This window comes from Episyrphus balteatus, chromosome 2 (assembly GCF_945859705.1).
Source record: "Episyrphus balteatus chromosome 2, idEpiBalt1.1, whole genome shotgun sequence".
Lineage (NCBI taxonomy): Eukaryota > Metazoa > Arthropoda > Insecta > Diptera > Syrphidae > Episyrphus > Episyrphus balteatus.
In genome coordinates this window covers 10,222,577-10,347,109 of record NC_079135.1, presented here as the reverse complement: position 1 = coordinate 10,347,109, position 124,533 = coordinate 10,222,577, and the positions used below count along the sequence as shown (strand labels likewise).

The following is a 124,533-nucleotide window of genomic DNA, read 5'->3' as shown; positions in this document are numbered from 1 at the left end:
AGTAAAATTACACGTCCTACATTCCTTCTAGCATCTAGCAGGGCGTCCTATCACCCGATTCCAGATTAATTCAATAAGAAAATTACGACTTCAAAAAATACCCCCAACAGATTGTTTATACTTTCATATATTTCCGATGAACACTGATAAGCATTTGCAATATATAAATAAATAAAGTTTGTTTATTTAATTGATAATAATTATGGTGATTAGAATTAATAGAAAACAATCACCCTTGCACAATAAAATTGATACAAGGAAAATTACCTATATGAGAGCTAGGAAAAATTACAAGGGTGTCGGTATTTTATTTTATAGCTTCTTAGGTAACTGCATGCAGATTATAAAACTTGCAAAGTGACGGAAACCTACCGATTAAGTACGTTTCACATATTCAGGGTCATGAAAGATTAATTTTGTGTTTTTATTTATACCATTATTGAAGATCTTTTGAGGGTATAAATATTATTATTAATAAACTATATAATAATGTACACGTATAAGTGTTTAAAATAAAAAAAAAAATAGAATTGTTAAACAACAAAATAATTATGATTATTTAAGAAAGGAAACAATAATAAATAACAGAGAGATCTAGAAATTGATAGTAATAGACAGTAAGTGACGCAAAAATGACAAAATATTTCTTTGGTGAGAATTTAAAAATTTCTTCATCTCACAATCAATTAAAAATGGAACAGTTATTTTTAAGAGGTCTATTTTTTGCTGGCTTATCTATGTTTATGATTTTCGCATAAAGTTTTATGACTTTAATGACGCAAACATGAATAATAGAAAATGATCAGTAGATAGAAGTTTAATGCATGACGAAAAGGTTTCTTAAACTGTTTGATTTTTTTTTAAATAAAGATCCAATAAGAAGAAAGAAAAACCCTCGTTATTAATTTTGTTTAATATCCCTGGTTTAAATTAAGTAAAATAAAAGTTTTAGTTCTTTTTGCAAGGCTCAAAAGTTATTTTGACTTTAAGCTCACTTATTTGCAATATTTATGTTTCTTACATTTGGTAGGAGTTATCTTCGGACCAAAGTTTTGGTTTAAGGACATGCGATACAAGAATAACAAATTTTTTGTATTCCATATGAGTTGATTTTTTAAAATGTAACCCACTTTTAAGAAAATCCTTAAGATTGTTTTTTTTTTTTAATTAATTTTTGTAAACATGTATTGTAATTGAAAAAAAAAATTTAGTTGGTATTTTATTCCATTATTATTAGACAAAAGGCCAAATAAGTTGTTAAAGATTTATTTATCTTAGTGACTACAAAGAATGTTTATTATTCGTAAAGAAAATCGACCTCGAGGTAACAATTACACCATATTTTTACATATATCTATTGTTTTTTTTGTAGATAAAACAGTCCTTTTATAACTTGGGAATGGCTCGCACTTATTTTTGTAGTTCAAAGAACTTATTTGATAGCTGACAATTGTAAATTTAAAATTTTGGTTAAATTATCAGAACAAAAATCGATACAAAATTCTTTCCGAACCTTTTTTTTTTTTAATTGAATACATATTAAAAATGATAAAATGATGAGCAATATCTGTCTGTAAAATTTGAATTAAATCGGTACAGCCAATAATGCAAGCTATAGGTACGCTAAACAAAAGCGCGTGGCAAAACTAGTGGACTACAAAGTCTTTTCCATTAGAGGATAGTATTACTACCATTAGAAGTAAGATTATAAAAATTTGATGTATCCAATAAACGAATATTATAAATTTGTCCTTATATCATTCATATTCTAAAAAGAAAGAATAAAACACTCAAAACACGTATTGAAGTTTACATATTTGTATTACTTTATTATCCATTTTTCTCAAATTAAATACTATATTTTTAAATATTTATTAATTCTATATTAATAATTCTAGTTAAAAAGTTAAGTACAGTAGTAATAATATTTTATTTTTTATATATTAATCATTATATTATTTTAATATATTATTTTAATATATCCGTTTTATTTTATTTTTTTGTTTTATTTTAATAATAATAAATATATGTTATATTTCAATATTTTTTTTTAAAATAATTTATTAATAAATGTTGTGTATAACTCAACTTGTTTTAAATATTTGTAATTTCTTAAAATAATAAACATTTTTGTTTTATGCATTATATGTATGTATCTGCCAATTAAATAAACAAACAATAAGAAAATACAATATTTTTTAAATATTATAAAAAAGATTAAAGTAAAAACCTTATATAATAATTATAATTTTAGAAAATATCCAATAAATTTTAATTTGTGTATAAATAATAAATTAAAACAAATATTATAAGAAAAAAATGTACAATTGTATTTCGAAAATTATTTAAACAATCAGAAAAAAACTCAATCATATTCATTCAACACAATTTTTATAAATTAAATTAATTAAACCACATTCATTCCATTAACATTCCCTTAAATTTATCATTTTTGTATTCTTTTTGTTTTGTGTATTTATTTTGTTGTTGTATTGTAATAGAAAAAGAAATTGATTGTAGTTTTTTTTTTTGTTAATTGTATTAAATGTAAAATGCTTATATATTTTTAAATGTTTTTCGATTTCTGTTGAGTTTCTATGAGTGTGTATTTTTATTTTACATTTACAATTGCTTGGTGATTTTTCTATTTATAAATGATGAGTGTTTTAATGTGTGTGGTTATGGCTTGTGGTAAATTATTTCTATAAACTTTCTTTTAACTACGATTTTAAGGATATTTTTTTATGGACTTTCGTTATTTTTTTTATTTATTTTAATATATTAATTTAAAAACAAAACCTTAGTTCAAAGCAAATTTAAAAAGAAGGAGAATTCAAACGTAAATAATGTGAAATGAATAACAAATTTTAATGAAAAGTAAAGTCAAAAATTAGTGTCTTAAATTAAAACATTGCTCATGGTTTTTCAATTATGAATCATTAAGACTTCTTAAATCACTGAGTTCAACTGATAATAAATTTAAATAAATGAATTACAACAAAAATACAATTCAACAAATTGAGAACAAGAATAGGCAAAGAAGTAAGAAATTTAATTCAGGCATGTCCTTCCTCATAGTGACTAAGTGAAATTCTATTAACTTTTTATATGAACCACAATGAAAAGGGAAAATTTTAAAAATCCACCGTGGAATCTGTGCCTAGTTTGGCAATGGATAAACTTTTACAAGTCCATGCTTTGAATTCTGAAAAAAAAAAAAACATAAAGACGTTGTAAAATATTGCTCGGTTATCAATTGACTTCAAGTTGTTGCTTGCAAAAAAGTCAAGTCTTTTCAACTGGCCGCGTATGCTAACTTTGGTAATCCTCGAATCCATATGAGAAATTATCGAAAACAGGTTCGGGGTTAGATGACAAAGTTGAGCGACAAATTTGTATGAATAGAATTTCCTTGTGTCGCACATTTTTGAAAAAAGAAAGAATGTTTTGAAACCTAAATTGAAGTTACTCATTACATACTTGAATGAATATTAAAAAAAATCACTATTTAAGAAAATGGACTTTCTTTACCCCGACCCTTTATTTATTTTGCTCATATCCCGAAAACGCTTTTTTGGAACTGTAATTTTTTTTCTGCCAAGAACAAAAATTTGTGAATTTGAGCCCCCAATATGTACAAATACAATCGATTTATTTTTTTAAGGGTAGTCGAGTTCTGAGAGCTACGACTGAATTGAAAAAATTTTATCCAAAAAATTGGAGGTACTATGCCGAAATCTTAACAAAAAATTCGTCAGGTTATTCATTGGTCACTCCTTTGGTCAAAAGACCATTCTCCCCTAAAGTCGAAGCCTGTTTCCATGCCTTTTTTTTATTGGGAGACTATATACTACAAAAGAAAGGTTTTTTTTATTCAATGATATATTTGCTTTCTTGTTAAAAATGAGTGATTAAGAAATCTAATAAGCTTTGGCAACTTTTTATATGCAAAATAACATTTTTTAAATTGTTTCTATTTTTTTTTTAATTTTAAATAAAAACAATTTCTTTATTAATTTAAAAAAAATAATTGATTTCAATGGGTTTCACAGAATAAGCTTTTGTTAAATTTAATGAAAAATAACAAACAAAAAATATTAAATAAAATAAAATTATTTATAACAAAATTAACATTATTTATAAAAAATATCAAACAAAATTTAGTTGCTAATATGTTTATAATTAATTAAAAAACAATCATTCAAACTATGTCATTTTTTAAATGCATTTCAATCAATAATTTTTTTTTTATATAATTTTGCGGACACTGTCTATGAATTTGTTTTTTTTTTTTTATATATTTAAATATTAGCTCAAAAATTTTTTTAATTTATGAATATTATTTTAATAGTAATTAGTATTTTTTTTATGCACAAACATTTATACGAAACAACTAGAGAGATAGGGTATTTACTACAGTTACAAGAATTTTTCATTTCATTTGTTTTTTCTTTTACTTTTTTTTTCTACTTTCAATGTACTATTTGTAATGTATGATGTGGTAATATAGCTATAGATACTTTTTTTAAAAATGTGTCCTTAGATAATAGTTTAATTTTTAATATCTTTATCGTATTTTTTGTTATTTTTTTAAATTTTACTGTAACTAAGAAGAAAGAGTTAATTATAATTTTTAGTTTTATATAAAAAAAATGTTTTCTTTTTAAATACCTTCAAAGTTTATATTTTTATTTAAAAATAGAAAATTAAATTCTTTGCTGTTTTTTTTTTCTTCTTAATTTGTTTAATAAATTAATTAAATCAGTCCATTGTATGTGTGTATGTTGTGTGTTTTTTTTTTTTTTCTCTTTTATCATATCTATCAATGTAGTACAGTAAAGGTCGATTTTTGTTGGTTGTTGTTTGTAATTTTACTTTTTCTTAGCAGCCTTCTTTTCAGCTTTACGTATGGCTTTTTCACGTTCACGTCGTTCACGTTCTTGATCTTTACGTTCCTTTTCAATGCTTGCCTTGAGATCTTTCAATCGACGTTTGAGGCGTTGTTTATCATCGCCAGAAACGCCAAGAGTTTTTAAGTCCTTGGAGTCTAGAGTTAGTAGAGCACCGCCTTCGACATTGTGCTCTTTGAATACCGGAATGTAGCGATCAAGATCGATGCCCATTAGCCAGTGTCCCACCTGAGAAAGGTTTAAATTTTTTTTTTTTTCAATTTTAAGGATTTTTAACACATACACATAAACAGAAGAACAACAATTACCTGTTCTTTGGTCCACTCATGCACAGGTCCGCCTTTATAATTGTGTGTGGATTTCCTTTCTGAGAAACTACTACTCGATCCTGATAAATCCATACAACGACTTGGCGAATAGCCGGGCGATGTCGAACCAGACGACATGCTTGTGGGGGACGGTGGACCTTGTTGATGCGACAACTGTGATTGTTGCTGCCATGGAACTGTACCAGGCGGAGAAAGGGATTGAGGAACAACGTTTTTAACTATAAGGCATTTAGGTGTTTTGACATTGTTTGTTTGTGTATTTTTTTGTTTTGTATTTTTTGTTTGTTTCGATTAAATTGGAACAGGAAACGAAAAAGAAAAAAAGAAATTAAACGGTCAAAAACTTAGAAACACATCTAAAACCACATCAAAAAGAAGTAGCAATAGCAAGCGCGTATATTTTATACTTTTTTAAAAATTTTGTTTTCTAAACGCATTCAATTTGAGAAATGAAGAGAATAAAACAATCAAAGCGAATGCAACAAAATGCATGGCAATTACCTTTTGGTTGGGCTTCGTTGACGGCCTGTCGAATTTCATTAATCAACGTTTTGGCACTGATTGCCGCTGAACTTTGGCTTTTATTAATTTCGGTGTAATCATCGCTGGAATGTCGGGATGAACCATCACCGAGGCGTCTACAAAATAAGAATTTAATCAATTTTTTGTTAGCTCATTTAGGAGTTTAACATACCTTTCCCGATCAGATAACACTTGATTCAACTGATCGGTAAAAGATGCCGGTGGCGCTTTGTTGCCTCTCCGACGACTTGGATACATCCAATTCTCAGTTTGATCATTTTCTGAGAGCTTATCATTGGAACCAAGTATACTGTCGTATGAGCTATTGAGATCCTTGCTAACACCAAACGATGAATCACTGCTGGTGGTTTTAAAGATATTTGGTATAGTGGAATGAGTTTTGTGGTCCTTGTGCACTTGAGCGTAAAGCTGATTGATTTGTTGTTCCCGAACATATTTGTCACTGTTGTGCAAATTATGATGTCCGTTCTGGTGGTTACCATTGGATACCATAGTGGTGCCCGTTGATGATGTATCATTTGTCCCCAAATCGTCTTCACTGTCCAAGCCACAATCAGAGCTACTATTGCTCAGGCTCTTCTTACCAGTTGGTAGTTGACGATTAGCTAAACCTCCACGTGAAGCTGAAAAACATAATTTATATATGAAAAGTCTTGGCTAAGTGAATAATAATGTATTTACCCCTACCAAGATCAATCTTAGTCTTAGTCGCTGAATTATCAAGTAATTCATGTTGCGGCACAGCTGCATCCAATTCGTCCTTAATAGGAACCTTTCTCTCTACTGTGGCAGTCTTAACACCCTCACCATCAGGTGACAAATCAGAAATCTCAGTATCCGAGAGTTCAGTCTCTAGTTTGTGGAACAGCGGCTTTGGCGGTGCCTTACGAACCATTTGTGGCGTTAATTTTAACGTGGTACTATCATATGGCAGAACAACTGGGAAACCAGCTTTGCGTTGTGTCTCCTGCAGTTCGTGTTCCAAATTAATAACTCGATCTTTGAGTTTCTTTACCAGAGCATTGTATTCGGTGTCTTTTTCTTGCAATAGCTGCTGATAGAATTCCTCACGATGTACCATATCGACTTCACGTTGTTGGAATTCTCGAACCAATCGTTTGGCTTTGTTGTATTTTTTATCCAAAGCCATGTACTGACTTTGGGATTGTTGAAGCATATTTTGTAGGTTAGAAGCTTCTTTTTTAATATTTGTTAATTCACGTTCGGTTTGGCGTAAACGTTCGTTGAGTAATTCATCTTCATTGCCAGTTGTTTCTAGTTTTACAAGCTGTATAGAACATAACATCAGAATATATATTAATGAGGTTTTGCATATATATAAACGAATTAATTAACAAGTAGACAGAGTATACAAAAAAGAATCAAACAAACAAAGTTATATAATAATAAATAAAGGGATAAATTATAATAAATAAAAAAAAGACTACACAACACCCACCTTTCTTCTTAAGTTAGTGATTATGTCTTCTTTTAAAAGGCAACTCATTTCACTCTAAAAACATAAGAAAAAATATAAATAAAATAAATAAAAAATAATAGAAATAAATATTGCAAAGGGTATAAAAGAATATAACAAAGCCACGCAGCTCAAAAACTAACTAAACTATCAGCTAGATTGCATTTTAACATTTCTTTTCACTAAGCAATCGCAAAAAACGCGGGCTTATTTTAAGAGATTTGAATGCATCTAAAAAATTCCTGAAAGTTACTAATTAACTTTTGCTTATATGTATAGGGAACTAAGACCCTATCATGCACACTAGATTATGTTGTAGAATCTAAGCGAAATTCAAGGCTATATAGAAGCTTTTTCATAAAAATAAACAAAATATTTTGCAAATAATGCACCATAAACCACATGCTTTCGATAACACGTAGAAGGGTTCAATATTTGTAGGTCCATCAAGACACAATGGTAGGAAAATATTCATAGAAACGGGTTCAGATTTTTTTCCACAACTTATAATTTTGAAAAAAAAAAAAATGAATTGTATTATACATATGAACATCTATTCTGGAAAAAGGATTTTTTAAAAGAAAAATGCACATGTGTTTTTAGGTAGAGGAGTTCTCGTTAAGTAAATGCAAAAATACCAGCATGAAATTGGATCAGAAATGGAACAACTTAAAACCTTTTTAAGGTCAATCCACATATTATTTACATATTGGCAAATATTTCCAATGTAAAATTTGGTTTTCAGACGCAGTAGAGTATTTCTTTAAAAACAAAACTTTCATGCCAAAAAAGTGGAAACGATTTCGAGATCACGTGAATAGCAGACCAGGGCTGTATTCTTTAATTTGCATTTGAACCTCGTTTCAAAAATACTTCTTTGTAACTCTCTTGTACGAAAAAAATCTTTTAATTTTTTTAGACGTCACACAGCTTTGTGTTTGAATCCTGTATTAATCTGTTTTACTCCAATATCAATAACTACAAAAATTAAATTTAAATAGGGACTTCCAAAAGTTAGCTAAACAAAGAGAGCAAGAATTCGTGTTGGTATACTATGTATCTATAAGATATAACTTATTTGTTTAAAATATAGGATACCTTTCAAAATAAATTTTCTTTTCCTTCAAAATATTACGATACCAATAACATAATACACCCCTACTGGCGATGGCGAGTGCATCTGAAAATTGCATCAATTCTAAATAATGGGTATAAAGTATGCATGTGGCATAGTTTGAAGTGTTTGAAGATTCAAAACTTGGTTCTTGTAGGATATAAGATAAAAAAAAATATAATTCAAAATTTATCGGTCAGAAGAACTTTAAAAGTATAGTTTTAAGATAGTATAAGCATAAGTTGTTGTATAGAAGAAATTCTATACAAACTTTTCAGACATCTAATAACTTGATATGACACACAGCTTTTTAACTTTTATTTTTCTTCATTTTTTTTCGTTCAGCAATATAAACTCAAATAAAATCATGTGGAAAGGTGCATATATATATATAAAAAAGAACGTTGGAATAAAAATACAAGTGACTGGTCAATATCCTTAAAGGTGTTATAATAATAACGAGTAAAGCATGAGATGAGTATAAAAATAGAATAAAAAATTATTTCCTCTTTTTTGCAAAAGGGCATGTTACCAACTCTGTGATATAATATCCCTTGAAACTGAATTCAAAAGAAAAAAGAAACTAAACTTAACTTAACACACAAAAAAAAAACTAAAACAATATACAGTGGATGAAGAATGATTAAATAACGAAAACGCCAGCAAAAAAGTGTGCAAATATTATATCTAATATAAATAATTTCGTTTCAGCGAATTTCATCTAATTACCGCTTTATGCTGTTGTTTTTATTTTTTTGTATTTTTATTTGTTTAAAGCACATATCCACCAAGAACGCAATAAAATTAAATTAAATGTTTAAAATTTGAAATATATAATATATTCTAGAAACAACTATGTATGTTTTTTTTTTCAAGGATTTTTCTTTTGTTTATAAAATTCGTACCTCTTGTAGGAGTCTCTTTAGAGACTCCACTTCTTGGGAGTGTGTTGCTTCGACCTCCATTGGATGTTCAACTTGAACGGGACTTGTTGGTCCCTCAGAAACACTTGAATTGGCCGAAGCCGGTTGTGTTGAGTCTTCTGAATAGTCGAGAGTTCGACGAAGATATTCTTCTTGTTGTCTGTAATTGGTAAAAATGGCATTAACGATTTATTAAAATCGATATTTTGTTGAAGACTTACCTCTTAAGACGTTCTTCTTTTTCTTTATCGGCTTGAAGACTTAATCTTATCAATTGAGCAACTTCAGAATTCTCTGGATCTCTCTCGCGACCAATTTGAAATTTGACTAGACCAGATGTGTTGCGCAAAACTGACGCTGCATAGGCTTGAGTAACACCTACTAAACTTTTTCCATCCACTTCAATTATTTGATCATTTACCTAAAACAAAAAAGTCATTATTTTAATGGAACTTCTTTTAGAATTCATTCGAACTCACTTGAATACGTCCATCTCTAGCTGCAGCACCATTATCGGTAATTGTTTTAACAAATATTCCTAATTTCTCTAAGCCAGCATCGGCTCCCACACCCATACCAATTATACTCAATCCAAGTCCTTCGGGTCCTTTCATCAATTCCACCGGAAATACATGCATTTTTTCCACACGTTTCTCAAGTTCATATTCCGCCGAAGCGGCAACCGGATCAACATCTTCATTGCGTCGATCGTAATCGGTAACAGAGAATGTCGAAAATACTTGAATCGGTCCTGAGCTAAATCGAATCTTATTGTTCTTTTTAACTGCAATGGGCGGATAAGTTATATCGTCGTCGTCAGATTCTAGTAGACCGGGTACTTCCATCCAAAAATTGCCATCTTCAAAGTAATGAACACCACTTTCGACATAGACTTCTTTGCTTCGTACCGGAGGATACTCTGGTATATAGAATTGGGATTCGTCTAGCTGTGTGGTTGTTGTGATGGTCTCATGATCAGCTAATGAGTAATTCGAATTGTGCTTACTCGAGATAATGCTATCATCGATAGTTGTTGTTTGTAAGCTATTGTGAGTCGTGGAATCAGCAGATTCAGCAGAGACAATACTATCATGAAGGGTATCTTGTTGGACATAGGTTTGATTAAAGATGTCATGTTTGTTGTTGTATTCTGAGCCAACGTCGAAGGTTGTATTGCAGTTTACCTCTTCGTCGTAGGTTGTTTCAACTTTACTGGCAGTTACCGTTACACCAAGATCCACTTGATGAGGTTCATTGTCGATGTCAAGGAAGCTTGCCGATTCACTGTGAATGGAATTCTCTAAACTGCGATTTGGTGCTTCGAGGACATCACGTAACCATTCGGGTTCGTCTTCATCGTCGACTCTGTCGTAGTTGTTACACTTGGTGACGATGACGACGGGTTCCTCTTCTGGTTCTTCTTCGATTCTTCGCTCGTCTTCCACTAACTGATGATGATGACTAGAAATAACAATTGGTGTGGCAACAACAGTAACTGGTGGTGATGCAGCTGCTGGTGCAGATAGAATCTGCTCGACTTCCTTCGCTTGCTCGTCCGATAGTAGTGGTTGTTGTCTGTTGGAAAAGAAACACATATCGTTAGTTAAATAGGAACCATTGCATCAAAAGGTCTCATGCAAACCTTATTTTGCTTTCCAAAATTCTACAGGACAAAACATAGCAACACGTAATAAATTAAATGTAATATATTTTTATATTCGCAAGCAGTAAAGTATATAAAATGCAACGATACAACAAAAAAAAAGGATAATAAAGATGCACAAGGACAAACGAAGACAACGTAGATGACGATGGTGTGTGATGGTAGCGATGGCGATGACGACGATAGAACGTTTATACGACGACAGGTGCCGACCGAATGTCATTCCCAGGTGGAGTGTGTTGTGTATAGCGAGAGAATGAAAGCCGAAGCAGCACCAAAAAGGGACATCGATTAGTATGTGTATATGCATTTCGCACAAAACAAGGTCAACATCACAGTACAGTAGCAGGCAACAAAAGCATAGCATCACACAGGATTCAGTTAAGAGCAGCAGGAGTAGGGCAGAGCGCGCCAGGCAATTGCAAGGAGCAGTAGCAGCAGTATAATTGTTTTGCCATACAATTTTAATTAATAGTAGTTTTTACAGGAACACATATCAGGATGTTATAGGTGTATTGGTTTTTAAGTTTTGTGTATTGGGTTGAGTTCATGCGCGAAGAACAATATAAGAATGACGTCATCGTTGTTGGCATATTTATATGCATACAAACAGCATTTTTATGAAAGAGTTTTCGATGTTAAAGTTGAAGGTGAAGCAAAGTTTTTTTTTTGTTTTGTTGAAAAAGCACACATAGACACATGGTGAAGAAGAGAAGAAGCGCATACAGATCGTCCGAGTGTAATGAAGTTTATTTTTTGTCGTATGTTTGTATGTTAAACATATCAGCAAAGATATACAGGACGTTTAGTGTTGGTATTAATTAGAGGACATAATTAAAAGAAAAAAAAAATATGAGAAAACGTAAACAGAAAAAAAAATGCAATTTATGAAGAAATAAGCGAATAAGAAAATGTATATTTTTTGTTATATATATTATAAACTTAGAAAAATAAGGATGCACAATGCAAACGATGACAAAACAAAAAAGCTTTTTTTATAATGATGTGTTTTTCTTGTCATTTTGATTTGTTTGTATAAGGCAGTTGGATGGAACAATTTAATTAATTTCTAGTTTTAAAAATAGGATTTGATATGAAAAGGAGAAAGCGAATTTATTAAGTCTAACAAATTTTCTTATCAATTGCGAAAATAAACCGTACGATTTTTGAAAAAAAATATGTTTTTTTAATTTTTTTAATTTTTGGGAGAAGCTTTGTTAAAATCGTATCTTAAACAGCTTATCTAATATTAGACCTCAATCAACAGAAAATTATATGCGGAAAATCCCAATCGGATCCTTACAATTTTAAAAAGCACTCGATTCTTGAAATTGGGCTTTACTAACATAGGTTGTGCCCATTAAACTTACATATAAAATTAAATTAACACAAGAAGTTAAGCTACTTGATCATAGGAAGAAGCGACGTATGTCATCCATTCATTCATTCATTCATTCAAGCAAGCAAAAAAATGTAAAATTTTGACAATCAATAACTAGTTTCATTATTAAACCAAAGATACAGCAATTTGTCGTCTATTTTCATTTGCTTAAAGGGTCACTGCGGTGTATGTGTAATTTTTTTTATTCTTGAAAAAAAAAACTTAAAAGTTAAGTGATTCAAATGTAAAGAACTTAAGGTCTGCAAATTTGCATTTAAAGTTTGATTACAGTCACAACAAATTTTTAAAAATTATTTTTAAGTTATTTGACTTGGAAGCAAAAACCCTTAAATTCACTTGGTTCCTGCAATTTTATCTTTTTTCTTTTACCCTATTTAAATTTGGCTTTAGAGCTTGTCTCACAATATCTGTTTTTCTTATGTAGTACAGGAAAGATAGAGTGTTTTGTGGAACGAGATATAGGAAGCATGATTTTACAGATCTCAAAGAATGGTGTTAGAAAAGCTTAAGTTCTGGTAATCGGGAAGCTACCAACCTGGGGAAATTCGCTATTTTGAAAAACGCGATTTGGTCGTTTTCGTTTCACTCAATGATTCACTCATTTTGAAATCCAATAAAACAGTTTGGATCGCTTTCACCCATTTTTCACAAATTGGACTTCAAAATAACTTGATGAGCATTTTTCAATTGTAAATTTTGTGTGACAAGAATGAAACTAGGTATTTCTACTAAACAGTGGTTCCTACCAAGAATTTTTAGGAGAATTTTGTCCTGGAAATGTGCGATCTCTTTCGGAATTTATTTCCTGCGAATAAAAAAATCTAATGAAATAGAAAATTTACTGCCGATAGCAGGAAATTGTTATTCACGATAACACCCATTATTGAGGTGGTCAACACGTATCTAGATAACTTTTTTTTATTTGTTAAAGGATTGGAATCTCACAAGAGCACTGACACTAATCACCACAAAAAAAACCCAATTACAAACCTACCAACGTCAATACAAACCAAAATCTAACCTTTCTCTTGTTTTGTTCCGAATTATTGTTTTTATTTGTTTTAACGGATATGTTTTTCTTATTGGTCACCACAAGACTGGGCTTGGTTTCGGTTACACCCTTAAACCGTGAACTATCATTTACAATTAACCTAAATTATCGATTTTATTTCGCTTTCTTTCTGTCTAGGAAAACAAATATTTGTTATCATTAATTGATTCCAAAACAAAAAAACAAAACAAAAACAAACCGCTGTCTCACGCGTTATTTGTTTTCCCTTAACTGCGATATTCTTTTCATAAAATTTATTTAGCCATTTTGTGACCTACAATTAAGTTTCTTGACAACTTTGTATACAAAAAAATGTTTGCCTTTTTCAAAATACTTAGTGCAAATGACATAATCGTTCAAAGTAAAAAAAAACACGCCCTTAACTGTAACTCAAGTCACTAATTGGTATTTCATTCAAAGGAATCCCCACTGTGTTTTTGGTTCTATAAAAGTTCAAAGATTACTAACCAAGTTTCTTTTACCAGTATTTCTTATTATACGGACATGGGAATGTTACATTATATTTCTCAACACTCGAAAAAATGCAATTGAAATTGAAAGGCCGTCACCCGCAGCTGGCCAGACTAACCCTGAACTTTATTCTCGAAAACCATCCCCCCAACCTCCCTGCTCTCTTGTACACCATCATCACCTACAAAAACTGTGTCTTCCTGTTCAAGAGCTATCCTCATCCCCGCTGTTGCTAGTGCAAATGTTGGCCAACAAAACGCTCGTTAAAAATAAATTATTTATCTAACAACTGCGATTGTAGGTGTACAGTACAACTATAAGCTTGTATGAGTGTCACAATTTTATGTATGAATGTCTGCTTGGGTTAAGTCAAACAAAACGTGAACACGGATGGACGGACAAGCGACAATAATTCCGTGTGTGTTCTGGGTAGTGTACTATGTACTGTGTATAATTTAATGTTCTATTTTTGTGTTTAATTATTTTTAAATTGCATTCATGTGAACGTGAGGGGGTGTGGCAGAGTTAAGCAAGCAGACCAACAGTCATATTATAAATCTTTTTTTTTTTTATGTTTAGTTCTTGTATGCTGTGTCGCTTTGTTCCGGAGCTGTATCCTTTTTGCTATTTGATCACATTTTTCAGGACCTGTCCCTACACTGCTGCCGCCGCTGTAACAACTGCTATAGGTACTACTGTGTGTAAAGGAATGCATTCAGGTGCGGTTTTTTTTTATTCTCGTTGCACACATTTGAGCTATAGTTTGTGTGTGCCATGTCTATATGCCTATTATAAGGCTTTTTTTGAACTTGCACAAATAGGAAGGCATAGAAATGAGAGAAGGATTATTATGTTTGACGAGCATGGAGAGTGTTGTTGTTGTAGGGCGAAGAGTGTTGAGGGAAGTCGGTTTAGTTTTGCTTTTGTGACTTTTGCACGCCCAACAAGTGCAATTAGTGCGATTTAGTTAAGCGATACTATCAAAAATGAGTAAAACATTTTTGATGGCATCGAAATGAAAAATAATAACCTAAATTCAGAATGCACGACTGAGTTGCACGATGTTGCTCTTTATTAAAAAAAAATTCTTAGTAATTGCAAAAGTTAACCATGATTTTTGATCAGAAGTTTCTCATTTTTTCAGTCAAAAAGCTGAGATTAACTATTTTTTGAAATTGCTTTTTTAATTACTTTATGCTGCAATAAAAGTTGTTTGTAAGATTGTTGATTACTTAGAACATTGTGTATCTACTTAGAATATTTTTTAAAATTCAATTTTTTAGCGTCACCAGTATACAACCCCAAGAATAGGTGAATGAAAAATCATGGGAAATAAAGTGATTTGTGAGCTTAATAGTGTTTTCGTTATTTGTGTATTTACCTTTCACAAGATAAACTAATAAAATCAAATTTCATCGTTAATTATGGATAAAATCAGTAATAATTACATTTTGCAAAACAAATATTTTAAAACTATAAATGTAATTTTAGTCGCATGTGAAATTTTTAGATTTAAAGGGATTAGGTATAATAATTTACTTAAATACACATGATGTCTACTTATATATTTTGTTTTTCAATTTGTTATAGGTAATATTAAAAACAATGATGCTACAATAGATGACTGACTTAGATCAATTCGTTTAAATAAATTTTAAATATTTAAGTTCTACTTTACTTTAGGGAATGAAAAATTGGGCTAGATTAGTGAAAAAACCAATGGATTTAAATAAATATGTTTTTTGTGGGTTACTTTTTCATGGAATGTGCTATGAGTGAGTGTAAAGAAATTTGATTTGAATTTGAATATTAAAGATTTCTAATGTTAAGATTTTTAGGCACAAAACATCAGAAGACATGATAATTTTGCAACGTTTTGATGAGATATGTCACAAAAAAAATTAAGGAAACATTGTTCTATAGAATACCTCAAAGTCGGCCTGTACTTTCTGAAAACCAAGCGGAATTTTGCAAGTTTTCATTAAGAAATAATGGAGCAGTTATTAGCAATGATTAACCAAAATGAGCTACAGTGTGACTGATATATATTCTGCAAACATCTGCAACTATAGCTTTACATTTTTTATACAATTTATCAATAATATTTCTAACACACTTCCCTAACAAATGCAAGATACCATTTTATTAAAATCGGGACAGCAAAACAATGACATTTTTTAGATATAAAAAGAAATAAATTGACAATTTGAAACTTTTTCCCAAGCTAGATTTTCAAGTTTTCATAATAAAACTGTCGCTTTTCCTGACTTTTACATAGAAAAATACATTTTGATTACATTTCTGAATGGTGAAAAGTCCATTGTTTGAAAATAATTATATGCCCTCACTCAAAAAATTTAAAATAGGTAACAAAAAATGTAAATTTGTTGTACCGCCATACGAAAGTGACTTCATTTTAGAGCAAAAAAAAAGACAAATAGCGAAAACATTTTTAATATCAAGCAATTCATTTTTACAAAAAGATTGATTTTCTTTAGAAATTTTTTGAGGATCAAGAATGCTAAAATTCTTTATGACCATCAATATCAAGATTTTACTGAGAAAAAAAAAAAAACTTTTTGAAAAGTTTCCTAACTTTTGATCATTTATTTTGACATTTTTTTTAGGGTTAAAACCCGAAAATATCCTCTGGAATTAATTATTTTCAAGCACACAAAATGAAAAAAAATCTTAAAAACTCGTTTTGGGAGGCCTTTGACACTTGTTAAAATTGGTAGACGTATTGATGTGGGGAGTTTATCTTTGTTTTAAGACCACAGTGAGGAATGAATGTACCAAAATCCAGTTTTCATAAGATCTTCTCACGTTTTGTTTTTCTTTTGAATGAATTATTTAAACTTCTCAGGATTGAAAATTCGAAAAATTTGTTGAAAATGTTGAAAATTAATTTTAATCTTTATTTTAAAATATGTAACCAACCAACCAGCAAACATTAATATTAAATATTCAATCACAAAACTTTGAACGTTTAAGCTAAATCATTGAACAATAAATACTTGTTACAAAGACACCATTAGAAAAACGAACTATTATTCAAATTTACCATTAAATCCAATCCTTTATTTGTTCTATTTACATTTCGAGTCCAATGTCTATTCAACTGATAAATAATCTAAAATTACTTAAATCGTATTCAAATTCGTATTCAACCATTAAAACAAAGTAACTGTGATTAAATTGTATGTAAATACAATGAGCAACTCACTTAAAATAAAACAAAAACAAACAAAACAAAAAAAAAAATCACTGGGACACTATGGCGTATGTGTAATATTTTTTTGAAAGCACTTTTTTCAAACTAAATAACAAAAAATACAAAAAAAAACTCTGTTTCCACGTTGCTAAATCCATTTGAGTATAACAAGAAAAATACTTGCACACACCATTGAAATGACATCAATGCAAAGAAGAACAAAATGCACTTTTCACTCATCTGCCACATCACAATGGTTCATTGTTCAAAAATACACTAACTATACACATTAGGGTGGGTCAAAAAAATTGAAATTCTTTTTTTTTAATTGGTACTCCAAAAAATCGATTGCTAGACCCCTCTAGAATATACACACCAAATATGAGCTCTTTATATTAATGGGAAGGTCCTCCGCTTTGCAATTTTCCATTTTTACATCAAGCTTCTACTAAAAAAAAATAATTTTTTTATTAATTGACTTTTTAGCAAATTTCTTTTCATATTCTTGTAGGAAATTGAACGCTCTACAAAAAAGGCCTTATACACTTTTTTCGTTTATCTAACCGTTGAATAGATATTTGAGGTCCAAAAATCGAGAAAATCTTTAAAAATTCGTTTTTTGTTCTTAATTTTGTAACAAATTGAAAAATTATAATGATTAAACGCGCAAGACATATTCTTGTTGGAAATTGATTGCTCCACAAAAAAAGTCTTAATAACTTTTTTCATTAATCTAACCATTCTAAAGATATTCGAGGTCAAAGTTAAAAAAAAATATAAAAACATTTTATATTTTTAAAAAATTTCTAATTCACTGAAACTTCATTATTTTCAAATTAGCAAGATATATTCTTGTAGGGGCTTAAACGTTCTACAAAAAATTCCTTGGAATGAAATTGATTGCTTTAACCGTTTAGAAGATATTCGTATCCAAACCAATGCTCACTGATTTCAATAGTTTTCTTATGACCCGTATGCATTGCGATTTGGATACGAATATCTTCTAAACGGTTAAAGCAATCAATTTCATTCCAAGGAATTTTTTGTAGAACGTTTAAGCCCCTACAAGAATATATCTTGCTAATTTGAAAATAATGAAGTTTCAGTGAATTAGAAATTTTTTAAAAATATAAAATGTTTTTATATTTTTTTTTAACTTTGACCTCGAATATCTTTAGAATGGTTAGATTAATGAAAAAAGTTAATAAGACCTTTTTTGTGGAGCAATCAATTTCCAACAAGAATATGTCTTGCGCGTTTAATCATTATAATTTTTCAATTTGTTACAAAATTAAGAACAAAAAACGAATTTTTAAAGATTTTCTCGATTTTTGGACCTCAAATATCTATTCAACGGTTAGATAAACGAAAAAAGTGTATAAGGCCTTTTTTGTAGAGCGTTCAATTTCCTACAAGAATATGAAAAGAAATTTGCTAAAAAGTCAATTAATAAAAAAATTATTTTTTTTTAGCAGAAGCTTGATGTAAAAATGGAAAATTGCAAAGCGGAGGACCTTCCCATTAATATAAAGAGCTCATATTTGGTGTGTATATTCTAGAGGGGTCTAGCAATCGATTTTTCGGAGTACCAAATCAAAAAAAAAAATTTCGATTTTTTTGACCCACCCTAATACACATACTAGAAAAAAAAAGGACAATCCTTCCTCGTCGTCGTCCCGAAAATATAACATAGACAACATCACGACGAGAATGCAAACCCCGAATCCCAAAACCCGAACCCCGAAACGAGAAAATCTAAAATAAAAATTAAAAAAATAGAAAAAAAAAGTTTTTCTTTTCGCCACCAACTTTTCATCAAGGACTCTTTTTCATACCAAAAATAGAAATTTAATTTAAACTGTGCCAAGGACTGTGTTTGGTTCTTTTTTTTCACTCTTCTCAATTGGGGGGAGCGACGACGGATTGAGGAGAGAGAGAGGAGTGTGGGTTATAGCATTTTTGTATGTCATCATCATCCCTTTGGGGGAAGTTAAAAAAAGGGTTATGATTTATTTAAACGAAAAATAAACATTTTCTCCCCGTGAATTAAAAAAAAGAATACACAAACAAAATTAATATCATGCCATATCCTTACCGCCGATAAATTAATTTCCACTCATAATGACACCCGCCGCACTATAAACACTAAAGATGATGACACAAAAAAAGGCACCCTATAAGTTGTCACCGCCACTTAAGAACTACTCAAAACTCAATGCACATTTCAGAGAGGAGCACTCTCGACTGAACATCACTTCAACACGATGCCACCCGACAAATGATGAAAGAAAAACTTCAACGCGTCGATAACGCTTTTCGAGAGTGACAGTTGGAGATGCAATTTTCTTTCATTCTTTTTTAGTTTTTTTTTTTTTTTTTTGCAAAAACTAAAGGATGCAATTGACGACTAAAGACGACCAGTTAATGAGACTTTTATGAAACCCAATCCAGTTAACTATACGACAGAACTAAAAACTACACGAGCAAAAAAAAAAACTATAGGTATTACGAAAAATTGCTGAGTAAGAAGAAAACACGCACAAGTCGCGCGGATATAGGCGACATCTGCTAAGGAAAAGCCAGTGAAAAACTATTTCAGAATGCTTCTATAGTCCGACAGCGAACCAACCACCCTCGCACTCTAGTAGAGAAGAGTGACACACAGTTGCATGTGTCATGTAAGTTTGGAAAATACAAAAAAATAGTCGAAAAAGTTGCACGCTCCGAGTTGGTTGAAATGGAAGAGAGCAGAGGCAGCAGCTGACTATGAGGACCAGTATTGCCATTTTTTGGAAACAAAGTAATAACGAATTGGTGTGAACTTTTAAGAATTTCAATTTGTTGGTCAGAAGCATCCCAGATACTCTTTGCATTTCTGTACCGACGAATTCAATAATTCACGACTTTTACCTCTAAAGGGTGCTAAATTCAATTATTTGTGAATTTACCTAGCCTATAACCAGCGGACAAAAATGACGCTTCCAACGATACCTCATGTCAAACTACGCTATGTAGTTTTGAACTTATGATGGAACAGATAGAGATCATCTCAAGATTATCAAAAAATAACGTTTTTCAGGAGTGAGCTTTATTCATTTTGCCCTTCAGTTCTTTTGATAAATTTCTACAAAGTATCAATATACTCTTAAATTGGCAACCCTGTTGAGAGCAAATTGCATTCCCATGCGGTAGGGGTGAGATTTGCGAGAATGGATGGAAAGAGAACTAACTATTCGCGCTAAAGCGCCTATGCTTATAGTTTCATCATATTTGCTGCATTTATATTTTTGCTGCCACCCACGACAACCCTTTCAAAGTCCTACATGGCGCTCTAGTTTGTTGTGATTTGGACTTGGTATTAAAAAAAAAAAAAACAACAACACAGATTCATAATCTGCATCGCTTTATATCGCTTTTGCTGTGTTATAGCCAGCCATCAAAATCATCATAGCCATAGAGCTCTCTAAAGCCATCATCACATCTAAAACACCATACCAACCCTGTTTTGTTGTTTCTTGTGTCGTAGTATGTATAGACATGTTCTCCCACAGGGAGAGAAAATTATTTCCAAAGGAAAAAATATTAATAATAATAAGAAGAGAAAAGCGTGACATGCAAACAGCAAACAAACAAAACGAAAAAAAAAATCACGAAGGACGAACCACAACCACCACCATACTACTACCACATACCACCTCGAACACCATCACCATCGTGATGCAAAAATAAAAATCTGAGGCGAAATTAAAGGCTCTTCTGGAGCAACTTTGTAGGAAAAAAAGTAGGTTCTATCAAAAGAAGTGAATTTTTTTACCACTCTCTGGTTGGCTTTTTACGTTGCATCTGGACTTAATGTTGATTTTTTTGGTCGCATGATTTTTGCCGTACAACAAAAAGATATATGCGTTTCAGATTAAATAAAATAAAATCGGGAAAAAAGGGGAACGTTTTTCTCGGATTTTAATATTTAATTTTTTATTTTTTTTTTTTTTTTTGTATTGGATCAGAATATCCTCAATCAAAGGGAAAAGTTCTTTTCTCTTTTGCAAATAAAATGGAGCATGATACATGTACCAGAAAAAGATCAAGACAACACAATTTTGTTTTATTTAACCACAACAAAATCTTGTAAAAATTTCGATTAAAATTCATTTTTCCATCAAAAATTCTGTTTTTATTTGGAATCGACTAAGTTTAAAGGTTTTAAGTATTCAATATGTTGACTTGCACAGAGTATTAATTGGTAGACAGTTTACTTAAAATGTTATAAAAACATTTCTGAAAAAAATTCAAAAATTAAAAATAAATATTTTTTGTAAAAAATCCTTTAAAATCAAAAAGAATAAAATAAGATTTTTTCTTATAGACAAAAGAAGGAGAATATTATGGTGCCCTTTATAACTTTTTGCAGGTTCATCATTAAAATTAATTCAAATTTGCACTTATTAATAACACTTTGAGTGGAAGAACGCGATTTTTAGCGAAAAAAAAATGCTAATTTATTATTGTAAAGCAAAAAGTGTTTAAAAGAAACGTTGTAATTTAGAAATAATGGGGAAACCGACGAAGTTACGAATACCAGAGTTACGGGCGACGGAGTTACGAGCGTCAAAGTTACGCGAAACCGAAGTTACGAAAAACTAGAGTTACGAATTCTAAAGTTATGTTGAGCTATGACATGTGATTTTTGGGTTGGCAACAATTGCGAGGAACGATATGGAATTATGGAAATACAAACAAGAGATTAACATTTTTCTCATTGGTCAGAACTAAATGAGTAATGGGTGTTATTTAATTTTGTAAAATTTTGATTGGATAGGTCATCCTCATTGCAATTGTCAGGTATTAATTGATGATAAATACTGAAATTCGTTGTCATAACTTTAGAATTCGTAACTCTAGTTTTTCGTAACTTCGGGTTCGCGTAACTTTGACGGCCGTAACTCTGTTGCGCGTAACTCTGTTATTCGTAACTCCGTTACCATTTCGAAATAATGAGGTGTGACAACTTTGAAAACGTGAGTTATGGGGGAAAACGCTTTATAGTTTCATGTTTCGGTATAAAACGTTCATAAGTGAAGTATAATAATGTGCTCATAACTTCGTCATTTCTGCTTCAATTAACTTAAAATTTTGACACAATATCCTTGAGGCAGTAAAAAAATGCAAACACAAAATTTAAATACCTTGCCTCCCACTTAAATTCAATACCAAACTTTGCATTGCTGTGAGCAATTAATATAAAGATAAAAGAGCCCTAATCCAGGTTCTGGAATGTAAGACTTTTCGTTCATTCGATTTCGATACTATTAGAAATTTAGATCAGCTAAGTTTAGAAAATATTTTGGGCTTTTAATCCTCATATTGGCCTCCAAAATTTTAAGACCTCATAACTTAAAAATCAATGAAGTTATTGCTCAAACAAAAAAACGGTCACTGTGGCGTATGGGCAACATTAAAATTTTAATTTGAACTTGAGGTAAATACAAAAATTTGTAGAATAAGTAAATTTATTCACATTTAACATGCAATTTTGGTAACTCTAACAAATTATGTTTGTTTTGTGATACGCGCATCCGCAGTGCAGTTTACGTCGCTTAATTTTTCATTAGAGATGTTTTATTTCTAGTAAGTCTTAAAAAGGATAAAATGGCGAGGATTTTAGTATCTAAGAAGTGGAAAATTAAATTTTTGCCACTGATATTATTTTTCAAAATTTAAATGACAATTGATAGCTTTTTCCATGTTGGATTGAGAACTTTCTGCTTGAATTTTCAAATGGAGAATCTTCTTCGTTCCGGCAGCAATAATAATACTTAAAAAAATATACGTAATGTGTAAAATTATAAAAAAAAAAAATCTGTAAAAATATAAAAAAAAAAACAAAAAATCATTACAAACGACACAGTTGTGGCGTCCAAAGTTGGTTGGAGACTATTACAAGAAAATCCCTCTCCAGACTTATTTTTCTCTCCAGACATACAATTACATCTATACAATGAATGCCCCAAAGCTTGCACTAGAAAAACGTAAAAAAAAAAAAATCTGCTCAGCTGGTCCCTTGCGGGTGCAACAATGTCTTACGGATAGACGTGCGAATAACGACCAACGAAGAGATAACAGTGGGAAAACCAATATGTGAAAATTGGAAAAAAATAATTAAATTTGGAAATTTAGTTCAAATCATGTAAAACAGCTAAAAAGTGTACATAGTACATTTGGTAATGCTTTTTTTAATTTCGTTAAAAAAAAAGAATTTTTAGCTTGGAAAAATACATACATATCTGGATGGATTTATCGTCAACTTTTTCACTTCTCAATTTACATCACTTTTAAATTTTTGTGACGTTTTGTCCCACTGTTTTGTCAGCAGGCGTAACCTCATTTAACCACCCACCCTTAGTTGCTTGTGATTGTGCACGTAAACACTCTGAAATAATTTTTGAGCATTACATTGCTCCGATCTCGGACGGTTGGTTGCTTTGATGGCTGGGCTGGTTGGTTGGTCGGTCGGTCGTTCGGATGAGAGTAATATGACTTAACTGTGAACTGATGCAGCTTCAGAATGAGTTTAAAATAAAAGGATAACACAGAAAATGATTACTTGGAGGAAAACACGGAAATGCTAAGATAGCCCGAGGCCACTCTGATGTTTGTATTTTTTTTTTTGAATCATCATCCACCAACACGTATACAAAAAGTGTATTCCTATATATTATATACTCTCTTGCAATGCTTTTATCGTTTACGAACCAGGATTTTTTTCCTTTTTCCTTTTTTTTTTTTTTAATCGATGAATATTTAATGAGAACGTATCGTCATTTCATCCATGATGATGAGAACGTTCAGTGGGACAGTGTGTTTTGTTAATCATCTTTTAGAGATCCAAACCTCAAGCTGTGATTGTCAATTGAAAAACAGATTGGTGAGTGGCGGCGTATGGTGCAGGGGACTGGACAGACAAATGAAAAAAATAAGAAATAAGAGTAAAAGTGAGAGAAATTGGCACCAAAACAGAAGGAGCCGAGGGTTGACTTGAGGTTTTGAAGAAGAATAAATATTTCATCAACGTTCGTTCATTCGCATTTTAGCTTTAAATAAAGATAGGCGATCGGTAAAGATGGAAAGAGAAAAAAATAAAGAAAAAGAGAGAGATAGGTTAAATGTTAAAAATAGAGTACACAAGTTTTAAACTTCCTGGTGGGTTTTTAATGAGTTCATTTTAGTTTGTCAACTTCAAATGGGGCAGGCAACATTGAGTGGTTTTGGTCGTTTAAAGACTTTTTGTAGATGGGTGTGTTTTTTTTTCTAATCTGAATTATGATGGAAGACGAGTTTTAAGTGATGAATGAAAAAAAAAATGAAGTTTTAATAGGTTTTGGCAATTTTTGTCATTGGGACAGCCCCACTTTAAAGGAACAATTGTTGAGTTTAAAATTCACGAGGGAAAAACGCAGTGTAAGCAGAAAAAATCACATCAATGTCCGTTGCACGAATTTCCATGAGTTTGCATGAGTTTCAAAAACTTTGAAGACGATTTTCTTAAAACTACAATTCTGCATATTTGTGGTTTTGGCTTTGTGTCTACGACATGTAGTCGGAAAGCAAAAATTGGAAATAAAAAAAAAAGATTAATTTTAAGGATAGAAGAATAATGATTGACGCAATGGTCAAAATTTTAAGTTTTGACGAAATAGCAGCTTCCCGAAGGCAAAAAAATTGTTTTTTTTTCAAGTAAATGCACACCATGAAATTGCAAAATAACTAAAAGAAACCTTATTCTTTCTATTATTACAATATAAAAGTATTTAAGAAGACTGTATGAAAATTTTACACCGATCGGTCTTGCCGTTTCGGAGGAATTTTGATCACCGATTTTTAAATTGTTCCACCTTAACTCTACAAATCCTAAAAAAAAAAGCGAAAAAAGACAGTACAATCTGGTGAAAAACTTAATTCAATTGTATTCCTTTCATTCTAATTTTCATCTTAAAATGAGATATCCCGACAGTTCCAAGATGATTTCAAAACATAACCTGAAGTTTATATCGGTTTAATTTGACAGATCCAATAAACAAAAACAATGCTGCCAAGTTTGGCATATTACACCTACTTTAACTTTTAAAAACATTAAATTAATTGATTTTAGACTTGGCACATTTTAATAAAATACAACTACATACTCAAAAGGAAACTAAAAATATATCAGACAAACACTCAAAATGACAAGAAAAACAATCTATCATGCGTTTTACAACAAATTCATTTCTATGCAAGCTAAATTTCAAAATTTATTTTCAAACTCAAAACAAAACAAAATAATAAATTTAACAAAAAAACATACCTTGAACTCAACAACCGCTCAGCCTCATCGGCAGTCATAGCATCTGGTAGGCTATCCTCTCGCCCCATTTCAAGTGAATCACCTGCTCTATTTCGATTCACAATTACCTCTTCTTCTTCATCGATGTCTTCCTCCAATATATCATTATCTTCATCACCACTCATATCAGCATATTCAATATCCTGCATATCGAGTGGTGGTCCTTCGGGCAGTGGTGGTGGTCTTTGTGGCAAGGCCGGCAGTTCAGGACTCTCGAATTCATCTTGAGTCTCTAATGGTGCCGCAACTGGTGGTTTCTTCGTCGTCGGCGATGTGGTAACACTGGGAATCGACGATGGTGGTGGTGGTGGAGGTGACTTCGATGAACTGCCACCACTTATATCGGAACTTCGGCGCCGCAAAGGACTAGGCGGTATTTTTGGTGGAGAATGAATTGGTGACGAAGAAGAAGAAGATGTTATCTCCTGATGAATAACAGGCTCAATTGCACCACCACCATGGTAAAACATTTCAGCTGGTGGTGGAACATCTGGTTTAATCACAGCATAAACTGTGGTTGTTTCTTGAGCAAAGCCATTGGCATGGAAACTTTTGTGCAAATCTATTTTTGCAGTCTCGTACAGCTCTGATTCACCAAAGACTTCGCGACTTTCGCTACCATCTGGATTCAACCTATAACCAACGTCTACATAATTCAGAGATGGTTTCTCTTCGTCATCGTTGCTATATTGCACTTGGTTGCTATCCAATATTGGCGATTGTATTGACGATTTGTCAACTTCTTCTACTTCCTCTTGTGTTGGATTGTGATGTTGTTGTTGTTCAATAGCTGATGCTATATATTTTGTATCAAAATCATAAGCAGGCTTAAGTTTGGCTTTAATTTCTGGCGATGGCTCATTAAATCCTCCCTCATCTGTGCTAACTGAGCTGATAATGCTTGCGGGACGTGAACCTAATCCAGCTGCAGGCAAATTCAAACAAATGGATGAGACCTTTTTGATTCTGGGCACAACTTCTTGCTGTTGCACAGATTGTGTTGAGGGATCGTTTTCACTTCGTTCTAATGATTTGTTAGCTCGTCCTAAAAAAAAAATGAAAAATTAATCAATTTAATTGTCATGATTGAAATTTAGAAAAAAAAAAAAACTTTAAAAACATCAAATGTCTGATCTACAATTGATGAATGATTATTTTGAGATTCTTGAGAAATGTCAAGACCCCGATGAGGCATTCAAAGATAGTCCTGGAGAAAAATCATTTGCTACTGCTTGGTTAAGAAAACTTTGCAACGATATCTATCGCAGAAATGAGGAAAAACAAACAAGGAATCTTTATTTACTTCAATTATCCAGATGCATAAAAAATGGAGAACTCAATCAACTTTTTATGTCACTTCCACCCAAAGGTAAACTTAAACCTTTGGAGAGTCCTTTCAAAATCAATATCGATCCTAAGTTAATTGTCGGTGAAATGGAAATTGCTGCTCAGGAATCAATTCCACATTCGAGTCCGAGAAATTATCAAACTCACATGAGTACAAAATTATTTGATAACAATCAAGGAGCTTGTGCATATCTCGCGGTTTCTTTGGGAGATCCCAAAGATGGACCAATTTGGATGGAAATGGGAAATAAAGGATCATCATTTCAAACTAATAACATTAAAGAGGAAAATATTTTGGAAGACTGTGATTCATATGATGATGATAATGAAGAAGTCAATTTGGAATTTCTTGAACTTTGTTTACATCACACCGCTAATGAGATTGCAGGTCTTGCAGAACCTGGTCAGTGTCCTTTGTTAGAAGAACAACTACAACTTTATGAAAATTTTATCAAGAACTACGATATTGGAGTTGATGCATGTCATTTGAGCAAAAGTGAGTTTAGAACATTTTTGCTTATGAACTTTCAAACGGATTTGTTGCATGCACTTCAGCGGTTCAAGTAAATAATCATCAGGAAAGATTTATTTTTATAAAAAAAATTTTTTCAATAAAAGGTCCAAGTAAAAGAATTTTTGTTGTTGTTATTGTTATTGAATGGGCGTAATTCACAATCAACCCAATTTAACAACAACTTTACTTTAGTATCTTCATGTTGCAAACTAATTTTTTTTATCGAAATGGTTAATGACAGAAACTTCCAATTAATGCCAATTATTGTCAAAAATTGAGAAACAAATGGTTTCAGTTATTTACCGGACAAAGAAAGGATTTTTGTTTTCAATCTTTAAAGGTAAAAACGTAGCCTACCTGTGGCGTATGAGGAATAGTTTTTATATTGGAGAATTTCAGCAGCTAATAATGATTTTTATACCGCTGACCAAAATATGAAACTAGTTGACATGAATTGGCAGCAGGCAAAAGAAATATTAATTTACGGAAGTCAAAGGGCAGAAAGGGTTGCCAGATGTACTCAAACATACAAATTGAAACAAATGATGCCTGAAAATATGTTGAGAAACCCTTTGTGAAAATTAAAGTAGAAAAACATAGATTTTTAAAGGCCATTTCCTGATAATTAAAACTACACTTAGGAACAAAAAAACGGAATCAAATAAAATCGTATATTAAAAACAAAATTTGCAATGGATAAAATATTTTTTCTTTAAAGTCTCATGGCCTGATTTTAAAGCTTCAAATTTTTACTTTGAATTGTTGGTAAAAACATAAAAATGCATACGATAACAACTCAAAGTTTGATTCCATTTTTTTGCTCCTAAGTGTAGTTATTCAATTCAAAAGTATATCTATATCACGCTTTTAAAACGGTTAGAAAACCTAACAATTATTTTTATCTCTGCAGTTTTCTACACTGTGAACACTGAATGCTTTATTTCACCAGAATATTTGGTTAATAAATAATATTTACAACTGCTATGGTGAACTTTTCATTTCAATGCTATTAAGAGCTCCAATCATTATCTAATGACAAATTAATTTATTTGTTTCCCCAAAAATTCTATTTTCATCTCCATTTCTTTTATAACTTATTATACCAAATTCTTTATTTTTAATTTAATTATATCTGGGGGTTAATTTTTTTTATTTTCTCTTTTTTTTCGACAGTATAGTTCTACTTTGCAAAAGTTAAAATTTATGACTCCATTAAATTGTTTTTTTTTTTTTTTTTCATTTTATTTTCTAGTTTTCTAGTTTTAAACAAGTCATTAGACATAAAATTTTTCAAAAATTCTTTGATTTTGAAATTTTTCTAATAAACAATACTAAGTGTGTATATACAATTAAAAAAATACCATAATTCTGGATGTTTTTAATAAATCACATCACTTCTGAATCATGACAGTTGTGACGTATTTTATTTTGGTTAAGTCATGTTAAAGAAAATTTCACACATGATGTAGTCATTAATTTTTTGTTTTTATTTTTTGAATAGTAAATGTAAATTATTTAAAAAAATGGGGCATTCGAAAAATGTAAAAAAATATACATTCATTAATTTTGGTCAAGGTTAGAAAACAAAAAATAGTGTCTAGACATCATTTGTAAAAACACAAAGTCATTTTGCTGAGTGATGACTAGACTCTGGAATCGATAATACTTTTTTCTCAGAACTATGTAGGTATTTTGAAGAATTTTTTGTCTGATTTTTTTTTTTTATATCCAATAATGTTTTTGAAAGACTGACAGTGATTTCCTTGTTTGTCACACATTTATTATATACAACAAACTCGAGAAATGGATTTGAATAAAATAATAATAAGCCAATTGGTACCTTTTCAGGTAAAAATTAATTTTTGGAGTTGCTTCGAATTTTGTTCGCTTTAAGTGCTGTATAAAACGTTGTTAATTTTATATATAATGCATTAATTTGTGAATCATTTTTTGATAATGTTAATGTTAAAAAAATTGCCAAACCAATATATTTCCCGTCTCAAACTTTTCTTACTTTATTTTTTATCAGCTGATTGTTTAAACCTAATAAATCCTCTACTAACTTATTTTCAACAAAGTATTCTTATTTCTTTTAAAGATCTTAGTCACAATATTCAAAAGAATAATAAATACCAATTTTTACTCTTCACACTTAAACAAACACTTCAAAACTAAGAAATCCATGAAGCTCTTCCAAAACTAACACCCTGCAAATATAAAACTATATGTAATCCCTTTTATTTTTACCCATGTGTCAGTTTATTATTATTAATCGAATGACCTTATTTTATTTCTATCCATTCATTCATTCATTCACACAACTGATTTTACATACAATGGGGTTTTTTTATGAAATATTTGGCCAAAAATTAGATGAGTGCCCAAAACAGCGGAAATACAATCAAAGTAACTATAACAAACGGCAAAAATCAGTTCAAAATCACAGAAATAAAAACCAAAGTGACTCAACATAATGACAAAAATCAGAGTGAAAAAAAATCATAGCATGTATAAAAATCAGTGAGGCAATCAGTGTAACAACAACTCACAGTATAAAAAAAAGGAACAGCATTAACAAGGAATCCAAATTCCAAAAAATCACAACCGAAGTGACGAAAATCACAGTGACAAAAATCAAAGTATTAAAAATCACAGCGAAAAAACATAGCAATAAAAATCATAGTGGCAAAAAATATGACTAATAAAAAACAATAGTTTTTTGTCACTTTTGGTCAGTTTTTCTTTTAAAACATTCGGATGTATGCATAATCCGATGCAACTCATAGCGCGGTCGTAGTTTTAAATAATCGAATCAAAATAAAATCTTTCCAGTCATATTTTTAATGTTTATAGTTTTCGATTTATACAAAACAAAAACGTTGATTTGATATTTCCCTTTTTTGAAAGCCACGAAATGCCAAACAGCAAAAATATTATTTCTAAACAAAAAAAAATATATACAAAATTGGGGGTGTTGAATGCTCTAAAAGCGATTGAATCCGTTGGTTTTTATTTTTATAACAAATACAAAAAAAAAAAATAGAAAAGAAAATAAAAGAAAGGAAATGAAATGAAATGAAAAAGTTCATCTCGAAGTAAAAATAAAAAAAGAAAGAGTTCAAAAAGGAAAGAAAACAAAGAATTTCATTCATTTATTCAGTCGAGTCGGTGTGATTCTGATTTTGATGACGAGCAGCGACGAAAGAAGAATTCACAGGCCAAAAGACTAAAGGCAACCACACGTAATGCAATTAGAACTCATAATGATGATCTTAATCTCTCTCTAGAAAACTAAACATACAAACAGTAAAGAAAATAAAAAAAACTGCATCATTTTTTTTAATTCAATGGAAAATCACATATACAAACCTCTGCAACTAGTGCACAAATTGCGAATACTCAGGCACATGGTAGTGATTTTTATATATTTTTTGAGGCGCGTTCAAGAAGTATCTTAACCGTTTACAGAAGGATTATATCTCTTTTTCAGAATAATGATGCAACCACTGTGGTATTGGTGTGCTTCTTCTTCTGTTTTTAATAGTGAATGGAGGGGTTAAATGCACATTGCTAGGTGTTTTTTTTTTTATTCGTTTTATGTAGTCACTCTTTTCACTTTTTTTTTAATTTTATTTTTATCTCAATTTACAATAGAATTCATTTAAACAAATTTAATAGATACACTTGCACTTTGAATCGCGATGCAAGTGATATATTTTTTTTGTATAGCACTAATTTATCTATCACACAAGGAAAACAAGATAAATGCAATTTAAATTTATTTAATAGTAAAGAAGAAGAAAAAAAAAACGCACACTTTTTTCTCTTTAGTGCGACGACGGATGCCGGTAGATGGTGTTGTTGTAGATTTAAGTAATAACGATATTTTATGAGACGTCTTGGTGGAACCAACATATACTCGTTTATTGGTTTTATGATGTTTTCACAGAGAGTGCTTTAATAGCAGGTTCATGCTGGTGTATTAATGTGACAGCTGAATGACTTTTATTAGCTTTGTGTACATAAATTTAAAAAAAAATGATTTCAAAACTATAATTTTAAATGGGCTTTTTTTATTGACACAATAAGGTGATGGAGACTTCTCTTCTCTTTGTTTTTTGATTAAAATAATTAAATGCATAATGAAGTCACATATGTTGCCTCAAGGCTAGTTTACTTGGAAAGATTTACTTCAAACTTTATACGAAAAAACTATTTTAATGTAAAAACTCAAATACTATTAAATGTTGACTCCATTATAACAAAGGAAGGAACACTTTGCACGGAGAAAAAAAAAAAGACAGGGACTAACTTTACTTCTGGAATATTCAATCATAATATAATAAAATATACCAGAAATTAGTTAAATGTACCATAAATAAAGTTAAATATACCAGAAGTAAGGTTATCCCAGCATTATTTTCTCTCAAATGATAAAAGTTAATCTATCATTTTCAGTGATAGCAAAATATGGTATACAACTTAAAATCAACGAAACCACTTTAATGTTACTATTTTGCGGAATGATTTTGCGTTAAAGACGAAAATTTTAAAATCAAAGTAGAACGACATTATTTTAAGTGGATTTTGAAACATAAACATCGTTAAATCAAGGTTGTATCAACTTGGAAGATAGCTTAAATAAAATAAAAAAACAAAGAGTTGAAGCCATTGAGGATCGATTTTGCTACACTAGGTTACAAGGAAAGTGTTTTACCGCCAGGCTGTTCCACTGTTGAAAATTACTTGCTTGGTTAAGCTTCTATTCTATCGGCAGCTGTTGATAGCGTTACAACAAAACTTAATATTTGACATTATTTTTTCTTTGAACGAAGTATATGTAGGTACTTTTCTAATAAACTTTTATACTTTAAATTCGAATTCAAGGTCAAAAAAACCTATGACATCTAGTTTTTAAGATATAAAGATTGATTTTGTATCTCATAAAGGTGACGACATATATTTCTGATGATTTCGGATTCAAATTAAGTTTATTCAAATTTTTTTTAGGTTAATAAAAAAAAAATATTTGTTGACCATTATTTTTCAAATCCAGCACTTTTTTGGAATTTTTTTTTTTTATCAAAACTTCAGAATTTCGTTCATTGAATATGAAAAATCAAAAAACTTTTTGATATTAATTTAACTAAATTTCTAACTAGTGGACTGTTTTGAAAAAGAAAATTCAATTTAAACGATTATAATCGGCCTGCCATTTTGATAGCGCTATTTTAGTTAAAAAAAAAAGTTTTTCCGTATTCTCCATACTAATATTATGTTAGATTTTTCATTACTTTTCGTAGAAATATAGCCGCACAAATGATTGCTGACGCAAAAAAGCATCAGATGGATTAATGTGCTTTGGCTACTATCAGTGGTCCTTTAGTTTCGTAATTTAAAATATCAAAAAGTTTGTGTGGACGGACGATATTTCTATGAAAAATATCTTCAGATTTTAATAGCAATCTTGAACAAAAAGGACTTTTCAAGTGGTCAGATTTACTTGGAAGAGAAAGAGAAAAATACCTACCTTATTACTATTTTAGATGATAAATTTTTACTTATGATCTGTTGCAAAGTCAAATACCTATTTTGAATAAACTAAATGTTGTCTTCATTTGCCATACTCTGCTTTCTTTTGGAAGAGCTACCTATTTAAGATTTTGAAGTTTTTCCACTTGCATCTAGGTCGATTTGTCTGAGTTGAATTTTTATCTTCCTTCGTTAATAAATTTCACATTTCAAAAAACGTTTCTTTCAAAGCCAATTTCAAAAAGAACCCCTCAACCAACTAACAAAAAAAAAAATACATATAATGCATTTCTTAAACATTTGCCCCATCTAACTTTCTGAATAATTGAAATTTTCCCTCATCAAATGCCATCTTATAGTTTGCCATAGATACAAAAAGAAAGATAAGATGCAAACAATTTCTTTAAGCAAAATCTATATAAAAATAGCCTAGAAGATTTAAGAGAGGGATATAGTATAGGGAAAGAAGACTCATTACACAATAACATTCTAAGATGCAATAGCACGACGACAACGAAGACGACAGCGACGACGACCATCAACTCAAAGGCAGCAATAGCTATGCCAACCACACATCACATCTTTCTCAAGCCAACCATGCAATGTCGTCGTCAACTGAAATGGAAAACATTCAACATGACATTCTGCCGAGCATTGAATTCATCAATGGTCGGTCATTGTCTCCTCTTCCTTGGGAATGTGATGGTGCACATGAATGTTTCTTTGCAATAAAATTTATTTCTATATCCCTTCTTTTGGTATAGAAGTGTATTAGAGTGACTAGAGCAAAGGGGTCTTAAGTTAGAGTATCACCAAGTATAGCCTGTGTCCCACACTCTACTTACATTAAAAAATTTTATAAAATGAGAGCGTTGTGCTTCATTGACCATTCGTCACCCTAAACAAAAACAGCCTTTAGCATTGGCAAAGCCAAACAAACAATTCAGTGTACTATCTTTCAATCTAATTGTCTTCTATTTTCTGTTGCAAAACCAAGACACTCATTTATTAGCAATATTCATGTGTGAAAAACGACACTGCGAGGAAAGAATAAAATCCGAATTAGTTTTCGAAATACTTCCCAAAATCTATTTACATTTTTATTTTATTTATACTCGTATGTAGACGTTTATCGTTCTCAAGGTTATTCGAAATTGCTGAGATGGTTTAACACGATGTGAATTTGAAAAGAAAAAAACGTATATTTTTAGACTTATTAGACATAGATACGCATGGTTTTGAAAAAATCGATTTGATATTTTTAAGTATTTTCAATTTCAAAGTAAATTTTGTTTTTGTTTTTTTGTGTAAAAGGCAAGGAAATTCCCGCTGGTTTTCGTGTGCTGCCAAGAAATTTCTTTCTTTCTATTTTATTACTGTTTTAGATTAAAAAGCCACAGGGGACATCATTTTCATTAATTGAAGTCAATATTTGCTTTGAGATGTGTTGCACAATGGGCCAATTTTTTATTTTGCGTGTACTTAAAATCCAAAAATTATTTATTTACCGGTTTAGGGAATATTTTTTTTCAAATCGATCAAAGGACTCGGCTGATCTGATGCATTCTTTTTTTGTTTTCTTTTCGATATTGTAAAATTCAAAGACTTTCGGAAAGCTGTTTTTGACTCAATTTTTTTGAGTTGAGGTACAAAATATACCTTAAAATTCATCAACCTTAAAACATCAACAACATCACTTCTGAGTAGGCTAAATATAAACGAATTTAGAAAATGGTCAAAAAGCTCAAAATTGTGTATTTCAAATACACTGCTTAGCAAAAAAAATTTTTTTTAAATATTTTTCTCAGGATCTATTATTTGTAGGGTTTATTGAACATAGTATAACTGCATATATATTTTTTTACTTGCGATATAGGTACTATAGGGCAAGTTTAGGATTCGTAAAAAAAATCGAACTCGAGATAACAATTTTACATGACATTACGATGATGGAGAATGCCAAAAAGGTGGGTCCGGCAATTCTGTCTGTCTGTCTGTGTGTCTGTCTCTATCTGGAGCTGCAGCCTAAACGAGTAAAGTGATTTTCTTCAAACTTGGTAGTTAGCAGTTTTTGGTGATTCCCTAGAGGGGAAATTGAAATTTTTTTTTTATGACCAAAACTAACGGTACCTGCCATATAACATAAATAGAAAAGGTAATTTTTTTCAAAAACGGCTCTAACGAATTTGATTAAAATTTTTGTGTGTAGTACTACACATAAGGGCCAACTTTTTAAATAAAAAAAATATTTTTTGTACCGTTATTAACGGTACCTGTCATAGAACGGTTTTTTTCGTTTCTGAATATCTCGTACAAAATTAACCCGATTTAAATGAAAATTTTTATACAAAAGTGTGTAAGTAAAGATAATATTAAAATTTTAGAAAATTTTCAAAAAACGCATTTTTGGTTTTTTAAAAAATATTTCAAAATTTTTTTTTGAAAAATCAATTTTTTGAAAACGGATCAATGAAAAATTTTGAAATTTAGTTTTTATGTGTAAATTAATTATTTCTTCAAAATGGCATACCAACTTTTTTTTTGAAAAATGTTAAAAAAATTTTATATATAAAAAATTATTTTTTAAAAAAACGGCTCCTACAATTTTCAAAATTTTTTTTCTAAAAATACCTTTTTATACGAGAAATAAAATGGCATATTTGTTTTTTTTTTTAAGATATTTTAAAACGGAGTTTTATTAATTATAAAAACAGATTTAATTTTTTTATACTACTTATGAAATTTCTTCAAAATATCAAATTTTAAATTTCTTGAATAAAAAGCTTTAACATTATAGTTACTTTAAGCATAAGAGCAAGTACGTGCGACCCCAGTCGTGCAATTTATTTATTTAAACCTTCAGTCGTTGCAAGATTTCTTACTACATCAGTTTTCAGTCGATTTTGATTTTTGTAGATGTTTCAAAAAGCAAAAAGAAAATCTGTAGTCTCGGTTTAAAAATCTATAAATATAATCATATAAAATTTTGAACTATGTAAGTAGAACATACAAATTTTAAACATTTTTGAAAACTATATTTATTTTTGATCTTAGGAATTAAAAATCTGTTGGAAATTGACGATGTTTAGTTTTTAAAAAGACCTAAGCTCTAAAAAACCGTTTATCCATATTTCGAAGAATCCAAATTTCTTGGATTTCTTCCTTTATTTTGAGCGAGTCAAAGATATTAATTAGAATGAAAATTTTAAACACAGAATTTAATTTTGATAAGCAACCCTACTACAATTTTGCTTCTATAATGCTTTACAGAAGCAACAATTGCATCTGTGAAGCTTTATAGAACCAAAATTGTTTGTCGGGAATGCAATGCTTTTACATTTGAAAATTTCATAGTTTTGCACTTTGATACACACTTATGCATAAGGATTAAAAAAATCCCTTATTCAAAGCTTTCATTCGCTTTTTCTTTTTGATATTTTGATCCGTTAACTTTTTTCCATAACTTTTAACTTTTTAACTTTTTCCCATTAAAAAAAATCTAATGGACATAGAAACACATCAAAAATAGTAAAACTTTGAAAATATCTAAAAATCTTTATATTAGTCTTAGTTCTATCTATTGCCAACCCCTTCTTTTTTCTTAAATAATAAAGGGTTTATTGATATTGAAATTTCTAAATTAACCAAATGTTTAATTTCATGATGTCTGTCGGTCAATTCTATATGATTTACAACTGGAAGTCAGTCTTCTAACATATCAAAACATTGCCTTGCTTAAACTTTTTGTTTTTAATAATTTAGAAGCATTAATAATTGTGATACGCTTAATTGTGTTTTCTTCATTAACAAAACAAACAATATTGTATTTGCTGTACAAATAAAGTTCACAGTATAAAATCCTCCAGTACTTCGGTCAATCTTTCCAGTTGACTTTTGAGCACAATGTCATTCGTGGTCTTTTTTGTCGTTTTTCAAATTTTCACCTCAGTGAAAGGCGATTTATTGATTTCAAACGATTCCTTCGACTTGAACAACGACTTTGCATGTCGAATTGCAGTTGAAAATGATGCAAGAGTTACTATTGTCTACTTAGAAGACTCCGATACTGACCTTCTGAAATGCCTTTTTGAATTAAATGTTCCAGTATTAACTATTGAATCAATTGGAGAGCCAACTAATCGAACTTGCACAACAATGCAAATTTTAACAATCGCTAAGGAAACTCGAAAAAGATTACAAGAAATAGATGTCATGCTGTCATGGGTAACTGCTAACAAAAAACTCTCCAAGTATGTTTTGATATTTAAAGAATCTTGTGAAGAATTTCTGGAAGAAACTTTTAAAATGTTTTGGAAACATGGATTTCTTAATGTCGTAGCTTTATGCAGTGCCAATGAACACATTTACACTTATGAACCTTTCACCGAAATTGGATTTGAAGTTGTAGAGCTGTCAAAAACTAGTGAACTTTTCTACGATAAATTGAAGAATTTCCATCATTACGAGTTAAAAGTCTCTCAATTTTTTGACCCCATCCGATCAATTCCAATACCAAATCATCCTGGATTTCGAGGTGTTGATGGCATTCTTGGACAGACTATTATTGAACATTTAAATGCAACTATGGAGATTATTGAACCACCAAATGACGAACTTTATGGATCGGATTCTAATGGAGTTCTAAGTGGAGCCTTGAAATACGTCGCAACAGGTGCAACTAATGTAAGTTGGAATATTTGATATCTGGTTCCAGGTCAAATCAAGTACTACGAATACCTGTATCCCATTGGAAAAAGGTTTTTTCTGCACTTGGTTGTTCCCAAGGCTAAAACGGTTCCACAATATTCAAACTTTATTCGAGTTTTCAACAATCTAACTTGGTGGTTACTTATGCTGAATTTCATCCTAGTTGCAGTCGTATTTGCTTTTGTCCAGACCTTGGCACTTAGACTTCCGAATGCCAATCGGAATTCCAAAATTGGATTCTGGAATATTTTGGATATGTTTTTCAAGACTGCAATTGGCAATCCGATAGATGGTTTTCATAGATTCAGTTCTCTTCGTCAATTCCTGATTTCATGGATACTCTTCTGCTACATTGTGAGTTCGATTTATGTTGCCAAAATGGAAAGTGTCTTCATTAATCCCGAATTCGAGAATGACATTGATAGTCTTAGTGAACTTTGGCGTCTCAAAACCCCCATCTATTCGCATGCAAACTTCTTACGAGTTATGAAACCAGCAGTAAACTCTCAAATATTCGAAACTATAGTTTCAAAACATCGATTTCTACCACAAAATTATGAAGCTCACGTTCAAACAATGACCAGTTCGTCATGCAACAAGTATGCCTTTCTTCTTCGACGTGAAAGAGCATCTGCTTTGATATCTAGAACATATGATAACGATGCTAAACGTCCAATGTACCATCTGGTTAAAGAGTATCTTATTACAATGCTAATGACTTACATCGTAACCAAGGGCTCACCATTTGTGGAAAAGTTTGAAAGACTTGTAATGAGATTCTATGAACATGGATTGTTAAAGCATTGGGAAGTTATAGCGAGGTCAGAGGAAGTGGACACAGAACAACCTATTAGTGTTAAGGCTACAGAGGGTGATGATTATTATGACACTAATGAGGATGTTTATGATGAGTCGGAGGATGATGTCAGTGTTAGTGAAAAGAATGCTATTGCTTTGACTATGGACATTTTGCAGGGTGCTTTTTATCTTTGGCTTATTGGCATTGGTATAGCTTGTTTTGGGTTTTTGGTTGAATTGTGTTACTGGAAATGGATTGGACGAAGAAATAAAAATAAGTCCATTAGAGTTGAAGAATAGTGTGACTCAGCTTGGAAGAAAAAAAAAATCAAATCTCTTTGTCAATTGCGGTTAATGTTTGTTGTCTTAATTTTACATGTGTTGTTCTTTAAATAAACTAATTATTCAATTCTGTTTAAGAGTTTAATTAGATTGTCTTCTTGGCATACAGACAACAGAAGGAAATAAGTTTGAACTTATTTTTGCAAAGTTCAATGAATTAAGGTCAATTAATTTTTGCGGAGATGATGACTTATTCGTCTGCAAAATGTCTATACTACGAAACTCAAGATGGAATAGATTAATTCCATTTAAAGTATGTATTAATCTGGCACACAGCTATAAAAGAAGGTTTTCTTTTTGAATGTTTGCTTCTGGCTCTTAATTCTTTTTTATATATGAGACCACCATGGTTGAAATTTCCTTAGAAATTCAGCCACATTATGTCTTATAAGGGCTGAAGCCCATTAAAGTAGATTTTTTCAAGGCAAAAAATTAATATTTTTTTAACCTAGGTTGGTATTGACGTGGTAAGCAATTTGTGGTCTGTAATGAAGCGATCAAACAAAAAATATTTAAACAACAAATAAAATTGTCCGACAAAAGTTTTTTTTTTTTGTACAACTTAACAGTAGTTGAGAAACTACAGCACTTCAAACTTTCATATGCATCCTAAAATTATGCAATTTTTTTTTTTTTTTTGATTATGTGAGATACAAGAAAACTTGTAAGACAAATTTTCATGTGTAATTTGCTTTCCTATATATTTTTTTTTTTTTTTCAAGAAAATACACTCTAGACAAAATTAGCGGAACACAGACAAAAAGTATTTTTATCAGTTGAACTGCATTTTCTGAATGAGGACTGAGTCCCTGTAAACCCTTAGTAAGTAGGTAACAATCGTTGGTATCCGTTCAAAACATCGGTAGATTTTAAAAAAGATCTTTGTCAAATTACAAGAAAAGTAAAAGGAAAGAAATTTCGTCAAATTCAGTTAAACAAAAATGAAACCGTATTTTCTAAAGTGAGTTAGAGAAAAACGATTGCCCTCGGCTCAGGAGCATCTTATTTGAACTAAAGACAAGTGGAACAATGTTATATTTGCGGTCGAATCGAAGTTTAAGCTGCATGTTGGCAATGAGAGGATTCTTGCGTGAAGAGAACTTAAGAAAAGACTGATATCTGAATGCATCTTATGGATGCCGCCCAAAACTTAAGGTGTGATGGTTTGGGGATGCTTCTCTAGATGAAAGAGGTCGACTAGTTTCCCTTAATCCTAATTCATTGCAGAAATTAACCTATGGGTCAAGATGAAGGACTAAAAAATGGAAAGCCTTCTGATTACGTGCAGCTGTAAAATAAGCAAGAAAAGCCCAAATACCTAAGTATGAAGAATATTTCTGAGAAACAATAAAAATAACAAAAACAATAAAGCATTTTTTCTTAAAACCTTAAAAAAGAGGTAGGTGCCTCCCATTTTCCGGTATAGTAAAACCACATAAGAGTAATTTCTGAGAACAAATATTCCCTATTCACTAAATTAAGTATTTATAATAATTTAGTCGTTTGTTTTTTACATGAACTTATACCACTTTCAAATATATCACGACTTATATGTATTTTATAAATTACAAAGGCTTTTTTTTGCCACAGTTAAATCTGAGAAAAAAAATCGGTCTCAATTTTTGACCATAAAATTTCCCATTTAAGATTTCTTTGAGACATTATTCACTACATCTAATTGTGTATCTGAAATTCATTTGGATAGTCGATTCAGCTAAGAAACTAAATTCCTTTTTCTTTAAACGTTTCTCTTAATCAAACACTATAAATACAAAACAATCAACACCATCTACTCGTGCACCAATTTTTACTCATAAATTTGCAAAAACACAATTATTTATACTTTACGACACTTTTTCGTCGAATTTTCTTCGTTCATTTGTAATTTTTTTTCAATCACTTGCAATAAATTTCCCTTCCTGGAATTTGAGTTAAATTCCAAATTAACTATACACACAGACACAGTCTCTTTTGGTGCTGGCCAATGCGTATGCGAACAACATTTTACACAAAAACTCTGTTTTATTTATAAAATCACATTCCGATGAAATAAAAATAAAAAACCAAAAATTCGCGCCACGCAACTACTACAATAATAATTCAATGTAGCTATATTTCGCTTTCAAACTACAAATATAGACCACAAATATACACAAGAGAAGTCACCACAGGTTGGTGACCCCTGACCTCTTAATTCAAAACAATTTATTATTGAATTCCTTTTTTTATTATTCAAATATTTTTTGTGATTGATAAATTGATGATATCCTTGGAAATAATACTAAACGAGGCAGTATAAATATCTTCTATCAAACGAAACCAAAAGTCTCAAAAAACCGAAACACGAAAAACGAAATTTTAGAATATCCCAAACATGTGAGTGATGAAGAGATGATGCCGAACGACAATGATGATAAGACGAGTATCTCACACGCCCGTAATCGTTTCCCGACCGATCTCAACTATTTTCAAGAAAAACACCACATCTCTGTGTTCGGCCGGCAGCAGTGTCGAGTACTCTCGGATTCTCGGATCTTGCCTCAAATAGAGACCCCCAAGACAAATCCGCAGAAAAAATCAAACGAAAAAATGAAAAAAAAAAAAAGAGACCAAAGCAACCATCCACCATCCAACTATTACGCGATGCCTCGTTTGGCGCAAGAGCGTCTACAAAATGCGCATGCGAAATTTGTTCGCTTAACTGCTCGTCGTCGGTTGTATAGTCTCTTGGTTGTAGCTGTCGTCTTCGCTTCGGTCGTCGCTTCTTGCTCGTCTCAATTGAAAATGAAATTTTATAAAAAATAAAATAAATGTAAAATCTCAATAAGCCCATCAGCTTTTTCGAGCGGTTAAGTCTAAGCGGCGACGACGACGACGACGCAGGGCGTTGGCGGTGGCGGCAGCGACAGGGACGGAACCATGGTTCTTTACTATGAGCTGTCATTTGGTCTACTGGCTAGCTGTCCGCCTGTCGTTTGTCCAAGGAGCATAGAATTTAAAGCAAAGGTGACAGAGAGGAGGGGCACCAGCAGTACCATCACCGCTGCTGAAGCTCTCTATAAAATGACAAGACCAGAAAGAAAATACTCCACAGGACATGAGAAGTGAAGGAATGCAGCGAGAGTTTGGCCGAGTACGCCCTCAATGTTCCTGTGACAAGTTCGTAACAAGTGCGCACATGATCGGTGATCTCTTCATCTAAAAATTCAGCACTCTGATGGCATGGCATGGCAGACGACATCATGATGATGAGTGCGTGTGCAATTCAATTCTGTACTCGTCACGTCACGTACTTTGTATATATGGATCTGAATGTCGAATGTGGAAAAAGCTATGAGGAGCGCCGGCAAATCGCTCCGTCATGTTCGTTCGTCGTTTGCTGTGGTGGGACAATGATCCTCGATATATAGAGTCGTACACCATAAATAATAATTTAATATCACTGCATGAGTGGTCTGCCGGTCTGCCACAGACGGACGCCGCTATGTGGATGACATTACTAATTCAAGTGGACGCGCGGTTCCCGGTACTCTGCTCTGCACTGCACTATTCAGCAATGTGCAATCGCATGCATTTTTCTTAGAATATACGCGCGCGTAGACGAATCGAAAGGATTGAAGAAGTTGTTGAAGAATGCGCTGCGTTGCGCGCATTCTGGGACTGAAAAATGCTTTTTTTGGAGACGACACCCCAACTAAGTTGTTATTCTCTGCATCTCCATGACGGGCAATTGAATATGTACATCACTGTCCAATGTCCAAACTAAAAACGAAACCACTTTTAGAGCAAAATGTTTTACTTCAAGACTCTTGACAGTCATAGATAGAATTAAAAATGATAAGACTGGATTGGCCAACTATGTTGGGTGTATTCATAAAAACGAAAACAAGAACGGAAAAGGGTTGTATTTAATATTGATTAATGTTGTCGCATTAGGGATTTCAACCAAATACAAAATAGAATCAATTACTTTTTATATTTATGGAAAAAAAAATTTAATTTAGTTAAGATTATTATTTTATTCTTTATTCTAATGACCATGGGAGTACACCATGAAGTAATGGTTAGTACGATATACTGTCACTCAGAACCTCAGTTCAAATCCGACCTCCAGCAGTTCCACATTTTGTCAGGAATATTGCCTCTTGTGATAAATTTAAAAAGAATATTTACAAACTTTGAGCAACCACTAGTAATATTTATGGTCAGATAATGATTCAAACAAGTCAATTGTTTGAATTATTTGTTCAGCAAAACAATATTCTAAACAAGAACAAAATTTAAAAAAAAAGTACGCATACGCCACAGTGACCGTTTTAAACATTGAAAATGCATGCTAAATTTTATAGCCCATCTATGTACTTTTGGATGGATTTACAAATCTTCATGTAATTTGCCGCGCTTAATCCGAATCTGAAATCAGTTTCACCCGTACAACCTTAAAATTGTCAGGAAGTGGAAAAAAAAACAGCTGATAATTTTAAAACGATTTTTATGGTTTTTTTTGCAATTAAGTGACTTCAGATTCGGATTCAGCGCGTCGAAATAGATAAAGAAAAATCAAAAGTACAGACCAATTTTTTTTTTTTTTGGCCCGGTGTAATTAAATTTCTTTCAAAAATTATCTTCTTAACTTTATAAACTTTTTTTAGTTTGCATAAACGGTTCTAATATTTAATAGTACATGTTATCCAAAATATAGAACAGTTTTCCTGAGCCAATTTCTATAAAAAATCATTTTGGATTTTTTTACATTTCATTTTTTGGGAAAAAAGTTTTTCGAAAACGGATCAGAGTTTTTTAAGAAATTTTGAAACAAAAGATTTCAAAATATAACTTATTTCATTTTAGAATTTTAGTATCTTATAACAAGAATAATTTTTGAAAAAGATTTAGAATTGTTTTAAAAAAGTTTATCGTTGTATTATTTTCAGAGTTTTGTAAAACTAGATTAAAAAAAAAAAAAAACCTTTGGAAACCACAATAACATAAAAAACATTTTGGTCTTTAAAAAAAACTCCAATCACTTTAAGAAATATTTAAAAACCCGATAAGGCTTAGAGAAACAGGCATTTTCTTTCAAATATTACTTTATTTATACCTTTGAATATCGAACTTAAAGTTCAGTGTTTGAGTAATATTAGAATGGGTCATATTCAAACTGGGTTCAGAAGTTGTGAATCAGTTTTAAAATTTCACATTTTATAAAAAAATATAATTTTTGAGCCATTATAAAAATCAATTGCAGCTTTATTATGTTTTCCTTTTCCAACTCTCATTTCTACCTATTTTAAAAATATTTCAAATTCATATTTAAATTTAGCGCCATATGTAATCTCTGAACAAACTTGACCAATTAAAATAACAAAACAAATATTTGAAGAAAAGTCACCTATTATTACACAAACACAAAGCTTTTGTATAAACTTTCACCAACAGAGATATTCACCCCTTTATTATTTTCCATTCAGTTCAAAGTTTTTTAATTGTTTTGTCTTTTCTCAAAAAGCTCTTTTTTGTTCGAAAACTTTTCTTTCAAATTCTCTCTCTCAAACATGTTGAGTGACTGTATGATAATACTGATTGTTGGTCATTTTTTTGAGAAGAAAAAGAAAAAATTTTAAAAGTTGTCAAAAGATAAAGGTTGCATTGGATTTTAAAGAATCCCTTTTAAAAATATCGATGTACATAAATTCATAAGATTCGGAATTGCAAGCAAGAAGATACTACGTATTCAATCGTGGTGTGCAAACTGCAAACAACTAAAAATAAATCCTAATAAAACTGCCCCACATTTTGCTATGAGATTTCTTACATACAAATTTGCAGCTCACTTTGATTTATACGAGATTTCAATTTCTCACCAAAGCGGAGGAGTAGTAAAATTTTCAAATTTTCATCAAAAGAAAATATTTTAGATAGAGTGCTCCCCGTAAAATCAGTCTGGATTTAGGTATATCCACATGCCCAGCCCGACGCACGTTTGATAGATACTTCATGCGGAAAAGCGCACAAAATGCTCAAAACTACTCTATACACACGGTTCGGTTCGTCGGGTATACGACACGAATGGCTTGTGGAAATGGGGCATTCATAAGGTGCGGGCTGCTGCTGCTAGAGGAATGGTTACGTAAGGGAGGCATATAAACTGGGTGTGTCAGAGAGGCAAACATATGTTCGTCTTCCAAAAAACAAGCTCAGTCGTCGTAGTTGTATTCTTTCTGATTTGTTTGTTTACTTTTTTTTTCAATATTATAGCAGCGGTTATTGAGGAGGATTGAAGCAGCAGCTTCCAAAGGCAAAGAAGGACTCAAATTGTGTATGTTCTTTGTGTTTATCTGTGTGTTTTTGGAATGAAAACAATCGAAGATAATTGTATCTTCCGGCATACGGACAGAAACAGAAATGATACACGGCGTTGTACGCAAAGACTTGTTAAAAGAGCACACACCGCGCACAAAATGATGTCTTCCTTTCTTAATTGGATTATTTCGTATCTATTTTTAACTTCTTCAAGTCGATGAAATTGCGGTAGAAGAGGTTTAACGAAGTTCGGAAGCTTCACTTAAAATTATTAACTACATGTGGTTTGTTGTGTCAAGACGTTAAATTACAAAACTAACTTTGTAAGATTGAACGAAGAGAATAGGGTGACCTTGAACTTATTTTGAAGCTACAACAAAATATAATAAATAAATAATAAAATAATAAACTTACCTTCATTTTCACTCGGCATACTGAAGTATTCAGATTTTTCCGTGGATTCATTTTCCTGCTTCTCGTCCTCGGTGTGAACGGGACTCGATGGCCCAGACGAAGCACTTGGTGCTGGGCTAGGCGACGAGCTGACCGCATGAGCTGGCGAAAACATTCCACTATCCTTATCCACAGATGAACGTTTTCGCTCCAGTCCACCGCCAATCATTTGCAGTTGATCCTCCAGAATATCCATCGAACGCTTTCGTGGCAATTCTGGTGGAATATCTTCAATCGATGATTTGCTAACCAACTTGGCCGGAGGTGGTGGCGGTGATGTTGGCAACGTGGGCGGTGGTGGTGGAGGTTCAGAGACTTTTGTCGGAGATCGAACACGTTCCGGATGGAACTTCACGGGGCTTATAATTTTTGGCTTGGACGACGGAATGGGCGGCAAGGGAGGACTCTTGACTGGGCTACCATTTTTGACGGTACTGCGAGGTTTAATTTCGGGCGGATGAACTGAATGACGCACCGGTGGACTTGGAGGCATATCCTCGTCCAGTGACATATCCAATGACTTGGAAACACCCGTTATGATATTATTACTACTAACACTATTGTTACTTAAATTATTACTGTTATTTGCATTCTTGTTATTAAGCATGACAGGATCTTTCATTTGGATAATACTGCCTGGTATCAAAGCGGTACCAGGTCCAGTGCGAATTATATCGCAACGATTCGGATCGCTATGCGATCGATTCGTCTTTGTCTTTGTGAAATGTGAAGTCCACTTTTTTTGTTTTTCAATCAATTCACGGGAATTAAATTTCCTTTCAGGTTTCTCCGGTTTTTCACCACCGCTAGATGTCTCTTCGGACTTTATACGTGAAATATTATGATGTAATTTGGATTGTTGTTCAATGAACTTTGTTCCGTTTATTTGACCAGATGCTGCTGTAGGGCAATTATTGTTCATCAATGATGCCTGCCCAGGCGGGAATGGACTACTGTTGCGATGCTTTGCTGGTGATGGTGAACGTCGATCGATGTAATTTATGTCGCTGCAGAGATTATCTTCGCGACTACCCGATCGAGACATTTTAACACTTAGCGCTGCCGGATTATTTGAATTGTTTTCTACGGATAGCTTTTCAAATAGAGATCGAGCATGATTGAAACGTGTCGAATGGGATTCGGTACGGACAACAGTAACGGTTGGGGCCTGGGGCATTTGGGTTTCTTTAGTTGGTGGTGGTATTTGAACTTCTACGGGATTAGCTACTTCGATGGGTTGTTTTCGCTGGAATAGATTGGCTATTTGCGAAACCTTAGGCCCAACGGCCGATGGATGTATCGGCTTCTCCATGTTTACCTAGAAGGTGTGTTTTTGTATATGATGTTAGAGATGCCTGAAAGTAAATAAACAAAGAATAATGTTATTGCAAAATAAATTTGAAGAATAGAGACATTTTCTCGTAAATGAAAAATCAAAGGTAAGATATTAAAAACTTCAATTGCAAAACGATTCTATTATTAACAAAAATAAAAGTTTTTTAAACAACAAGTTGCCAATTTCATCGATACCGTGAATCTTTTAGTTTTGAACAATAAATGAAGGTTAAACGAAAAAAAAAATTTCCTACAAAGTTTTGAAAATTGAAAAAGGTCGAAACACTTGGTAATGAAATTTAAAGAAAGAAATGAAATGTCTTGGCATGTTTTTGTGAGATATAAAATTGTCGTATCATAACCACGGTACTAAAAATGAAACCAAGCAAAATGGTCTTAGTCCCATATAATTTTGTCTAATCTACTTTGTGAAAAAAATAACTAACGTTTGGAGAAATTATTTTCAGAAGCTGATGCTACCATCAAATTATATCAAATTTTATCTTCTTTAACCAAGAAGGTACAATTTTTACTCACAGTTTGCACATTTGTTTCGTTTAAAACCCATTAGCGCTCGTTTTACTTTTTTCAAGAGAAACTTTTCGTTGGTCTTTGATTTGACAAGAATTGTTATTTTCGGGTATTTGAAAAAGTTTAAGGCTAGGAACACACATGCGATTTTGATCGCGCGATTATTCAGTCGCAAACATGGATGACAAAGATTTCAATTTCTGTGAACACGCATGCTTCCCGCGATTAAAAATTTGAAAACTGTGTCCACAGTCATTGAAATCGTTGTCATCTAATTTGCGACTGAATAATCGCGCGACCAAAATCGCATGTGTGTTTCTAGCCTCAGAGTTAATATTAAATTCTTTTATAATTTATGTGACTTTTCTTATAATTAATGTTCTATGCAATAATGGCAATAGGTCCACCCGTATTCGTTCCGTATTTATAAAATTACACATACACCAAATTGAACACATAGGGACACAATTTAAATTTTTTGTTTGGCATTACGAGTATATATCAATCTCTCCAGTTCAGTTGACTTAGAAAGTCAAAAACATATCGATTATTGCAAAAGTTCAGTTCAAAACTAATTTTTATATGAAAAGTGCCTATAACTATTTTATAATTAGGCTTGGTTTTGGAGTCAAATCAAAAGAAATGAAAAAATGATATACAAAAAGGACCTTATTTTCCGCAATACATGCATTTTTTTAATCAAAATTGTTAGAACCGTTTTTGAGAAAAATAACCTTATCCATATTCTACATAAGTACCGCTTATTTTGGTCCTATATTTGCATTTCTATTCTATTTTTCCACGTCTGATACGAATCTTAAACTTGCTCCTGCTCCATAGTAACTATATTGCAAGTACAAAAACATAGGCAGAGAAAAACGAGCTACAGAGTACCATTAACCACTTGCCGATTTATTAAAATTTTTGAGCAGATAAAAAAATTTAATTTTTCTCACAGTACACTTAAAAATGTAAAAAAAAAATACAGACGAATTGAGTACCTCCTCCTTTTTGGAAGTCGGTAAAAAAAAATTGCTATCGCAACTCTAGCTTTTTTGTTCTAAAAAAAACTGAAAAAGTACATAAAAAAGGTTTATTCAAAGGTTCAAAACACTTATAATGTAAACACAACCCGTTTCATGAAAATGTACTTCACAAAGGCGTGTTGTTATGGGTTTCGGTTTTTTTCTTGGAGCTCAATTATTATTATTTTTTGTTTCATCACAAGCCGCTTGTCAAAAAGTAAACAAAATTATCTTCATTATCTACGATTTTATAAGGGCTTATCGCTTTAGTTCTCTTTTCTTTATACTTTATAATGATTTTTTTTAAACACAAAAAAAAAAACTAAAACAAAACATCACCATTATAAAAATATTGTCTTCAAAGATCCCGATAGAATTGTGTTAAACAAATTTCAAGGTTCACTTGCACTTCTATTTCTTCCGAACTGAACCATTAGCAAATTGCGAACGTTCTGTTAAGAGGCGTGAAAAAAATGTTATTGGCTATTAAAATTGATAAAACATTATTTTATCAGAACTTCCACGCAATATTCTCAAGAAAAGTTATTTGCTGATAAAATGATAAGAAAATAAATTTTCAATCAATTTTAACGCAGTTATACCACTTGAACACTTTATAACTACTGCCGATATAAAAAATATTCGATGTTTTAATGTTGGGAACTACCAAGAAAATAAATAAAGAAATATAAAATTGTATTGAACTTGTATATGTTTTTTGGTATCATTGACGCACTTCAGCCCATGATGATAAGGCAAAGAAATATAAATTTCAAAAAACTAAATAACATAATTAGTTGTTTGCAATGTTTCTCGTTCTATGAGAAATTACTTTTACATACTCTTTGTTTTATTCTCCACAGCTTTTATTTTCTTTTCAAACTACACCTTTTAGTTTTTTTTTTCAAAAGAACATCAACCTTTTTAGATTGATGTGACCGTTCACACTGATTTGGTAATTAAATGAATGTTAAAGTATTTTTACTATCTTATCGCTGCTGATGACAAAATTACACAAGGGGATGAAGAGGTTTTTTGTATGCAAACAAATGATAAGCGGGGATTTTCTTTTGTTTTCCAGTGAAAACTTTTTGCCTTACCCTTCTACTAGTAGAGTGGGGTCGCGGAGAAACAAACCATTTGATTGTTGTGGAATTTAAAATCTTTTTTCTTCTTTTTTTTTCATTTTGTTATCTTAGCAATTTTTGATCAAAACTGGGGAATGCGCTGATGCGATGGTAATAGTCGGGTAATTAGAGTTGCAAGTGATAGTTATTGGATTTTTGGGATATAAGAAACACAAGCCATTGATACTCAAACGGTGTAAGTCAGAATATTTACCTTCCAAATAACACTCGCAGGATTTCAGCAATATTTTCCCAGACTATATACAATTTCAATTTTTTGTTTTGATTATTCTTTTATATATTGTTATTTATCATCATGGAGGATGGGAATGAAATTCACAAAACATACCTAAATAAATAATTGAACTCGATTGCTGGAATATGGTTATGATTGAACGATAAATAATAATTCAACCTTGACGTAGTAAAGTATAGAAAGAATTTTTTTTTTTTTGTTAAATAAATATTGACCTGGTTTTTGCGTGCAAGATAATGTTTTCATTAATTGATGATTTTTATTGATAAGAAAAATCAAAGAAATTGTTAGAAAAACCGGTGAAAGAAAAGTTAAACGAAAAATTAACTTTAGAAGGAAATAAAGTGTTCAAAAAATACAAAATTATATTTTTAGTGTGCTGTTGCAAATTAAAGCGTTTTGATTATTTTCGTTGAAAAAAATAATGCTTTCAGAAATATTCTATTCAGAAATAATACAATGACATATGTATAGGCAGTAGGCATAAGTACAATTTTTTCAGTAAAAAAACCTAATTTTCTTGTCAAAAACTGCAAATTTAAAAATCTTTTTGTTTTTTAGTGCGGGTGATTTAGTTTAACCCATGACTAAAAAAGATTTTTAAATACCAAACGTTTTTTATTTCTATTTTGAATATCTTCGAGAGAAAAATATTAGATTTGAAAAAAAGTAAATATGTATATTTGAGGCGATTTTTGAAATTGCATAAAAGTAGTTTTGCAAAAGAAAAACCAATTTGACGGTGTTACATTGACGTACAAAGTACTCAAAGCCGCCTTTTTTACCTGTTAATATTCAAGTGTTTTAAAAATTGCATTCCAGGGCAATTTCGACTTCAGGCACAGAAAAAGGATATAAAAATCCTTTAGAAAATTATGGTTTCGTTCAAAGCCAATTTTTTTTTACAGAATAATTTTATCAATTCGTTTGAAAAAAAATGAGAAGTTCGAATTGCGGGTATGAGGAGTCAGAAATGCGAAAACATCACTCCGTGGACACCATTTTATTTATCTTTGTTTAAATAAACAATCGACATTACTATAACATTATATCATTAGAAATTTATTTTACATTGTAGCAAAAAAAAAAAAAAAAACAATAGTAGGAAAGGTATTTCTTGAGAACGCGTCGTAGATGATCGGATTTCTTTAGTCTTTATCGAAATATTCCAAAAAAAAGGTGTTTTTTTTTTGTTATTGCCTTTATTTTTTGAAAACTTTTTTTTTACAAAAACAGTTTGTATACCTAAACTAAAAGAAGAAAAAATTGCAAATACTTTGTGTCTCAAAATGTGATGACTGGTGAAAAATAGCATCGTCTTAGGGACCTGCTATTCATTAAGGGTACACAAACCTTAAACGGTTATCAGAAATGTATTACTTTTTATTTCAGTATAAAAATATGCCACGCCTTCATAAAAATTAATTTAATAAGAAAACCATAAACGCAATTCACAACTTTTTTTTATTTTATTTTGACTTGAAATTCCGCACAATCGCAGAAACGAACAGAGTACTTCTATACTCTTACCTACAACCCACTTAACAATATTGACATCAATTGATTTATCAGAACATACAAAAAAAAAAAAAAAAAAACAAGCCAAAGATAACACACGCCAAACCAAAAGACCAATATCGTTCACACAACAAAAAAAAAACTTCACAGTTTTTCTCTGAAAAGTATCGATGTAACAACATCATGAAGAAGATATTACGATATTGGTTTTACGTATTTTCAATTTTAACAATTACCAACAAGGAACTTAGGGCTGACAATGGCAATAACGAAGTCGACGACGACGATGACAGCGTCAGCATCAACAACAACAACAACTGTCCTGCTATATGTGGTGATGGTAAGGATAGTAGTCACAACCTGTGTCTGTCATCTTTGACACAGCAAGATTGTGCTCCCAACGAGTATATAACTCCAAATGCAGGCATCTGCAATTGTTGTCCGTTATGTGTTGGTGGTTTGGGTGGTAAGTTTTCTTTTTCATTCAAGAAATGTGCTGGAGCACACACAGTCACCACACAATGTCTTGAAAATGGTTTCTTTTTTTTTGTAGGACTTCATGAAGAGTGCAACGAACAAAGTCCTTGTGCAATGGGCTTAAAGTGTGACAAAACAATGACTTGCCAGTTGGATAAAAGTATGTGACAGCCCTTTCAACTTATCACAGGATTAAAGTGACTCTTTCTTATTCTTTCTTTTCTTTCTTATTTTTTTTTTTTGTGATTGTGTTATAGATACGTGTGCTTATTCGTATCACTTGGCGGGCGTAACCCGCCTTCCGAGTTGTGAAGTAGATGGAAGCTTTGCAGCGGTTCAATGTAAAGGCGATCGATTAAGTGGAAGGTATCAAGAGACAGGGTGTTTTTTTTTTTTGTGTGTGACGGAATTTTATGTTTCTTTCTTAAAAGTTTTTCCAACATTAACAAAAGAAAAGTCTGGAAACTAAAAGACACACAATTTTGGAATTAACATCAAATGGGGATTACTATCAAATTCTTCTATTATTTTCTTTTTGTGTCTTAGATGCTTTTGTTACTCAGAGACAGGAAAACGAATCCATGGCTGGTCATGGTGGCGCGAATCTGAAGGCATGACGTGTGCCTGCAGTCGTATGAAATATAAAATGATTCAAGACGGCTTGGGTGATAATACCCTACACTGCGACTCAATGGGCAATTTCGAAGCCCTCCAATGCACAGGGGGTGTGTGTTGGTGTGCCGAACCGACAACTGGCCAAATTCTAAGTGGAACACGAGCCGTTCCAGAAGCAATGTGGAAGTTTTTGCCGTGTTGTAAGTCCAATAACCTATGAATGAAAAAAAAGCAAACAAAATCACAATATGCTGATGTCGAGTGTTGGCCTCATTTTTTTGTTTGTTTTTGTTGACAGATTTTTTTTGCAATATTTTTTTTCTTTTATTTCCAACCATCTCATCATCATCGTTACCACTTCATTCAGGCCAAACATTGCAAAGATTCCAAACAAAAATAAAAGAAGAAAATAAAAAAAAAAAAAAAACAACAAAAGATGACAAAATATGTATGGTTTTGTGTTGTTCTGTGTTTTAGTGGTATTTCATTGTGGTTTAGTAGTGCGCTTCTGCTGCTGTTGGTTTTTTTGTGTTATTGTTGAAGGTTGCCATTGTATAATCCAAACATTGACACTATCGTACATTTTTGCCTTCTTCTTCTTGTTTTTCATATTATTGCAAGCTTTATTGTATACTTAGACGACGACATTCGGCGGAGTACATTTTTGTTAATGTTTTTTATTTTTCTTATTTTCTTTTTTTTATTACAAAAAAAAAATTATAATATACAGATGATTTTAGCAAATTTGGTTCAACATATTTAAGACAATGTGAGAGTTCTGCTTATGCACAGAATTTATTAAAGAAAGCATATGCGGCGCATGGCACAACGGAAATTGAGTTCAATAACATTTTGTGTGACTATGATGGTTCTTATGGAAGATATTCTATTTCTAATGGCATGTGAGTGAGAATTTTATTATTTTCTTTTTTTAATCGACAAAGAAGAACATCAAAAAATTAATAGTGATTAATAGTGAATATTGAAAATTCATGAAAGTTGAAAGGTGCCACTAAACAAAATTACCCTTGTTTTTATCATAACGTTGACATCATAGGAAATGTATGTATTCATCAGTTTGATGAAAAACAATTATTTATCAATCAATCGAAACTTTTGGTATTTTTTGTTGTCAATATAGAAATATTTTTTACTAATGAGTAGTTTGCTAACGTTTCATGAAATGGAAAATAAAAGACTTTATTAATCTTTTAGATTAATCAATAATAGTGACCTTGTGGAAAAGTTGGTTATTTGACAAACTATTGAAATAAGAAAAAGTAGTTATTTCCAAAATTAAATTATTTTTAAAGCAACTTTTATTTGGAATGCAAATTTAATGAAAAAGAAAAGCAAGTTCTTAAAGTTCTTTTTCACAAAAAGTCTTTATTAACAACGATTTAGTTAAAAATTGAATATTGGTATAAATCTTTAGCTTCAAAAAAAGGTAGGTATCTTTATATTTTTTTCGATTCAGGGTAGATTTCTTCATTTTCAATTTTTTAAAGAGCATTAGGCCCAAAAAGACGATCTTATAGCTAATTTAACTATTATAATGAGATAATTTCACCTCATTTGCACGAAATGACCTCGGATATGGAGTAAATATTGACGATCGCATCCAGTACTTTATTGTTAATAAGTCTCATCACTTCAGTAACTTCTTTTCGTAGCTCATTTTATGCAAATTACTTGGAAATAATTTCATTATAAATTATCGTTTTTCTCAACAAAAAAAAAAACTAGTTTTGAAAATCATCTTTCTTCATTCGAAAACTTTCGAAAAGAACATTATGTAAAAGTAGAAAGACACGTAGGTTCAAGAAACATCAAATATATAGTTGATTACTTGTTGTTTTTGAATTTATTCGTTTTTGGGTGCAATATTGGATATTATAAAAGTGTTTAGGAATTTCTTACTATCACCGATCAAATTGCAAACTCCAAAAAAAAAATAACAAAATAATTATACATTTCTACAAATAATATAGGTATATAACCCTAAGTAAATTATTTAAATATTTATGTGTAACGATTTTAAAATTGTGGTCAATCTATATGTAAAGTTTGATTTTTGGGTCATTAAAAAAATTCATATCGGTTCAGCTATAGCAAAATGTTTCAACGTTTAAACGCACTAATTTTGAATACGTTTAATATAAAGTAAAGGCTTTTAGTTTCAGATCTTAAAAAATAATAAAGATTTTATTAATTTTATTCACTTAATTTGGATCTTCTCAAAAAAACTAGACATTTTCGACCTTAAACCTTTGACTAAAAATTAAAAGAGCATTAAATATTAAAGTCAAAATACATATTAACGTACCTACAATTAAAAAATAATAATTCTTTAAAATTGTTTTATATAATGTGTTTTCAAAACATAAAAGAAACATAGTCTCGCAATTAGTAACATGCATTTTATAAAAACATAATCGGAGCTGATTGGGAGGACCTCCTTGACTCTACTAGGAGTTTCGATATTTCTGTTTTAAACTGTTACTAACATACTAAAGTTAGATTATGAGGGTATTTCAAAAGATTTGAAGCCCTTTTCTGTTGGAAGTATTTTTTTTATATAAATATTTTTTTTTATATAATTTTAACTAATATGCCTGTAAGACCTAAGGTCTTTTAAATGCACTGCACGGCTATAGTTAGAAGGAATAGATGGATAGGAAAGAATTTTTTGTTGGTACAGTGAATTGAGAATAAGATGATTATTATTTCATATAATCCCACGGGTGGCTTCCAAACTGGGGGATAAAGAAAAGAATGCTGCCTGAGGTAGGGCTCGAACCCACACCTCCAGGTTAGCAGTCATGTACTACATCCACTGCACCATTGCCATTTCATAAACTTGGCATGTTTCCTGCGAATATTGACCTTCATTGAAACCTGAAGGGTGTCAATTTTAAACTTTATCAGTCTTGGAAAAAAGGAATTTGTGTAACTCTACCATAGGTATGACACATTTAAAATCCTATTTGTAAAGACGGTCAGTTAATACAAATTGCATTTTAAAACTCGTCTCTTAGCTTAGCAGTTTTGTTAAATTTCAAAGCATTTAAAAATGTAATGTATCTCTATATTTAAAGCATACAATTATCACTTTTCCAGAGCATCTTGTTATTGGAGAGATGGCACAAGACTCGGTTCGTTTCAAGTACAATCCAACAAAGTGACATCGATGAATTGCTGTAAGTCAATCATTCTTTGAATTCCATACTGAAATATATTTCTTTTCAATTATTTATTACATTTCTAATAAATTAATTTACATTTATCTCATTTTTTTTTCATTCATTTATTTTCTATCTACTTGCTGAATGAAGACTGTGCACGTGATCAGAAAATATTCAGCGAAGCTGGAATGATACATCGCCTGACATGCAGTGGCAATGGTAATTATGAATCCATTCAAGATATAAATGGAAAAATATTTTGCGTGGATGGGGATGGTTTTGCCGTTTCCGATCCAGTGGAAACAGATATTTTACCTGACTGCTCTAAATACATTTATTATGAAACAAGAGGTGTCTTGGATTAGAGTTACAGTTGCAATTGTTGTTATTGTTTATAACAAAAAAAAAATAAAATGAATTATTATTTCACATTACAAATTGTATACACTTACCAACTAACTATAACTATTATATTAAAATGTTATAAAAAGATTGGTTCCTGGTGTTTGAATTATGACGACGATGCGGGATATAATTTCTTCAAGTCTTCATTTTGAGATGAGTATCTGAAATTAAAAAAAATTGAAACGAATTATTATTAAATTTCTCTCTCTTGGTGAAAAAAGTGGCAAATACTATAAAGAAACGAGAATATAACAGAATAAATACCATCTATCTCTCCTAGAAAGTCAACCAAGAAAGCAATTGACTGAGAAGAATTAACGAACCGCAGATAGATAAACTAACGGTAGTGCAACAACACTCATTTCTTTGTAACGATGTACCTTCAAACTTAAGAGGAATTTAAAAATATCTCCTTCCAGAGAAAAGACACGGTTGGTAACGGTGGCGGCGATGAAAGTAATGGCGACACCCAGACGGGACAAGACGGTTGTGTTCTCTATCCATGAATAAATGCCAGAAAAATCAACCTCAACCCCTCCCTCCCCTCTTCTTCGATGATGAACCTTTAATTTGTTTTGGAACCATATGCATCTATGATGATGATGATGTTGGGGTTTTTGTGATATGTGCGGTCAAATAAGTTTTAATAAGCCACTGTGGGTTGTTAGGTATTCAGCACAATGCCAACTGACCTAACCAAAAGTATTTGTTTATATACATCTGACAACGGCGACGACGAAATTCTTTGTGAAAAGAGGGAGAAGTTTTGATACTTTCACCAAGACTGGAGGAGTTGTTTGATTGCTCTAATTTTTTTTTTGTATACTCGTGAGATTTATTGTCCGATAGCAGGATTAGTCAAGTACGGTATCGAAGAAGAACGCTAAGTTATTAATTTTTTTAAAAAGTTTTTTTTTATGATGATTGTGATTAAAAATTAAAGAAAGGTGGGTGAACAAATTGGAAGATGGTCTTATTATAAAGATACTTTCATACGGCCACTTAAAATTGCCTTGAATGAAAAAATTAAAAAGATGTTAATGTGCTACAGGGTTCCGTTTTGTCATCGAATATTTCTTACTTTTAAGAAAAATTAACCGGAGAACGTGACAGGAAAGAATTTAACCAACTGCATCCAAGAGTGTTCAAGAAGACCAAAGCAAAAAAGAGAAAGCTAACGTTTTCGAGAATTAATTTTACACCCGCCGCAATAAATAAAGAAATCTCCGTATACAACTCAATCACTGCAGAAATTCTTAGATTTTTTTCCGCAGAAAGTTTAGAAATTTGCAGTTCACCCTCCAAATGTTTACTGGAAAACTACAATTTTCCGACAGCGAGGGTGCGACCGATCCACCGTTTTTATAAAGGATTACAATTTAAATTTTTCAAATTCATACTTTTGGTCTGAAGGCGACGATATATAGATAAAAATTCACTAACATTTTTCAAGACGAAATATTGTACGTTATTTTTAAGAAAATATTTATCAATTATTAAAAAAATTGTTCTTTTTTTTTTAATCCAAAAATATATTTTTTGACAAATTTTATAAACTTTTCGGTATAAAAATTTTCTTTCAAATCCACTTGGTCGTTTAATTGAAGTGCAGAAAGAAATAAACGTTTGTATTACAGTTACCGTTGCTAGACCCGTTTTTGAAAAAAAATAAACCTTTTCTATTTTAATTATAATGATTATAATGAAATTGACTATTTAGAACTTATTACAGAAAATAAACTATTTGGAACTTTAAAAAAGCAACCTTTAAGCCAATTATTTTATGAAGTCTCTTTATTCTTGGTTTCTATCCCAAATGTAAAGTATTTGCCAAATTTATTTATTATTGTTTTTTTTTTTTTCAATAAAAAAACATGCTTTAAACCATGATATTTTTTTAAAAGCACTTTAGATTCACCTTTCACATGAAATAAATGTAGGCATGACAAAGACAACAATTTTAATAAAGTTCATAAGGGTACCATTTTTTAATATCATTGATTTTTGGCAAAGATGGCAGAATTTTCTTATTAACTAAAACAAAAAAAAACTCTTCGACCTTAAATATTTTTGACTTCTTGACTTCACTGCTTTGATTTTTGGTTTCAGTGGCAAATGAAACATTTTTAACAATTTGTAATGGGGTATCAATTTTTTTTTTTTTGTACTGAATTTGAAACACTCCTTCAAGATAATTTTGTGGACTTTTTAAACTCTTAGTTCTTATAACAATCTTTCGACCAAAATTATGAAACCTTTTAGACACATTACTCAACTTATAAGAAAAACACAGTTTCACCAAAAATATTTTTAAGGACTTTATGAATTCCTTATGTCTGTTTCATTTTAAATCCCAAAAAAATATTATTTTTAGTTCAGGGGTCTTTTTTGTCTAATGGTCTATTGTACTTGTTACTCCGTCATAACCTTCCTTCTAGCAACGATCAACAATTAATTCTGAATTTAAAATCCAACTTTATACTTCTTCTTCTTCTGAGATTATTTTTTAAGTCCCCTGCTGCTGATTTAAGATTACATTTCTGTATCATTAATGTTTAACCATGTATTTTATTTTTAACTTTTTTGTGCAATCTACTTTACGTGTGATTAAATTCTTATATGGGTCAAGAGTTAGGCTTTTCTCTTCTGTGCCAATGTCAAACGTTCAAGTTTAACAACACAAGGACACGTCATTCGAGTTCTAACTATCCATTTTTGGTCTGGGTCTTGTCTCTGATCCAAGGACACTACCTACTTTTCAGTTGAATACTACTTGTCTCGCAGACAACTTGACCCTAAAATGTTGTGCAAAAGAAGACATAAAAAAAATCATTCATACACGAAATAATTATGATTTCTTTATGATAAATCCTACTGCTAATCTGCACTTAAACTGATTGATGCATGTCAAGCACTCGTATTCATCAATATTTATTTAATTACTCTAAGCACATGATTAATATTCATCTTATACAAGTTAGCAAGTCTCATTTGTCGTCCGTCACTGCCACACCGCCATCCACCATCCACCGCCGCATTAAGTCCCAACTCCGGATTCTGTTGGCATTATAAAGTGACATCGGAATCTTAACTGCATTCGCCGCATACTGCGTGAGCGTCCTATTTATAGAAACATCGGCCACACGCCATCAAAACCCATTTAGCTTAATTGCCCACATTAAGGTAATAAGCTAGCTAGCTGGCACAGCATGTTTGTGCTGGCAATCCCTTAAGAACTGACATCGACTTCGACATTATAACAAACTAACTACAATATCCAACGCCATCTATAGTTGCATCAAGGCAATTCCTCCAATGTCATTTATCTACGCCTTTCGCGTTTGGTTTTGCGAAAGTGGAAAGTCATCAATCGACAACGACGGGTTTGCTGGAAAATTGGATTAAAAAAAATAAAACTGAAAAACAAAAAAGAGATAAAAAAGAATTTTCCACTTCTCTTGGGAGTTAGATGATGCTGTTGCTACAGCGAATGGATAAACGTAGAACCATCATCTGTCCGTCTACCGTCTACTATATCGACTGCCGATGACCGATGATGATGATTGCAGTTGATGGCTGTAGTTGGCTAGGTGACTATTGGCACCTAGGCATACAGGCAAGCCATATACAAATACATAGCATTGAAGTTGATGGGATATGCCAATGAACTTGACATTGATAAGGTTTCTTCATTGGCATCGCTGATGTAGGCAAGTCTTGTTATAAGCTGTGTTCTTGCTTTTTTTTTAATGTTGCTACTTTTCGTTTTAGTTTTCTTGACAGTTTCTTTACATTTTGTTTCTTTTCTTTATTCATGCATGAGATGATCAATGTTTGAAGTATTTTCTTTTAATTTTTTTTTCTTCTTTTTCTTCTCCAATCACTCTTCATTGTTTCTTTAGTTCACTTTTTATACTTCTCGAGGGAGCGTCGCATTAGCATTTTTATTGTATACTTGCTTGGGGCAATATTGATGCAGCAACGAAACGACACGATGACGGTGATACATGTTCGTCATGAGGATACGCTAAGTAGCTTTTTTAAATGAACTTACAGAAATAAGGATACATAAATAAAATAGTTATTCGTTAACGCTCGTATAAGAAGACAGGCACCATTTTATTGAAAATTGAATGCGGATGTTTAACGAATTGCTTGCATACATTTTGTATTTGTAAAATGTATCACATGTATGATGTGTTTTCTTTTTCTGCTTTTGACCTTTATTAACGATACTCCCCGTTTAACTTTTTTTTCTGATTTTAAAGACAAAAATTGGAAAAGTTTTTTTTTTATCAAACAAATTATAGGAAAAAAATCATTTATGGCTTTTTTTTAATTTAGTTTTTATTTTTTAAAATTTATTTTTTATTTGGCTTTGGGCCAATTTATTGACCCTTCATTAAATTTTGAAATTTATCGTTTTAGTTAACAGCGTCGTTAAACTATTGACGCCTATAAGTATACATCATTAAAAATTCATTTAATTCACTCTGCTTTAGTTAAAGTCTTTCCTTTTAATGAAAACTTTAAATTTAAAATTCCATTTAAAATATTTTTACGTCGTGGTTCTTTTGAAGTAGAGAAGATAATCTATTAGATATATTATGTGCTCTTCTGCGAATAGATGAGAAATGCATTAATTTTTTTGAATTTTGAGTCTATTAAAAATCTTAAATGAAGTGTTGTCTATTTATCCCTCATACCCATAGATAACAATTTTTGGCGAGCCGCAATCATTTTAAATTGTAACTTATTTATGGTATAAATACTTTTTATTCCAAACAAATATGCTCTATTCTGGACTATTACATACACAATTTTGATTTTGTTTTAATGATTCCTTAGCTCATTTCATGAACAAATTTTTTTCAAAAAAATAATAATGAAATAACAATTGAAATGACATTTGACGCCAATGGAGAGTGAATAAATAGAAATTCATTTTAAAACCTCCATTTGCTCTAAAAATCCCTCTTAAAAGGTCGAATTTGGAGTTTTAACTAAAACGACTTTTAAATTTAATGCTCAATTAGTTAATTATGCCAAACTTCAAAAAAATGCTTAAAAGAGACTGAATTAAGCGAATTTGATTTTTTAATTTTAAAATTCCTTTTTTTAATGGCGATTTAAGTTTAATGGAGAGTCAATAAATTGGGCCTTAGGGCCAATTTTTCAATGGTCAGTTAAACAGTCAGTTAGTACTTATTCCCCAGATGGAGACAAAATCAATTTTTCAACAGTCGGACATACATAATGTAGCTTTTTGCTTAAAACATTTCATAGAGGAATTAAACTATCTGCTCCTTTCAGAAACGAATAAAATTTATTCTAAAGAATAATCTCATCAAAAATATTTTGTCATTTTCAAAACTGTTTTGAAGAAAATGTCGATGAAAAAAAAGCGGAACACAAGAAAACAAAAACAATTATGAATTATTATGACGTTTAAATTTGAATATTTTTGAATTTGACATTTTTTTTTGTTATTCTGTAGAATAGATTTTTCTTGATTGAAAAACTCAATGTTTGTTATCTGATTGTTTATGAGCCTAATAATTTTATTCGTCGAACAGTTAACTGACTGTTTATTAGAAGATTGAAAAATCGGCTCTTGAAAAAAGGTGTCTTAGATTTTATTTTTTAGCTTGAATCTTTTTTAATTTATTTTTTTTTATAGTTCTATAAAATTTAATTTCTTTAATTTATTTTAATTTAAGATTGATTTATTAAAAAAATGTTTGGATTAATTTGTTATGCGACCAATTTTGTAACGTATATTTGTAGAATCATATTTTAATAAGGGGGCTATTTTAATGAATTTTAAATTAAATACAAATTAAAAAACTTTATTTCATCTTTTACCAACGTTTAGTCGTCGTTATTCGCGAATTCTTCAGGGGTCGTACTAGATCTTAATTTAACATTATAAGACATTTTTTATTGATTTACTACAGTTTTAGTTTGTTTGGGAGTCTTTTAGTAACAAACTAAAAAAAAATTTAAAGAATGTTCTTATAATGTTAAATAAAGATCTATTTTAACCCCTGAAGAAGTCGCGAATAACAACAAAACGTTGGGAAAATATGAAATAAAGTTTTTTAATTTGTATTTAATTTAAAATTCATTAAAATAGCCCAACTATTAAAATATAATTCTACAAATATACGTCGCTTTTTTAATTTGCATTTACGTATTTTCGCATTGACTAAAATAGCCTACCTATCAAAATATAAATCTACAAGTCTTATTTAAAAAAAAAAAATTAATAAAAAAAAAAATTATTGTTTAAACTATTTTTTGAATTTTTATGTAGAGTTTTTCTTTAAACTATTTCTTCTAACTTAAAGTCAGGTGGGGTGGTTTTAAGTCTGGGAATAAATCTGCACCCTTTTGCATCCTGCTAAGACAGGTCATAGAAACTAAAGGTTTTAAACAACAACATAAATTTACACAAACTTAAAGCTGAGTTAATTTTGCATAAAATCTTTTTTAAAGTTTCTACATAACCTTCTCCGTTAAGAAGTACCAGTACTTTAAAGTTTCATTTGTGAGACCCAAAAGTCTGCAATATTTTAAAAATTATGTATAAGTATCAAAAAATATTTGCATAACAACAATCGTTTGATAAATTTATGATTAAGTAATTTCTTTCCTTTAAGATGACCCTTTTTTATGTGGTAGGTATCTAAAAATGGGTTATAATTGATCAAAATAGTCAATACTAATTTACTATTTATCTTTGACCTAGAATAATTACTAGACAGAGAAAAACTATCGTTTTGCTTCGACACCCATTTCGTAATGATTTTAAGAAAATAACCCTGTATAAAAAAATACTTTCCCTTTTCTGACTTCAACATTTCAAAACAAGATTCTTATCAATTTTGTTTTTAATCAAAAAAGAAAATTCCTCTTGAAATCGCTCATCCGAAAATAGTAAATGTGTGTAAATAGTAAATGTGGCGCCATCCCTCTATCTGAGTAAAGAATTTATCATTTAGATATATTTGTTTTTGGTATCTTGTTTGAAATTCTGAATATTATCATAAAATATAAAAAAAATATTGAAGGATGCTCGTTACTTCCGAAAGAAATCATCTTTTATTTATTGATGTACTTCTTATATAGTAATTTGATGAAAAGTAGTAAACAAAGTTACACATACTTTATATACACATAAATAGGTCAAACTCTGAAGTCATTGATAGTTAAAGTGTGCTGCTGTCAAAAACACCACTTGACTTGACATTTTTCTTTATTTTTTTTTATTTTAGACACAAATTGCTCAGATGGCAGCACATGCGAATATAAACAAACAACCACTTTATTCCTCTCATTCGACCTAGATCTCTTCTGTGTGGCAGTAAAAAGTTTTCTTCTGTTTTTGCCTTTTGGAGAAAACAAGCTTCTATCTAACCTCTCCTCCTCATCATAAAGAAATTATAAGTATACCAATTCAGTTTGTCCCTGGATGATGATGGTTATATGTATTTTTATTATTAGAATTGTCCTTGAAGAACTAACGAATGTCATGGTCATCAAAATTGTGTTATTTTTATGATCCAATTGAGAGTGTTGAGAACTGAACAACCTGTTCAAATTTTATAAAGTCAATCAGTCAAGAGATCTATTTGTACACACAAGTTTTGAGAAATAGTGCACGACTTGTCACTTTCGTTTTGTATACTAAAAAACACAAATATCGATTAAGAAGTCTTTTGCTTGCATCTACACATCATCAGTCAACCACTTTGACATTTCAACTCACTTGATGTAGAAGAAAAAAATAAGTAACTTGTCATCATCAATTCACAAGAGTTCATATGCAAGATACTTCCCACTCGTACTACTTAAAATCACAGTGAAGATGTTTTGAAGAAGGCTTATGCAAATATCAAAGGGATCCTTATAGTTCTGAATGCATCAGAGCATACTTTTGAGTTTTCAAAAGCGTCTTACTTTTTCTTTACGCAAAAGAATGTTGTCTATCATTAATTTGTAAGGAAAATAGTGATGACTTGGAAAAGTGCATTCGTCATCAGTGATCAAGTCATCAATTAATATTTCGATTGCTAAAAGGTGTTTATGCAAACAAAATATGACGAATTAAAAGCGTTTTCAATTTGGACAGTTTTTTTGTCTGCAAACCTGCAAAGAAAAGCTGACAATGAAGATGTCAAGTATATATATATATTATATATTTTATATTTGTTATATACACTTTTAAGTTATATTGTTAAAAAGTTCAAACCCTAAAACCTAACTACTTATGTGACTTGTCTTAATGTCACTTGTTAAAAAATAGTTACGTATACACCGCAGTGACCTTAGTGGTATAATGTAACTATTTTTCATCATTATGTTTACATTAAAATTTTTGTCCAATTTTTTTTTGTTTGCTTCTTTTTGTCATAAAGATAAAAATAAACTATAATTAGCTTCTTCTTTTTTTTTATTAATGAACCTTGTACACCTGAAATGCATTAACCCATTTCCGTTGTTAATATTTTCTTCTTTTCCTTCTTTTTTTATATTTTTTTTCTTTCTGGTTAACTTTTGTGGTGTATTCGTTTCGTTTTCTGTTCTCTTTTTGTGGCATAACGAATGTACATATATAATTGAATCTACCTTGCGCTATAAGCTTAATCATAAATAACAATTTTCTCATTTAGCACCATTTTTTGCTGCCTCCTATTATTCCCCTATACTCAACAAAAAATAATTAGCTAGCACTATAATAGTTGCAAAAAAAAAATACAATTGTATATGAAAATAAACTAAAAAGTAATAAAAAAAAAATTGAAAAATAGTTAAAGGTAAGAAATAAAGAAAACAAAACGTGCTATTCATGACTTGCGGAATAGCCCCTCAACTTGGTGTTGTTTGGTGTTCATGCAACTAATTGTTTTTCATACCGAAAAGAACACTGCCCGGACGGATAGAGTACGTAAATGTTTGACGGCTTGATGGGCTTTTCTTTCCTTTTCCTTCCTTTGTCCGGCCCCCTATTTTCTTCTTCTATTTAGACATAACTTTCACTCTCTCTTTCTTTAACTTTGAATTTAAAAAAAAATTATTATTGTCAGAGATTTACTTTCGTTTTGGCGAGGATGATTATGATGTTGTGCAACATCCACGTCGTCGGTCGTTGCGAGCGGTATTATAGATGTTTTTGTTTATTTAGACATAATATTTTACTTAAATTAGCTATACCGAAGAGAAGTATATAATGGATACAGTTACAGTCGATTGAGGGTAAAATTTTCCGGTTCTTCAAACATACCGCAAACTGCTCTGGTGGCTGTTTCTTGAGGTATGAAAGTGTTAATAGTACATATTAGTATAATAGTGGAAAATTATAGTCAGTAAATTCCACAGTGAAGTATGTTTTAAATGCTCAACATATCTTTATGATTCTTTTCCTTGAAAAACAAGTTGACTTTGCTAGCCAACCATAAAAAGATTTTTTTTATGGTCTAACTAAATGGTATTAAATGATGGATAAAGAGATACTAAAATGAAAATAAAGGGTTATCACTTTAAAAATGAGAAGTTGTAGGTACGTGGTAACCCTATTTAAAGAAAGGTCTTCTACGTTTTTGATACGAAAACTCATGACAAAATCAATTTTCCAAAATTAAGTTGATTTTTCAAACAAACATTTGTTATAAATCTAATTAGTGCTGGTAAAATAGGCATTGGAAAAAAAAATTTATGAAACTTTGCAAAAAGTTTTCTTTTGGGATGACAAGAGGGAGGCGATGAAGGTCAAAAATATAGTGAAAAAAATTGGTTGTGGAATATCATCATTATGAGACATGTGTTTAAGGTATTTTTTGATAATGAATCTAATGACATAAAAATCAAGTCAATACGATTGCTCTAAGAAAAGTTATTGCCGATGAAAAACAAGGGTGCTTGTTTTTTTTTTACTTCAACAGGTTAATATTATCGAAACCCGTGTGAAAAACAAGATACATTGATGAAATTCGAAAGGTCGAAAAAAGCCAATGATTCGTGCAAAACGTCTTAAAACTCAAGTATAAACATTCGGTTTGTCATCGAAACCGAAAAAACACCCTTTCATCTACATTTTTTTTATAAAAACTCTTTATCTTTGCTTTTTATCCCAAACTCAACGTTTTTGTACTATTTTACCTATACTAAATAGATTTGGGATTACAAATAAAATTCAATACAAAAATTATACTTTGTGTATATATAAAAGTTAAAAGTTAATTAAAACTCATCTTAATCCTGCAAATTATTTTGTGGAAAGCAAGGGTTAAAAATTTGGAGATTTTTTTTATAATCCTGGATTATTATTTTTCAAAGGTTTATTGATCAATTAATACTGTAACCAACTTACGTGACTATGAAAAAAAAAATTACAAAATTTTATTTCTACTTCTACTTCAAATGTCTTTATGTTTTTTTATCCTTTGAAATCCTATCTTAATGAAAAAATACCATAAAAACAAATAAAAAAGGATTCATTTCCTCATACAAACATAAATTTTTTGCTTTATTCTCGTCCTTTGAACCACAACATCACACAGTGTCAATGTCAGCTTGAAATAAAATTTTGCCTTGCATAGAATAGCTTTCGCCGTATGTTTCCGAATAGATAAGCCATTTGGTATATATCTACGACAAAGCCTCATCGCAACCTCTTGCACAAAGTTATGCACAAAAGTCAATTTTCTAAATAGGATATTCTTTTTTGTTTCTTTTCGTTTTCGTTTCTTTATGAAAAAGGCAGGCAAAAGGACTAAGTCTGTCTATAAAAAAGATTCTCCTAGAGAGAATCTCCTCTGGTATGGAGAAACTAAGTTCGTGACATTGAAGACTATTTTTATAGCCAATTTAATAGATGAACAGATGATACCCTTTTTCGAATAGGATATGGCCACCATTTTACACGATGATGATGATGATGATGCACAGGGATTATGAAGAAACGGAAATCGAGGACAAGCTCTTTATTTTATCTGAAGGTGTGTTTGACTTTGGTTGAGGTTATTGGTTAAAGTCGGCATTTATTTTATTTTTTATCATCGTTGTCTCCTTTCGTTTTATCATCTCGTCAATGTTTACCCACAAACACAAAGCAGCTCTCAAAGAATGTCAACATTGACAGTTGAAGTGCAACTAAAAAGAGTTTTTTTTTTCTTTTTCTGCTTTTTATTATTTTTTCTGCAATAAAATCCAATCGAACAAGGTTTTTGCAAAGAATGTATCTCTCTATCTATCTGCGAGAGTATAAAAAAACTACCATTATTTTATCTAGACTACATGAGTAGGCATACGGGTTTGTCTGGTCAGCCAACCCGTAGATCTTCATGTAATGAGCTACATATATGTGAACAGACGACAAATTGCTGAGTATGGTGATTTCATCAATGAACTGGACATTTGCATGAAATCTTTTCATGTTTTTTTTGTTTTTTCTTGGAAATCAGAATCAAGATTCGTCTTAGAACGATGATGATGTAATGAAAATTAGAGAATTCAGTGGCAATTGACAAGTAGCGATATAAAAACACCACATAACAATTCAAGATAAAATTCTAAATTGGGTTGACTTTGACACGACTCATTGTTGATATGTTTGGCACTGACAGAAAAAAAATATAGACATTCTAATTTTGAATAAGTTATTCTTTTGTTGGAATTCAAAGATTATTTTTGGAATACAAATGTGGGCTTTACGTTAAAGATTAGGGAGAGTGATGAAGAAAGTTTTATTTTATTTTTGCACAAAACAAAAAAAATCACTAACAAATGAAAATATTTATTAAATTTGCAAGTCTAAAACGAAAGGAAAACCGAAATTTTAGTATTACCTGCCTACAAATAAGATGTAGCTCTGATCTGGATTGCGGTTAAAGTTGAATAATCTCGCATTTGCATAAGCTTATAGCCTTTATAAGGTTTTGAGGCTACCAAACCAAACATGATTGATGGATGGATGAATCTTTTGAATTCCTTTTGAATATTTAATAATAATTACGTTGGTTTGTGGTAATTATGTAAGAATTTCAAAGGTGAATTTAAATGAATTTTCAAATTACCTAAGATATCGATTTTCGAAATCGAAATAGTGGTTTTGAAATTTAAGACTTGTTTTAGTATAAGGAAGAAAATAATTGGCTAAATAACACAACCCTTTTGGTAATATATGATAGTGAACTTTTTTGAGTATGTTCCTTTTTTTAAGTTCTTATACAAGTTTTTCAGAGAAATGAAAAATAAGTAGGAAATTCTAAGAACATAGTTATTTTCAAATTCTAGATTTTTCGAAACAAGGACCATTCCAAAATATACTCTTTATGTTCTGAGTTTCATTATTATTTTGTCCCACTGAAAGCCATCCTTTGTTTTAAGTTTAAACAGCATAAATAATTTTCATGTAAAAAAATTACTGCAAATTAAATGCATTATATATGTACCTTGTACCTCTGGGTTATGATGAATATCAAGAGTCGTCAAATATTGAAATATGTACATTTCGACATCATAATTAACATAAAAGTTTCTTGTTTGTTTTTCTTTGGGTGCCGACATTTTCTGAGAACAATGACCAATGGGAGCTTCAAAAAGGAATAAAAAACAAACATTTAACCAGCTTTTTCTTTTTAGTAGCACAATGGGTCAAATAAAATCTGCGCAACAAAAGTATTATTATTATATATTATTTTTTTGTTCTCTTTAAAATGAGCTTAAGAAGAAAAAACATTTAAACATCAATCAGGGGTTGGTTCTTCAAACGATGTCGTCTTAAAATGCCACCAAAGGTGTCTTTGGAAATAGGTTTAAATAAAACAACACATTAGGTGCAGGCATTGCTAATAGCATGTAATTGCATTAGAAATATTGTAATGACTTAATGTTTGATATGTGTTATTGTTGCATTTGATCAAGTTTTGGGGCAGGTCAGTACTATTTAAATTTTTTTGTTTTTTTCTTTTGTGTGTTTTTTTTTTTTTTTAATTTAACTTTCCCTCTGAGTCTTAATGTCTTTGAAGAGCAACCTATTTGGAATGGTAAAGAAAAAGAATAAGAAAGAATTTGCTGTTTCACTAAAAGAATTTGTTTTTGAGGCAGTCATTTAAGACATCCTAGGTCGTTAAAATTTGCACTATACTGTTTTTTTTTTTTTGTTGTAAGACATCGGGAGTTCTAAACCAATAATGCAGCTTCGATAGCCCTGTGCCAAGTCCGTTAGGCATGAAAAATTGCGAAATTTTAAGACTTTTCCCAGTTTTTGGCTTATATTTTCCAAAATCTGCAAATTATTGAAAAAGGCTATGGGAAAATTTTAATGAAGATACAATTTACCATAATTTGAAAGTAGCCACATTTCTGTAGATTCAAACACTTCTTTTCCAAAATTTTAACATTTTTTTTCCAAAAAGTAGATTAGGTAAAATTATATTGAACTTCGACCAAAGGCATACAGCTATGGGATTGGTGTGAAATCAAAGTTGAAGGCTAATGCATACAAAGTATGTGCAGTATTACCTTGTGAAGTTAATATTGAGAAAGCATTTTCCATTAGAAGGTATATTTGGTTTAAAATAAAGGTAATTTATTTACCACTTCGATATGACTTCAAAATCTCTACTAAACCAATACACAACCATAATCAAAACATTTCAAAAATACAACTAAACCACTACACTACGAAACAACTACCAAACAAAAAATCACTACCAAGCATCTTCCAAACAAATATCAAACCACTACCAAACTACTTTCGAATCATTTGATAAACTGCTCTGCAGATATTTCGGAACCACACGGAAACCAATTCGGAAATTTTGGAATACCAGTACCGAGCCACATCCATACCGTTTCCAAACGATTTTGATAGAATTCTTAAGCCATTATGGACTAACTACCAAAACACATAAGAACCACATAAGAACCAATTTTGAAAGACTCCCAAACCCCTTTCGAATCACTTTGAAAACACTTCCGTTCCGTTCTTTGATTTTCGATCTCGTTCTAACTTTGCTTTGACTGTAAGCATTTGTTGTGAATTCTGTTCTCAACAATAAATTACAGACAAGTAATCAAAAGTTCACATAAAAGAAACAATATTGTCCCAAACATTTATTCTATTAAGTTACCAATTAATCATCACAGGCTATTTATAAAACAAACTTAAACAAATCTGGCCCAGCAACCAAATTTGTACATCACCTGTCAAAACTATTATATTGATCTTAATTTAGGCACTGATTGTTTGTTTCTAAAGAACACAACTTTAGTAGCTCTCTTCTTTACAAACACAATAATGGTGCCATGTAAGAAAAAGCAATTATCTCAACAAAAAAAAAAACTTTTTGTTAATTTGATTATGATGTGGAATATTAAATACTGTCTCTGTGTCTAGATATATATTTCACAATCAATAACTCTATAAATACGTGACCTAGTATCATATTGCAAAAGTTATTTATTTAATGGCCCTAACAGATGTGTGTTCTATTTATAAAGCAGAAAATCTTCCCTAACAGCACCGCAATAGTTATTACTATGAGCAAATGTATATGTAAATACAATGTGGAAATAAAGCTTTTTAATTAATAAACCATCTGTCATTGTCAATCGGAGTGAAAACGAAAAAAAAACGTCATCGATTCCATTACACAAAATGTCAATCGCGTTTAATTTAAGTCTCAATGACAAAAAATCAAAACCTCTTTTTGTCGATGCTTTTTGTCCTTAAAAAAGTCATTAATATGAAACTGACCCCTGACCTTTATATCTTTTTTTTCAAAGCCTCTAGTCGATATAAGCACAAAACAGAGTTTGTTATACCTGCCAGATGTATGAGTCATTCGAGAACTGTTCAGTATTCATATCATCGTAATGAAAAATTCCAAAACGACTTTGCCAACCTGAATAACGAAAAGTAGAATTTCTGTGTGGAATTTCTCCACCCACTTCTTTCAGGTCTATATGAGACTCTTCACCACCATAGTCTGCAGCCTAAATAAACAAATTTAAAGGTGAAATTTTTTAATTCATTATCCGGCGACGCGGTTGGAAATGAAAGAAAAGAAAACAACCCACCGAGAAGCAAATCAAATCAAATAAAAATAACTAAAATCCAATCCAAGTCATCCACACTTGATCAACCTGGCAGATCACCACGTCCGTCAGGTGAACGCGCTACGCGCTGCTATAAAATATCAGCAAGCTTGTATCAAATGACAACTGTCGCTGGTATCAAGGCCGTTGTTTCAAAGTCTCTTTTTCTTTCTCCCTGTCTTTCCTTATACGGCGACGCGTTTGTATGACTTTTTTTTAGCAAAAACTACTTTTGCCAACGATCTTTTTTTATATAAAAGAAAAAAAAAAAGAAGTATCTGAGCCATCAACTTTTTTTTTCATAAGTTTGTCCACAACTTGAAGTAGGTAGACAGCAAATCTTAATCCGCAACGCAATGACGCGTCGAAAGGCGTTCGTTTGTTTGGCTTTGGGTGGTGCTGTTTGTTTTGTTTTTATTTGTCTTTTTTTTGTATTTTAGTTTTTTTTTTTGTATGTCGAACCGGTATTCTGCTACTTTTGCAGAAAATGCTGCTAGCTTTGAGACCTTAAGTGACGATTGTATGTTATTCCATTCATGGTAATCCGATCGTTATGACCGATTTACAGGGAATTTGGAGTTTGAAACGAACAACCAAAGTCGGAATTGACGACATACATAAGAGTAATATCAACATCATAAAAAAAAATTTTAAAAAAGTTTCAGGTTATTGCGCGTTGAAATGGAGAGCTTGACTGTTAATGGAATTGGAATAGAGATATTGCGTTGTGTGTGGTGAATACAATAGTTTTTGAGCTTGTAAGTAATTGAATAGGCCTTGCAAACGAAATGAGAACTACAACTATTGCTGGTTCTTTGTAATAAAAAAAAAAGTTATATGAGGTCTGTCCGACATAAGAAATTCAAAGTAATTAACACGATAAAAAACAGACAGTATCTTGTATCTATTTCAATGTTGTTTTGCAAATAAAAATTGATGTTTTCATGATAAAATAAAGTCGTTCCTTGAATTCGGGGGTTAAAAAATGTTGAAATTGTACTTGTTTAAAGAATCTACTTTATTGTTTATTTATATTGTTCAAGCAACTTAATATTTATATGTTTGTAAAATAAAATTTTCATTATTTATTCAAACAAATAAGTCCTTTTATTTAGAAGCTGGAACAAATACTTTTCTAATAGCTTTCCAAAAAAATCACAGTAATTTAAGACAGATCCCAATCAGGTGTACTGGGAAAAAGTACCGAGACCGGACATATTTATGCCAGCCTTTTTTTAACTTTATCGTCAATTTTTCAATTAAAATGGTGAACAAAATAAATCAGATAATTATTGTATATATGTACCTACATATGTAGGTACGTGGAAATGTTTGTGTATTCATCTGTTCCGTCATAGCTTATCAACCCTTTACAAATGGCACTCTCTAGAGTCCAAAATATGATTATTTTGAATATACATATATAAATATTCATTTTCTAACCATAACCCATTTTGACCCAGTTTACTCTTTTGAAGTTATTTTAATTTCTGCTTGTCGGATAAAGGCGTGTAGGCAACAAATGTTAAGCTTTGAATTTTAAAAATTTCATTTCTTTTTTAAATCGATCTCTTAAAGAGACAAACAACAAAAACACAAGCTTTTGAAATTTTGCTTAAGGAAGACCCAATATGAAAAATAAAGATTTCCTCAGAATTTTCGATTTTGTTGATTTAAATAAAAACACTGGTTTTATTAAATATTTTCGTCAGTATTTTCCAAAAAAAAATAGCAATTCTTCCTTACTCTATTTGCAAGTCTTTGGGTAGTAGAAATATAAAGAAATGTTTACATATAATGGCAGAGGTACGCCACTAACAAAAACTTCCATATAATTCCTCTTTTCCGCATAAAAAAAAAAGACATAACAGAAAACAAATAAAAATAAAAAAATCAAAGATACTTCGTAATCTATGATAATTTTAGTGCGCATTATGCAAACAAAATTCAATCATCAACCATCAACTACTGTACCCTGCAGTACCATCACACATATTAATATTTAAAATAATAAAAGCAAAACAAAACAAAAATACAATGCAACAGACAACAATCACCCTTTCAAATCACAAAATAAAAACAAAACAAAAACAAAATTATACAAAAAAAAAAGAAATATTTATGCGCTACTTGCTTGCCAAAACAGAAACAACAAAAAAAATTATGAAAAATTAGACAGCAAATTTGAGATTGTCAGAAAAAAAAATTGTTTCCCACAGCTTTTGTTTTATTTCCCACAATGATATAATTGAATAAATAATAAGCCAAAAAATTAGGGATCATCATCATGTGTGTGTTGTGTGCCACATCCGTTTTATTCTATTCAGATAGTTTGTTTGAATATTTTCTCTTCCACAAAATTTATATTTATAAAACAATAAAAACTGGAAAAGGTGAATGACCATAATTCCACTAATAGTTTTGCGTTATTTTTACTCCCGATATTTTTATGTGGGTACCATCTTTTTAAGGAAAGGTAAGTAGTCGTACAAAAATTGATCTTTTGATGAAAAAGTTTTTCGAAATTGGGGATCAAAATATAAACGGTATAAATTTAAATCTTTGGTGTAACTTTTATTTTTTTTTTAGTCTTTTTGCGTTTGCTTACAACTACAAATTTAAAAAAAAATAAGAAACTCTATTCTTTAACAAGCAACTTCATGCAACTTAATCGACCATTTAATTTGTTTTCATGTTCAGGTTCAAAACACAATCGAACTCGCATACAATGTATCATTATTTGCCTACGCTATCAATTGATTCACATGACACATTTTCCTATCAGCACGCAGTTTAACTATTAAATTAGCAATTAATTAAGTGATTAATTATTTAACGCGAATATCAAATAAAGAATTTTCTTATTCTTTGTAAACAAACAATAATAATACGAGAGCAATTATAATAATAAATAAATCAGTTGGGGGTGATTTCTTTTATGTTTTTTTTTTTTATGTAGAGAGCCTTTTACTGACGACTTCTGGTGTTTTAATTTTACGATTTTAGTGAATTGAATGCAATTACTTTTGTCCATCAAAAACTGATTGATTGCATTAAAAAATGAGAGTTTGAAGTGCGTTGCACCAAATGGGGTAGCTGTTTGTTCAAGTATAGTTGGATTTGTTCTTATACTAATAGTCCAGTGTATTTTCTAAAACATTTTGTAAACAAAAATAGAGAAATCCATTTAAAAAATTAATTTTAAAATTGTTAATTTAAAAAATTAATTTTTAATGAGCGTATTCAATCATTTGCATTATGTTCCTAAGAAATATCCTTGCATTAACTGGCGCCCAAATGAAACCATCAAAATAAGAATACATGTTTGATAGAAAAAAAAGTTTAAATTAGGATTGTTGCCAACAAAAAAGTAAAGAAGTAGGTATCAAACTATGTAATTTACGTTTAAGTGCATTCCACCAACAAGTTTCGACGAGAAAGCCGTCCGTCACGTACAGATACAAATTTAGGTTCAACTTAGATATTTAAGTTTCTTTTCAGCAAATGGCACTTCATTCCTTTATTAAGATACATATTAAACAAAAAATAAGGAAACGTCACGTGCAGACAAACAAAGTCAGAGAGGATATTGTATGGAGATAAAAAGATAGAGCTTCACCAAAGGGGTAAATCGCTATGTTTCTTTACACAATAAGCATAAAACATCTTCTACAAGCTAGTGTTATTCCTATAAAACAATTTGTTTCTATAAATTTAGGGTATGTTATGCAAAAGATTATATTTTAAATAGTCTGTCTAGTCATTTATATGTCATCATCTATGAAGAATGCAAATTAATAAAACGCTTCCTTTAAAAATGGCGCTTGGCCAATTTTTTGTTATTGTTTTGTTGTGTGTCGTGTTGAAATGTTGTCATTGCTTAAGTTCTGTCTAGTTTATGTCTGGCATATATTATTATATTTTAGTATCATGGCATTTAATAGAATGTGATATGATCTCTCAACGAGAATGATGCAGTGCTAAAATAATAGAAAAAGAAATGAAATTATTGATTTATTCTGAAACATAGATAGGTATATGTGTATTAAAAATATAGACTACATATTTAATTGCACATGAATTATGCAGAAACAAACATAACGATTTATTGGGCGAAATGTTAAATAATAAACTGAATAACAAAAGAACTGTCATAGTTTAAAATAAAAAATGCATCATCACTTTGCCTTTGCAGCATTTTATATCAAAACACTACCTTACCAACAAAGCATCAGCTTTGCACCAGTATTATTTTTGATGAAAAAGCATCACTTTATTAATTAATTCGGCCATGTTTTGGTCCTAATTGGGGGCAAACAATCCGCATCATTGGTTAAAGTGTGTTCATGCCAAAAATATGAGAGAAGACATGATAATTTTAAGGATTGATTCTAAGGGTCATATTCACAGATATTGAATATAGGTCGGTAAGGCAGTGTATTTTTTTAACACAGATTGTATCCAAAATCACTGTCAAAGTTAGAAATTGTTTGCAGTTAATTATCTATAAAGGATTTCTGGTGGCCATAAGCCAAGAAGGAAATGTAAAATTTAAAATTTTAATAATTTTTTTTCAGTGTTTGTTGAATAAATCTTGCAACTGAAATCAGTTTTCTTGTTTTTTTTTCTTTTTTTTCGAGTGCATTTGCAATCTCTGCGATGCAAATCTATTTATCTTTCCACAACATCGGCCGCCAAAGAAGAAGGTTTTTAGTAGGAAAACTTATATTATTGATTGAAATGAAACTAAATACTCAAGTCTCGAGAGATCTCAGTATCCATATCCGTATCCACAATATCCCTCGGCTTACAACAGCTTCTGTTCTTCGTGTTTATTTTTTTGTTCTATTAGTTCTTTTGCTGTTGTGCATTGGCAATTATTATGAATGTGTGTTGTGTTGTGTTTTCTGTCTCCTTTCTTCAAGTGTTCGCATTCAATGGCTGGTGTTTGACCTTTTCTTGCTTTTTTTCCGTCTTCGTCATATTATTTTCCTTTTTTTTAGAAGTTGTTGGTGTTAGTATAGTGCATTGCATAGGGTTAAACAACATAATGCAGCATAGAAGAACATGAAACTCCTTGGCAATGCGAATTTAAGAAAAATCACGTAATTCGCGAGAATTTCTCTCCCCGTTTTTCATTTTTTTTTTTTTGTTTTCTTATTTTTTTTTTTGTGACGTTTCTTAATTAATTCTAGGATAAGATGTTAGGAATTAGTGTCTGACATAACGTGAAGATTATTTCCAGTCTGATTGGTGGGCCAGGGGTAAAGGTTGTTTGTTGTTGTTGTTGCTTGCACGTGCAACCGTTTCCTAAAGCAAACATATACATAGTTTTATAACAACTAGTACTTGGCTTTTGCTTGCTTCTTTCAATGAAAGCCAAATTCCAGGAATGGATGCATAATCTGAATAGGCGCCCCAAGGCGGCAGCAGGAGCTACTACGTATAGCTCTGAATCTCTCCTGTCGTTAGAGACATGGCACTTGAGGGCTGTGCGCAGCGCACGTCTAGCTCTACATCCACCTATCTTACCATGCAGCATGTCATATAGTGTATATTATAGTGTGTGATGCCTTCGAGTTTATTACTAGCTGTAGCTGATGGTCTTTGTTTTAAGGAACCCTCAATTCTTTTTGTATAATATTTGCTTTTTTGATTTAAGAGGAGATACGCTATAATGTTATCCCTTTTATTTTATGACAAACATGTGCATGTGAATGTTTGAGATGAGAATCAGGGGGAAAATGCCATTTGAGTTTTTTTTTATTTTCTCCCCTGCGTTCTTCTTGTCTAAACATCACACAGAAGCGCTAATATGGACAAATACAAAAAATAAAGAAGAAAATGAGTTCTAAGTCAGGAATGGCGTGGCCAACCGGCCGGCGCGTCGTGATTATTGTTTGCAATTAGCTTTGAGTTGTTAAAGAGAGTTGCTTGCTAGTCGTGCGAATTTAGAGAGATTTTTTGTTCATTGTTTAAGATGCTTCAAACGGCAACAGCCTATTGTTGGATTAGCTATTCTCTATCAAAGCTTTATAAATTCTCTTTGTCATTTTTTTGAAGAATTAATGATTTCCGGTGTTGTTTTGAAGGAGATTTTTTTTCCGTTTGTCAAGTTTGAAAATTTACTGCCAATTACTGAAGATTAGAGTAAATACTTCTAAGGGACTAGGAATGATTTTTTAATTGGTTAAAAAAATTGTTCTCTTGAGACCTATATATTTTACTTAAACATAATGTTCAGCAGCCAGACAGGTTTCTATGTAAATAATTTTAATTGACAAATTCTCAGTTTTATTATTATTTACCTGAAATGATTTGAATTGTATTATTATCCTACAGATTGAAGCTTCTATAAGTCTTCTTTACAGTTTTCTTCAAAACCTTAGAGGATATAATATATGGAGTGCTTGTTCCTATACCTAATACATTGTAACGCCATATGCATGGATAGGCGTCGCTGCCTTCGTTTTTTCATCGAAAAACTTAAAGAAACTAGAGCCCTCTATAAAAGCTTCACGGAACTAACAGCACAAGCACTCCATATATTATATCCTCTAAGTTCAAAACCAATTTTTTTTATAGAACTCATGACTCAGGCTACCATATCTTAAAAATTAAAATGTTTAAAAGTGTTTACAGAAGACTTTCGAAGTAAGTGGGTAAATAGAATCTAAATGAAGCAATTAACTATTTCTTGGTGCCTTCATAGAAAAACTCGGTAAGACCTTATAACGATTAGTAGTTACAAAGCTTAAAAGATGGTGAATGTTTTTATTAAGTTTGAAATTCATGTATGCAAAATACATGCAACATTATACATACTTTTATTTAATTATATATAAACCTTATGGAAGCTTTAACGAAGCTAAAATGTTACTTCTGCAATATCTTATAGAAACTGAAATACTAGTTAATGCTTTATATTTGAGAATTTACAGCGACATTGAGGGTTTCTTGAACATATTCGAGAAAGGTGATGTTCCTTTTTCAGTATACAATGTTGATTGGGACCAATGGCAGCCACAAGTAAACAACACAAGGATTTAGCTATTCGAAAGGACAAGTTGATTTTGAAAGTGGCCTCTCTTTTGGATTTTTGATTTATTTATAAATTTTGAATGTTATATTCAATTGTGTATTTCATTTTTGTGTCTTATCAAGTCGGAAAGGTAAGTTTATTGTGATACTTGTTTGCATCAAAAACAGATCAGACAAAAAAATAAGGTGCTGAAAAGCTGATTACTGATATAAATAAGAATTGAGGTAGTCTCTTAGTTTCAGATGTCAATTTTTTTATGGAAGATTTGAAGCAATTCCTAGATATTATATTTTAAATGAAACTCTGAAAAAAAAAAAATGAATGAATACCAGCTGTGTTATATTATTCCATACTCAAACTTAAAAAAAGAAAAGATATAAATTTAAATCACGTGTCTGAGGAGTTGTTATAATAAAAAAAAAACCTTTATTCGCATGGATGTAAAATATTTTCATGTGTTTTTCTTCACAATTAAACTGGATGAAAAAAACTGATTTAAAGAACCTCATTGGATTGACTTAAAAAAAATCCTCTTCTTTTTTCCACTCAGAATTCGCAAAATAAAATAAAAGTGTGACAAAATAGAAACACCACCTACGTGAATGCGAACAAAATATAAGCATCTTTTGTTCTTCACATGTACCTACAACACCGGCAGCCATTTCTAATAGGATTCCTTTTGTTTTGTGTAGACATTTTTTCTCTATTTTATCCCTTTTACCCGTTTTCCTTTTCCATTTTTTCATAAAAATTCCTAAAGCCAACACTGAGAAGCGAAAAGGGTTTTGCTTCTCTCTTATCGCAATGAACCTGTCTGACAGTTTACACCCTATACTCTTAAGTACCCTGCTCCTACCTACCTTCCCTATCTATTTATGCTTTTGAGATGGTTACGTATTACAAAGCGAACCATTCCATTCCAAAAAGGATATGGAAATTTCCCTCAGGAAAAAAAAAAGAGAAAAAAAACGAAACAAAAACAAAAAAAATATATACCTATCTCTTGAACCTGAGAATGAAAAATTGCATATGATTACAGACAGCAGCGCTAGAATCAGTGTTGCCAATAGTGCAGATTTATCTGCATTTTGCAGATTTTCAACACATTCCCAGACTTTTGAGAATCATAAATCTGCACTGCAGATTTTATCTGCAACTGAAACTTAACGTTTCAATAACAAAAATAGATTTCATTTCAAAAAATCCAGTAAAATGGTATAATTATTTAACTTTAGTTTTCAAATCAGCTGAAATTTGTTCATAACGTTCTATTTTTTTCCTTCTTGACTTCTTGATTTCATTTTCTAAAATTCAAATTGTAACAAAACTCAGTATGATTTTGATTTTATAGAGGAAAAAGCCTAACGATATAATTATTTATGAACACTACCAGGGTTCCAGGGAAGAAGCTATATTGATACAAATTAAACAATTTCAGCGAGAAAAATTATTCTCGAAATTAATTTTAGCTGACACCTGTTCGCAATTTTTTTCAAATCGTGTCTCCCAAATTTTCAGAAATCTGCATTGCAGATTTTTTTTCATCGATTCTGCAGATTTTTCAAAATATTTTAATGGCAACACTGGCTAGAATGCAAACGTTTCCCGAAGGAAAACGCAAAACAAATTCCATACATTCAGAATGTATAAGTATGTATAAGTTAATACTGAAGTCCAAGGTGTTAAGTTCGCGCAAGGAATCTCTAAAAAGGCGTCCATACTTACATAACACAATAAAATAGAGTTGGCGGATACCAAGAAATACGTTAAAGAAGTCTTAGAAGTTTTTTTTTTTAACTTTTCGCAGCGCAGTGGAAAAGATAACGGGAAAAGAAGAAACTCTTTAATCCGATTAGGTTAAGTTGTGAAGAAGGATTTTGGTTGGGATTAAATAGTTGTATTGGGGAGAAATACAGTACAAAAGGGGAGAACTGATATCTTTAATTCAGCGACTTGTGAACTAAAAGCGAAGAAAATATACTCTTCCCGTTGGTATTTAGTTTTTTAATTGTTTCTAAGTCGGAGTAAATGTTAAAACCGCAGATGATTTTGATACATTTTTTTGTGTTTGTTTCTTGTTTTAGTATCAAAAGAGAAGGTCTAATCTTTAAAGAAGTGTGGTCGCAGGTATGATACTATTGAAACTTTTATTAAATTTAAAAGTTTCTTTTATCTTGATTAATGGTTAAAACTTTTTCAAGGCAATTTTATTGTGAATTAACGTTACGATTTGACTCCCTGGGAATCGTTTTCACGAAAATACCTTGCCATATGACAAAAACTACCTGACGACTGATGTAATTATTGACACTTGTCAGGCAAAAACATATTTAAATCTATGACACAGTGAAAATGTTGGTAACTACATTACCGACGGCTTTTTTTTCTTACTATCGTTTTTTTTTACTGGAGTACGTCTCTTCCCCCGTAACATCCGGGGACTGAGTAATAGAGGCGCGTTCTGTTGTCGGACATCGGACACTCATCCTTAAAAGCTAAAATGGAAACTGCCTTACCGTCCCGGAACATAAGTTTTAAATAAAACTGGCTCTAAATAAAACTGAAAAGAAAAATGGTAAAGTAGCTTGAAGTCGATAATAAGTTTTTAATTTGAATCAGGAAGCAAGCTTTAACAGAATTGACCTAAAGGACAATTAAATTCAAAAGTGGCCTTGTCTAGCCACTTTTCGCAAACTCAATCATTTCTTCTAGTCTAGAAAAAAAATTGAAACAAAAAATTTAAATATCAAACAAACCCCAACCACCTGGCAAAGTTTCCTGTTTACATGAGTGTGCTTACGTTCAAATAAACAGAAACATTTTTTCCGATTAATTGGATTGGAAGTAACAACATTTTCTTTCGCTATTTTTTTTTTCTTTCTCAAATTATAAATATTCATAGATCTCGTTTTTCTTCTGTCTTGCAAATGAAAAGCGGTGTGTTGGGTCTGGTTGTGTATTTTGTTTTGTGTAGTAAACGCAATGACAACTTGCAGCAACTTGCAATTAATGTCAAAATTTACATGCAAAACAATGTGACATCAGTGGGCGAAGATACAACAGTTAAACGTTTTATAAACAAGAACGCCAACAGAAATCTAGGGCAACAAAAAACTTTAACCACACCAGCCACAGATACACACTACACCGCCCCATCATCCGCCATCGTTATAGTCTTTTTTATTTTGCTAGTTTTTAATTAAAATTCGCGCCGGGCGCGCGTGTCGTGATGAAGATGATGATGATGAAATTTATCCCCGAGAATAAAACCAAAGAAATCATCATATGGCGTTCAAGACCTCTCTCGGAAACCTCTGACACATATATGTGGTTTTGATTTCAATTTTTGCACATGCTAATTTAAAAAGAGACACAAAATAAATAAAAGGGTGTTTTTTGCGGTGTTAATAATGAACTTTCAGGGGTTCTAGTTTATCGTCATTCATTTCATTAATTTCATTCATTCCATTCATTTCATTCGTTTCATTCATTTCATTCATTTCATTCATTTCATTCATTTCATTCATTTCATTCATTTCATTCATTTCATTCATTTCATTCATTTCATTAATTTCATTAATTTCATTCATTTCATTAATTTCATTCATTTCATTCATTTCATTAATTTCATTCATTTCATTCATTTCATTCATTTCATTCATTTCATTCATTTCATTCATTTCATTCATTTCATTCATTTCATTCATTTCATTCATTTCATTCATTTCATTCATTTCATTCATTTCATTCATTTCATTCATTTCATTCATTTCATTCATTTCATTCATTTCATTCATTTCATTCATTTCATTCATTTCATTCATTTCATTCATTTCATTCATTTCATTCATTTCATTCATTTCATTCATTTCATTCATTTCATTCATTTCATTCATTTCATTCATTTCATTCATTTCATTCATTTCATTCATTTCATTCATTTCATTCATTTCATTCATTTCATTCATTTCATTCATTTCATTCATTTCATTCATTTCATTCATTTCATTCATTTCATTCATTTCATTCATTTCATTCATTTCATTCATTTCATTCATTTCATTCATTTCATTCATTTCATTCATTTCATTCATTTCATTCATTTCATTCATTTCATTCATTTCATTCATTTCATTCATTTCATTCATTTCATTCATTTCATTCATTTCATTCATTTCATTCATTTCATTCATTTCATTCATTTCATTCATTTCATTCATTTCATTCATTTCATTCATTTCATTCATTTCATTCATTTCATTCATTTCATTCATTTCATTCATTTCATTCATTTCATTCATTTCATTCATTTCATTCATTTCATTCATTTCATTCATTTCATTCATTTCATTCATTTCATTCATTTCATTCATTCATTTCATTCATTTCATTCATTTCATTCATTTCATTCATTTCACATCACCTGTCTTTTTTATGAATCTCAATAGCATCTTGGTTTAAGATCTGTTCATGATCACCCAACCCAGTTTAGTTTTTAATATTGACACTTAAACTGTCGTTTAGGGCCAGTTTGACAATCAAGATGGTAAGGTAGTAGAAAGTGTCACTCATTTTTTCCAAATCTGGCCCCTACATTAGTGTTATTTCCTCGACTGCTAAACTGTCACCAAACAAGTCAACACTACCTTACCTACAAGAGATGGAAAATTTACTTTTTGACATATATGTATATATATGCGTCAAAATGATATTTATCTACCTAACCCAGCGCTTACATCGAATTATTAAAAGGCATGTTCACACACGAGTACGAAAAAAGTTTTGATAAAAGTGAATGTCTGGAATTATTTAATTTCCTTTCACTGCCAATAAAACACCCTTTAATACAACAACACACAAAAATCATATTCAAATAGATCTCATCTCAATTGCAATGTGAGAGCAAAACAATTATTCAATTAAAACACAGAAAAAACACACGCAGCAGCATTGCCGCAAGCGCACAATCATAAAGTGTGTGTGCTGTGCATTTAAGCTGTCAAGCACCAAAACCAAGCACAAAGTCAACGAACCTTGAAAGTGAGTCTCGTATTTTTTCGATTTTTTTTTTGTTTTTGTTTGTGTACCTATTGCTAGTAGCTCAAATTATAAATGTAGCGTGCATAAAAGTTGTCTGACAGGCGACGCGATGCGGCATGGTAGCAGTGGCGGCAGCGCGGCCGGTATGGTGGTGCGGCATGGCCGACAGTTGATATGAAGTAAAAAAAAAAATAAACAAACAACAAGATGACAGAATTGAAAAAAAAAATTAAATGAAGAAATCTTTTGAATTAATAAGATCTTCCAGCTTGCGTCGTTGTTGGTTTTTTTTTTTGCTATTTACGGTTAGGAAAAGTTAGGTTTTATATAGCATCATCGATATCTAGATTGTGACAACTGACAAAGGCGTTTGACAGCTATCTATATAATGGCGGCGCGACTTAACTCTATACTCATGACTGCATGGTTTAGTCAAGGTCGATTTGTGACAGTCGCAACTCAAATTAGGCACACTGATGTTATTTTGTTTTGTTATTTGATGATAAGAAACGGTTGCTTTTTTGTTAAATCATCTGACACCTACACCTCATTTTGTTTGCTTTGTACGAGTATGTAGGTACACATGTGTAGAATTATTATGTCATTCGATTGTCTCATTAAAACAAGACAAATGAGGTTCGAGAACGAATGGATTGGTGAATGGTTTTGATTGTTAAATCACAATTTCAAGTTGATTGAAATAAATGTACAGTTATACCTACATATACATGAATACAAAAGAAATAAAACACGAATTTAAAGGTTTGTTTGCATTGAAAAGACACGAGTGGAAGTTTTAACAAAATAAATATTCTTCTGTTGATTCGATGTGGGGATGTGGAAATTGTGAAAGCTGATGAATTGACATTAGCTGTCAAATATTATTTTTCGTTGAAAAAGTAAAACGGTGTCAAACGCATTTAATGTTAATATTAAACTACCTTATCATTTCTGTTACAATGTTAACGCAGTTGGCAATGTTCAATTCATTTGGTGTTTAATAATAAATACCCACCATGGAAAAATTATACGTTTTTGTAAAGTTGCCAACACTACCTTACCCTAAAAATATCAGTTTCATTGTGATACAAAGTAGTTTACACCGCATTAGTTTCACAGAATCATCCCCTTGCAAAACAACAGTCATGTTCCTTTCCTCAGGGCCAGTCATTACTCAGGGGGTAAGGTAGTTCGCATTTCAATTGATACTCAATTAATGATGCCTTTTACTGAAGACACAGATGAACTGCGGCAGGAGTGAGTCACTTTAGTCAAATTTTCTACTACCGAGCAGACCGAAGTGATAGACTGTCGATAACATAGTTCATTTTGTTGATTTTTTTTAATCTCAGGACGAAGTAGAAGAATAAACCTTATAAGTTAAAAGTACGGAATCTAGTTTTTTTTTTTTTAAATGACATTTGACTTTATTAATACATATTAACAATGGCATATGTCGGTATGTAGTTAAGATAAATAACAAGGTAGTTTCAAGGTAGATCGATAACGGATCGAAATTTTGTACCATTGCGGATCGTAATACATGTAAATATCTTATATTAGCTGAGTTCATTAACGAATCAAAACTTTGCCTCAAAAATATTACTGGTGCAAACGTGATGCTTTTTGTAGGTAAGGTAGTGTTATCATTCCATACAAATGCAAAAGCAGTGATGCGTTCGCGAATTCAGTCATTAAGTTAAGTACCACTCTATTGACTTGGAAACAGGACCTAAATGTATTGACTTTAATTCTACTAAGGACCTGTAGAAAGTGCCAGAATCTCGTCAGTATTCTAAGAATGTAATAAAACAAGGAACTCATTTTCCATTTATATATGGAATTAATTAATCGTAACCTCTTATTTCCGCCTTCAAGAGCACAAAAACACTACTTTATAAGCATTGTATTACAAATTTGATTTAGTTTAAATTGTGTAACATAACTTTGATAACGTAAAACGTACCAAATGATACTACATTATATCAAAAATGACACGCAGCTCCTGTCAAAATCCAGCTCGTTAACTTAACAAATGAGGTGTTTGAAGCACGAAATTTTACCCATAGATAAAAAGAAAAGAAACAACACCTTTTCAAGGTTTATGTTAGAAGATATAATAGACAATTAATTTGCTTGAAAGTCTCAAAATAAAAAAAAAATCACACACAATGTGATTTTCAGCCCTATTCTGCTGTTCCCGTGAATCTCAGGTCCGATTCACACATTCGGTTCACTTTAACTCTACCTTGCCATCCTGCTATCCATCGGGTAAACTGCATTATCATCCCTCAATTTGACGTCCAGGTGAACGTCAAATTTAAAAAAAAAAAATGGCGACGAAGTAAATTGAAAGGAAAAAAAATTTTGTGTTTGTGTTTATTTACATAGAAAAAATAAAAGCAGCCGATTAAATGTTAAGAAATAATTAAAAATTTATGAAAAGTGGCATTTTGCTTAATTTCAACGATGGTGAATTTATTTTTACAAACAAAAGTGACAGATCCGCAACATTTTTTATGCGGATTGCAAATGTATGGAGAAAGTTCATTCACGTGATTAGTGGAATACTGAACAACATTACCGATATTACCGACGTGAGTTTGGATTCCCCCCGATGAATAGCAGAATGGTAATTGGTGAATATTTAGCGATTTTTCCCCCCGATGGATAGCAGAATAGGGCTGTTTATATTATTAAGGTAAGAAAAATTATAAAACCCACCTTTTTTTCGAGGCTATCACTTATCATTCATTATAATCAACTTTAACTTTAGCTTATGATTAATCATTTGAATAAATTGTTCAAATTTATTTTTTCCCCCCGTTAGCGTTTACATTGCAATTTACAACATTGTTGGCATTCAAATCATTTGTTAACACAAAGGCCATTTAAGTTTTGCTGTGCTATGGTGTATATAGAGTTGTTGTGTGTTGACCAGCGGGCACCACCACTAACTTCTCTACTCCTTCAAACGTAATAATTTGCAAATTTTACATAACCCGTCGTCGCGTCGTCGTTGTTGTCGTTGTCGACATAGTCAAAGTTGCTACCGCCACTATAGCTACTGGCTAGTCTTGCGTCCGGTCTGTTGTTGTTAGAGAGACCCACGACGACGACGACACGACCCAGAACTGGTGATGGTTAAGATTACTTACCATACTTTGTGTGTAGCTTCAACAGACAATTGTTTGAACTCACGTTGTTGCAGCAGCATACTTATCTCAATGTGTTGTGAATTGTGTTGGGGTTTCTGTGCTGGCGGCTGCACCAACAACATTATGTACAGGAAATTAATAACAAACAAACTGAGAAACAAAATAACAAACTACAAAAATACAAGAAGGCATACAAATTAAACAAAAAAAAAAAAAAAAACAAAAAAAAAAAAAAAAGAAAACAATCAAAAACAACTCCAAAAACTTGTTCTACACTTTTTTTTTTAACTGATCCGACCTCTTCAACACCAAATCATCGACGGACAGTAAAAACCTCGTATATAGAAGAATTCTGATTCTGCTACAGTTTTTTGAACTTTACAACCTTTTATTGAATTTCTAAATACAATATTACATTGCATCACAAACAAAACTGATGAAAGGAGGTAATAATGCAGGAAAGGTATAGTGTAGCTTAATACAGAAGTACTACAGTAAGGAATTTAGACAACTTTTAGAGTTATTATCGACCCCAAGCTACCTTATTTGTTTTGCTACAATGCATTCATGAATTTTGTATTTACTTAATTTCCTCCAGCTTCTTCATTTTCTATCCTTTTCTAAGAAAAAAAAATATAACACAAAAATTCAGATATGACATTTCGACTGTTTGACAAAAAAAAATGCCACCATTACCATTCGTATATTATATTCGTTATACGTTACGTATAGTTGTCTAGTTGAAGTGGAGCCACCGTGTGTTGTCGTTTTATGTGTTTGCTGTCGTATGCATGCGATCTTAAAGTGGGTTGGTTGCATTGCAACAACGCAACCGATTCTAGCTAAACTTGATCCGGCCAAGCAGAAATATATGCTTTTGAAATAGCTCTGGAACTGAACTAGTCTTACACTCTACCACAGCCAGCCTCTACAATCAAAGACACCATCATCATCATCAACAACAAGAACAACCAAAGCCCCAGACGTGAAGTGGATGCTGCTTCTAGTGTTGCTATTTTTATATACCTATGTATCTATACATTTATAGAAATAAAAATAAAAGGGAGCATTTGGGTGCCGATGTTTACCTTTCAAAAAAAAGAACCTAGTCTTGGTCTCGTATATGTACGAGTACCAACGAAGAATATAAAAACGAGTACAATGCAATATGCGCTATGGGGTTGTGCTAGGTGCTTTGCTTTGCTCTGCTGATATGCACTGTGCCAGTGGCGTAGATAGGGGGGGGATCAGGGGGATATATCCCCCCCCATTGGGATCGATAATTGTGCAGTATAAACAGTCATGAATAAATAAGTTGAAGAAGCGCACTTTGAAAAAAAAAAAACGCTATGGATTTCGAGTTCTTGATTAGCTTAAATGTTATAAATATGGTTTACCTACTTTCGTTGCCATTAAGTCGGGAGCGGTACGATTGATCGCAAACTAAAATCTCTTATAACAAAATCTCGCATTTTTGCAAAAATCACGCAAAGCAAAATTTCGCATTTTTAACATCTCACATAGCAAAATCTCGCATTTTCAAAATCCTGCATATTAAAATCTCGCATTTTAGAAATAATCTCGCAAGTTCATTAAATTCTTTCTATATCAAAATCTCTCATTAAAAGAAGAGCGTAAAGTATCTTAAATTTAAATTGCTTTTTTGGCAGCAAAATGTATAAGCAAAAGATTATAAGAAAAGAGAAGGTCGAATACAACAAATTCACATGCATTAAGTCCTTTTGACTCCAACATTCAACAGTTGACCCTGAACACTATTAAAAAACTGGCATAGGCGTCTGACAGTGCACTAACCTTTTCCTTTTCTATTTATCTCTTCAAAACAAAACGAAAAAACAGAAGAGGGAGGTTCTGGGCTTTCCTAAGCTAGCAATATCATGTAGGTTTATAATCTCGCATTGAAATAAAATATTTATTAATTCGCGCGCGCGAATTAATAAATATTTTATTTCAATGCGAGATTATAAATTTCGAGATTTTAATGTTGCGAGATTTTGGTAAACGAGATTTTGAAATTGCGAGATTTCGATAAAAAAGATTTCATAATGCGAGATTTTAAGATGCGAGGTTTTAAGAACAAGATTTTAAAATGCGGTCAATCGTACCCAACCCCATTAAGTCGGTGTTTCAAAGAGTGAATTTAGACTTGGTCCAAGCAATGGAGCTCGCTAAAGATTTAAGGGATCAACTAAAAATTAAACGGGCAGAAGACGACTCATTTTCGAAAGTTTTTTGTATATGGGAAAAATTAGCTGAAATCCTTGACATAGGCGTTAAACATAAGAGAATAGTGAAGCGACAAAAGAATCGTTCGAACCCTTCGGTTCAAAGTACAGTAAAGAATATTTTCGTGTTACTGTTTTCAATCTTTTTCTCGATTTCTATGTAATGCGCCTTGGAGAAAAATGTACAAACCATGAAAACACACTAGAAGGGTTTCCGGTTCTTTCTAAGGATTCTTCGTCTGAAATAGACAAAGCAGCTAAAAAATTTAATGAAACTGTTGAGTTTTACCAAAAACTAGACCACATAAAATAGAACAAAAACAATAAGATTTCCTTATAGTTTTCATCCAAGAAGGAAATATTATTTAAACAATCGGGATTTCCTAACTGTTTTACCGACTTCCAAAAAGGAGGAGTTATTCAATTCGTCTGTACTTTTTTTTGTGTTTTTCACCTCATAACTTTGGACCGAGTGAACCAGTTTTGATAATTCTTTTTGTAGGTATTGAAAAGCTGGTGCCTGTTCAGTACTATTAGAAAAACCATAAAACCCAGTTTTGACAATGGAAGTCGGTTTTGTTTTTTTAATAAAAAAAATACGATCATGTACGGGATCACCTATTCCAACTTACTATAGAAATATTGGTCACAATTTTTGTTCTAGTGCCAAGTTGGAAAAAATATGAAATTTTTACAAAAAATTTTGAAAGAAAAATACTTCCTCTATGAACTCATTGAAAGCGCTCGAAAGCTGCACCGAAAAAAGTTGTCCTGGTATTTATATTTTATTAAAGATATTAGCTACACTGCTGGTTTCTACGTCAACTACCGAAAGAACTTTCTCCAATTTAAAGAGAATAAAAACAATACAAAGAAGCATTATTAAAACTTAAAAAAAAATTTGCGAACTAGATCTATCCCCCCCCTTAGCAAAAAGCTATCTACGCCACTGCACTGTGCTACACTATTGCTGTTCTTAATCGTTACTCTCGACATGAATTGAATAGCTCAGGGTATAGTATGCTGATGCAGAGGAACATGCAGACACGAATCTTTCTCTGTTGGGGCAGTTTCAAGTCATTGGACTAGATTTTTGTGATGCTGCTTGCTTCATATATACTACTTGTATATGCGTTGAAGCAGATTTTGTTTTTTTTTTTCTATTTTATTTTGATTTCTTGATTTCTTTGAAAAAATATAAAATGAATACTAACCATGGTCAATATTCGCGAAAACTCTCCCACAGCAGCTGCAGTCGGCCATTTAGGTATATAAATAGCATTAATGTCTAAATGTTGTTGTTTTTTTTCGTAATTTTTGAAACGGGATAAGATTATGGTAATCTAACCGGTGCAGTGGTATACCTAGTGGTTAGGGCTGTCGAAGTGAGTATGAAGGGAATCATTTCAAGTTAATGATAGAATGACTGGGCTGCATTTCTAAGTGCAGTGTTACTTTGCATTTGCATCACAATCAAATCTGATACAAATAGCTAATGATATGTCGGTAATGCAGTGTAGCAAATGATAACACACAACAATTTTCCAGACCGTTGTTTATGATTTCTTACTAAATTTAGGGTGCTGATTCCGAAAACAACATTAGTTTTTTTTAAGCAGCTCAAGTGATTTTTAGGCTTAGTGAATCCAAATGCATATGACAAAAAAATTTCTCGAAAATGTTAAACAGTTAAAATAAGCATAACTTTAAAATTAGTACGAAATTACCCCCAAATTCTGGAAAACTTAAATATTTCAAAAAAATAGAGCTCCTAGAAATAAATAAGGTAGTGTCATTTTTAGGTTTACTGACGCTAAATACATTAAGTTTAATATAAATTTTTCTGAAAAATTCAATGGAGGCTCAAAATAAGGAAAACTGAAAAAATAATATTAATACAGTCAAATAAGGAGAAAAAAGGGGTAAATCTCGGAATGAATGTTAGTAGAAATTTTTTTTGCTCAATATCTTCCTTTTGCCATTCTATAACATATCTCAAAAGTCTAGAAAAATCTAATGTCCGCTTGTCGCGATTTCAAGGTCAAATCGCGAAATGGAGATTTTCAAAATTAGCAAAAATAGGCTATGGTATTATATACACATATGATACATGATTTCAAGGTATATTTTAATGCTGATTCCAAAAAATCTAAAATTAAGACAATCTGATGTCTCTGGAAAAAGTTATACCTGTTTTTCATCTGTCAACTCATATTATTATAACAGTTGCAAACTTACTGCCGAAAAACCCTTAAAAGTTATGATAGACGAACCAAATTTTGCATGAAGATTTAAGAATCCATCATTATTAAAAATCAAAACAATCCCTTACAAAAAATATATACACCTACGAAATAATGGTATTTTTTGATGGAGGGGCAAATTCTAGGATATGCACTAAGGAAGATTCTTGTTCATCTTAGGAATAAGTGCAAATAGGCTAATTTTTTCATTTTAATCTTTTTTTGGATATTCTTTAATTACCCTCAAAAATCTAAAAAAAATCTCATGTCCGCAAGACCTAATTTTCTTGGTTTGAAAATAAGGTGCAGATTTTAAAAAATTAATAAGAAAAGTTTAAATTTTTATATGTATACCAACATAAGCGACATGATTTAAAGGTATTTTTTAACACTAATTCCAACAAAACTCACAAACAAGTCAACCTGACCATCCCTGAAAAGTAATGCACCTTATTCATGTTGATCTGACACAAAAATCTGAAGTGTAGTTTTCCAATTTTTTTAAAATCTGCACCTTACTTTCAAACCAAGAAAATTAGGACTTGCGGACATGAGATTTTTTTAGATTTTTGAGGGTAATTAAAGAATATCCAAAAAAAGATTAAAATGAAAAAATTAGCCTATTTGCACTTATTCCTAAGATGAACAAGAATCTTCTTTAGTGCATATCCTAAATTTTGCCCCTCCATCAAAAAATACCATTATTTCGTAGGCATATACATTTTTTGTAATGGATTGTTTTGATTTTTAATAATGATGGATTCTAAAATCTTTATGCAAAATTTAGTTCATCTACCATAACTTTTAAGGGTTTTTCGGCAGTAAGTTTGCAACTGTTATAATAATATGAGTTGACAGATGAAAAACAGGTATAACTTTTTCCAGAGACGTCAGATTGTCTTGATTTTAGATTTTTTGGAATCAGTATTAAAAAATACCTTGAAATCATGTATCATATGTGTATATAATACCATAGCCTATTATTGCTAATTTTGAAAATCTCCATTTCGCGATTTGACCTTGGAATCGCGACAAGCGGACATGAGATTTTTCTAGACTTTTGAGATATGTTATAGAATGGCAAAAGGAAGATATTGAGCAAAAAAAATTTCTACTAACATTCATTCCGAGGTTAAACCCTTATTTGACTGGATTATATGAATATTCCCCAAATATTAAAAATGAAGTATTTCATAAACTAGAGCTGCTAGAAAGAAACCAGTATGATTTTTGAGCTTAATAGAATCCCAATCTGAAAAATTATATATAAATCTTTCTGGAAAATTTTAAAAAGTTGAAAATTGTTGTAAATTCTCACAATTTTTTTTAAGAATTCAGCTACTTTTTGTAAATTATTTCTCACAAAACCTAGTGTATGTTACATAGTTTCTCATTGTTGGGGCAGTTTCTTCATTACCATGATTCAACTCTTGAAAAATAAAATACCAAATTATTTTAAACAAACAAACCCAGTTACTAGTGTCTACATTTAAATGTTCCCAAAGTGACTTAAGTAGGCAGAAAAACGGTTATCTCATAACTTCATAAATAAACACTCTCTTAAGCAACAAACTTCTATGTTTTAAATTTTGACAGTTAAAAATAATGATTTGGTTTTAAATGACACGAAAAAATTCACACAAGTCTGTAGTATTCATAAAAATAAAATGTGGTAACAAATTGCGCTAACGTTACACATTTTCTCAATGTAAAGTAGCAGCTTGTCTCATTTTCTGCTTATTATGAAACGGATATAAAAATAAAAATAAAAACAAAAAAAAAACCTTCTCACCCACTTGAAGGAAAATAAAATAAATCATTAAAAATATAAAGCATCCGAAAAGAAAAAAATAAAGAAAAGAAACATGTAGGTAGTACACCATGGGAGTTTATTTTGCTTTTGACAATTTTATTATCTAAAGTGTCATAAAAGGATTTTTGCGAAAAGGAAGTGTTTTGTAATACAAAGTTTACAGTATAAAGCATCTAAATCAAAGGATACTTAAGTTGAATATTCTTGTTTCCTTTTTTGTGCTATTATGATCACGGTTTGATCTTTTGGTAGAATCCTATCAAACTGGCAGGTTTTTATGGCTTTGGTAGGTTTAAAGTTTATTTGGTCTTTTGGTTATAAGTAATCGCGTTATTTTCAAAGCTATAAATTTTATTTTTTTAATTTCTTTTCTTATTCTTCATTGCAAAATCCATTTTTAACATTATCTACTCTTTCAATGCATAAGCAGGAGAAAAAGACCATATTTTTAAGCAAAATTTGTTTGTTTCCTTGTGTTATTGTTGTACCCCGTGGCACAATGGTTAGTTCGTTGCACTATGACTCCAGAGGCCTAGGATCGTATCTATCTTCGACCACGTAAAGAAACTGTTTCTTGTACGGAAAAAAAGACCTAAGCGGATGTCTGCATGGTTTTTTGCCAAGATTAATTCCGTCTTAAATTAAGCCGACACATCTTTTCAATTTCTTGAACATGCTAATTTAAAAGAAATCCACTTAATTTAAGAGGAAAATCATCTCATTTTAATGTGGAAACATTTTATTAAAAAAAAAAACTGTCTCGCTGTTGGAAATAAGTATAATATAATAAACTGCAACTAAAGTTTGACGATAATTTTTAAAATTTATTCATCGGTTTTTTAAGATAAAAAATGCATATTAAAATGAAATGAAGTTCACTTTACATTTAACAGAATTTAAACATATTTTAAGCGGAAATTATATTGTTTTAAAAGGGTGGTATTTAAGATGGGCATCATTTTATTTTAAGGTGCCCTTTTTTTCTCCGTGTATCATATGCATAATATACTTAAGTTTTGACTATGCAACTGGCCCTAAAATAACCCATGTATCGGAAGCATAAAGCCAAAACCACGATTCTGCATTTTTGGATATTTTCACTTTAATGCGTCATTTAACTTGTTATCGGTCCCTCTATTCACTGCGAGCCCAATCCTCCATCTGTCTCCTAGCAGCTTAAACTATCAATGTGTGTGGCACGAATTTTCATAATTTTGCATGAGTTTCCAAAACTTTGAAGCCGTTTTTATCAAAACTACAAATTTGCAGTTTCATGTTTTTAGCTTTGTGCCCACGATATAAATTCAAGAAGCGAACTAATAAAGTATTTTGACTGCATTTGTACCACATAAGATTCTTTTACATAGATACATCATGTTCTTTTTGTTCTTTAAAAAGAAAATTTAAAACCTTTTTTTGCATATTAACGGTACAAGTATTTTTCTGTGATAAATTTGTAGAAAAGCCATAAGAGATAGTGCCACATGTCTGGTTGTTGCTAATTAATTAAATCAACAACTGCGAACAAATAATGATATGCACTTGCTAACCCAAACAATCTATTATGGCAAAACATGGTGCACTTGTCGTCGCACAAGTATTAACTTGCTGGAGGTCTCTGAAATAATAATTAAACACAAATAAATTAATACGACTATGTTATTGATTGTGAATTGCGTATAATAAGCTTAAATAATTTTTGTCAATCTAAGGGGAATGCATTAAAGGTTTTGCATTTTTTTTTTTTTTTTTCAATTAAAGTTGTGATTAAAATCTTCTATACGCAACTCCATTAACGAAGATTTGTAGTAACTTGACTCGTTTTTCATTCTATTGTTCTTGCAAAAAATGAGTAAGCCTATAAAAGTGCTTACATTTAAATGCTGCCGTTTTGTTTTTTTTTTAATAATAATATCCCGCCTTTGTTGGCTATACTTAATGAACCTATTTGGGAAAGTATTCACTATACAAGCACGTCTTATGTTACACAAAGGGTTTTTAATTGCGTTTCTACATGTGCGAGGCTTTTACTTTTGCATCAGCGCGACCACGTTTAAATGAAATGTACATATTATTTTAAACTGAATCATTTTGCTTATCAAAGAACTTTGTATAGGAATAGGTACTTGAACACATTAAGCTGTAACTGTAACTATAAAACTAATTACTTATAGTTCCTTTGATAATCTGGTTCCATTTCCTTGTAATTTATATAAAAGTACATTTATTTCTGATTAAGTTTGCTTTGTATTTAAGATATTAAACGTTCTTTTGGTTGAAGGAAGCTTTAAAAGAATCCATACTTTTGTAAATTTTGGAATATCAATTTTTGACATTGAATATAAAACCTAATAACACACCTTATTTTGAATAAACTAAGACAAACCAATAAATGTAAGGCACCATTTTTTATATGAAAGTTCCAACAAAAAACAAAATAAACAACCCAATCAGACACACACAAGTAATAATAGTTTCGCACTAACAAGCCCCTAGGCAATAAAAATAAAACCCAACCGTAAGTCTGATTGGGAAGAATAATTTACACGCAAATTCGCCAGACGACATTCGGTGCATATTAACTACCCGCCATAGCCAACAGCCTTCTTATTGTTGTTGTTATTGTTATTTGCTTAAATTCAAAATAAAAAATTCTATACGCTTGATCTAAAAATGTCTGGATTTAATTTTCAACACCAGCGAGTTGGGTCATTTAAGGTTGCAAAACACATCTCCTAAAAAAAAACATCAACAACAATACCAACAACACAAAATGGGGTGACATCAAAAAAAGAATTCACTTGATTCATACAAAAATGAGCCCAACCCGCATTTTGGTAAGTGTATGCGGGAATTGGGAATATGAATGGGATTTAAAAAGATGATTTAGTACGAATTTCAAGGGGGATGCAGTGTATTATAAAAAAAAAACAGTAATATTTTAGTAGAACACCAAAATAATAATGTAGTAGAACATAACGTTACAACAGAGAACAGACCAACCTCCCCCAGGAAGTGAATTTTGTGTGAAAGAATTTGTATTTTTTTTTATGATTTCTGTAATTCCCTTTCGTTCCCTTTCTGATGACTTTTTCAAGATTTAGTAGGGTAATTCAGAATATAAGAACAGCCAACAACTAAAGAGAGAACATTTCTTTTGAATGCATGCGCTTTAGTGAGAGGAGAGTGTTCCCCAATGTTCCTCTTTTTTGCCCATTTTGTGTTTGCTTGTATTTGTTGTACACTATTATGTAGTTCCTTATTTTTATTCCTTTTTTATTTTATTTTTCAGAATCTACAGTGTGTTAAAAAAATATTTATGTACCTACTTAAGGGGGGAAATCCCTCTGGACGACACCTTTTTCAATATTTTTTTATGAAAAACTGAAAGCACTTATTGAAATTTGGAAAAAGACAAGATATTACTGACATTATTAAGTATTGAAAAAAATTTTTTTGAAATGAAAAAAAAAAACAATATGGCGGCTCTGGAGCCTTTCAAAGTTGACGCCTCTAGTTTACGCCGTGAAATGCACAGATCCAGGAAATCATCTTAAATCAAAAAGGAATTTTTTTCCATTAGATGATATTAGTACGCATTGCATGAACCTAAATTTATTTGTTTTAAATGAAAAATAAAAATTAGAAATAAAAAAAACGAAAAAAATCATGTTTTTTTTACAAAGAAGTAGTTAAAAAAAATATTTACTGTACAAATTTTATTCAACTTTTAGGTTCATGTTGTGGCCAATAAGTTAAGGAGTAATTAACTTCAAATTTCAAGTCGATAGCTTCATTAGTTTTCGAGTTACATTGCACGGCGCGGAAAAAAACTAGTTTCGAAAAAAATGCGTTTAAAGTTTTCGTTTTCGTACTATGGTAGGTTCGGAGCGCATTGGTTTCGGGACTATCTAGGCACTTTTGAGGCTTCATTTAAGGCTAAGACCACTGAAAATAGTTTCGGTTGATAAATAAATTTATTACGCAAAAAAAAAAATAATGCAAAAATAAAAAATTCCAGAGGGATTTCCCCCCTTAAACAGAATAAAAAATCATCTGATATATTGAAGAGCACTGTTAACTTTGAACTAAAAAAATTAAGTTTTTTTTTCGATTTTACAATAAAATTTAAAAAATATACCTTCTTATGAAAAGAAAACAATGTCTCTTTTGTGGTTTTGAAACACATTGCATTGTTGGCTAAAAATTCCATAAAAGTTCAAGTGTCTTATTACCAACATTTACTTAAACTTTAAAAATCGGAGCACTTCCGCTTGGATATGCACATAAAAAAGTTTTTTTTTAATGATTTTTTGTGGGAGTAGAATGCTATCAAATAGAATAAAGCAGAAAAATAAAAAAAAATAGTTAAATTGAGTTTCTAGCTTAAATACAAACTTTTTCAAAAACCAGTCCTTTTCCAAGTGTGTTTTTTATAAGGAGAGAGGTGTTGTATGGCCTGTAACTTTTTTAGTTAATTGTCAAATGCATGACTTTAAATTGTGGTTGTATCCTTATTAAAATTTAATCATTCAACACTCTCGTTTGAACAAAATAACGGTTGTTTTCCTATAAAGTAAGGACTTTGTCAGTTGGTGAAACATGTTTTTTGACATAAAAACCAGACAAATACCGATTTCTATCGCTTCCTCTTGTTCGAAATTGTTTGAATTGTCGTGAAATATTTGACATATTATTAAAACATTCTGTGTATATAGAATTTCGAGACTGGTTATCGTTATATTTATTAAATATGTTGAGCTGAATGTTCTGAGGGACCTGCTTTCGAAACATTGTTACAATGAAATATTCCACAAGTCTTAATTGAACCAAACTAATGAACAACACTTGTTATAATAGTCTTAAGAAAAGTATGTAGGTACTTTGTTGATTTTCAGTTAACAAAACCATGGTTAAGATATTTATATTTACATTTTTGAATAGAGTGCACGAGTTCACTCAGTTTTTGTTTTTATTTGTGAATAATAGTTCTTTCAGAAACGAAAATTAAGTACTTTATTTCTATTCTAACGCCAGATTTTAAGAGGTCAATTAAATAGTTGTAGTGACTTGCCTCAAAAGGGGCAAGTTTTCTACCCATCCGCTATAGATTTAGCACAGTATTTGTTTTTGTAATGTTTATTTGCTTGGTAGTTTATAGTTTGCCCTAAATATATTTAGTTCTATAAATTTGTTTAACAGACACAACGAATAATAAGATAAGACGTAATTTTTGGGTATAATTTAAGAAATAAATTGTTCTACAGTAACGCTCTGCAATGTTGATACCATTTAGAGCTGATTTAATAAAACGCTTACTTAGGTAGACGTTTAATGATAATTTCTTTGTTAATACCTACTAATTGTAAGAACTTGGTAAAGCTCTTTATTTTTCGACGAAATGTTGTTTTTTGTATCTGCTTTTAAAAAATGTTGATATCTTTTTTGGTTTCGCAGATGTTAAATATGTATCTATTCCATTTGTTTGCTTATGATAATTTTTGACTTTGAGGCCAATGTGGACATTTTGTTAACATAGTTTTTTTTACTAATTTACAAACAATAATAAATTAAAAAATAGTAATAAACAAAAATTCATTACCGTACTTTTCTTTATTCTCGCTATAATACCGGCATGTACCATATATCGAGTAGCAGAGTTAGTACATGTTTTAGCTAGTTCGGATACTAAGTTGGCTAACATTTAATTATAAATTGCGTACATTTTACAAAAAAAAACACAAATGCACAAATTCTAAACTTTCAATGTAAAAAATCCATTAGTTTCAAAAATTAAATTTTTCCGATAGGTATCAATTTGTTCGTGATTTAAAACTCTAAAACTCATATACCTACTTATTTAAGTTAAAAAATATTACTGGAATTTACTTATAGAAATTCCTTTAATTAGACAAAATGTTATTGGGGTGTGCAAAAAAAAGCGTTTCTTCAGAGAGAGATTTCAAATACGTGATTTGCTCTATCTATCAAAAGCGGTTTGTTTTTATTTGAAAACCAAATTGGTGTGTATACTTTGACTATGTATTCTAAAAGAATTTTTAGATTTTCAAATGGTTCAAAGGATTCTAAATATATTCTCAACATTCTGTTCGCAGTTGTGACCTATCTTGATTGTACCTTTTTTCTAGGCTGTCAATTTGCTAATACGGGAGCACAATACCATTATTTGATCCGCTCGACTCATTTCAAAATGATATTTTTGTTCGGTATTCAATTGATCTACGATTCTTTGCTCAATATTATGTACATATCACATAACAGGTGAAAATTCAACAACACTAGTATTTTCACAATCTCCTAGTGCCTTACCGATTGGGCCAGAATACTCCCCAGGTTTTTTGTATTTCTGTGACAACTTAAGTAACACATTATGAAGATGAAAAATAATAAACCATAAACATAAACTAACGAAAACAAAAAATTAAATAAATAGTGAAAAATATTTCTTAATTTCAACGCCTGGTAGAAACCCAAAAGTACCTTTTAATATTTTATTTGTATTTTTTTCGTAATTTGATAGGTATGTATTGAATACGCAACTTTGGAGAGGTATATATTTGATGGAGCAATCTAAACTAAAGAGTAGTTCTATTAGTTAATGTACTAGATCATTTTTTTTATGAGCAAACTACCAGGTCCAACTCCTAAGGATCGGGCTATTAATCCGAATATCATAGAAACTCTTCTGTTCTAAATGGAAAATTTGAAAAAAAAAATTGATTAACAATATATAATTTGCATTAAACTTTTTTGTTATAAAATGATTCTATTCTCATTTAATTAACATGCGGTTCTGTCATTGTTAACGAAGAAAAAATAATAAAAATCTTAGTAAGGGTACGACAGATCTAACTGATGAGCCCACTGTCGTACCTGGGCGAAACGCTTTGGAGTTGAGGTCACTTGAACTTTAAAATTGAATAACAAATTTGTAGATAATACAGAAATTCACAGTCACATTTCCCAAAAATATGTAAATACCAACCCACATAGTTAATACTTTTAATAACATACCAACCAACATCCATTTAAGTAATCCGAAACAAACTAGAGCAACCATTTCACTTTTAAGTGTTTTTTTTTTTTTTTTAAACCTCAAAAACTTAAATAGGCATGAAGTTTGTCAAAAATAATTTTGCACAAAAAAAAAGGAAGTTATTACTATAAAATTGCTCTTGACACACTGTATATTATACATTTTGTGTAAATGGTGTATTAAAAACGGGAAAATATATTCCCATTGGATATGTTTGTTCTTTGTTGACGATGACTACGGACGGAGTGGAGACGGACGACAACGAGAGCGACAACGACAATGATAGTTTGTTGTTGTGGAAATGTGGAGAGAATGGAGATATATATAAAAAAAGGATGAGACATGCTCCATCGAGGTGGTTTTTTGGGGGTATAAATGTGTTGTGTGTTGGTGTTCGGGCCGGTGGGTGGGTGGCGGGTAGGTAGAGTTGTAGAGTTGAGGTCGGGTGGGTTGCTGAATGAACACACCAAGAATAAGAGCCAAAAAGAAAATATAGGTATAGTGTCCCACCCTAAAGCAAAATCTATTTTTTTTCTCAACATTTCTTCATCAAAGTCAAAAGTTTTTTTTTTGCTTTTTTTTTAAATAATAATAATATAGAATCCCAACAAGAAGAACACACTTGGACTTACTTTTCATTTCTTTTATTTTATTTTATTTTCCAATAATCCAATATTTTGTATTCCAAAATGCAAAAATGCAAAACTCCTGATGTACATCAATATTCTCTCAAAATTGATAGTCAGCAGAGAAGCAGAGTCGTGGCGGAAGTAAAGTAGAAAAAAAAACTTCACTTCGTAATTTTGTATTTCTTACTTTTTTTTCAACTTTCTTCTTCTTGCCTAACTTTTTATGGATTTTGTATAATTGCAACGCGAAAAAATGGCAAAAAGATTTGACAAATTGTGCGGCACTTGTAAAACTTCATTTATGCACTTGTGCTCTTTTTTCTTCCTTATTTTTTGAAACACACAAAAAATGGGTAGGGATTCTCTCTATTTTTTTACTTTTTTTTATATAAAAAAAATTTATACACACTAACTGCTGTGTATAGAATTTCACAGTGGGAAAAAGTAGAATATTTAAAACAAGAAAAGAGAATAATTCCTTTTGTTTGTTTTGAATGTGTGTGTATTATATTTGTTATAAAATTTTGTTTAGTAAATTTTTTGTAATCATATAAATTCACTGTGAAAAATGCACACAAAATTCACACATTTACATCCTTTTCGTTTTAGATTTTTGTTGGGAACAAAAAAAATAGAAGAACCTCGCGAGACGCAACGCAGACACCACGTCGATTCACAACATTGAGGCGAACTGGCGAAGTTCCGGCAGCGCTCGGCTCGAGTTGAGAAATACAAGCGCAAAACGGGTCGGGGAAAAGTGTGTGTTTTGAAATGGAAGAATATGAAATGAGAAGGAATAAACGAAATGAACAACAGAAGAAAAAAAAATGAAAATAACGGAGAATTGATGAACGAAAATAGTTAGAAAGGTAGAAAGAAGAAGAAACAGAAAAAATAATGTACAAACACGAAGAAGCTGTCAAAAGGAAAACAATGAAAAACAACAAAAATACAAGCGAAAATATAAAAATGCAAACTCAAATTCGCCGGCTGAATGAAGTTGTAGTAGACGAGTGGTGAACCATTCACCAATAACATTGGAATTTGGTTATGGAAATGGATTTTCGTATTTATAGTTTCTTAAATGACTTTTTATATTTTACTCTCATAGTAATTTAATACTTATTAAAAAATTATTTCAGTTTTCTCAAACAACTTTTAATATTTCGTTGGTGTTTTTTGTATAGTTTTTTTCTAGTTGGAACTGGAGAAGTATTGAATTCCAATTGTAAATGGTAAGGCAGTGCTTTTTGACAAGTGAACACGATTATGGCGACGTCTGGTGGACAATAGTATTAAATATTTCAGTGGTGGCGGTAAGCGGACTTTCTTCACTAAAAGTTAATGTCGTTTTCTATTGACGAATCTCAGAATGAGATTTGTGAATTTGACAGCTGAAAGGGGGGGTGAAGAGGGGAAATAGTGGACAAATCTCAGATTTCATGATCTATTTGCGTCTTGAGATTCAAAAAAATGACAAAAAAATGAATCTGAGATTCAAGAATCTGATTCTGGATTTTTATCAAGATTCACGCATACAAACACGCACTTCCACAGACACTCCTCTGTTTGACATTTGTCTGAACATTTTTTGTTGTTTTATTTTTTTTTATACGCACAGATTTCGCACACAATTACAAAACTAGATTTCATATTCTATTTGCAGTTGAAAATCTGAGAATTATACACAAAAATCTCAAAAGTCAATAGAAAACGACATGAGTCAACTTGAGGATTTTTACTCTCAACTTGTGATTTTGTTTTTCTTCACTCAAAGTTGACAGTTTCAACTTTTTATTCTCAACTCTCGAGTTGGTCAACTTCTGGTTTGCTCAACTTCCGAAAATAGTAGAAGTTGAGGCAGCAAACCTCAGAGTTTACTGTGAAATTTCAAATTTTTGTCTTTTTTTTGATGGCAAATCGTGACAAAAACCCTTTTATTTTTTGTTTTCATGGACAAATTGAGAATTAAACTTATGGAAACGTATTTTCCAATCGCAGAATATTAATATTCATTAAAAAAAAGACAAGATTTTTTTATTTTGATGTGTAGGGGAGGTTAATGTGAGTATACAATCTAGTTTTCGGGGTTGAAAGCCCCCCCATTTGGCCGCCATCTTGGAAAAAGGGGTGTAAACTGCTTTTAATCGATATCTTGCGAACGGTAAGTCCCACAAAAAAAATGTCTAAAGCGATTTTGTAGACAATTTTTTTAGAAAATTGATCTGACTAAACGGTAGGGAATGGACCCTCCTATACCTCATGATTTTTTTCTTGTTTCAACCCAACCTACATATCCTTTTGAATCAGCCTGTATTGAAGTTAAAAAAAAATAAAATGAACATATAAAAGTACGAAAATAAATTGTTACCTTTTTTTGTAAAACCATTGCAGCAGCTTTATATAAACGAAATCTGCAAAATGAGCACATCAAATTGTTGGAAATTAAATGATCTTTAAAAACTGTCATGAGTATTTTTTCAATAAAAGTTGTAGAAAAAAAGCTATGGCCTTTCAAAGATTTTTTTCTTGAAAATGTACATCTATTTTCAAGTATAACTTTCTTATTTTCAATTTCACAGAAAAAAGTACCTTAATCAAAATTGTAGAGAAATAAATTATCTACAAAATCGCTTTAGACATTTTTTTGTGGGACTTACCGTTCGCAAGATATCGATTAAAATCAGTTTACACCCTTTTTTCCAAGATGGCGGCCAAATGGGGGGCTTTCAACCCCGAAAACTAGATTGTATACTCACATTAACCTCCCCTACACATCAAATTAAAAAAATCTTGTCCTACCCAAAATGCAAGGTTCGGTCAAATTTTTGTAACATTTCAATGGACTATAATACTATTTTGTAAATTAAACTAAATAATTTGTTTTATTCTCCCTAGTAACGATGTGGTTGTTCATTTTCTATCATTAATAATGATTTATTTTTATTTATTTTATGTTTTTGAACTGAAATCATGGGTCGAATTGCGGCATACGATTACGATCATACGTTATCGTTTTGACTATTGCTGTCTCTATTTCATCATAAGAAAAAGATAGAGACATAACGTCACGTCAGTACGTTAACGAACGTACGCGGTGATTCGACCCCATGTTTTTTCTTAAATTTCGAAATGGTGCATATATTGCAAACCGAAAATTGGTTAAAATTTTTAAATAATTTTGTATGGGAGTTAAAATTTATCTCGATCTGCGTAGTAGGCTTAACACTAAAAAATAAAATTTCGAAATACAATTCAACCCGTTTTCAAAAAAGTTAAAAGTACGTATTTCAATTCAATATTTTTGGAAATATAAATACATATAAAGATATATAAAAATATACCTACAAGTAATTCAGAAATAAAAAAAAACGGTTCGTAAAATACCTATTTATTTTATTTTAGTCTTACCTATTTGTTGCATTACACAAAAATATTTTAATCAAAATCGTTGGAGCCGTTTTTTAAAATAAAATAACTTTTCATTTTTGATTTTATGGTAGATACTGTCATACCACCACTTCACTCGGCCTTATCGCGAATTCTATTCGTATCGGAAATTTGCTAAGATTCCCTAAAAACAATCACGGAATCCATTCGTAATGGAAAATTTCATACAAATCATCACTACGATCGAATTTTGTGTTTGTTTTTCGGCAATCGTAGGAATTTACCGATACGAATGGACTTTGTGAATAGGCCTACTGTCTTAAAAACGGAAATAAAAATGTTCAATGAATCGTTTCAATGATAGCTATAACTGGCCTCTAAGGATCTTGATTTTGGTTTTCTAAAAATAAATAGGCCTGATTTGGTTTAACCATAAAATTTGACTGAACCAAATTTTCAAGTTTTTTTGTTGTTGATAAAAGCATGAATCTTACCTACAGAACTTTTTAACTCAGGACGTTGAATTCACTCATAGCCAACAAAGCAACAACAAATATACATATATTTTTTTTTTATTGTTTTATTTTTTCTTATTTTTTTTTTTTTCAGTCTTTTCTTTGATTTCAATATGAATCGATGGTAAGCATTTTCCGAGGTCCTTGTTTTATCCTTGGGTTTGGTTCTGAAAATAAAAATGCACTAAAAGAAATATTTATTTAGGAAAACAATTACAACTATCCTTTTTCTTCTAGTGCTTTCATTGGAAACAACTCGTGATAATGAGAATTCAGTTAATGAAATCATGTATTGGATTGTCAATTTGTCAGTCTTTCGGTCATTAGCCTAATGCCTAAGTCAGTCTTTGGAAAAATCCTTATTTTAGTTGGAGAAAAATGGTACATACATTGATGGTTCGCAGCTTTTTTTTCATATCGAAAGTGGTCATGTCGATTTTTTGTGTTATGGTGAAATAAAATTTTTGTCTGGCTTGATTTATCAGTAGAGACATTTACAAATAAATGGTTTTGATTTTAAATTTTGTACAAATTTCGATGCAAGAAGCACTTTAAAAGCTCAATTTTATGAGTTCTTCAAAGTTTTAAGTTCACTTAAATTGATGAATTTATTAGATTAATTACATTTGCAGGTGTCTGAACTGTAAAAAGAAGTAGGCAGGGAATACGAAGAAACAAGAAGTATTTTCAATCTAACCCTTTAAAAAAGTGTCCCAAACTTAACAACTAAGAGAATTGAAAAACTAACAGACAGATCCGCCAAACAGTTACGGACTTCAGTGAATGAATGTTTTTTTTTAAACTTATTTTATTGAATGAACTGCATTTAGGCCATTATTTATTATTTATGGTGGTTTTATGTTGCCACTTCGTTTTTCTTTAAGTTGTGAAAAGGCGATTTTTAAATTCATTTCTTTTGCGCAATATTTTAGCCTGATCAGTTGTACGTTTATTTATAAGTCGTTGTAGAGCTAATTCTAAAAAATTCTGCTTTTACAAATAAAGATTTATTTAACACAGTATTTTAAATAGGGGTGTTACACCCTATATGTGTCCAAGGAACGATAGCAACCCATTTTTTTGCCGAACGGATAACTCGATGTGGCTCTTTTTGGACTTCGCAATTCAAGAATTTTTCTAGGTACCCGTTAAATTTCATTCTAAATCCACCAAAATAAAACAGTAACGCAATTTGTTAACAAAAATTGTAGTTAGTTTCTTCTATAAGGATATATTGAATGAAATCAGTTCCGATCGGTTTTGAATTTGAATCCGGTTTTTTTCTCGATAAGATAAGATGCGCCTATTACTTTAATGCAAATGCCTGGGAGAGGTGGACCGTATGAATACAGACGGACCAGCCCCGAAAATATAGGCAGACAACCTTTTTAGTGAAGAGCTAAACTGTTCTTATTTTTTCATCAATTATAACTTAATATTTTCAACAGAAATATTTCTTTTGCACCGAGTTTTAATAAGAATCGCGAATTGAAATATTTTGCTGTACTTTAAAAGATTTAAAGCGAATTGATGTTTAAAACCAGATTAAAAAGTTAAATAATCGTTCTTTTTACCAAATTAATGTTATGTTTTCTTTAACAAGCAATGAACAAATAGAAATCAAAATGCATTTGTTTTTAAAGAAAATAGGAACCTCATTCGTTTTTTCCTTAAAAATGTAAATATTTGCCTCTTAAACCTAACCTTTAAGACTGGGTTCCCTTTTTCAGCAAAGTCAAATCTCATGTAAAAGCATTTGTGTGTATTAGTGAATGTGTTTCGCTCTCTCGCCATCGAATTCTCTGGTTTTTTACTCTCAGGATGTTGGTTATGGGTTTTCATTCATTGTCTCTTTGTGAGATCGCCATCGCACTCACGCTTGCGGGGTGACATGCAAGTGGATGTAGGTATACATAGATCTTTATATAGATATGGTTTTTGTGGACGAAAACTGGTTTGAAATTCAATATTTTCATGAAAGATTTCTGGAGTGTATATCTATTTATTTTTGAAATGAAAAAGAAACTTGCTTCCATGTTGCTGTTGTGGATGGCATTTGACTTTTTTGTGTATCAGAGAAATTTTTTGCATTATAATAATAATTATAGTTGTTCAGCGGAGAAGCAGGTAGAGGATTTGTTATGTGGGTGCATTGATATAATATACTTGACAGTATCCTTTGTGTAGTTTGTATAAAAATATGAGTAGATGCGCAGAAGGATTGATTTTCAGGTTCTTGCTCACTTTTGAGTTGTTCTTCGTTGAGAAATTTTTTGTCTCGCACACGCGCGTGCCGGCTGACATGGAAATGTATTTACTTACAATATATAGAACGTTTAGGTTCTTATGTGTATTAGGGTGGGTCAAAAAAATTGAAATTCTTTTTTTTTAATTGGTACTCCGAAAAATCGATTGCTAGACCCCTCTAGAATATACACACCAAATATGAGCTCTTTATATTAATGGGAAGGTCCTCCGCTTTGCAATTTTCCATTTTTACATCAAGCTTCTACTAAAAAAAAATAATTTTTTTATTAATTGACTTTTTAGCAAATTTCTTTTCATATTCTTATAGGAAATTGAACGCTCTACAAAAAAAGCCTTATACACTTTTTTCGTTTATCTAACCGTTGAATAGATATTTGAGGTCCAAAAATCGAGAAAATCTTTAAAAATTCGTTTTTTGTTCTTAATTTTGTAAGAAATTGAAAAATTATAATGATTAAACGCGCAAGACATATTCTTGTTGGAAATTGATTGCTCCACAAAAAAGGTCTTATTAACTTTTTTCATTAATATAACCATTCTAAAGATATTTGAGGTCAAAGTTAAAAAAAAAATATAAAAACATTTTATATTTTTAAAAAATTTCTAATTCATTGAAACTTCATTATTTTCAAATTAGCAAGATATATTCTTGTAGGGGCTTAAACGTTCTACAAGAAATTCCTTGGAATGAAATTGATTGCTTTAACCGTTTAGAAGATATTCGTATCCAAATCGCAATGCATACGGGTCATAAGAAAACTATTGAAATCAGTGAGCATTGGTTTGGATACGAATATCTTCTAAACGGTTAAAGCAATCAATTTCATTCCAAGGAATTTTTTGTAGAACATTTAAGCCCCTACAAGAATATATCTTGTTAATTTGAAAATAATGAAGTTTCAGTGAATTAGAAATTTTTTAAAAATATAAAATGTTTTTATATTTTTTTTTAACTTTGACCTCGAATATCTTTAGAATGGTTAGATTAATGAAAAAAGTTAATAAGACCTTTTTTGTGGAGCAATCAATTTCCAACAAGAATATGTCTTGCGCGTTTAATCATTATAATTTTTCAATTTGTTACAAAATTAAGAACAAAAAACGAATTTTTAAAGATTTTCTCGATTTTTGGACCTCAAATATCTATTCAACGGTTAGATAAACGAAAAAAGTGTATAAGGCCTTTTTTGTAGAGCGTTCAATTTCCTACAAGAATATGAAAAGAAATTTGCTAAAAAGTCAATTAATAAAAAAATTATTTTTTTTTAGTAGAAGCTTGATGTAAAAATGGAAAATTGCAAAGCGGAGGACCTTCCCATTAATATAAAGAGCTCATATTTGGTGTGTATATTCTAGAGGGGTCTAGCAATCGATTTTTCGGAGTACCAAATCAAAAAAAAAAATTTCGATTTTTTTGACCCACCCTAATGTGTATGTTGTTTGAGGATGGACTCGATATCAATCCAATTTACTTTCAACACCTTTTTAATAAAGATTTTTTTAGAGTCACCAATGCAATGAACTCAGTTCGTAACTGAATCGATTTTGTTTTTTATTTACCTATACCTATACATTATTAGGAAACAAAAATAAGGCAGCATTAATAACTTATAAGTTACTTTTTTTTAAACCTTGAAATTAATTTTTCAATTATAGGCGTGTTTTTTCTATTACTCAGTAGCTACTCATTTTTGATTTTATTCGCAAAACAATAATAAAAATTACACAAGTAAGTATTTGTTTTTATTGTTTTTCCAATAAAATAAAAAAATGAGTAGCTACTGAGTAATAGAAAAAACACGCCTTATGTAATCAAAGTTTAGGGAAGTTTTCAAAAATAATTTTCAAGCTCAACACTTTGAAAAAAAATGATCTATTTTTTCAAACTGATATTTTATTTATAAATTCAGATAGGCATTAGCTATTTTTTTGCTTGTTTCCTCAGTAGGTGTAATTTTAAAAACTTTTTTTGCTAAGGAAACATACTGAGCATCTTCACCTATTCAAAACTATTTCTATAAATACCATCAAGTGCATTCTAACCACAAATACACTTATATAACCCTTTACCCATTCCCCCGCGAAAATATAACTATTATACCTACAAACCTACAAAAAAAACCGAATCCGCAACATATAAACAAAGACAATGAAAAACAAAACGACATATTTATATTATATAACCCCGCACGCACGCGCGAGTGTAGTATAATAAACAATACAACCCAGAAATCAACCTAAATATAGAAATCAATCATTGTGCACAAGCACATGTCAAATGTCAATACACATTTTTACACAAAAACAAATGCATACCACATATCTAATCCTTTACCTATATCCCCGCACGAGCGATGTGAATATTACACAATGCAAAGAATTTCGCTGACACCAAAAAAAAAAAACCCAAAAGTGTCAACTCGCAACCGCGGGTGCGATATTATAAACACGAAATGAATTGTTAGAAAAAACCCAAGAGTCAACAAGAACAAAACAACCCTTTTTGAAAACAAAAGATAATGATCTTGCAAAAAATATCTACTATCTACCTACTCTCTGCAGCATCTTCATAATTTCATGAATGATTTCTGCCTGCCTGAGTGAGGAAATAGGAAACAAAAAAAAAAAAGTACATATTATGTAAACACAAAAAACAAAAACAAAATATAACGAGAAAATGAGAGCGCAAGAGCAAGTTTTTTTTCAATAAATAGAAAAAAACAGAAAAAAAGAGTTCATTAGCGCCAGCTTATGCGTGGCATTCTTTTGAACTAAATTTGCATGTGTGCGTTATCAATGGAATTTTCAAAGTAAAAAAAGCTAAAATAGACACTTTTTCAACAATTTATATTAAAAATACTGTGAGCAAAAATATATATTTTTTTTTTGAAACTGATTTGAAATATAATGAAAAAAAATAATAAAAATAAATTGTGGATGCTTTGACTGCCCCTTCCTCAAAAACAGAATGCAAATATTGGTTTATTAAAATCAAATTTTTAGTGTGTAAATAAAAAAAATATTTTTTTTTGGCAAACGGGTTGCATGAACAACTTTATTAACTTCTCATTAAAAAATACAAAAACATTTTAAAAAATAATCACGCTTTGCCCCACGACCAAAATGCTAAAAAAGTGCATTTTGACACCTTTCCTTCAAATTAACCGTTCAAACTAACTTCAAATTAAATTTTAGAAATTTTATTGGATTCTCCTAATTTCCCTTTATTGTTTTCTTTTTGTTTCATCTAAAAACACTAATAAACGGTAAAGTTATTCTAAGAAGAGTGAGTAAAAAAACATGAAATTACAACAAATTAACGAAGCTTTTTTTCTAATAAAAAAAAAAAAAAAAAAAAAATCTGTTTCACGCGTTGCATGAAAACACATTTGATCATTATAAAACAAAAAAAAAAAAAATAAAAAGTTTATAAACAACGGTGCCCCAACCACAATTCTGATTCAATCTAAATTTGCAGGAAAAAAATCATTTTCGACCCATATAAAAATCGCACAAGAAATGTTTCTAAAATTTAAATGATGCAAAAATATTCGTACGTTTATTACCTTTTCAAAAAAGTACGTTTCATAAGATTATCTTATAAACTGCAAAAGTTATACAACAATTAGTCAACCATCTTCCATTAAAATGCTATGGAAACCCCCCCTTAAATGCAATTTACAGCATAGAAAAGTAGGAGACCTCTCTACGGCTTCTGTAGCGTATTTCAATAATGGAAAAATCTTGACTAAAATTGACCTATTTAAAAAATGTAAATGTGTATGTATGTTTGAATGTGTGAATTTATTGAAATGAATGATGGAACTTCAATATCTTATGCCTTACTAAATAACTATATTTTACTTGCAAAATGTACAAAAATGAAAATTTGTTGGAAGATTGGTTTTGAAATACAAATTAAATATACTGCTGAAATAAATCAGCCAAGTTCAAATCTCGCTCGGGCAATTTTCAAATTTAATTGAACATAAGCTATTTAGCACCACTAAAAAGGAGTCTGATGATCGGGTTGGTTCCCGTGAAAAAGCTATAACTGCAGCTTAGGAACAAGGTGGTAACACACACAAGTTGTTGTTGTTCATTCAAAATCTTCAATATAAATTGATTTCACATGCAGCATAACCATGCTTAAACCCCTTCTAACAAATTAATTCATATTTTCATTTTTGTAATTTTTGCAACTTCAGTGTAATTATGCCTGAATATTTAAAGGTAAATAATGATGATATTGATGTGATATGATGTTGCACCTAGTTATTTAAAAAGAAAAGTTACAGTTAAAAAGAAAATGATCTTCTTGCATCTTCGATTATTTTTGATTTGCCTCTACAAAAAAAAAGCTTTAAAACGGTTATTTTCGTCCACTTAACTTAAGTTTGACATCACACACACATACAAATTTAAATTAGTTTGAATAAAAATGTTAAAGGACTCATCTTCTGTCAGTGTGTTTTTTTTTTTGTTTTTTGCTTATTTTGCTCTCATGCTCACACCATTAAAAAAAATTAAGGAACTTTTTTCCAAAATTAGAATAGTTCATAATAACAAATGTACACAATATACACATACAATTAGTGGTGTAAGCTTGGACACGAGAGCACAGCACATTTCAACAGTCTCCACACTTAAAGCAGTGAAGCACAACTCCGTCAAAGAGTTGAAAATATTTGTTTTTTTTTTTTAGCTGCCATTGCTGGTCAGGTCTGAAAGAATACAACAATTAATTATAAATAATTATCAAAACAACAAAAAGTAGTAGACTCAAAAGCTTTTGGAGTTTAAAAAATTAAAGCTTGAATCCATCGAGATTTTTGGTGGGGAAGAAACCATTTTGGATCATTTGATTAAGAAATTGTTCGTTTTTTTTTTAATATTTTAATTTGGTTGGGGTTAATAACACACTTTTTGAGAGAGAGTAACTGTCCAATTGTAATGTCCAGAGAGGGATTTGATTTGAGACTTTCATTTTTCTCTTCTTCTTTTTATCACTTTCACTTTTGATTTTGGATTTTCCATTTTTTTTTCTTTTTTTTTTCAATTAAGCACTTTTTTTCGAGCACTAGGGATTTTTAAAAACCAAAAAAACACAGAGCTTGAAGTTCAAATGGGATCTAGAAAAAAGAAGTCCGTCAGTCCAATTTTTTTTAACCCCCTCCATCAACTGCTCTCTTCATTTCTCTCCACAACACATCGGCAATATATTACAAAAGAACAAAGTTCATATATTTTTTATTTTTTTTTTTTTTTTAATTTTTTGTTTAATTATTTTAATAATCTTATATATTTTAAATAAGTTTGTATTTTAATAAAAGGATTACATTATTATTTTTTTTTTCGCTTGCTTGCTCTTTTGTCACTATGATAAATGGTCAAACTACAATTTGAAAGTTTCAATATAATTAAATAAGATGAAGCATGGTCACTGCATCGTTAGTAGAATAAAATTGTAACAAAAAAAAAATTGTTGGGAGAGTAGTTTGTTATTAACCACTTTAGTACTGAAGATCGGTACGCACACACATATTTATAATTTTAGGTTTTTTTTTTCGTTTTATCTATAATTAGCTGAAATGAAACAAAAACTTATAGAGGGCGCTGTCACTGAGCGATCAGTTAACGGCGCTCTCTATAGCTACTACGATTACTACGATCACGAAACTGGCGATCCCGATCGCTTCCACGGCCACCGCCGCCGCCACCGCGATGGTAGTCACGGCCGCCGCGCTCACGGTTTCTGTTTGTGAAGTCGCGATTACGATAGGGTGGCATGGGTGAAGAAACGTTACCGTTGCTGCTGCTGCTTTTGTGATTGACACCAGGCATCTGCATTCCACCTGAGCCCATTGAGAAGGGATGAACTGTGGGTGGTACACCCATGGGCATGCTAGTTCTGTCTGCGCCGCCGCCACCTTTCCATAGAGGAACGGCTTCGTCATAGGGCGAGTGTTTCTCGTAGCCTCCTGGTGGAGGAGGACGAGTTGGCTGCGGCGGTGGATAGTCCGGCAGCGGAGGGCCATCGTAGTAGCGTACTGGCGGCGGAATTTGCTCATACATGGGTGGAGGCATGTTGGGCGGTGGTAGGGATGCGGGCATGGCTGGTGCACCAGGCATCATATTCGAAAATGGAGGAACAAAAGGCAACGGCGGCAATTGACCGTGCATGGTGCGCATGTAGTCGGCTACATATGCCTCTGCTGCGGCAGCAGATGTCATATACCTTTCCCATGGAGGTACACGATCTGAGCGATTGTAGGGCGACGATGAGCGTTTAAAACTTCCGCCACCCGAGGGAAGAATACCACCACCCATTTTTTGGTGATGACGAGGACCACCACCAGGGATGTAAGGGCGTTTACCACGCATGGGACCACCACCTCCACCACCATAGCCACCGGAATGATGTCCCCTCCCACTGCCACCACCACGCATCGAAGAGAGGCCACGCGTTGGTACCTTATACTGCATTCGGATACCCTTTTCGCGCATCATTTTGGCCGTCTCCTTAGACTTGCGCAATATTGGTGTCATTTCAATGTTTTCATCTTCTGGAAATAGACGACAAAGTTCGGCTCCAACTTTAGGCTCGATTTCTTGGCCATCTCGTCCGATTTTGACGGGTTTGCCATCATTCCAAATATTGTACAAATGCGCTGTACATGTGAATGATAGTTCTTTGCGACAAATCCAATCTAGTTCAAAGACACCACCCAGAGCTTTGACAGAAATGCTAGGTGGCAATACCCAAGCCACTTGAGGGATATCCCGACGAGATTGACCGCTCATGCGAGCAAATCCAGCAAATTTTCCTGGAAAAAAAAGGAAAGAAAAATAGAGATTTAAGTTTAAGGACCTCTTACACGAGGGTGCTTTTTTTATTTTTTTGTTTTTAATTTCTAGGTTTACAAGCAAAATATTGTTCTAGACAGTTGTTATTGTAATTCTTAGAATTGCCTTAAAATAGTAATTTGCAGTTTTTATTGGCTTGTTTTTAGTGTTTGTTGTCACTAAACACAAATTGGAAGTTTTTTAACAATATTTTTTCGCTAAAACTGGTGCTTGCATAACCAATTTTTTTCTAAAGCCAGTAGTGTAATCAAATATTCGTATAGAAAGTGTTTAAAGCTAACAGTGATTTTTGTTTTATGTTTCAATTAAACATGCATTTAAAAGAAAATCTATGCCTAACTTTATTTTCCATTTAAATTGAATTAGAACATAAAAAAAAAAAACAAAATTTCCAAAAAAGTGGTTTCTTCTGTATATCGTTATTTTCTATTAAAATTTGTTATTTTGTTTACTTTTTTCAATTCAAGTAGCTACATATGAGTCGTTATATTTGAAAGTGGTATAAGTCACATTTTGCATTCTTTTACATAAATATCAATTTTTTATATCAAAAACTAGTAACGAGTATCTAACGCATCCATTGACTCTAATACTTTGTTTAGAAAAGCAATACTGTTTTGTTGCGGTTAATTTTAAAGGCAACTTATAGTTTTTTTTACGTGGACTTATACCACTTTCAAATATAATGGCTCATATAAGTAAATGACACCGAAAAATGTGAGCTATTTTGGCAAAAACTTTAAAAATTGGGCAGCAAGATGTATTTTTTCTCTGGGCCTAATAATAATTTTTTTACATTATACTGTACATACACAAAAGCATAGTATTTAAAAGGATTTTTTTCTAAGCATTGAAAAGCTTATAATCCAGTCAAATAAGGGTTTAACCTCGGAATGAATGTTAGTAGAAATTTTTTTTGCTCAATATCTTCCTTTTGCCATTCTATAACATATCTCAAAAGTCTAGAAAAATCTCATGTCCGCTTGTCGCGATTTCAAGGTCAAATCGCGAAATGGAGATTTTCAAAATTAGCAAAAATAGGCTATGGTATTATATACACATATGATACATAATTTCAAGGTATTTTTTAATGCTGATTCCAAAAAATCTAAAATCAAGACAATCTGACGTCTCTGGAAAAAGTTATACCTGTTTTTCATCTGTCAACTCATATTATTATAACAGTTTCAAACTTACTGCCGAAAAACCCTAAAAAGTTATGGTAGATGAACCAAATTTTGCATGAAGATTTAAGAATCCATCATTATTAAAAATCAAAACAATCCATTACAAAAAATATACATACCTACGAAATAATGGTATTTTTTTATGGAGGGTCAAATTTTAGGATATGCACTAAAGAAGATTCTTGTTCATCTTAGGAATAAGTGCTAATAGGCTAATTTTTTCATTTTAATTGTTTTTTGGATATTCTTTAACTACCCTCAAAAATTTAAAAAAATCTCATGTCCGCAAGTCCTAATTTTCTTGGTTTGAAAATAAGGTGCAGATTTTAAAAAATTAATAAGAGAAGTTTAAATTTTTATATGTATACCAACATAAGCGACATGATTTAAAGGTATTTTCTAACATTTATTCCAACAAAACTCACAAACAAGTCAACCTGACCATCCCTGAAAAGTAATGCACCTTATTCATGTTGATCTGACACAAATATCTGAAGTGTAGTTTTTCAATTTTTTAAAATCTGCACCTTATCTTCAAACCAAGAAAATTAGGACTTGCGGACATGAGATTTTTTTAGATTTTTGAGGGTAGTTAAAGAATATCAAAAAAAAAATTAAAATGAAAAAATTATCTTATTAGCACATATTCCTAAGATGAACAAGAATCTTCTTTAGTACATATCCTAAAATTTGCCCCTCCATCAAAAAATACCATTATTTCGTAGGTATATATATTTTTTGTAATGGATTGTTTTGATTTTTAATAATGATGGATTCTAAAATCTTCATGCAAAATTTGGTTCATCTACCATAACTTTTAAGGTTTTTTCGGCAGTAAGTTTGCAACTGTTATAATAATATGAGTTGACAGATGAAAAACAGGTATAACTTTTTCCAGAGACGTCATATTGTCTTGATTTTAGATTTTTTGGAATCAGCATTAAAAAATACCTTGAAATCATGTATTATATGTGTATATAATACCATAGCCTATTTTTGCTAATTTTGAAAATCTCCATTTCGCGATTTGACCTTGAAATCGCGACAAGCGGACATGAGATTTTTCTAGACTTTTGAGATATGTTATAGAATGGCAAAAGGAAGATATTGAGCAAAAAAAATTTCTACTAACATTCATTCCGAGATTTACCCCTTTTTTCTCCTTATTTGACTGTATTATTAGTATATTTTTGTGTTTTTGATTGTGACAATATTCTATAGATAGCCGAAATCAAAAAATATAAAAAGTTAAAATGCAATCAACACCCTAGTTAAGATTACTTAATAAGTTTTGTAAGGTGAAGGCTATAAGTATTCTTCTTCGTCCTCTACCTCTATTCTTTAACTTTCTCACTGATGATATATTAGCTGTGTTTTATTTTCATCATGATCTAGATCAGATCATTGTTTTTATTAGATTTACAACAAAAGTAGGATTTTGTTTTGTTATTGTGTCGCAAATAAATTCATGTTCTGATCTGGATCACGAGGAAAATAAAACACAGCTATTATTAAATTGTAAACAAAAAAACAATTTTTCATAAAACTGACATTTGTGCATAATTTTAATAATAAAAGTAATGAACGAAATTCACTGGTCCACTGTTAGAAAATACTGTTCTCATTAAACGCCGCATAGAGTTGGACTTTCTTATTCTTTACAATCCGATGCACGCTTATGTATTTATGTCTTAAAAACATTAATTTTATAACAAAGTTTTGGGAGTAGGTATGTATATAAGAAAATAAGATTTTAGTTGATGTACTTTTTTAATGATCCGCTTGTTGGGAAAGCGGAAGGCAACTGAACTTGGTAGAAAATTAATTTTCACAACTTTTTAACAATATCCAAAAAAATGTTTATGAAACTTTATAGATATGGATGCATTTTTCACATTTTTGGGATAGGTAGGTTCATATTTATTTAAGCGTTTGTTAAAATTTTCTACAAAAAAATTTATAAAATTTTAACTATTTCAGTTCAGTTAACCTATAATAATTTAGGTATGGCGTTTTTCTAATTTTATTTCAGAGTAGATCACGGAACTGTCAAAAAAAAATCTTTTGTTTTTTAGCTCAGATCTATCAGAGCACAAATTTTTTTTAAGCTCTGAGCTTCATCGATTTGCTCAGAATAAAACGACCGAGCAAATCGAACAAAATGCTGAGCAAAGCAAACTTCACTTATTTTTTTGTGGTTTTATAGAAACGAAACACATACAAATTAAAATTGAATAACAAGACAATTGGGGGTGTTCTTTAATAAAACAGAAAAAAATTAAGTTTTATATAAAATCACAGTTGAGCGCTCAGGTATGTTTCATAATTAAATATGAGCGCTCACAGAGAGAATATTGTTCTGATCGCTCAGATAATTCTCTTAGGAGCTGTAGTGTTTTAGATTTTTATACCTACCTAACTACATCCGTAGGTGCTATTTTTTTTTAGTTTTTTTTTTTATCACATGAGTTTATTAAAATTATAAAATTATTGGTTAATCATCATTGTTATTACCGACTTCCAAAAAGGAGGAGGTATTCAATTCGTCTGTATTTTTTTTCTGTTTCAATTTTACTATGCTTTTTTGGAAAATAAAAAAAAATGAGTAGGTGGTGTAAAAACAAGGAATCAAAGTGTTAAATGAGATCTAGAAATCATCAGAGATGAGTTTTTTGATATAGTTTTTTTAGACATTAACACAAAGTTTTTTTCATTCTTTAAAGGCTTCATTTTTGTCTTATCCGAACAAATCATAGCATTTAAACTATAAACCAAAAAAATCACCGATAAATCTATAAAATTAAAGAAGTTGGTAACATTTTGGGTCAATATCAAATCTATTTCTTAATCCTTTGTAGATATTCAGTTCAGTGTAGTTTTATTTTTAAAGTAAATTTCTGATAAAAATTTATAAAGTTCAGTACGATAAATTAAAACAAGACAATAACAAATAAATCAACATACTCACCACTCTCATTTACAGAGAAAATCAACAAAACATTGCGCGACTCCTTGAATGCCTGATTCAAATTCGCTTCATTCTGCGGCAGTGTCGACCACACATTCTTCGACTTGGACAGTGCAACATTGTCAGCATTATTCGATTTAATCAAAAAGAATCTAGTATCCCTAAAGAGATAATTCAATTTCGTCATATAGTCATAAGACTTGGAAGAAGAACTCTTCGCGGGTTTCCCATCCCCAGCACTACTGCCACTAGTATTATTTTCATTGCTAGTGCTACGCTTCCTACGCTTCCCAACATCACTGTCGCTACTCCCCGACCGACTTCGGCTGCGACTCACACTCTTGCTTTTACTGCGACTGCGTGACTTACTCTTGCTTTTGCTAGCAGTGCGACCATTTCGCTTGTCCAATTTGTCATTGTGGTCACTATCGCTGTCGCTACTAGCAGGCTCGATTTTGGGTTTCTTCAAAGTGATGGTAGTTTTTTTCTCAATCGAGGCAGACCTCTTCTCCGAGTTGTCTTTGGTGGTCTTGGCTGAGTTTTCGCTAGTTTTAAGTTTTTTAGCTTTTTGATTGGAAGCTGCTGACGCCGATGACTTAGCTTTGGATCGTTCACGTTTATTACGATTACCATCTTTAGCATTACCAACTTTATTACCACCTCCTGCCCCTCCGGCACCACGCCTGCTTTTCGGTCCACCTACCGACGAATCTGCGGTACTCACTGAACTTATACTTGGTTGGGATGCCGAACTACTTGAACTTGCAGCAGATGCTTCACTGCGAGTATCAAATGAATCCTCGAAATCCTGCAATTCTTCAGCTATATCAGCTTCATTTTCGTCGAGACCGAGGTTGACGGCATCGAGATCGGCCATTTTTGTCGGTTTCGGTTTTTTTTCTCTGTCGCTTCTTTTGTATACGCTAAGGGCAAATTATTGGGAAATGATTTTGCAAATAAGTGATTGAAAATGATGTTGAAAATGGTTGTGGGGAGTACCTTTTAGTTTTGTAGTTGTCTATTCATTAATTTACAATTTATTTGATTAGTTTTTTTATGATTTTATGGACAAATTACACGTTAAAAATGTAGAATGATTTTTTTGTACCCGCACACACACTTCAGAAAAAATTTTTTTATATGATTTTAATTTTGTGGAGGGGGTGTGTGTGCCGCTGTCAGGAATTGGAACAAGAGTGATGCCAATTCTACTTTAATCGAAATGGAATGAAAATGAAATTTAATGGACGAATTCAATGAAAAAATAAGAACATTTTGTTTGTGAATGAATTCTAAAGGCTTAACTACATACACCACTTTTTGAAAAAGTACAAAAGTGAAAATATTTTTTTTCTGGCTAGCGCAATTGTTTTGTGAAAAAGAGTTTACAAATTGTTTATTAGACCAAAAAATAAGCTTTTTGCATCATTTGTTTGAATTTTGAGGGCCGAAAAACTATACAAAAATGCGTTTGAAAATTTTCACTTTTGTACTTTTTCACTTTTTGAGCCAATGTAGTTAAGGCTTTAAGGCCGTGTGTGAATTGCGTTAAATAGTTAACACCGTGTAAAATTTTTGACACTATTGAGGTTAATAAAAAATTTTCACCTGTTAAAAATTTATTGGGCTCTGGGACCTGTGCCTACGTTCTGTAACTCTCGCATCGAGAAATTTCTCGCATGAAACACGCAAATCGGAACAAAAATAATGTGAATCGACACAAAAATCATTTTCTCACATTCGTTTGTTTCTATAAACAAAATTTTCTCGCCTTGAAACATTTCTGAATCAAAATGCTTGACAGACTGGAAAAATGTGAATAAAACTGTGTCTGTAAGAAAATTATCGAGATAATTTCTCGAGTTAAATTTTTTTTGCAGGTGGGTTTGTTTTTTTTTTTTTATTAAAAAGGAGTTTTATGGCAGAAAAGAGGCAGAGAAAAATATTAAACAATAAGCCATACAGTTGAAATTTTTTTGTTCACCTCAATAGTGTCAAAAATTTTATACGGTGTTAACTATTTAACGCAATTCACAAACGGCCTAAGAACCAAAGAAGTGCTTTTTACATGAAAAACTTTACCATGGTTTTATTATGACCAATAAAACCCATATAGATCATGATTACAAAATAAAACAATCTGGATAAATATGGAAGCAGTTCACCCTTTTCTGGCAAACCTCACAAGTATTCACAAAAACCTTATAAGGTGATCATAACTCGATTTTGGAAAGATTTATTTCCCACAAACTTCTTTCAAGCTAAAGTACAACTTGTGAGTTGTGACCTCCTTCAAAGCAGATCACAACTTCGAAAGTTTTTGTGATGAGGAAACCTCACAAAATCAAGTTCAGCTCATCTTGTGAGGTTCTTTTGTGACTTGTGAGGTTTGCCAAAACAGGGCTGTGATCCGAAATCGGAGTTAAATTCCTGTACCAAGGCTGACCCACGTTTTTACAACTGGTCCTTTAAGCCATAAAGCCACCGCCGTATAGTTAGCAGCGAGTTTTCACGATTTTCAAAAATTTTGATGCAAATAATTAGGTGAGAATTAGGTGAAATTTGGTTAACGAATTTTAGAATTTGGTGAATCCTAGTTTAAAAGTTATTAACAATTTAAGGTTTGGCGTATAGTTAGCAAACGATAGTAACAAAAATAGGGTTTTTTGGTATCAATCGATCGGAAATCGCTTTGTGAAATTTGGTTAATCAGTTTTAGAATTTGGTGAATCATAGTTTAATAAATAATTAACAAAATGTGAAAAAAATGACAGTTCTATAAACAATTACAATTTACACACATATTTAACGTTACGCGACGTAATGTTATGTAACGTAGTAAAATCTGTCATACACGTACACAAAACCAACACACATGAAACAAAATCTGTCCCAAACAACGTCAAAATTTTTGACAGCCCATAATTAATTTCACATTTTTTCCCGCGTTTCTTTCTATTTAAACAAAAAAAGGAAAAGTTCTCTTATTTAATCGACATGTAACTTTTATGTACATCCTAAATATACATATGTATATTTTTTGTTAATTATTCGTTCTCCTTTTATGCTAAGTGCTAAAACCTACGGAACTTATCCATCGTTGGTTGTGTTAAATGCATTTAGGTGCTTCAGAAAAAAAGAGTCCAATAGACTTATATATTGTAAGCCGCCATCATCAGTTTTTGTTTTTATTTATAAACAAATCTTAAGCATTTTCTTAAGGGAAAAACAAAAAAGAAGATTTTAAATGATGGCCAACAGAATCATTCAATTACATATGTGCAAGCTATCCTGGACTTTAGGCTGCAAGGGTTGAGTAAGTAGTATTGCGATAAGGTGAAGTACGTCTTATGCTGATTGTACCATATTATATATATATATATACAAATAACATTTTATTATAGTGAGCGTATCAAGCAGATGCCAGAGGTGCGTTCTTTTTCTAACAATAGTTAACTATTGTTAACAATCGTTAACTTTTGTCGTTCCTAAACTACAAAATAGTTACGATTTGTAACTATTTGACAGATGAACATCGTTCCTAAACTCGTTTTGAAGTGTCAAATAGTTACAAATCGTAACTATTTCCAACTCACCTCCATCATATAAGTTGAACATTCATGAGATTGTTGATGTGTCAAAGTGTATGTTTTGTTTACAAAACAAACTCAAAGATTTTTTTTCTTTTGGAAAAAAGCGGAAAAAATGAAAATAAAAAGAGAGTTTTGTAATTTTTTGATGAAAGATAATTTATTGTGAATAAAAAACAATTTTTTTTGTTATAATAATGGAAATAAAAGTATTCTCAAAAGAAATTTAGCTGGTGGTTTGACAGTCTAACAATCTCTAACAATAAATCGTTCCTAAATGATTTGTAAAAAATCCAACGATTTCTAACAATGGCACTTCAACAATAATTTTTGACATAACAACGATCGTTGACTATTGTTAGTAAAAGAACGCACCTCAGGCCAAAGAAGATTAATATGAAAGTGCAACGAAACGAAAAATCAACGACGTGCTCTAGTCTTAACAGTAATCAAGCAATTTGATGATCAAAATACACTCAGATGCTCTACATCGCTGACAATTTACCTAATTTCCATATGTTCCAGATGCGCCCCTCTGATCTGATTTATCAAATCTGTAAGCCACATTCAAAGAATGTCAAACCTGCTGAAAATGCAGACTATATTCTTGAAGACCATGAGGAAGATCCACATGTTTTCTTTAAACGTTTACCGAGGATATTGGCGACATTTGGAAACGTATAACGTCAGTGTGGGCGTGTATACTGAAACAGTATTTGAAAGATATGTACGCCGTACAGGCTGAGGAGACGGTAAAATATCAAATAACACAAACATTTTACAAAAAATTGTTACGACGAAAACAGTGCATAATTTCAATTGCAGAAATTAAGGAATTGGTCATAAAATCAAGTGATGTCTGTTTAAATCCAGAAGATGAGAAAGATTTATTTATATGTATGTATGTTCTTTATGATAAATGTAAAAGAATTTATTCTCTTTTAGTTTTTCAGTTTAAAAAACTTATACATAAGTTTGGTCCAGATGATGCATATCTGCTCTTGATAAAGAAAAAAATAAACATGATCAAGCTGGTGAGAGTAGTATAGGAGCAAGAGCGGGCAGTGCGACAACGCCACATGTAAATAGTGTTAATCATACGATGGTTTCAAGACCATCCCAAAGCAAGGGTAGTCAAAGAATGTTGTCTTTGTGATTTGCTTTCACAAGTTATTTTTTTTATCGATAGAATGCAACAAAAAATTCTTTCCTATAATCTTTCCTATTTTCTATTCCTTCTGACTTGTGCCGTGCAGCATGCATTTAAAAGACCTTAGGTCCTACAAGCATATAGTCAAAATTATTATTGTTAATGCTCCTGGAGTCAGGTGCTTCTATTAATAAAGTACCTACAAAAATTTAATATTATTTTCAAATGCAAAGTTTTCAACATTTTAATTCTTATAGGTATTTGACAAAAATGTTTGTCAGATCTATGCTTAAACTAATCAAAATTGCACCTCCTTGCTAGCATGCCTTCATTACACGGCCAGTAAAACCCAGATTTGTGAAAACAGTCAAATAATTATGTTCTTTGTTCTGACAATTTTGTTACATATGTATTATGTTTCTCTTGAAACTGTTCTGCTATGTTATAAATTTTTTAGCGTGTCTAATGCAAAATTCTGCCAATTACTTGTGTATATGTATGTCTGTCTTCAAATGGGTAGGATTTTGCTATCGGGTTTCAACTACCTTTTTTGTGATCTACAAGTTTCATCAGACAGAATCGCATAACAATGTTTTCTTGTGTGAATATTATTTTTTTTTTGTTTATATGGAATCTTGCAATCTATTTTAAAGTATAGCACTACCACAAAATTTGTTAACCAAAATGTAGGCTTACATGTACGATGTACCTACCTAAACCCAAATATACAATTATTATCTTTGGAATCGATATCTTAAGATATAAAAAATAGTAAACAAAAACAATACCGTCCCATTGTAGCACTTTGCTTTTATTTACCCCTAAAAAACTAAAAAAAAAACATAATCCCTACGAATGTCGTAAGAGTAGTTACTTTTTTCTTGTTTTACACGTTATATCTCATTGAATGGTCCAGGGAAAAAACTGCATTAGTCTAATCAAACCCACTCCTAGAAAAACGCTAAATTTTGATTTGATACAACTTATAACTAAAGATCCATTTTTTTAAATTAAACTGTATTTTTTTTCAAGCTAACCATAAGATATTACTCAAACACTAGGAGTTTAATTTCCACAAAAAGTAAACAAATGCAGTTTTAAACTTAGAGCCTCCTTCAATTGTATTTATTAAATCATAGTCTTGCTACCCAATAAATGTTATAATTATTTTAATACAATTTTTTTTTTTCAGAGAATCATTGGATAGTAGCAGTGGAAAAATTGCACCCAGCATAGGCTTTGGAACGCCAACATTACAGAACAAATGAATCAGAAACAACTATTGGAAAATTGACCCAATGAATAATAATAATTAGTTTTTAACAAGTCTTGTTATTTAATTAAACAATTTCGCGGAAAATTGATGAACAAAAAACAATTTTGAAGAACATAGGTACCTTTTGTTTTGATCTGGATTTGTTTTTATGTCAAAACTGTTCTTACTTTGGTTCGATATATAAATATATTTATCAATATATAAATGTTCAATAAATCAATAGTATAATAGTATCTGGTTAATAATGAAAATGACTTTTTTTAAGTTTTGAGAATCACTTTGAAAATTAACACCACACAAACTAACAAGTTATTCTTTAGAAATCTCGAATAAACATTATATATTATTTAATGTTATCACAAAAGCAAAATTTCTTGAACAATATATTTATATCCTACAAATAAATTAATAATTTTTTTTTTGTTTTTTTTTTTTAAATTGAAATTTTTGAAAATAAGTAAGTATGTTCTTAGTTGCAAGTTAGGTTAGTACAAAATTAAATGCGTACTTCCTCCTACAGTTCAAGGCTATAAAAAACCGAATTAAAGAACTGAATTTAATCAAAATCGTAAGATCGGGAATATTTGAATGAATCAAAAATGTTATATTGGAGTTATTCAAAACTAGCTATTTGAGTAAATTATTTCTCCGTATTTCAAGAACACCAGTTTGTTAGCCCCTGTAGCCGCGTTTCTTCATGCATGCATTTCGCACGTTGAGAAAGATAGTGTCGCAATTCAAAAAGTGATTTTGAATATGATTTTCTTATTTACTTCGGCTGAAAAATCGTTATTTTTGAGTTGTGTCACTATGCTTCTGAACGTAAGATAAGGCAGTATTTATATTTGAATCAGAGATTTTTTGGCAGATCCAATGATCTTTTGTGGCAAATTGGCCAAGAGATTTATTTTTATTCGTAATACTATGTTTCCACCTACGCTAAATCCGAGATTTAGCTAAGTAGATTTAGAATAAATCTCGAGATTTATTTTAAATCTACTTCGCTCAACCTCAGATTTGGGTCCAGCTACCCTAAATC

The 124,533-nt window shown here is 31.2% G+C and overlaps 4 protein-coding genes across 10 annotated transcripts; 2 read left to right on the top strand and 2 right to left on the bottom strand.

Moving 5' to 3' along the window:
• Positions 1-4,784: 4,784 nt before the first annotated feature.
• LOC129909158 (uncharacterized) lies at positions 4,785-100,945 on the bottom strand. Of its 7 annotated transcripts, none has more exons than XM_055986149.1 (13): positions 100,287-100,945; positions 55,998-56,111; positions 45,438-46,831; positions 25,442-26,525; positions 9,776-10,871; positions 9,518-9,717; positions 9,279-9,456; positions 7,242-7,295; positions 6,464-7,070; positions 5,934-6,405; positions 5,741-5,877; positions 5,219-5,457; positions 4,785-5,138 (listed from the first exon to the last, which is right to left on the bottom strand). In XM_055986149.1, the coding sequence occupies exons 3-13, from the start codon at positions 46,786-46,788 to the stop codon at positions 4,872-4,874; spliced, it is 5,685 nt and encodes a 1,894-aa protein (XP_055842124.1). In that variant the 5' UTR covers positions 46,789-46,831; positions 55,998-56,111; positions 100,287-100,945; the 3' UTR covers positions 4,785-4,871. The 7 variants fall into 7 exon arrangements, with proteins under 7 accessions (XP_055842124.1, XP_055842128.1, XP_055842129.1 ...); XM_055986153.1 differs by having other exon boundaries at positions 6,470-7,070; XM_055986154.1 differs by lacking the exon at positions 7,242-7,295.
• Positions 26,544-27,399, top strand: LOC129909176 (uncharacterized). The gene has a single exon (XM_055986186.1). It carries the CDS (start codon positions 26,606-26,608, stop codon positions 27,392-27,394), a length of 789 nt encoding a protein of 262 aa, XP_055842161.1. The 5' UTR covers positions 26,544-26,605; the 3' UTR covers positions 27,395-27,399.
• On the top strand, positions 49,503-56,005 carry LOC129909166 (uncharacterized). The gene is made up of 8 exons (XM_055986167.1): positions 49,503-49,690; positions 51,252-51,734; positions 51,822-51,905; positions 52,003-52,111; positions 52,292-52,560; positions 53,091-53,262; positions 55,481-55,560; positions 55,696-56,005. Exons 2-8 carry the CDS (start codon positions 51,452-51,454, stop codon positions 55,908-55,910), a joined length of 1,212 nt encoding a protein of 403 aa, XP_055842142.1. The 5' UTR covers positions 49,503-49,690; positions 51,252-51,451; the 3' UTR covers positions 55,911-56,005.
• Positions 100,946-110,669: 9,724 nt separating the features above from the next.
• LOC129909162 (YTH domain-containing protein 1) lies at positions 110,670-118,643 on the bottom strand. Its single transcript, XM_055986160.1, has 3 exons — positions 118,478-118,643; positions 117,479-118,401; positions 110,670-113,283 (listed from the first exon to the last, which is right to left on the bottom strand). The coding sequence occupies exons 2-3, from the start codon at positions 118,353-118,355 to the stop codon at positions 112,091-112,093; spliced, it is 2,070 nt and encodes a 689-aa protein (XP_055842135.1). The 5' UTR covers positions 118,356-118,401; positions 118,478-118,643; the 3' UTR covers positions 110,670-112,090.
• Between the last annotated feature and the right edge of the window lie 5,890 nt (positions 118,644-124,533).

Excerpts from the sequence above, each read along its gene's own strand:
- LOC129909176 (XM_055986186.1), top strand. The coding sequence starts at position 26,606 with ATGTCTGATCTACAATTGATGAATGATTATTTTGAGATTCTTGAGAAA.
- LOC129909158 (XM_055986149.1), bottom strand. The coding sequence starts at position 46,788 with ATGGAGAAGCCGATACATCCATCGGCCGTTGGGCCTAAGGTTTCGCAA. Across the intron at positions 9,457-9,517 it reads AAAGAAGAACGTCTTAAGAG|ACAACAAGAAGAATATCTTC; the intron begins GTAAGTCTTCAA and ends TACCAATTACAG. Across the intron at positions 5,139-5,218 it reads ATGAGTGGACCAAAGAACAG|GTGGGACACTGGCTAATGGG; the intron begins GTAATTGTTGTT and ends AACCTTTCTCAG.
- LOC129909166 (XM_055986167.1), top strand. The coding sequence starts at position 51,452 with ATGAAGAAGATATTACGATATTGGTTTTACGTATTTTCAATTTTAACA. Across the intron at positions 51,906-52,002 it reads GACTTGCCAGTTGGATAAAA|ATACGTGTGCTTATTCGTAT; the intron begins GTATGTGACAGC and ends ATTGTGTTATAG. Across the intron at positions 55,561-55,695 it reads AGTGACATCGATGAATTGCT|ACTGTGCACGTGATCAGAAA; the intron begins GTAAGTCAATCA and ends TGCTGAATGAAG.
- LOC129909162 (XM_055986160.1), bottom strand. The coding sequence starts at position 118,355 with ATGGCCGATCTCGATGCCGTCAACCTCGGTCTCGACGAAAATGAAGCT. Across the intron at positions 113,284-117,478 it reads TTTCTCTGTAAATGAGAGTG|GAAAATTTGCTGGATTTGCT; the intron begins GTGAGTATGTTG and ends TTTTTTTTCCAG.